Source organism: Camelus bactrianus, chromosome 14 (assembly GCF_048773025.1).
Source record: "Camelus bactrianus isolate YW-2024 breed Bactrian camel chromosome 14, ASM4877302v1, whole genome shotgun sequence".
NCBI classification, from domain to species: Eukaryota; Metazoa; Chordata; class Mammalia; order Artiodactyla; family Camelidae; genus Camelus; species Camelus bactrianus.
This window is the reverse complement of record NC_133552.1, coordinates 8,459,763-8,603,941: the sequence shown is the minus strand read 5'-3', so window position 1 is coordinate 8,603,941 and position 144,179 is coordinate 8,459,763. Positions and strand designations below refer to the sequence as shown.

Below are 144,179 nucleotides of genomic sequence, written 5' to 3'. Positions count from 1 at the left end.
ATAATTTTATAAATCTGAGAACAATTTTTGACAATGTTGGATATTTATTCTTCTACTGATTATTAAGTAATTTATACATAGAAGGCACTTAGAAAAACTTTTAATTGTTACTGAAGACAAAGTAATCTAAGCTTTGGCCAAATTGTGGCTGTCCTTCATTCTGTCAACTTAATCTATGGTCATATAGTTAAAATATCACCTGGTACATAGGTCCTTGGCCACATTTGAAAAGATTGAAAAGTGACTTTAGAGGTAAGGTATTGACTCAACACAGTGGTTAAGAAGCAAAACCAACTCAGGATTACCTTCCAAGTATAGTAACAATTCTTATACATTTATCACATAATTTAAGTTTTATGCCCGTCATCATTACACTACTACAGAATTTCTCAAAGTATTTTCCAAAGTACTTGATTTCCTCAGAATGGTGATAGGTGTGACTTGTCAAAAAAAAAGTTTGTGGTTGTATAAGTTTGAGAACTTGTTTAAACAGTTAAGGAATCACTGGCTCAAACTAAATTGATTTCTTAACATTAGGACACTGCAGAGCATGTAATATGCTAATATATTTTATACTCTTCAAAGACGGTTATAAACAGTAGTATTTCTGAAACTCTGCTCAGTAAGCTCTTTTTCATAGATCATCTCAAGGGTCTGGGACTGAGCAACATATGGGATTGGAAATACTACCAATGTATTTGAAGGGAATGACATTTCCTTCGCTTCTCTGGATTTGATCTCACCAGCACGCCAATAAAATTGGTAACATTAGCTCATTCCTAATGTCTTTTTCCTACAAAATTTTCCTGGGAAACAAATTTAATTGCACATTGGTTTATCAGAAAACTAAGGCTTGTATCTTTGCTGCCACAGAAATTCACATTAACTTTGCAGGGTTATGGATTATCTGAAAGAAGGGCTGAGGACTCAGAGTGATCATTTCTGAATGTAATATTTTTCACTGAGTCTGTTAAGTCCCTAAGCTATCTTGCTTTTAAGAAAAGTAAAATATACATGTCAGATATTTACTCCTGACAAAAGATGGCAGACCAAAGCTAAAGAAGAGAAAATGACAGTATCCCTTTTATTACATGGAGGCATAGGCAGTCTATTGACGACATACAACTGAGGACCAGAAGATGAACTGGATGTGGGAATCCATGTGGGGACAAAGCTTTCTGACCCTGTGTCACGGAGCTTAATTTCTTCTGAGAAAGACCCAAGTCCAACTGTGAGATGAGTGCTTTGAAAGAGAAGCAGAGGGTTTGGTGGATATGATTACAGATGGACTTGACTGTTCAGGGAAAGATTTTCTCAGGAAATGATATTGAGACCAGCTGCTGAAGCCTGACTACAGGGTGGGCAGAAGTCAGTACATTCCAGGCAACACGGAAAGTATATGCGAACTTTCTCAGGCTAAAAGATAAGAGAGAAGTCAGGCCAAGGACAGGCTGTTCCAAGTAGGCCCTTAGAGGGTTTCACAGCTTGAAAATTGATACTTGAAAATGGGCTGAGTAGAAGCTGAGGCAAAGCTGACTTTTAAATGCCAAAGGGAGTCTCTGTCCAGTAAGAGGTGGTGACTCCAGCACGTTTAGAGGCACTCTTCCCTTGTACAGGCTGTTAAATTAGTTAAACAAGGAGCCCATTAGACTGAGGAGGTTCTAATGCCATGGAGCCTTCATGAGCAAACCGAAACCTAAGCCTGTAAAGGCCTCAAGGTTATGAAATTGAAACGCTAAGGACAAACCATCACAACAGCCAACCAGCCTTTCAGCTGTAGCCCGTCACATGGTTTCCTTTCTCTGCTTCCACATCTTCTCTAGAAGTCTTTCCCTGAACTCCTGTCAGAGAGATGCTTCTAATCACTTCCTGCTTGGCACTGACAGATTGCAATCAATTTTTAATAAGAGTTTTTTTTTTTTTAGCAAGGCAAACCCCTTCCTTTGGCCTTTTAACTATACAGATGCAATGATAATAACGTATAGACATCTTATTTAATTCTCACAACAGCCTTCTGAGGGATATACTATTATTATCATCTCCATTTTACAGATGAGAGTTGTAGAGAGCTTTATAAACTTGCCCAGGGTCAGAGCAGATCCAAAACTGGTACCTTGGTCTGCTAACTCTAGAATCTTCTAGTTTTAAGTTTCCTGTGGCTGCTGTCACAAACGACCACAAACTAGGTCGCTTAAAAGAAGAAAACTTGCCCGCTCACAATTCTAGAGGCCAGAAATCCAAAACCAAGGTGTCAGCAGGGCCACAACACACTGCAAAGGTTCCAGAAGAGACTTTGTTCCTCGTCTCTTCCAGCTCCAGTGGCATTTTTTGTCTTGTAGCCACATCACTCCTGTCTCTGCCTCCATGGCCACACTGCCTCCTCTTTTATCTGTCCCTCTTCTGTGTGTCTCGTATAAGAATGCTTGTCGTTAGGTTTAGGGCCCACTGGTATAATTTGGGATGACCTTATCTCAAGATCTTTAACTCAATCACATCTAAAAAAGTCCCTTGTCCAAACAAGGTCACGTTCACATTTTCTGGAGAATAGGACATGGGGCTTATCTTTTGGGGGTTGGGGGCTGCCACTACAATCCTCCTAAACAAAACATTATGCTTCCCAAATGGTGATGTGGCCAAAACAGATAAATCTGCTTTGGGATGAGAAAGTAAAAGACTGTATATCTGGAGGCAACCAACTCAGTTAACATTTGGGGAAAATGTTTCTTTCTTAGGAGGAAATGAGGATGGGGAAGATGTTATGATGTTTATTCCCCTGTGAATTTCACTCACTGTGATTCCCATGGTCGGAAACTGGTGGGAACTTTTTCAAAATTCACCTTGTGAAACTCTGAACAAAACCTGAATGGTTTAGGGGCCCAGGACTCAAAGTGAGAGGCAGGTTTGGGGAATATGTTATTCCCCTACCTGATTGGAATCTGCATCCATCTGGCTCACAGAAGAACAACTCTTGCAAATCATATCTTTTTCATTACAATTTATAATGATTATTGCTAAAAAAGTTCCAGATTTTGGAATGTTTATTCTGTATCTCTCCTACTTCTCATGAATCCTCGAAGCATACAATCAACTCCTTCTGTGAAAACAATGATGATACTGCCTCCTTTCTATACACATTCCACTTGTTAATGTTTCCTGAATTATCATGTTGTCTAAATTATAAGCTGTAACTAAGGTAATGAGTGTATAACATAGCTGAGCCTCAGTGGAAGAGCTGATTTGAATACAGAGAGGCCAGCAGCAGGACAAACAATTTTAGAGAGACTGCAGTGATTTCATAAATTAATACACTACAATGATGCTAAGACCAGCATGATGGATGAGGACAGAAGACAGAAAGGAGAAGTCTTTTCATAGCTTGCAGGAGGGTACATGTCAGAAGGTGCTTCGGAGCTTGTTTTTACTACTTGTGTAACTAATAACAGTAACCATATCACACCGTAACAATACTTCTTTCTGGACTGCGACGTTCCATCATTTTATCACACCAGATCTTGGACCTGAAGTTCATTATGAATGAAGCAGTAATAACCTTTGTTACACTGGACAAACAAAACTGCCTTTGGTCAGGGGATTGGGGGGATTCTTGTCAGTAAGGTTTAAGCTGCTGCAGCTGCTGTCAATTCCTCCCTCAATCTCAGTGTTCTTTGTGATGGCGCACTCACTTTCTCATTATTAACTGCCATTCCTCAGAGAGAAATGAATGCAGAAGAACAGATACAAGTCAGTTAAGCCCAAAAGTCCATGATAGCAACAGAGGATGGAGGAAACGTCAACAAGCAAACAGAAAATGTCCCTAAAATGAATCAGGCTGCTCTGTGAGGCTTTTCAAGGTTTTCCATCAGGCGTGTAACTAGAGAAAGATCTGTCCTGCCCTGCATTACTAAGCGTGGCTCCCACTCACACATAATTAATTTGGTGGTCTTGCTGCAGAGCGTGATTCTTAGAAACCACGTTATCTCACTGGTAGGTAGTATTAATTAAGTTTTACAAGTATAACACAAACACATACATAATGCCTACAGACTGGCTTTCTGAGCTAAGGTTTTGCTTAAGTAGGCAAAAGCTATTTTGAAACTTCATTCTCTGCCAGGAAATATTGAGGTACACAGAGTCCCTATTTGATCTTCACATATTTTTGACAATATCCCTAGATCTTTTTCATCATGTCTCTAAAGACAAAAAAACAAAGACAAAAAAACCCCACATCATTTATTGTTGAAGAAATGTCTTAGCTGTTGCAAGCTTTATGTCAATTTATTTAAAATAATAGTTTAATTCTAGTATATTCACTACGAGTAATTTTTAAAATGAAAATGCATGGAGAATAAATTTTAAAATGTGCAAAAACACTACCTAGTGATAACATGTTAATATTTTGGTATATATATATATATATATATATATATATATATATATATATATGTAGTAATATTTTAGATTTTTATGTATTTTATGAAAATATTATTTATTGAATGCTTACTATGTAGTAAGGCTATACTAGGCATTTGGCATGTGACTTCTCATACAAATCCACAAAATCACTCTGTAAGACAGTTACTACTATCCTTATTTGACAATGACATTCTGAGGCCCAGTAAATTCCCAGGATCTTAAATAAAAAGTGGTAAGCCCAAATCTTTGTGATTCCAAGTCTAATGCTTCTAATTTCAATGCTCTGTTGTTTCTCATCCGCTCAAATCATGCACCATATATGTTACACTTTGTGTTACATGTACACATACATAGACGTATATATGTAGATGTGTAATATATATGTTACACTATTTGGAACTTAAGAGTCTTTTATTCTGGCACTTATGATTGTAATCACAAACATCTCCCTCTGCTATTAACTGTCCTTAGAAAATATTATCTTAATAAATGTATAGTATTTCAATGCATAAATGTCTCAGATTTATCTATTATAACAGTATTGTAATTAGCATCACTGAACATAAATCTCTATATTCTTTAAGCCTCCAATAATTTCCGTAGGAGAATTCCTAGAAGAAGAGTGCTATGAGAACTATGAATATTTTTCAGGATCTTAATATTTATTCTGTAAGTGTAAGACAGTAGCTCATATATTATTAAAGATCTACTAAACCAAAAACCATTCACTTGGGGAGTAGGGCCGAGGAACAGAAGTACACAGATGAGAAGAAAAAGGAGGCAAGATGACAGAAAAGTGGGAGAAAGATTCTGATTTTAAAATGAGTTAAACGAAGGATGAGCTGGGATCATAAGACATTGCTAAGTGTTGATAGCCTGTGTTCCTCTTTTCCTTTCGCTGGCAGATCCATCAGGCTTCCCCTTGCATAAGTCTCCTCACAGCTCTCCCATTTCACAAAGGAAACAGAAAAGTTGCTACCTGCCTTCGAAAGTGCTCGTCACTCCCACCAGACAGGAGGACACTCCACTCCCTTGAATACACAGCAGGAGGGTCTGCCACGTGCTCCGAAGCAACCGTTCATGCCTGTGCTGTGGACTGTTGCTTATGGGAACAGTTTTGTTAGGACAGTTGTGGTGAGATGTTCCCATCCCCTCTCTTTTGCTAAAAGTCTTAGAGAAGAAAAGGTTTCCTGGGAAAGCTCATGTTTAATTGTCAACTAAGGAATCCATCTTTTCTTTGCTGTCAAATTCTCATTATTCTAAGACATTTTTCTGTGAGGACACTGACATGAAAGGCTTCCTGACTATGTTTTGTCTTGTGTCTCATCTCCATGTGCTAAATCTCTGCCAGCTGGACATTATCTTTCTGACTGTGCCTTCTCAAAGGGCCCTCTTGTTGTGTCTGTGGTCTGCATTCTTGCTACAGTCCCTTGAAATCTCTGTGAGTGTGACCATCTGGAAATTAGTTAGCAGTTTCAATGTCTGGCACCCTTTTCTCCTTCCACCTGGAAATCTAGGCCTCTGGCCATGTGTTTCTCTCAATGTGCTTTAGAAAGCTACTAAGATGACACCATTTGGCTTGTCAAACAAACGTTATTAAACAGCTATTATGTGCCAGCCACTCAAGTTTCTGGAGGTAAACAGAATAGACCATGGATCCTGTCCTCAAGAAACATCTAGTTTACTGAGTCAGATAAATATTCAAATAAGCAATTACAATAGATTTTTATAAGGACTATTATTAGAAATAGGCCCAGGGTACCACAGAGAATTATCTAAATTGAAATGGAAGGTGATGCGGGATCTTCAGAGGAAAGGGAAGGAGTCCTGAATGATGTGTGGACGTGAGGCAGGAGGAGAAGGTGTTCAGGGGAAGCGACAGCAGGGAGAAGGCCAGGGTTCTTGAGACCACATGGTATGATAGGCAGGGTTCCCGTATTTAGCAAATAAAAACGCAGGATGCCCAATTACATTTGAATTTCAGGTTCAAAATAATAGTATTTTAGTATAAATGTGTCCCATTCAATATTGGGAACATCCTTGTACTAAGACATTATTTGTTATTTATCTGAAACTCAAATTTAACTGGGAGCCCTATATTTTATAGGGAACAGTTAATGATTTTATGAACAACAATAAGAGGTGAATAAACAAGGGGCCAGAAGAGAGGGGCTGGGATTAAATCATGAAGAGCCACTCATCCAATCACTTAAATAATGATCCTAAAAGCATCACTTATCGTTGGTAAACTTAAGGCAGGGCAAAAATGATCATATTTACATACTAAGGGCCTCCTGGGCCTGGATATGGGGCTTGAATGCAAGAGGCTCTCCAAGTGAGAAGGAAGGTCATGTGACTTAAGGGATTTCTAGTTTTCACCCCCTTCCGTGTATTGATTTCTCCCATGTAGTTCTGACGGTTTATTTATACAAAAAGCTTCCTAGATCACCTTTGCTATAAAACCAAAGTGGCCAGAAAGCTTAGACTAAGGACACCTAGGTCTTCTCCCTGGAGAATGCACTTACAATGGAAGGAAAGGACAGTAGCTTTTCCAGAGCATGTCAGATGGGTCCAACAGCACAAATGAAAGAATGTTCCAATGTATTCTTATATGTACAAGATTAGACAAGAGACTGCAGAGAAGCTGGACTTAGGCTGGACTCCTCACTAATCCTTTGGAGAAACGGGGCCTCTAATCTAAGCAACTTGCTCAGGCCCCACGACTATTCAGGGCCAGCAGCTGTCCTGAACACAACAGTCTCATCCAGGGCTCTTGCAACAACAGGAGTTTTTTCCCGGTTAGCCTAGGTTGACAAAACTACAGCAAACCTGGGGGCGAGGTATGAAGGCAGACACTGGGGAGCTGGGAGAGGGCAGAGTGGATGTTAGAGAATGGGCACCATATGCTTCCAGCAGAACTCATGGTTGGATGGAGGAGATGGATATGGACGGGGCTGGCCAACAATGACACAATTTGGGATAAATGGTCTAAATGTAAACAAATCACCATGAGAGCTGAGAAGAGGGTGGACTCATTGGGTGGGTGACAGTGTGCAAAGAGTCTTGGAAGCTCTATAATAAGGAGTCTGACCTGTGTTCTGCAGACATGCGAAATTATCAAGTTTGTAAGCAGGAAAATAACCTCACCATAGCTGTGTTTTAGGAAAGTAGCTAAGGCAGCAAGATAGAGATGGCTTACAGAGGGGAGGAATTTAAGACAAGAAGATAAGTAAGATCATTGAAACAGATCAAGAGTGTTTCCTGAAGTTAACTCTGTGGCTCTCTGGGCCCATAAGCTGCTACTTAAGAGTGAAGAGGTTCCCAAGCACGTTTGGAGACACTGACTCTTACATCTCTCTCTTATGTCTCAACCTATTTGAACACAGATTGTTTTTACCGTAATAGTTCTATGGAACTAAGAGAAGTGACATTCAAAATATTTAATAACCAATAATGAATAAACACTACCTAATCAGAATGGATGCCAGAAAGGTCCTGGAAGGCCCTCTGCAATACCAGGCACATCCCAGATCATGGGGAGGTTGTAAAGGGGGCCAGTGATGGGCCAAGGCAACTGGGATGCAGAGGGAGCTCTCAGGATCTGTCTCCACCAGGAAAGTTAAGATGCTAGTGTCAACATTATAGTGAATAAAAAATACACTTAACATCCAGAATCTGCAACCCAAGGTCCATTATAGCAATATTCACAATAGCTAAGTTATGGAAATAACCTAAGTATCCATCAATAGATGAATGGATAAAGAAAATGTGAGATATATATATATATATCTTTCACTTTCATATATATATATATTTCATATATATATGAAAGTGTGATTGATATATATATACACACATATACATACGTATATATGCACACACACACATATACATACATATATATAAAAATTAGCCATGAGAAAGAAGGAAATTCTGCCTTTTATAACTCATGGATAGAACTTGAGGGCATTGTGCTAAGTGAAATGTCAGAGAAAAACAAATACTGTATGTTCTTAGTTATAAACAGAATCTTAAAAAGATGAACGCATAGAGATAGAGTAGAATGGTGATTGCCAGAAGCTTGGGGTGGGATGAAATGGAGAAATGTTGGTTCAAGGGTACAAACCTTTAAGATGAATGAGTTATGGGGAACTGATGTACAGCATGGTGACTAAAATTAACACTACTATATTATATACTTGTAAGTTGTTAATAGAGTAGATCTTAAATATTATTACACCATGCACACACAAAAAAAGGTAATTATATGAGGGGATAGAGATGTTATCTTACTGTGGGAGTCATTTTGCCATATATATGTATATCAAATCACCATACTGTACACCCTAAACTTACATGTGTTGTATGTCAGTACTATCCTAATAAAGCTGGAAAAAATAAGATTTTTAAAATAAAAATAATAATACACTCACTATGTTAGAAAAACAAAACAAATCAACAACAACAACAACATTCAGAGCTTTCCACTGTCTGCCCAGAATGCTCATCAAACTTTATCTGGAACCAAACATCATCCCAAACTCTCCTCTATAAGCCAACAAGTTTATTTCCCATTTGTCAAAAATGCCTTCTGTTTTCTATTTCTATGTTATTGCATAGAGTGTATTTCCAAAGCATGTTTAGGAAAATACCAATTCTCAAGACTAATGCGTATCCTGTTTTCTGTAGTACAACCATGCTAACTATGAAAATACTGAAACACATCCACACCAGTTTGGGAAACTCCACTGAATCATGAGAGCAGAAATGAGGTATAAATATTTCCAGAACTCTCTTTTCTCTTGCTTTCCTACTTCTCTTCAGTCTTTATCAAGCCAAAAGCTGCACCTGTGTTCTTTAGCAGGATCCTTGCCATTATCCTTCCCCAACTTATTATGTCTTAATTTCAGTCTCACCTCTTTAGGAAGACCCACCCTGATCATTCTATCCAAGGTACCACCCCTTTCTATTTGTTCTCTCTGCCCCCTGTTAGTTTCTTTCTTAATATTAACTTGTATTATAATTTTGTTAGTATGACTTTTTTTTTACTCTCATCTCTCCTGGAATGTGAGGTCTTTGAAGATGTTCGTTTGTTTGTTTGTTTTGGAGGGGTGGAGGTAATTAGGTTTATTTAGTTTTTTAATGGAGGTACTGGGGATTGAACCTGGGACCTCTTGCATGCTAACTAAGCATGTAATCTACCACTGAGCTATACCCTCCCCCACCGTGTTACGAATTTTCTGATTTGATTGTCAGGACACACCTAGGGATAGTTAAGGCAGGAGTTATTTTCCTGTTTTACAAACAAGGACATAGACTTAATAGTGATTTAGTGCTTTGTCCAAGGTCACCCATTTAAGGGTGGAAGAGCCTCCTGAGATGAGTTCATTCTCTGTCCATGACTCTGCACTTTCTTTTATATGTTCTTGATGCAAAAAGTCTTTTAAGAAATAAAATTCCTTAACTTAATACAATCACTGATTTCAGGTTTAGGCATCTGAAATACTTTTTGGTATGATATAATGTATTTTATTTGTAAACTAGAAAATTTTCTGTGGAGTTTCTAACATGCTGGTTCAGCAGAGTTTAAGGAAATGTATGAGTTTTGGCTTCAGCAGTCCTGAGATGGTGCACAATTTGCTGTGTTCATCTGTATTCACAAGCTGCCATCAGGCGATCACTTACACCAGTCGAGCCCAGAAATCACCACCATGTATTATTTCTAAGATTGAACTAACACTTTTGAGTGTTTGCTGCTGTGATTAGGTGTCTGCGTTCTTGGATCCTGAGGATTCCAGCTTACTTCAGGAACTATGTCATCATGTAAGTTACAACTTCCCAGTGTTAAAGTGGGAAGTGTTCTTGTTTCCCAGTATATAAACAAAGAAAACAAGATGCTCCTTTCCCAACAGTTTCCTTAGGACTATATCTATGACATGTCTAAAACCATCGAGGATTTTCTAGTCACTATTGAGAAGAGGGATTTTGTTTTTTTCATTGTTTGGGAACAACAGTTTCAGTCACATTACTGTCACTAAATCACTACTGAAATTCTTCTAGGAGAAAATATGGGTTTTCCTTTTAGGCATCAAATCTACTTTCAAAAGCAAGGCCATACTCTTAAGAGCAATTTTTTCTTTTATTTTTCTCAAAATCCAACCTCAGGATCTAGATAGTTAGGGATCCTGATAATTCAGAGCTAGGAAATGTTCGCAAACCACCCCTCAAGTTCAAAAGAGTACATTTAACCATTCTAAAGTGGATAACTTCCAAACAATTGTATAGGAAGTGCAAACCTTCAGCTCATATTGTAGATGTTTCTCCAAATGAATATCTCTAATTTCTTCCAAATTTTTTTCTTATTTTTAACTTGAAATGAAGACTTCAAAACAACTGTTTACATGGTTTATTCTATATAGTTGATGCACAATTTAAGTAATCTTTTTTTTTTTTACAGGAGCAGATTCATGACTTTAAGTATTTGAATGTCTCCCATGGGTAAGAGGAATAAGAGTTTTTGTATGTAGCATCTGAGAACAGGACCAAGGGTGGGAACTTACAAAGATATCCTGATAGAAATCCCATTCTATTAGAATAAAAAAAGAATCGTTTAAGAATCTGAGTGGGAAGATGCCTAACAGTGAAGTGCTCCCCCTAGTGATTTTGGAGGACTGTTCAGTAAGGATGCTGCTCAGGTTGCCCTCGCATTTCTGTTGAAGGCTGGAGCAAAGACCATAATCTCCTTTCTAACTGTGACCATGACACTCATTCCTCAAGTACCTGATTGCTAAGAAGGGTGACTTGAAGAGATCACCAGGGAAGGAAGTAGAACATCTACTTAATACCAGCACCACATGTGCACCAAGTGTCTTTTTCCTTATTAAATCAGACTGACATTCCCATGACACAGATAGTGCACCATCTCTTGATGAACAGCTAAGGTTCAGGCCTAAGACCTGGCAGAATAAATGTGACCTCCAATCCTTCGATTCTAAAATTCATGTTCCTGCCACAAGTAATAGGGCTTCTTTATCCTTCCTCTATAATTACTTCTATAATTGGTTGTCTTCAAGACCAATTTTAGAAAGAGATTTAAAGAGAACTGCTTCCAACTGATGTTTCAACACAGGATGCATCCTCAAGGCACATACCATTCCTTTCTTCTCCTTGGGAGCTCATGCCGATGTTTTAATGAGGTTGCACATTACATGTGTTCAAGTGTAACTGCTTGCTGGGCAAACTGCTCTCCACACATAGACAATAAACATCAGGAGGCTAAACCAGGGGCTTCTTTCTCATTTTGTAATCTCCTGTTGCACCAAGCATAGTGCTTTCTGTCAGAGGCACTCAACAAATAAATGTCCAATTGAGTCTAATATTATTCTTGGGAGTGTTTGCAGCATATGTTAATGGAAGAATTATATGACTTAAGGCCAACGACTTTGTGAATCCTAGCTATCCCGTGGATAAGCTGTGCTACTTGGAAAAATTTTTTAACCTCTCTGAGTCTAATTCCTCATATGTAAGACATTAATCATAAAATCCACATCTCTAGGTTCTTGTGAGGATCATAGATACTTTTTCTGTAAAGTACCTAGGCTATTGCTTATCACATAGATGGCACTTAGTAAACAGTAACTACTGCTTTCCTCAATTTGTCAGCTTCTTATAATAATAAACACCTGTATGAGTCTGAAACTACAAAGAGATTTTGCCAGTAGTTATACTGTTAGATGGTTTACTGTGTATCTGTTTTTATTCCAGAAGGCTGATTGCAGATGGCTTTCTGAAAGAAATTGCTCTATTTAGTTGACTAATAACATTGTTCTAAATGCTTTTTTAATTCCCTGGACTTAAAAAAATTATTATTTATAGTATCTCCAATGATGTGCACAGAACACATAAGTGGAGTTCAAAACATGACCTCTGTCATCAGGAAACTAATATTATAATTGGAAATGACAAGATCAAAACTTGTAAGAGCTCAGAGAGTAATTTAACACTAAAAAGTACGCCGCTGATAGTAGCTTCACAGATTTCAGGAAAGGGAGCCATCAGAGGAAGTCTTCAAGAACATTGGTAGCGCTTGGACTTGCATGGTGTGGATAAGAGATATCCTGAAGAGTGAGCACACGAGAAGGAAGTAAAGGTAGCCATAAACACGTGGGTAGGGACCTTTGGAAGCACTCATGGTGAATACTAAATTAGTGGAGGAAACTGAATGGATAAGACAGAGCCAACTTATTGTGACCTTTTGCCTTAAAAGGAAAAGAAATCCAACTCGAGCCTGCTTAGGCCACAAAGAGAATATACTGGCTCTGTTAGGCTAAATCCAGGGCTGCGGGAGATACTGGCAGAGCTCTCTCCTCTCTCAGCTCAGTTTGCCTGTGTGATGGCCTCATTCTTTTCTAACTCTAGAAGCTTAGCAATTTCAGTGAAAAGAGCATTTCTTTATACCAGCAGTTTTTTAAGTGCTGTTTTCAGATGCCTGGAGGGTCCCCAAGGCATTTTCAGGGAATTACAAGGTCAAAACTAGCTTTATAATACTACTAAGACATTATTTCCCTGTTTTACTGTGTTGATATTTGCACTAATAATGCAAATGCAGTGTTGGCTAAAACTGCTGTTGCTTTAGCCAGACGGCCCAAATTTTACTAAGTCATTTATTTACTGCCACACGGTCCATGGTTGCATTTAGGAAAAAAATTAAAAAGCCACTTTTTTTTTAAGAATGTCATTGATGAAACAGTAAAAAAAAATTTAATTTTATTAAATCTCAACTCTTAAGTACATGAGTTTTTATTGTTCTGTGTAACAAAATTGGAGGCGTACGTAAAACACTTCTGCTTCGCACCGCACAGTCACGCGGTGTGGAAAAGCACTGAGGCAACTGTTTGAGTTGTGAGCTGCACTCGCCACATTTACATGGAATATCATTTTAACTTGACAAAATAAGTGATAGATAAACTGTGGTCATTCAGATTTGGGTATTTAGCATACATTTTCTGGAGAGTATTTACTGCAAATGGTAACATTTGAGCTTGCTCATTCTGAATTTTAGAAAACATTTATCTGCCACTGTGAGTGTGATGGCATCCAAATATATAAAGACCTCTCTGATGAGGTCCCTGGTGATGTTGGTTGGAATGTGGTTTTTTGGCATCTTATAATGAAGTGTGTCCATATTTGCGTATCTCAGTGAACTCATGTTTTCCAAATGGTCAACGCAGGATATTACAAAACCATGCATAGGTAAGATCCATTCAGAGTAGACCAGGGCACTTAATTGTAGCTGACTACAAAAAGGTCATCAATGTGGTTTCAAATTTCACAATGCAACTAACTTTAAAGAAACTACCACTTGTCAAGTTTTAGTATAGTATCAAAGAAAAATATTCATATCTATAAAGGCTATTATAACCATCCCTTTTCCAACTACGTATCTGCCCGAGACCATATTTTCTTCATGTAACAAAATACACATTTAACAATAACAACATATTACACAGATTGAATGCAGAAGCAGGTTTGCTTATTAGGTTAACTATTAAAGAGATTTACAAAAATGTAAGGTAATATCATTCTTCTCACATTTTTATGTTTTAGAAAATATTTATGCATTTAAATATTTATGCATCTAAGTGGCTGAGGCAGTGTGGGTCATGGCGGACACCTCTTTTCTAGCACATGGGAGAAGAAAGCAGTGCTGTGATAACACCCTCCCCTTTAAATACGGTGTGCTATTAAAAGACAAAGGGGAGAATAAAGCTGAACAGGCAAAAAGCGTCTATACCCTGCAGACAGTGATGTTTATACTGATCAATTCTGAAATATTCCCCAGGAAGCATCATGCAGATTATTTTAGTGAAGAAAACTATAGTCAGAGACACTTCCTACACGGCTGGAGAAGCACTCTAGACACGAAATGCTAAAAATCTGGACTTAAATGATAAATAAAATGAGAAAGCAAAATATATATCAAAAAATAAAAGAACAGTAAGACTCTCCATTGGATGGATATGAGATACAGGAAAAGAGGCAGACATGACTCCAATATTCCTAGCCTTGGAAAGGGGTACAAATGTGTATTTGCAAGTGGTAGGAAGAAGGTGTATTTAAGGTTGGAAGCCAAGAACACACCATTTCATCAGAAGAGTATGCCCTTTCTAAAAGCAGGTCAGATTCTGCTGAGCATGACCATGAGTTGAAATTACACTGGTATTTTGAGGTACCATCGATGTCTAAAGGGATATAGTCCTAACATTCTTCAGTCTCTGCTTCCAAAAGATCAGCTGGGGCCTGTGGATCTATTTCCCAATATCTCTTAAGAAATAAAACATTCTGATTCAACTTTATGGTGACAAGGAACAGACACAGCTTCACCAACGAGGGAACGTGAGCGATGGCAGGTATTCCCGTGGTTGGAGTCTCCCGAGCTGTGTGCTTGAGCCCAAGGACCCCGCTTTCTGCCCCCAGCAGGTACTTCTACCCCATCAGGTGTTTCTTCCTTCTAATTCTCTTTCTTAATTTGTAAACTGTATCTAAGAATTTCCTTATAGGGACATTTTGAAGTCTCATTAGTTAACATTTATGTAGTGTGAAGTATTATATGAATATGGAAAGTGGTAATGATGATTATTCTATGGGTCTATTTTTGTGCCATATGTTTCTTGCCAGTTGTTGCCCCAATCACATTACAGAATTAGAAGAGAACAGTTCAAGATGAAAGTAAGAGTATAGAGGAGAAAAACAGGAGGCAAAGTCCATGTAGGTGAGAAGTACTTTCGGGTGGCATTTGAAAACAAAGTTACTCAACAAGACAGAGAAATATGAGGAGTCTAATCATGGCAAGAACTGGTGAGGCTAACTATGCAATTAGGCCAGTATATGAGGAGGAAAGATGCCTCAGAAATGTAAGATGACAGGAAGGAAGAATAACAAGACCAAAATGTTAGTTTTCCAGGGGACTTTAGGGTTTATGACAGTACCTTGACAATTCTGAGGTGCTGAGCTAAGTTATAGTGGTTTCTGAGTTGTTTTATAGTCATGGACTGTTGGTCTGGTAACATTTGTCCTCTCTGTCTCCTGAGGACCCAGGGCAGTATCTTCTCTTCTGGTAATAAGAAGGGATGTGTAGGAATTTAAGGGTGTGTGTGTGTGTGTTTGTGTGTGTGTGTGTGACCTGGGCAACAGCAGGCAATGCAATTCCATTCTCAAATGCTATTGCCAGGGACGTACTGAAGATTCCTGCACCCTGAACTTGAACAAACTGTATTTAAATTGGCTGATTGTGGACATTTTGCACAGGTAGTCTGAGAGTTACTTCCCAGGATTATTGCACATAAAGATTTTCATCTCATGTTTAAAAATAAGCAGAATATAGGGCTGTAATAATAAATGAACCATAAAATCAACAGTGTCTAGGGCTTAAGCATACGTGTGACTAAACAGGTTCACACACCCTCCCATTTCTTCCTTTGCCTAAAATTTAATGCCCTTGTAGCATTATCCATCACTCACTGATCAAGATTTAAATTTTATACATGTAATCAGTAGTCTTACAAAGGAACTGCTACTTAAATTGTATACCTGCCCACTCTGTTCCAATTTTACAAATTTAGGGGTTTTCAAAATATGTGTTATTGATATCAATAAATTTAGCACTTCTAGTGCCACAAGAAAAAGAATGTCACTTGTCACAGAACGTAGAGGCTTGGTTTATTATATAAAGAGAGTCTATAACAACCAAGTGAACAGAGAACACAACCATTCAAAATGTATGCTTTAGAACGTCTGCGTCCAAGTCCTATCAATTCTTTCTCAGACTGTACTGCATGAGAATGGATGGTCTTCAGAAGGCAAGCAGCAAAGCACGTGGGCTCTAGCGCCCAGCACTTTGGATTCAAATCCCGCCCCTACCACTGACCAAGCAGGGGCAGATGAATTAACTACTTGGGGCTTTGCAGAGGACATCCCCTAGGGTGATCCCCATGAGTCACAGCCTTGTCTAATCTTCTCCCCCTCAAGCGCTCACTCCTAACCTGTGGAACATGTGGACTTGCTTCTAACCAAAAGGATATGGCAGCAGTCAAGAAATGTGGTAAATGTAATTAAAGGTCCTAATCAATTAACTCCAGGTTAATCAGAAGAGAACCTCCCATCAGCCTTGAAGAAGCAAGCCACCATGAGTTCTACAGCGCCAAGGAAATTAATTTCACACCAACCAGATGAGCTTGGAAGAGGATGTCGGTCTTAAACAGAACAGCTGATGCCTTGATTACAGCCTTGTAAAACCTTGAGAATACGATCCAGCTAAGCCAGGCCCAGATTCCTGACCATGTAAATGTGAGATAGTAAATGTGTAAGATGTTTTAAGCCTTTAAGTGTGTGGAAATGTGTTATTCAGCAATAGAAAATTAATACTGGCTTCAATTTCCTCATTTGTAAAATAGGCATAAAAACAGTATATATGCCACAGTATTGCTAGGAAGTTAAAGAAAGTTAAAATATATAACATGTTTTAGTCCCAGAAATATAGATAACTGCACCATAGATATATTAGCTTTTATATCTGCCTAAAAAGGAGCTCAGAAAAATTTTGTAATGGCACCTATTATCCAGTGAACTTGACAACTTACATAACAATTAAGCCCATCAACAGTATCATATTTAGGGACCCTACTGCAAGACACCAAAGAAATGTGCAGAACTGAGGCAGTGCTTATCCTTGTCCTTCAATGAAAAATGAAAACTTAATTAAAATGTAAGATGTCAGTACTAAACATAAATAGTTGCACAATATTTTTTCTTAAAGATTGTCCCAAAAATCATGGAAACCACCATAATATTGAGGCTGAAAATCAAAATCATGAAATCCTCCAACAGTATGAAGTGCATAACTTCTGGCTATGTGAACACTGCCTTGCTGCAGATCGAGCACAACTAGGAAGACTGTATAAAATTCTAAAAGTACAATTGAAAGCATCAGACCAAGAAGCTAGAACTTGAAGGTCAAAACTTCCAGGGAGAAGGGAAGGGCAGAGAAGTAAAACCAAAAATGTGTTCTGCTTTTCCCTTTGAGGTATTTGCTGATTCACAAGCAGAGCAAGACTGCAGGCTAAGAAGCCCAGAATAAAGTGTCAGCTAACGGACTGAGAAGCTAAGCAGAGAGAGAAGCAATCTCATTGTGTTCTGGAGACAAAAGCTGAATTTCAGGGCTCATCAAGGAGATGAAGTCCCAGTGAATACCCTGGCTTTCAGGTACAACCCTGGAAGGACAGCATTCTGAGAGTAAACTGAAAATAGCCAAGGGCTTTGAAAATACTGCAGTCCAGATTAGAATCAATTCTAACCCTGAACAGATTAAAGATACCTACCTCTGCTCTTACTACCTATCATAACCTAAAATGAATACCCTCACTGAAGATATTATTATGATCATACATAATATCTAGCATTCAATTAAGAGTTACCAGGTATACCAAGAAACACATGTTTTTGTTTTTTTCCACTTGACATTTGGGGAAAAAAGAGAGAGGGAGAGAGATCTCAAGGTAGAAAAAAGTGTATAACATTTCAAAGGGAAAACCGGAATATTTCAGGACATTGACATGGTCCAGTCATCTACTAACCAAAAGAGGACCCTCCGACCAACAACGTTAGCCAAAATATCCAACATGTGGAGATCTAGGCTGTCTGCGAGGAAGGGTTCAGCAGGACTGCCGTGTGAGCAGACCATCAGGAATGGGCGGGATCTCGACGTCCAGATTGGTAGGTGGGTCACAACATGAGAGAATGGAGCTTGGGTTGTAAGCAAGGACTCCAGGGCCCAGAAGGGGTGCTTATAGGAGAAAGGCAGCACCTTACATTCAGAGAAAAATAGTACTAGGGAGATAGTCAATGACAGGTGTGCCAGCATAGGAAAAAGAAGAAGACAAGAGCCCCACTCACAAGAAACGGAACACAAAAGGCAAAAGCCAGGCAACGGGCAAGGACGGCTGCCCCGAGTCTAATGAGGGTCAGGACGGATCAGAGACCAGGGCTGCGAGGAGCAAGCAGCTGGGGGGACAGTGGCACCAGCTACAGGAAGAGGAGAGGCCCAGAGGCTGGGCTGTGAGAGGCTCTGCCGGTTACTGACTCTGGTGTCCCAGAAAATAAGCGGACCCAAACCAAAACACACGGCCCTCTCAGAGCTCAGTGACTGTGCCGTCCTCATCTTCCGTCTTCACCTGCCACTGCTTCCTTCCTCCTCCTGCCTCCTCCTCACGTCTCCTTCTCACCTCTGCCTATCCGTTATTTTCTTACATGTTCTTTCCTTTGTGTCTCTGCTCTGTTTTTAAATATTTGATTTCTCTGCCCTGTTTCTCTTCCTGTTATTTCTCTCCCCATCTCCGATCTTCCCTTCAATCTCCGTCTGCCGGCTTCTCTCATGGTCTCCTGCACAGTTCATCTCCCTCCTCTATTGTATATCCTCCCCTCCTTCCCCAACCTGGAGTCTCCTGTCACCCATCAAATTAATTTCTTAATTTAATATAATTATTCAATGAAATGTTAAAACCTCAAATTTTAACTTTTACAAAAGATGTTTTGAATTTTTTATATTTATTTGTCTCTTATAAAAAGATAAAAGCAAACAAATTATTTCTCTTTTTATGCATCTAATTCTTGGGAGATTTTTTTTTCCCCTAGAGAGTAATTCTTAACAGGAAAAAAAGTTTCTCCCTGATTTTTTTCTCAAATTCCCTAAGTCATCATTTCAAAAAGCATCACCAACAGTGAAATTCTTCATACATTATTAAATTCTATCATTACATTGATTTACTCTCTTTTTGTTACACCACAGATAGAGAAGATGAGAGTCTGACCTGGCCCACTGTTATAAATGGTAACAATTATATTCATGGCAGCTAGGAACATCACAGTTAAAGGAGATGAGCATCTAGCCCAATAATAGCAGCAGCCATAGAAGCCATGGTAATAAAAAACAATCACTAAACCAATAATAAGTTCTCGGGATACACTGTTTCCCCGGCACTGACCAGCAGTTCATTTTAACACAATAAGACATGATTTTCAAATGCTGTAGGACAGGTTTAACGCAATTACTGCACATTCTTTATTTGTTCACCCAGATCTCCATGTGTTTCCTGACCTCTAATACTGAAATTACTACTGAGGCTTATATTCTCTACTATCAGCTTGGCATTAGCAAATTGGAAAAGAAAAAAGAAAAACAACCCCAGATTTGAAGAATTTATTGTCTGCCGTAAGCACTTGCATCAATGAGGCTGAGCAGCTGGCTCAAAGCTCTTATGATATCACCATCTGTAACTCAAAGGGGAAAACCAGTATCTCCGATTTTTCAAAGGGTAAAGAGAGTACAATCATATTTATGAGGTGTTCAAAGCTTTGACAAGAGAGGCCTGTCAGACATTATCAGCATGTGCCAGTTGGCATGCAGATCGTGGACATATTGTCCATTTAAGTTGTCAGTCTACAAGCCTTAACCAATGTTTGCAAATCTGTGTGGCAAAAGCCAGTCGTGTTGTCATGATCCCAGGAATACTGCTCAGGGACCGCTGCTACCATTGTTTAAAAATTATATTGTAATGTATTTTGCTGGAGAATAATAAGTATTTATAGATAGAAAGATAGATAGGTAGATAGATAATACAGATGTAGAAAGAAATAGAGATATAGAGAGATACATGGAGGTATATATGAATATTAGAAGATTGTATCTCTATCTAGAAATACAGATGTAAATATTTTAAATGGTTTAGACATCATGGATCATACATTATTTTACACGATTATCTTGATGATACAAGAATTTGCTGACTGTTCTTGCTCCAGAACCATCCTTTCTCTACACTTTCCCTTCTCTGTTTGACGACCTCCATCCTCATCTCTTCCTGAGGACACATTCTTAAGCTTCTTGGAATTTCTTGTGTCACTGATAAAGAATATTTTATAAAATATGCCTAGCTAATGTATGTTAGTACTTGCATGTTATAACACAGGAAATAAGGAGACCCTAATAAATGGGAGAGAACAATAATGTTTTTGGAGGGAAAGACTATGTTATAAAAGATATCAGGTCTTCCCAAATAAATATATACATTAAGACAATTCCAATCAAAGTCACAAAGGATTTTCTTCCCCTTTCTGATGATTCTAAGACATTTAGAAGAGTCGACAGGCAAGGATCACTAAGGTCTGTTTGTGTTTTTGCAATAATGGTTAAGGAGGAGGGACTTTCTCTACCACAAGTTAAAATATGTCCTGTAGCTACAATTGATACCAATGTGGCACCTGGGCAAGAACAGACAAATGAACAACGAAACAGACTACTGAGATGGTAAATTTCATGTGAGCAGAGCCCACATGTGTTTTGTTCATGGCTGTTTTATTCATCCTGATGTCTCCAGAGTGCCTGGAACATAGTAAACAGTTGCAGAATAAATGAGCTAGCACAGTCAAGGCAGTATAAATAGTATTGGAATATAAATACACATATAGCACATGAGAATGGCAGAATCATAAATCAGTGAAAAACAAATGTTTTATTCAAAATGTGTTCAGAAAATTGCCACTTAGGGAAATAATATACTGTTTGAATCTTCACCTCACAGAATACATGAACATATCTTGACTTGATCTATAACTAAAGTGTAAAAAAAGAGAATTCATTTAAAAAAAAAAACACTAGAAAAAAGGGATAGGTTGACTATAAATCTGACCTGTGGATTCTTGGAGGAGAGGAAGACTTTCAGTGTTTATAAGCAATGTCAGCTATCACAAAGGAGAAGTTATTTCCACTGTCAGTATTCAGTATCTGTGTGTGGCCATGTATGTATGCCCCACATAACTTCAGAAGCCGTCATTCCCATGAGAATGGTTCTCCCTGGATGTAAGCTACATGGTATCCCTGCTGAATCACAGCACACCCCAGTAGTTTTTGCCTCCTGGGGGATACCAGTTCAGTTGGCAAAAACTTAGAAGCACTGATAGGTCTCATTTATGCATCAGCACCATGGAAAGCTATGCTCAGCTCTCAGCTTTGATCAGGGGCTCTCCAAGTGTGGGTCCTAGTCAGCAACATCACCGTCACCTGACCCATACCAGATCTACTGAACTTGAAACTCTGGGGTGGGGCCCAGCACCTGTGCTGGGTGATGCTGATGCATATAAATTCTGGGAACCACTGGCTCAGAGGAAACAAACCACCACCCACATTACAAGTGAATCCACAAGAGCTTCCCAGTTCAACACCACTTTCATTACCATTATGAACAGCAAGTATCATTTTCCTACCCAGGGATCATGTTCTCCTCCCCCAGGTCATTCAGCCAATCAGCTTTTAAAACATCAATTTTATCAGATATTCCCAGGAATAGCTTAGTGCCCAGGAAGTTTTCACAGTACAATATGTTCACGATCCAGGATTCACAAATCAAAGATGTGGAGAGCATCAACAGCACATAAATCTTATATATCAGTTAAGGTTAGGCTGAACTAGTCCAAATCTAAATTCACCCATTTTTAATGGCCACTAAAGAACATTCTAAGATTTAAAAAGAGAAGGCAGGATATCACTTGGTAAGATTAGAAATACACAAAGAAATGATAGATGATGCCAAATGATGGTGATCATTTTCCAGAAGAAATAAAGGAAGTGAGGAAGGTAGGGATCATGCTGGAAGACAGGGTTGAGATATCCATGTGTACTCTTTCCCCCCAAATGTTCATTTTATCTCCACTAAGACCCCCATGAAAATACATATAATTCTAAGAAAATTCCCCAATCTTCAAGAGAAAAGTGACAAAAGATCATGAACTGACAAGTCACAGAAGGGTATATTAAAAGAGCTCATTTATGAATATGAAAGTAGCCTCTTTGGTAATGAAAGACAAAAATAAAACTATACAACTCAGTTTTTATTAAATTGTCAAATATTAGAACAAAACTCTTGATGATAGAAGTATTAAATTATCACAAATATTCTAGAAGGCAATTGGTCAAGGTACCTTAAAAATCTTAAAATGCTGACTATTTCTGACTCAGAAATTCCGTCCAGTCCTCCATTCTAAAGAAATAAACAGGAATATGGACAAAGGTTTATTTTTTTAATGGAGGTATGGGGGATTGAACCCAGGACCTTGTGCATGCTAAGCATGCACTCTACCACTCAGCTATACCCCTACCCCCGGACAAAAATTTATACCAAAAGATGCATACCTTAATGTTATTGACAATAACACAAACTGAAAATAATCTAATGGTCAAATTATAATAACATAAGAAAAAGTTTGGATACGTCTTTGTGAAAAAGTAGGATAGAGAACTGAATATATAGGATAAGTTCAAATACATAAAAATAAAGTAATCATAGGCACAAACCAAAATGTTAACAGTATTCATGAATGAATGGAGGTTATGCATAATGTTTTTTATTTTACTATGTTATTTCCCCAAATTTCCTACAATAAATACAAATGACATTTACCAGGGGAAAATTTTTTTTAAGGATATCATATGAAAATCACATTTGGAATATTTGGGAAATATTTGGGACTATGTGATATTTCTTAAAAACTACAGATCATCTTGGATGGATACCACTGACACAATGGAACTAAATCTTCTCTGACAGACTGGGACATTTTAAGGCCCATGTATGAGTGAGAGAAGTCAGGAAAGACTGAAGAGCTTTCAAATTATAAGAAGCTGAGAAGACCAAAAAGGAGTGGTGTGGCCAGTTGTCTCCAGGTCCCTCACAGTATCAGCCGGCCTCACCACCTCCTATGGTCCTCATTCTCATCTTATAATCCACCCCTAATTTGAGTTCTTGTTCAAGCCCCTATTTCCAGCTTCCTCAACAATCACTAGGCACCAGCCCTACTTACTATCACCTCTTAAGTCAGTCCCACAAGCCACCATGTGTTCTGAGGACCCCTGGCAATCAGGTCATCCCACTGGCCCTGGATCACTGATTTTCACTTTAATGTCCTTGTCCCTAACTACTCATCAGGTATCCTAGGGCGCTGAGCACAGATGACATCCAAACCGCCAGTCAAGGTCTCCAGCCTCTCATGGCTGCTACTAGCATTTTTTAGACTCAGCTGCAGGCAGGTGATACCTTCTCGGTGCCAATAAACCCAAGTAAAGGAAAGGCCTCAGGTTGTCTGTCTGGGATCCTTTCTTTTAACAAGATTATCTTTTCTTGGGTCTCCTCCATCTCCTCTCCTCATAACTAAAGAACAAAATCAGATTATAGTGCAAAAATTCTCTCTATGCCATGGACAATGTGCACCAACATTTATGTTTATTTAGTTTGTGAATGGCTGTCATTTCCCAATCAGAGGAGGAGACTTTTGATTCCCTACGGAAGGGAAAAGGAACTTCTTCCCCCAACATTTATAATTTTCCTAATAGGAAGTCACCTCCTGTATTTTTTTTTAAGAATATACACCTCCTGTATTCTTAAACTTCATAAAATGGTTCCTTTATCAAGATCCTAGTAGCCTACAATGCAATAAAATTCTAGTGGCCACTGATTGAAGTCTTACTCTGCGTCAAGCATCATGCATACGTGTCATGCTTTACATACATGATAGCTTAACTCCCACAACCCTATTATCTCCTCTGTTTTACAAACAAGAAGGCTATGGCCCAGAGAGTTAAGGAACTTGGTTTAACATCCCTCAGCTACTAACTGGTAGGAGTGACTTTGAACCAGAGTCCAACTATGTAGGGCCTTCATGCCTAATCCCATAGCAAACCACCTTTCTACAAATGTCTGTCCTTTTTCAGAGGGTTTCTAGAAACACATTCAAGATGATTTCAACAACTATATTTTCATAATAAAACTTAAATAAGAAAACACATTTTTCGCAGGGGTTTTATGACAATATTTGTTGCTAATTTTCTAACTTTTTTATTTGAATAAGTACCACCAGTGATCATGGAATGTTCTTTGCACAAAATACTAAAAATTATTTCAATTTTTCTTAATAATATCAACAAATCTTATTATTTGAAGAGAAATTGGAAGAAAGTTATCAGAGGATGTACTCTTTAAAATGATTACTAATAAATACCAAAACACTTAGCCACATAAGTAAAACACAAATGGTTAGTTTGAACTATAGCAAAAGTATATAGTCAAATAAGTTATCAAAGGTTGTAACACACTAAAAGAATTAGCATTATAAATGATAATTATCAAAATATTGCAAAATGACAACTTTTGGTTATTTAGTAAATATGATGGTTATCCTGGATCCTTAAATAGGACATTTTCTGAATACAGGAATTCACAGACACAAAAGAAATCCAAAAGTATTCTTTATTATTTTCTTTTTTATTGAATTATAGTCAGTTTACAGTGTTGTATCAATTTCTTGTGTACAGCATAATGTTTCAGTAATACATATACATACATATATTCCTTTTCATACTCTTTTTCATTATAAGTTATTACAAGATATTGAATATAGCTCCCTATACTATATAGTATAAACTTGTTGTTTATCTATTTCATATATAGTAGCTAGTATCTGCACATCTCAAATTCCCAATTTATCCCTTCCCACCCCCATTCCCCCTGATAACCATAAGATTGTTTTCTATGTCTGAGAGTCTCTTTCTATTTTGTAAATAAGTTCATTTGTGTCTTTTTTTTAGATTCCACATATAAATGATATCATATGGTATTTTTCTTTCTCTTTCTGACTTACTTCACTCAGAATGATGATACCCAGGTCCATCCATGCTGCAAATGGCACTATTTTATTCTTTTTATGGCTGAGTAATATTCCATTGTATATACATATACCACAACTTCTTTATCCAATCATCTGTTGATGAACATTTAGGTTCTTTCCATGTCTTGGCTACTGTAAATAGTACTGCTATGAACACTGGGATGCATATATCTTTGTGGATTAGAGTTCCCTCTGGATATATGCCCAGAAGTGGGATTGCTGGATCAAATGGTAAGTCTATTCTTAGTTTTTTAAGGAATCTCTGCACTATTTTCCATAATGGCTACACCAAACTACATTCCCACCAGCAGTGTAGGAGGGTTCCCTTTTCTCCACACCCTCTCCAGCAGTTACCATTTGTGGACTTTTTAATGATGGCCATTCTGACTGGTGTGAGGTGGTACCTCACTGTAGTTTTGATGTGCATTTCTCTGATAATTAGCAATTTTGAGCATTTTTTCATGTTCCTATTGGCCATTTGTATGTCTTCACTGGAGAATTGCTTGTTTAGGTCTTGTGCCCTTTCCAAAAGTATTTTTTCTGGGGTGATGGATATGTCCTAAAACTCAACTGTGGTGTTGATTGTGTAACTTTGCATATACTAAAATTCACTGAGTTGTACACTTAAAATGGATAAATGTTATGATATATCACTTATATTCCAATAAAGCTATTTAAAAAAAAAAAGAAAATACTGGAGAAAAACAGAAAATATTGCTGAGGCTTTAAAAAATTACTATCATTATTAATTATCATTTGCTGATGAAACCAGGCATCACATTAAACAGGTAATGAAGGTAATCTCACTTAATCCTTACAGCAGTCTTCTGGGCAGACATTCCTAACCCTGCCTGGCAGATGAAGGGAAGAGCGTACTGGAGCTTCTGATTTGTCTCTTTGTCTCTGATTGGACTCCAACATTGCACTGTGTTCTACAATTTCCTTAATTCTGGGCATCTCTATTACACTTTATTTAAAATATTGGATAATAGTTCAAATTCTTGCTTAACTTGCATATGAGTGAGCAGCCTCATGAGAAACTAAAATGGGTTTGAAGTTTAGGGTAACAGATAAGCAAGCTGAAATCCCAAAGAAACCCTTGATTTTGCCTTTGTTCTTCACCGAAGGGCTTCATTCAGGGGTGTGTTGGGAGTATGGCATGTTGCTTCAAAGTCATCTTGAAAGGTCTCACTATCAGGGCCTATCAGAGGTATAACCTCAGCCTATGACACAGATCTCCAGAGCTGATCCTGAGTTTATTTAAAGGAAAAATACAAAAAAAAAAAAAAAAAAAACCCACAATCTCCTAGTAAAAACAGCAGATCAACGTCACCAGTATGGGCTTTGTACAAGTCTGCGACTCTTCCCTAGGAACTTGCAGGAACAGGAATTCAAGAAACTGTCCTATGGCCTCTAACCTTCAACTGTGTACAATTGCATTTCCTTCTGTTTGGAACATTCTCCCTAACCTTTCCATCCAAGCTGCACATCTTCAGTTCTCTGCTTCAAAGTCATCACCTTGGGAAAGTCTGCCTTGGTTCAATTCACATGTCATTCCCATGTCAGTTAGGAAGACACCACGTGCTCCCAGAGCCTGCAGTCACCGCTCAGGGCACTTAGTGTCCACTACTGTAGATGGGGCACATAATGCCCAATGAGGAAAGGGACATGTCCGCCGCGTTCACTACTGAATCCCCCACAGCTAGCACAGTGCAGGGGAAATAGTACACTCAGTAAATCATCACTGAATTAATGAATAGCCTAAACTGACTTGGTGCTAGAGATTTCAAGTTTCTGTTTCATTTTGTTTTGTTTTACAGGCTCCAGTCCCTATCTGTAAATTGTTCAATCTGTGGGGATAAATACATGTAAACAATGGTAATGTCATGTGGTTAAGTATATTCATATGCTATTAATTTAGGCATATGTAAGATACAGTGGGAAACTTGATTTATTCTTTATATTTGCTTTCAATAAAATAAATATTTAAGATGTATAATATGAATCAAATATGTAGTAGGGAAGATTTAGTAAGATAGACTCATAAGACTTTATTTCCTTTTAGGTAATATAAGCTACTAATATGGTACTACACTTCATCATGGCACAGATCAAGGTTTTGCATGGGTGTAGAGAGCTGAAGGAAGAGCTCATATCACCATGTTAAAAATTTTCAATTGTGCATTTCCTAAAACTCACACACACAAAGGGTAAACGATTGCTCCCAATGAGTCCTCTCCCCTCGCCACCCTACCCCTGCGTGATTAGATATTGTGTTGGGAGGGGAATAAACTTCTCGAGGGTTACTTGGAAGTTGTCACTATGGAATTTATCAAGCTTCTCTTTCCAGGTCAGGCTTGTCCTGGGAAACTGCTTGTCTCCCTTGACATGGGGACAGTGTGAGGACACTAAACATTTTCTGACGTTCTGTCAGCAAAAGATTCTCTACTTTTGATTCAAATAAATCACTCTAGGATCCTAGGAGTAAGTTTTTTGTGCGGGCGGGGGGTGAAGAAGGGGAAGTAGATTAGGGAGACTCAGACTGGAGCAGGAGTGACATTTCTCGAGCATCTGCTATCTGCCTGGCACTGAACCAGAAGCATGACATGTATTGTTATGTTTCAGCTTTACAACAACCCAGTGAAGTCATGACTTTCATTTTACACATGAGAATGCTGAAACCCAAGTAAAGTACCCACAATTAGTAGGTGGTGGGTCTTCTAATATTCTTCCTAAGACCGTAAAACTCTAGAGACTTTCCTCTTCATACATATACTCCATGAATATCTGTTTCCCATGAAATCTGTCCATGGGATTAAAGTGAAGCAGATAGAACTCTTTAATATAATTTTTTCCATTTTTTGGGAAAAAGTTACTGCAAAATTGTATTTTAAAGGCATACACATAGAAATCAAAATCATCCAGGTTTTACATCAGTACTTTGGGGGAAAAAAACCAGCCAACCGGTTTTATTAATTTTTCTAGATACTCAGTTTACATTCGAAGCAAATTGATTCTCTTAACCATTCTATAAATATAATTGGTATAACAGATTTATCAAGGATCTTTAACATACAGCAAGTGTCTTGTGAGTATATGTATAATGGCTTTCTAGAGGAGGAGCCTCAATGTCAGCCAAAAAAATAATCTCTCACAGAGGAAAAAATACAATAGATTGGACAATTTAGCCTAAGTACCTTCAGGGTTTCCATGACAACCACAATTAGTACCATTTAACAAGAAAACAATGGATTTGCCAGCTCAGAATAGTGGTCAAACACATGTCTTTTAATTTATTTCTACTATTAGAAATACAAAGAGATAATTGAATACAGTACTGTGGCTGCTCCTGCATGAGCTTTTCAAAATTTCTGACGTTGTGGGGCAATCACATCATTAGCATAAACAATATTGATTGTGTGGACTGTGGTGGCATAAGATGAATGTGCTTTAGAAATGCCATCTGAACACTTACCACCACCCCTAATCAATTACCTTCTATAGGACAAACATGAGCTGACAAGTTCTTTGTTCCAAAATGACCAAAAGACAAAAGGGATTCCCATGCTCTACCTGCAAGTTTGGCTGGGCAGCTCACTTCAAATTACAGAGGTTAATTAAAAGCAAATCAGTATGCTAGAGCTGTCAGCATTTCATGATTAGAGTCATAAAAACTTTCTGATCATTCTTTTTTTTGACTTTGCTTTGGAGAATGTGGAAATATGACCACATCAATTCTCCAGCATATAAACTTGGCTGTGATTACTGCCTGCCTTTGGCTGAGTCAGCACGAAGTTAGGCTATGAAGTAATGGGGCGTGACAGCCTCTGTGTTTCCCATCCACCGGTGAATGCTTTGTTGCAATGCCCTCCACTGTTGGCAAATGTTGTACATCAGCCTTCTCTTTTTATTTGGTACCATTATTTGAGTTTTGTAACAAGTCACAAGCTAATCTGTTACAAAAATTTTCTTCGGTTAAAAAAAAATTTTTTTTTTCTTCCCCACATACATAGGGCAGGTGAGACAAAAACATTTATAAGTGATTTTGGCAATCATAATAGTTACATTGCATTGATTACCCAAGAGCATTTTGCAAGCATTTTCTCATTTAATCCTCACAACAACCCTATGAAGAAAGCATAATTATTATCCTCATTTTATAGCTCATGAAACCTAATCCCAGAAAAGTGATAGCCCCAAATCATACAGTGGCCACATTCCAAATAAATGTGAGGGTTTGACTCCTAGCAGCCTGGCTTAGGACTGGTTCAGTAATAATTATGGTACTCCAGTTGCTGAGGTCTGAAACTGCTAGGATTCTCCAGTCCAAATAGATACTATTAATGTAATGTTTGCAATCGTACAAACTAATGTCTCCACAGCATGTCTCCCCAGTATTTTTATTTTCAAGAGTTATTTGTTCTGAGATGCAGAAAAAATGCAATGGAAAGAGTAGAGCCCAAGGACCTGGGTTTAAATCCCAGCTCAGAAACTCATCTGTTGGATGACCTTGAGCAAGCTTCTGGACCTTTCTGAATCCAAGTGTCCCTAGCTGGAATACGCACCCTGCAGGGCTATGAGGAACACCAGCAATGGCATATGTTAAATATTTTACAGGTAAGGGGCACTCGGAAAGTGGTGTCCATAATTATTCTCAGCTTCTCGGAGCTCCTTCATATCTATCTCTGATCCCAGTTTCACCAGTTGCTCCAACAAGCAAAGATTTTCTAGTGAAATCCATGTGGATTGTCTGTATGCTCCGAATCCTCCTAGTGGAGTCAATCAAAGGACTTCCTTTCATTTTTAAATGAGGAAATCTTATCCGGACACCTTTATACACACTGTCATCAGGTAAGGTTTCTAATCCCAGGGAACATGTCACTTTCTAATAAGGAAATTCTAGAGTCATGAAAAGGTCAATTTACATGCAACAAGATGGCTCACGGAGGAAATTAAATAGTATCTCAGTCATGACCGCTGGGTTGTGCTCGGCCTGCAGTGTAGTGGTTGTAGAAAGGGCCATATCCGGGATACAGAGCACAACTAGAGGAGCTAAAATGGGACCACTGGCAGCACTCGCTCAGCTCTACGGCAACAAGAGGGCTCTCTTGATCCCAATATACTCAAATAGATCCTGAAGGGGCCCTGGAAACAGCAGAGTGTTCTGTAATATTTAAAGGATGCTGCTGAGATTCACAGTCTAAAATTAGACCTGCAGGCTGTTTCCTGCACTTCAGGCTAACCTTCCTTTCCATGCCTGTGATTTTCTTCCTGGATATTAAGGTTCTGGTTCATTTTAAAATCTGCTTACAATAAAGAGGCCCACAGAAGCCTGGGCTCTCCTGCCTTGTACATAGACTTACCTACCCAGGACTACACCTGCATTCTGAGGGGGCCGACGGGGCAACTGCTTTGGTCTGTGATTGTGCTTTATGATTCAAGGACTGTATGGGGAAAAAGTGGACCTCTGCGTGTCTTGCAAATCCATCCACATTGCCAGCACCTCAATAACAGGAGGATATGTCCAGGATCTTTCCCTTTTCAGAGTTTTAAAATTTCAGGACCTTGAAATTTAACAGATTAATGTCTCAAAATCCCCTACACTCACTTAGAAATTACATCTTTAATTTTGAAAAAAAATCAAGATAACAACTTTGACTTTGGGTGTTAAATTATGTCAGTAATTGTAGGTGAGGAAAGTAATATAAGACAAAAATGCATATAGTAAATAGAATTTAAAACTTTTCTATATGCACACACACACACGTGTACATACACATATACATACACATAACACATATATATACATATATATGCAGTTGCTCCCTGTGAATGGCCTTAGTGAAACCATCATTGGTACTATTAGCCAAACCTTCACAGGGACTAGGAGGCAATATTTTGCATTATCACATTTCATCTAGTCAAAATCCAGATGGTTGTCAATGAAGAATGCTTCCCCCCTAGGCAAAGTCTGACTTTGTGTGATCCAGGCCTCTCTGAGACACCTGCTTCTGTCACCAAAGGACGAGGGTGATTTTTGTCTAGACTGAGTTTTGAGTAGAATAATATACAAGCAGGAAGACCATTGCCTGCTGTATTTTTTTCTTTCTATCTGTAAGTGTATTTTCAAATACTGTTCTTTAGATTCTGCGTGTAATGCCTTTAAATTTGTGGCTGGTGGCTGGAAAGGAGCTCTGGAGGGTCCTCATGTGCCCTCAGCAGCGTGGACATAGGAGACACCTGCAACTCAGCGTCTCTGGCAAGCGAGCATTTTCCTTGCAATTTTTTAGCCTAAATGAAGTTCTCATTTAGAAATAGTTATTCTCTCTCAATTTTAAAATAAACCATTATGATTTTAGCAATTGTTTTCTTTATTTAATAATTCATATAATATATGTAAAAGTAGACAAAACTTTCATCTCTCCTACCCAACACTGATTGGGAAACTATGCTGTGGGATTGAAAATTAGAGTCTAGGAAGTTTAAAGAAAAAGAAAACAAAACCCTGGCCTGGGCATGAGGAAAACTATGGACATCTGCTCTCAGGAAAGCCAGCATTTTCCATTTTCCCTTTTCATTGCTAGCAGATATACTGTTTAGCGAATATATTTATTTTATTGTATAATAATAAATATAGCATGGAAAGCACATTATCAGATTAAATAAAATAAATTAAATTAAATTAACTTTATGGTCTCTGCCTTGAACAAGGTTAGAGTTTAATAGGATTATATATATAATTAATATTAAATAGAATTAATATTATATATATATAATATTATATAGGATTAACGTAGGACTGCCATTCTTTCTCTCTCTCTATGTGTGTGTGTATGTGTGTAGTATCCAGAAAAGTGGGGAAGTATGCTGCACTGGCATTCTAAAAATCTCTTCATTTTAGCTTTTGAATTCTCTGCTGGCAGCATCATAATTCCTGCAGTAGAAACTATGACAGCCAAACAAAGGATTAAGGCTGTCTGTGGAAAAGCAGCAGCAGTTGAATTCACAAGCAAGAGAAATGCAATATACTTGTAAATGCCTCACACAATAGAAAATAAGAGAGATGAAACACAGAGAAACAGAACTATTTATTTCTCTCAGATTATTTGAATTCTAAAAGTAATGAAGCCTTTTTATTTGCCACTGTCAAGATGCCATCTTGGATTTTGACCACATATGAAACAATTCTTTGTGGTATTTACTTTTAGTGTATTTTAAAATACATTTCAAATAAATTTTTAAAAATGCAAAAAATTATTCTGTTCTCCTAATACTTTTTTCATTTTTGTTTGCTCTTTCCCAGTCATTTTTATATTTCATGCTTGTTCTTCATATAGCTATAAACATAGAACAGCTGAATTCTGGCAAACTATTTTATCTAAGAGATAACTAATTTTGTTCGGATTTCTAAGGAGACTTTGCAAATATTATGAAAAGTTGCCTAATATTATGAAGAATTAATGTAGGATTATCATTCTTAATTATTATTTAGTATTGAACATTTAAATTATTTCCAGTTTTTTTATTATTACAGATAATGCTACAATAAATATCCTCATACAAAGTTTTTTTTTCTGCTGCTGAATTATTTTTTTCATGTAAAGTTCCAAGGAAGTGAGACTGGTGGACCAAATGGCATAATATTTTTGTCCTTGACTTATAGAGGCATTTTGCTTTCTTAAAGGGTTGTTCCAATTTACCTTGCCATCAACCACGTGTGTGTAAGGTGCCCATTTCTAAATTTGTGTGCTATTTGGAGTATATGGGGGCAAAGTGGAGGAAGAATGTATAGAGTAGGGAAGGATGGAAGCACATAAAAGAATAATAGTGGGTTTTCAATAAACGTTGGCTGAATAAATGAATAGATAATTGGATTTTTCAATACTCAACTCCTTCCTTGGAAGGAAAAGTAGCCTAGAATAAAGCATTTGTTTAGCACAGTGAATGGCTCCATTTTCTTCCAAAGCTTGGCTCAATAATAGAGCAAGTGTTGGCTTCTTATTAACTTTAAAGTAGAAATAAGATGCTCTTTTCAATATAATTTTTTGTTATAATTGACCATGAACTGCCTTAATACCACTATCATAAGGACAACACGTTTTATCATCATTTCCAATCTCTAACTAAATCCACTTCCAAGGCAATTACCTGTCTACTATGGATTGGCCATCTGTTTCCCCAGTAATTACATGAGCACATCACTTAGCAACAGGATATACTTCTCTTCCGTATTTCCATAGAACAACATGGTTATGGTTTTAAAGCAAGGAAAAAATGAAGTCTTCGGTTATTACAAATAAATGTATAGTCACATGCTCTGTGCACATCTGTGTGAACGAGTGTTGCTGTGTCCTCCTTTTATCTCCGGCCACTGTAGTAAACAGGGAAAAAAGGATATTTTTTTCTTTCCTGGATGTCTCATAATAAAAACAGCAGCAGCTATGGTGAGAATCAGAGACTTACTATTTGCCAGACACTGCAACTTACTAAAACTTTACATACATTATTTCACTGAATCCTTACAATAATCTGATGAGCTAGATATTTTAATACTTAACTAGGTAGTTTTATCCCATTTATAGATAAAGAAATTGAGGCTTGGAGAGATTAATTTCCCTAAGGTCACAAAATAAGTGACAGAACTGGAATTCTAAACCAGAATTATCCGCTCAAAAGCCCGTGTTCTTAACCACTGTGTCCTTCAGGCTGATCACAAAATTAGCTCATTTATTACTCAGGCATCTTGGCGCTTTCAGAATGATTTCGTATGGATTAATAATGAAGAAGAGATTTGAAAGTGTCTCCGGCTCCCTCTTTAGGCTCCTCCAGATGGTCCTTGTTCTCCCACCAGCACCTGGCTCGTGCTCTGGGCTCAGTTTAGGGCCTGTGGGGATTGCTCTGGGTGCTGAGAAACTCCCAGATTCTAGCACAGATAGCAAAAGTCCTTGTCCAGGGAGTTCTAACCTCTTTCCAGAGTGTCTTAGGAAAATAACTAGTTGTTAAGTTTCTGTATATAAACTGACATTTGCATTGCCTGCTTTATGCTAGACAGCTTCACTTGGGTGATTCAACAACATTCACACTCAAAAGGTCCAAAACAAAACTCACTTCTATTTCTTTCTGACCCTCTCTCTACCCTCAGGCTGTCCTTAGTCCAGTGTCCCCTGCTTCTCTGAATGGCACTGTCAGATGAGGGTTTGCTTAACAGAGCCTGGTGAGTGCAATTCATCTATGATTCCTATATCTCATCCACTCATGTGTCCAATCAACTACCAAGCTAATTACCATCCCCATCCTTCCGCTTACTTCCATCCCAGTCGTCAATGTCTTGCTTTAGTTATTAGAAAAGTTCCCAAATGATGATCCTGTGCCCAGTCTTGGCCTAGGCTATCTACTCAGTCACTGCACTGCAACTGGATCTTTCTAAAATACAAGTCTGAGCTTTTCATTCTTCTGATATATAGTATATGATTCTATGTTGTCCTGAGAATAAACTTCCAATTCCTTCCTCAGGTTCACATAGCATTTCATTTCTGGTTTCTGCCTCACTCTCCAGCCTCTCCTTTGGAGGTAAATGAATCTCTTCCGTTACAGCCACACTGATTCACTTCTCTGTCCTGAATGCATTCTCTTCCTTCCAGGTCATTACACTGGCTGTTCCTTAAGTCTCCTCCACCCAACCACTGACCCTTTGTAGCTCACTAACTCTGACCCATTTTAAAACTCAAGGCTGAAATTACTTCCTCCAGAAAGCCTTCCTTAATACCTGGGGTCAGAACAGACGTCCCAGGAGCCCTCAGAACAGCCTCAGATTTCCCTATAATTGCATTCATTACACTGTTTTGCAGTCCTTCATTTATTTACCCGTCACATTCCCACCATCACTGTGGTCAAAGGCAGTCTGTCTTGGTCATAACAGTGTCTCCAGGACCTAGGACACAGTAGGTGTAAGCTCCACTTCTTGAGTGACTAATCGGCTAAACAAATACTAATGATAAGAAACTGGGGGCTGAAAACCAGTACAGCTAGACTTGAACATTTTTTGTTGGTTTCATATCATTAATTCTCTGGTTCCCTTTCTTCATCTTGACTAGATCATATGGGTAAGAATTTTCAAGTAGCTCTTTGACCTGGCAATGAGGAGAGGAGGTAATAGAAAGTGTGGCTAGGCTCTAGAAAAGAAGAACATTAATGAGTTCTAGCAACATGTGCTTTATCAGCTCTCAATATCTAAGTGTTATCAAAAAGATCATAAATGATAGTTAGGAAAAGCTGCTGATGAAAAGTTCTACAGAAATTCTTGACTCTACATATAAACGACCAGAAGGATGTGATCCTGCATCAGCTCTGCATTGGCAATGGGAGGCTATGGGGTAAAAGAGCTCTCTCGCTCTCCAGTTGCTTAACGTTAGGCAATTCATTTCAACCAAGGCATTTAGGCCTCCACCTCATCTGTAAAATGGGTGAATGCACCATCCTACCTCGAATTGGACTCTACAAGGTCTGCTTCTGTCGGTTTCTTTAAAACCCTCCTCCTTAAGTGCCTTGAGCTTTCACATCTATTGTTTTTATAGCTGCCATTCTCCTTTACCTGGAACACCCTTTTTTTTGACTTCTTGTAAAGTAGCTCCTAGTCTGCCCAAGGACTCAACTCAAGTACCATGTCTTCTCAGAAAGCCCTCTGTGATCCTGGTAGCTGGGATCAAGTGCCAGTTTCCTCAGCCCCACTAGTCATGGAGCATTGACAACACTGTCATGCTCTTCTTTACTGCTGGTTTACTTTCAGGAGTCTCTGAGCTGGCTGCAGGTTAATGTCAATAATAAAAGTAATGATAAGCATTCATGAATGTTTACTATGTGCCAGGTACTCTGCCAAACTCTTCCCATGCATTTAATCACCACTGTAGTCCTATTAATCTCTACTTCATACATGAGCAAACCAAGGTTAAGAGAGAGTAACTTCCAAATAAGTGACAAAAAGTGAGCTTCAAACACCACCCATCCAATTTCAAAGTTCAAATTCTTAATTGTTATGCTGTATTAACTCTTCTTGGGGGAAAAATCTGCCCTATTTATCTGCCCAATATATGCCTAGCATACAGCTGGAGTTAAGTAAATGTTAGGGAGTTGAGTATGCAGTTGAATAAACAAGTGAATTAATGAATATGTCAAAGTAGCAACATTAAAATAGTAACAATAATGGATAATCAATAATAAAACAAAACCTGAGAAATACTATATAGGTATCATTGTCATGGTTTCTGGTCTATAATTCTTAGGTAACTAAAAGTCTACTGCTGAAAGGTAACTAAAAGTCTACTTCATTTTTCTGATGGGAACTCTCACCTTCTCTTAAATGAGCTACATTCTCAGCATAGGACCCAACGTACAGTATGTGCCAGTCAAATTTCCTTTTGCTGAGCAAATGTCCTAAATGGTCTGTTCTGTGAGATGCCAAGTCTCAAAGGGGCACCCCACATATGCAGTTTCCAAGTCCTCAGGGACACTCTTGCTTTGGTTATGTCTCCAAGATCTTGGTTCAAAAGAGGATTGATCCACCACAGGGAGATGACCATCACAGCCTTTGCCTTCAGGCTGAAGACAGATAAACCTAAGTTAAGGAAGCATGCTTTGTTTTGTATTTATTCCAATCCCTAAATTTTTCAACACCAGGAAAAGAGGAGACAGAGCAGGAAGAGGAGGAAGAGGAAGAAAGGGAGGAGGAGAAAGAAAAGGGAGAGAGAGAGGTGAAGAAAGAGGAAGAGGAGAGGGAGGAAGAGGAGAAGAAAGAGCAAGATAAACAGGAGGAAGAAGACATGCAAGAAGATGAGGAAGAGAAGGAGGGAAAGGAGTAAGAGAAGAAGGAAGAGCAGGAGCAGGTGAGAGAGAAGGCAAGCCTCTCCCCAGGTAACATCTTTCTTGACTTCAGAAGTGTTATGGATTATAGGAGAAGCTCTAGCCTGAGAGCAGGAGGAAAGGGACCAGCTCTCATCAGCTCAGGGACCCCAAAAGGATTATCTTTGTAAAGATAAAATCAGAGACTTAGGCTCAAACGTCCTAAAATTTCTTCCAGGTCCAAAAAATTAATGATTCTGCAGAAAACTCCGCTTTCAGTTATTTTAAATTCTGCCTGAGGAATGGACATTATAGATAATTTCAATGTCTTTCAGGCAACATGAGAAAAAACTATCAGAATTACCAGGCTGTGGTGGTCAATTTTATGTGTCAACTTGACTGAGCTACAGGGTGACCATATATGTGGTCAAAAATTATGCTAGGTATATCTGTGAGAGTGTTTCTTGATTATATTATCATTTGAACCAGCAGACTGAACAAAGCAGAGCGCCTTCCCTAAAGCAGGTGGTCCTCATCAGTCAGTTGAAGGCCTGAGTAAAACAAAAGGGCAGACCTCCTTGCGTAAGAGGGAACTCCTCCTGCCCGACTGTTGAAGTGAGACATTAGTCTTTTCCTGCCTTTGGACTCAATCTGAAACATAGAGTTTTCTTGGGTCTTGAGTACATTGGCTTTTAGACTGAAACTTACACCATCAGCTCTCCTACTTCTCAGCCTTTTGTACTTGGACTGCAACTATATCATTGCCCCTCCTGGGTCCCCAGATGGCTCACTGCAGATTTTGGGACTTCTCAGCCTTCATAATTGCATAAGTCAATTCTCCATAAAATTTCTCTCTCTCTCTTAGTATATATACATAGATAGACAGATAGACAGACAGACAGACAGATGTGTATATATATTAGTTCTATTAGTTCTGTTTCTGGAAAACCCTGACTGAACACAGATCATTACAGAAGAGAGATCAGCAAAGCCTGCTAATTTCCCTCCTTCTCTGGAACCATAAGACTTTTCCCAGCTAATTTTGTGGAGCTGACAATCTCCACAAGAACTAAGATTCAAGTCACAACAAGCTTTCTAGATCAATGAGTCACCTCAGAAATCACAGACAATCACAGCTCCTGGGGGACTCACGTGAGAATTTCCTGAAACTCCAGGTGTCCAAGCCACGAAAGTCTTCTCTATGGCTCCACATTTCCAAAATGCTTCCCTCTGAGTCTGCAGTGTGTCTCTTACTTTTAATAGACTTTTCAGCAGACACTCACCTTTCTTATAAAACAAATGCCAAATTGGTCAATTTAACATTGTTTTTCCAGATAAATGCCGTGCAAATCATTAATCTTAATGGAAGTATTTGGAGGAGTTCTTTGAGTAGTTTAATACTTGATAATTTTACCCTTTCTGACTTGCCACATGTCCTTAGAAAGATAATGAAATTATTTAGAACTCTTTATCCCAAACACACTGAAGACTTTCTGTTATAGAAGCTGTCAGGGAGAAAGTGACATAGAACACAGAATGTGTATATGCTATGAGACAGAAAAAGAATTTTTTAAAAAATTATGATTCTCTGATTCCCAAGTACTTTTTAAAGGTATGTAAAAGGCCTTGACTTTAATATAAGATTTGGCAGAAGAATTATTTCTGATTACATGCTTTTCTTGCTTTTTAACAAGGCTTAAATTAGATCACTGATCTAAAGTATTCATTTTGAAAATTATTTCACAAAAAAATAAGAAGATTAAATAGTTGATGCTTTTAACTGTAGTCTTTAGAGACAGCCAAATGCTATTAAAACTTGTTCTTCATTGTCTTTTTTTCCCTAAATAATCTCTACTGGGATGATTATTGCTAATATTTAAATTAACCAAAGAAGCAATTAATTCTATTCTTATTAAATTAGAATGAATTAAATCTATAAGAACTTCTTCATTCTAAAATTTTGCATAACAATTAAATGATGTAGTCATTAAGAAAAGTATTTTCATCTGAGGATTTAAGTGTAATTTTTGAAATGAGCTATACTCACAATTAATTTTTCACCTATTTTATTTGTCTTGGGAAGATTTAATTTTTTATATGTAATAACTTGGGGCAGTGATATGTCCCAGGATTATCATTTCTAAATAACAAATAGCAAATACAGCAATTTCAAGATTTCTGATCCAGGTTTAGGGATAATAAAGATATCAGAGCAAAGTAGAACATAACATTTCCATTTCTAAATAATCTTCAATTTTCATGATGCCAAAATGTTTAGGGATAGAACATACTAACCAAAGTCTTTAACTCACAAATGATTAGGATAAGAATTCAATAAGTAGTTAATAAGGGCTTAATACTAAGTTGGTACTGTGAACAACAGAAAAATGGAGATCACAAGTGAACTAAGGAGTAGCCTTTTCAGAAAAGGAAAAGTATGCAAATAAAAATGACTTTCAACAGTAAGAAAGACTGACTATATAATTTAAGACTTAAATTTCCACAGAATGTGATGATCAGAACATGTAGTATCTACATGAATCTGAGAAGTTCAAGTTTGGTCATATGTAGAGTCTGGGTATCTCCTGAGGTTTTAGTTCCAATGTATGTCTGTTATTGGACTTACTGCTAGTTGAACCAACACTTGGTCAGTAAATACAGAAAAGGAGGATTTCCTTATAAATCAGTTTATCCACCTTTCAGTCTCTCTTGACTCACTGATCACCAGACAAATAAATAAGAATCACATATCATACAATGGTTCCAAATCTAGAGTCATAGGTAGAATTATAAGGTCTGTGGCAATATAAATAGAGCTGAGTCACAACCAAAACCCTGTATTTTGACAATATAATCAATGTGTCATACAAACAGAACCAGTAATCAAACAACAATTAAGTAACAGTATGTACATAGCATTATATACGATAACAAGATAAAAGCCACAGTCCCTTAAGGACATTAGGATTTTGGTATTGAGAACAGAAGTAATTAGCATCATACACAACTCAGCAAAGCAGCACTTAGGAGAAAGGCAAGACCAACTCGAGTTTAAGATTCCTAGTAACTTTTTCCCATTGGCACATAAATGCAAATTGTCTTATCTGGCCACATATTAGTCAAAGTGTGCTTTCCAATCATTGTTCCCTCTTTTTTTTTTTTTTTTTCTGGAAAAGGCCAGATTTACTGAACAATGTTCATGGGTCATCTGAGCTGAATATTAACAGTCACTGGAAATCCAATCAACATTACTTAGTGTGCACCTACTAGGTGTGAAATACCGAGCTTGCTATTTTAACAGTCATCTTTACAACCTACTTCGGCTGTGAGAGAACAAGTCTGGGGAAATCTCCTTCAGACACAAAGGTCCTTGAGTTACTATCAAACTTGAATGTAAATATTGTTACAAACTCATGGATAATTTTTTCTTGCCATTTAGATTTTCATTTTGTACTCAATAAAAGAGGTATTTCACACTTAGATTTTTTGTCCTATGTCACTCTTGTGCATACAAAAAAAAAAGGAGGATATAAGTGAAAGAAATTGGCTATGATATTTCCAAGGACGTAAGTGAAAGAAATTGGCTAAGATATTTCTAAGGTAAAGACAATTGTCACTTGATTCTCAGCAATTATAAGACCATCCTAATTTCAGAGATGTTAAAATATGAAAAAAGATACACAACAAATAACATGCATCCATGTGCATGCTACCTTGATTAAGATACAGAACAATTCCCAACATCACTAAAGCCCTTTGTATACACTTCTCTTGTCACACCTCCCTCCTTTCCACAAAAGATTACTACTACCCTGAATTTTGTATTTATTATTCACTTTTTATCTCTATAGTTTTACCAAATACATATCCAAAATGTATATATTGTTGGGTCATATTTTTCAACACAATTTGGCTCTGAAAAGTCCTACCAAGCTCTGCTTAGGCTAGCACTGCCATCCCCGCTTATTTGGCTTTGGGAAATGTGTTCAATGTAGCATCTATTAATTTCTGAGGAAGTAGTGCTCTGAGGAATTCACCTGGGAAACATCAGCATGTCAAATGTAAAAGGATTTGCTAAGAGGAAATAGTGGATAGGCAGATTGAGGCCAGATTGTGGAAGGGCCAGAATGGCACATGAGGGAATTTGGATTTTATTCTGATGGTGTCAGAGCCATCTGGTCTGTTTTAAAGGACATGGCATGTTCTGACCTGTGCTTCAGGAGGGTTCCTCTGGCAGCAGGAAGACAGATGAATGTGGCAAGAGACTGTAGGTAGGAAAGTTAATCTGAAGACAATTAACACTAGCCTAGTGAAAAGTGATAAGGGTGGGAGCTAGGCTAGAGACAATAGTTAGAAAAGATATAAAGGTAGAGGTGGGACACTTCAGCTACATTTACCAATACTGGTGAAGAGCAAGGGTGAGGAGATGGATGCTTAAAAGATAACTCAGGATTTGAGCATAGATGACAAAAATATAAGCAGTGTCTTTAGGAAAAAAAGTCAGAAAGAACTAACCTTTTAGAAAAAAAAATGTTTAGTTTGACCATAGAATAAGAGTACTCATCCAATCATTCAGTAATGTTTAAGTGTCAAGCATCATGGTTGACTAAGAAGTCTCTTGTTGTGTGTCCCTCAACACCAATTTTGTATCCACTCACAGATAAGAGTACCTTTGTGGGAGCTGTGGGATCCCGTACCATATGCCAAGAGACTCAGGAGGGCCTCAAACTCCCATGCTTTGGGTAATAGGCACATAGACTTGGTCCTGGCTGTGGACCCTGCAATGACCCATGAATTAGCTCCAGCCCCTTTCAGCTATGCTCCAGAGGCCATGGAAAACATTGTCTTAGACAATCACCCATGGACAAAAAAAGCCTCTGAGAAAGTTCAGATTTCTAGCAGGGAAGTTCCACCACACTGATGGAACAAAAATATATGAGTTTAGACACATTAGCAAGGCCAGTCTGTAACTGGAGGAAGTGACTGCTATTTCAAAGGCAAAGATAGTAACGAAAAAACACTTCAACAAAACATGAGAAATCAAGAAAACATGGCACCACTAGAGGATTACAATAATAACCTAGGAGCCATTAAGAAAGACATGGAGCTCTACAATTTACTCGATAAAGAATACAAAACAGCTATTTTAAGGAAACCCGATGGGCTACAAGAAAACAAGAAAGACAATTCAATGAAATCAGCAACACAATATATGAACAAAATGAGAAGTTTAACTGAGAGATAAAAGTTATAAAAAAAAAAAAGCAAACAGAAATTCTAGGGCTGAAGAATACAATGAATGAAATGAAAAAAATGCACTGCAGAGCATCAACAACAGAATAGATCAGACAGAAGAAGAACATGTATGTCTGAAGAGAGGAATTTTGAAATAATCTCATCAGGAAGAACAAAGAAAAAGGATTGGAAAAAAGTGAAGAAAGTCTCCAACATCTATTGGGATACCAATTAAAGAGCCAGTTGTGAGTTACTGGAGTTCCAGAAAGAGAAGAGAAGAAGGGCAGAAAGCTTATTTAAAGAAAAAATGGACAAGAACATCCCAAATCTGAGGAAAGATTTGGATATCCAAGTTCATGAAGCTCATAGGTCACCAAATAAACTCAACTTAAAGAGATCCTCTCTAAGATACATTACAATAAAACTGTAAAAAAAAAAAAAATCAAAGAAAGAATCTTAAAAAACTTCAAGAAAAGAAACTTGGAACTTACAAGGGAACCCCCATAAGGCTTATCAAATCAGCAGATTTTTTAGTAGCAATCTAAAGCCAGGAGAGAGTAGGATAATATACTCAAAGTGATGAAAGAAAAAAATTCCATACAAGAATACTCTATCCAGCAAGGTTATCCTTCAGAAACGAAGGGGAGCTAAAAACTTTCCCAAACAACAGCTGAGAAGAAAATCACCAAAACATAGAGAATTTTCTTGGTTTTGTATAAATATCCAAGCAGGAGTGTTTAAGAACTTCTACGGTACATATAGTGATGCCCTGGAGTCAGTATGTACCAGCTCATAAGAACCTACTGTTAAATTTTCAGAAATTTTGCAAGTTAGTTTTTAAAAATATGCATTTCAAAAAATGAATTACATAAACTTACAATTACATTTCATTTAAAACAAAGGCAATCATACACCAGAAATTGACACATTGTAAACTGACTATAGTTCAATTTTAAAAAAATGCCAATCAATACTCAAAGTATATTACTTTCTAATCATATTATAAATTTTACTATTATCTGTGCTCTTGAGTTTTTTACATCTTCTGCTATCTGTAAGGTGGTAGTACTACAATGGGGGACAACTGTGCTTCTCTGCCCAGCTCCATGTCCAGTGACATTGTATCCATAGCTTGTAATTGGTCAAGGTGGAAGTATTTACACCATAGAAATTGGCAAAAGCTACAAATCGGGCTTGGTTCCTTGTTTTGTTCACTGACTTAAGACTTAAGAAAGAGATGGGGAAAGTGAAGTGGGCAACATGAGAGAGGCAGAGAATAATCTGGAGTCTGGTCAGGAGCTGGGCAGAGGTTGGATTGTGTGGAGGCTTTCAGGCCATAGAAAGGATTTTATTTGTGGTGGAAAAGGAAGGATAGGAAAGTTGAAAAATGGGAATGACATCATCTAATTCACATTTTGTAATGTTTGCCCTGGTAGTTCTATTGAGTGGAACTGGAGAGGCTACTGAACCTCTCCAGGTGACATAATGGTGGGCTGGATTGGGAAGACGGTCAGTAGTACTGAAGAAAAGTGGATGAACATGAGGTAAATTCTGAAAGCAGAGTTGACAATCTTGGCATTATATACAGGTAAGCTATCTGACAAAGGATAAACACTCAAAATAAAATTAAACTGCAACCTTTAAATGTGACTGGATAAAACTTTAAGGTACAATTTTCGATAGGCTTTACTGTCAGGTGCAAATCTTTTTACTGCTGATTTTTATTTCATTAATAAGAAGTGAAATGTAAGGACAATAGTCCACTGACTGTTTCACTTGTTCCTTCAGAGCTAATTCTGAGGGGAACTGAGAGTCACATCATAATTTATCAGTCTCCAAATAGATACCCATGCTTCCACACCTACATTCACTCTGCCTTTTCAAATTTCTGGTTCCTTCTCAACATTCGGGTCTCAATTTAAATGTTATCACCAGAGAGAGGGCTTTTCTGACCAATCTGAGAATGGATAGTATATTTTCCTCCATTATTTTTCTAATTCAGCACCATGTTTGTCTCCTTCATAGCAATAGTCATAGTTTATAATTATTTACTTGATCATTTAATGTATTTATTTATATTGCCTTTCCCCTACTACAACATTAATGGTTCCTGCCTTATGCAACAGTTCATGCAAATATCAAGAAACTCTTTGGCATATCACAGGTATTTAGTGGTTATTTGGTAAGTAAGAAAAAAATGACTATGCTCATTTTCTTTAGGCAGAGTCTTAGCACTGTGGCAATGGTAGTAATAGTCAACATCATAAGCAATAATTAGCCACTATTTATTAACCACTTCTCATCTGCCAGGTACTATTCTAAGCACTTTACATGAACATACTTACTTAACTGATCCTCAGGGAGGCACTATTATCATCATCCCCATTTTACAGCTGAGGAAACTGAGTCATAGAGGTTAAGTAGCCTGCCTAAAGTTACACCATTAGTAAGGGCTAAGGTTTGCTCTTGGGCAGTCTTACCCCACACCCATGAAACTTAACCACAACATATTATTCTGATAGAATCATACAGGCTTGAGATAGGGTCAGCCTTATGTTTGAGCAAGCAGGAGGCTAATTCTAATAGGACCCGAAAACCACATCTTGTTCTATCAGACTCCAAATATATCCTTATGTTTTTCCAGCCATATTCACCCTGTCTTCTGCCAACACGTTCAACCACTCTTGACCTGGTCTGATATTCCCACCATCAGTGTTATTCCATGTAACTGCTGTTGTCTTAGATTTGGAAAATCAGAACAGTCATTTTTTAAATGTACCTATAGCAGGGCAGGGGTTAGGGTCTGCGCTGTAGGTGGACACTTTTCTGATAGGGAAGTATTTTCCTCAGGACTTTTTCCACTAAATGGCTTCAAATGAATGAGTTTATCACTTACATTTTAGAAGCTGCAAAGAATCTGATGCTGAGGTTTTAAATCGGAGGAAACATGCTCATGAGTGAAAGTGTGTTGATGGGAAATCTTGGTGGTCTTTGCTGGGAAGTGGGGAGAATGCATGAAAGCACCAATCCAAGGGTTTGAAATCTTAAATTGTTGGATGAGGTGAAGCAAGGACCTTAGGAGGAGTCACTGATGGAATTACCAAATAAAAAAGGAAGATGGAACAAAGTCAGGAAACAGAAATGTAGCACAAACACCCAGCTTTGCAAACCTTATGGTTTTAATTGCGGCAGAAAAATATAAGGCATTTTCCAGGCTGAGGCAACTTTTCTTTAAGCCACAAGTCCCTTTGGTTTCAGGTAGATGGAACTTTCTATTAACGTGCAGAGGGTCCATATCCCTTATTCTGGCTTCTGGATCTCTGGCTTTTATGTTCTCTCTTGATCATTTAACTTTCCCCTAATTTTTGTCTTTGATCTGTCCATCCTCCCAAGGCAATACTCCTCAAGGGCCAGCAAATTCCTATATTTTAGATGACTGAGCTATTAGTAAAAGTTCAACCAATACACATGTAGGCTATCAATTACTATTTTGATGGCATCACTGGATTTTTTTTAACTTATCTGACTTTCTCGGATAGTCATCTGACCAAATTTTTTGGTTGTTTTATTTAGTATGTAGGCATAGTCAAATAATATTATTAAATTATCTCTTATCTACCTTTTTTACAGAATGGATTATCCTGATAACATTAACATCTATACCTAGAAAATATTTTCTGATGTCTCACTCATTTTCCTTTCATTCCTGTGAACTTTCTCACAATTATTCATATCCTTTGTATTTGGGACATAGGACTTCAAGTAAGTTCATATGATGTAAAAATTCCAGTAAAATAACAAAGGCTAAAATTCAGATATTTCCAAATACATATATTCTATGTGTGTATGTGTGCACATGTGTGTATATGTTGTATTTATACACATAGATCTGACATTATAGAAACAGAGCATCTGCTAGTTTCATCCAGATGTTTGACACTATGTAGTGACTATAATCCAGTCAGCTATGGGCTGTAGGTCACTTTTTTTTCTTTTTTGTTTATTTATGGGTGTAACATGACGATAATCAAAAGATTTGCAGCAATCAAGACAGAGTACATCTATTATTTCTCCTTGATCTACCATATTAGATTAGTTTAAAAGGATTTGGTTTTAAGTAGGATGTATTAGTCACTATTCACTAAGTACCTTCTTGTTTCAAGTTATTTGCAAATTGATTATATCAGGGTTTCTGCCAGTGTTTTCTTAAGTATCCGAGTGAAGGTTACTTGTCTGTTCTGCTTGTTATATGCCTCGTGACTTCATTTAGTCCTTTACTGGTGACAGATTTCCCTGTTAACACTTCAAGATAAAACCTTAGGGAACCTGGCCTATGAATAGAAAGAACACATTAAAACCAAAAGTGGTGAAGTTGTTTCTATTATTAGAGTGCCTACATATGAAATTCTGCCAGTATTTCAAATGCATACGGAATCCTTAAAAATACCATTGCCACTCTTAGTTGTGTATTTAATATCAGACTTAGCAAGCAAGATTGTGGAAGATCCTTAGTTCATTAATTTTTACAACCACTAAATGTGGCAGACTCTTCAGGTTTTTTAACGTTATCATAACCTAGAAGGACCAGAAAGTTGAAAGTTATAATAAGTTTTAGGTTTTTCAGTTTGTATATTAATTATATATAACACAAAGTCAATGTTATTTCATGAACTCTGTGATTGATATGCAATATGCTATTCCTAAGTGTCTGCATTTAAAAATCAGGTTAATTTTACATATTGATATAGTTGGAAGAAAGCATGGTATAAAAGGAATAGGAATGGACTTGGGAGTCCCACAGACCTGGCTTAAATCTTAGCTGGCCCACCTACAAGCTGTGTGACGTTGGACAAGGAACCTAAGCTCTTGAAGCCTCAGTTTCACCATCAGTACGTCAGAGGGGTATTTCCTATATCATCAATTTGTAATGGGTTTACAGGTTACAACATAATTAAGCTCAGCACAACGTCTAATACAGTAACTGACAACTAAACATTCTGGTTCCAAAACCTCACAGGTTTTCTGAAGAGAGATGGGAACTGTGATGGGAAAATCTGCTGAACCATTTTGAGGCAATAGTTTTGCTCATTTCATCAGCACAGGGGCAATGCAATGGCATCTGAATTATCATTGTGTGGTTTCTGGGAGTCAGGTCTCGTTAGATTAAGTCAGATTAACATTATATTATTGGCTATCAGATTAAGTAGAACTACCCATATAGGGCAAGCTATACTACATACATAAACTCTGAGATTACTTTCAGATATGGACTGAATAGTACTCAGATCACACTACCAAATATAAAATTGGTGTAGTGTCTAACCAAATGTCCAAATTCATAAATTTAACATCATTCCCTACATGTCAGTTCTATATAGAGTGACACATTGCTAAGAAATACGCAGTAATATCTCAGATCAAAGCTAGGACTCTACTCACCTTACTCAGTGTAAAAAGTGAGCCTCAGCACTCTCTGGGACTTTTTTGTCAAGAGGTTGTAGGATTGCTCCTGACCCTAAAGATGGCCATTATCAACATGTAAACAAACATATAAGGTCCACGAACGCAGGGCTCTTGAATATATAGATCTCAGAAAAAAATTTAATGCATAGTAGGTTATTAAAAGCTTTTGTTGAATGAATAAATGAATTAATTTTAAATTAGGCAAATTCTTGAAGAATAACCAGTCTGCAGTGATTGAGCTTGCAAGTTTTCCCAACTGATGGTTAAAGAGTAGCCCAGTCCTCTGTTGGTTCAACTCTCATGGTTTCTAAATGTTTCTCCAAATGTCTATACATAATTTCTTGCCTTACTAAATAAACACAGTCTAGTGAACATAACTGCATCTCTCAATGAAGTGATAGATCCTTGTAGTCTCAGGATTATCATGCTAAATCCAATCTCATCTTTCAGCTCCCGGTATAGACATAGGATGGGTAAGAGCTGGGATGGAGGAAGTAAGGCCCTTAAATATAAATTTAAGATTCTCATTAAAATAAATACCTATTATCAATAAATGTTTTGTCATATATATTTTTCCAAAATCCATATAGAGAAAAATACCAACATTTTCTAGGCTTCTGCTATATAAGATCTGGATAACTTTTACTATAATTAAGATCTATTATCACTCAATAGGTAAATAAAGCTTGTTTTATTGCAGAAACTGTTTGTTAGCACTGATTGAATATGTGGAAGATACATATGCTAGATGCTAGGATAAGATGCTAGATGAGATGAACAGGACACGGCCTCTGCACCTGAGAAACAGACTCAGCGACATTTACCACAATTCATTATAAAAACTGCTACTTCTATAACAACATATAATTACAAGATACTGTGTTTGACTAGAAGTGATTATTCTGTGTACAGGACTTCCCAGAAGAGGCAATATTTGAGATAAGTCTAAAAGAATGAGTAAGAGTTCACCAAGCCCAAGGTCATCTTGTACAACTCTTAGGAGCACCATCACATTGTATTTAAGTGGGACCCCTGAGCTTGTGCTACTTAGGAAGAAGCTCCTTTTGTATATTGGTTAGGATGCCTTCAGGTGCAAATAAACAGAATATTACAGAAAATGGCTTAAATAATAAGAGGTTTTATTTTCTCAAAGTCTAAAGGGACATGGTCCTAGGGTGGTTCAGGTGTATGGCTGTGTCAGCTAGGATCTTCATCATTTCACTCTGCTTTCCTTAGCATTTTGGCTTTTCTGTCTTTGGGTTTATCACCTGTGGTCATAAGAAGGTCTAAAGTTCTCAGAATCTTTAAATACAGGAAAGAAATGGAGAAGGTGAGAGAACTCTCCCTGAAGGTCTCATTTATTTTTTTTAAGGGAGGAAAATCCTTCATAGACATTTACCCCTATGTCTCAGTGGCCAGAACTTATCATGACCATTACTAGCTATAAGGGATATTGAGAAGGAAATGAAATAATATTTTTAATGTCTATTGTGTGAAACACTCTACTAGGAAAAATAAATATGGGAAAGCCAAGTTCTTTGCTAGGCAGCATCTTCAAACTATTCTAAGGTTAAAAACAAAATTAGTCTTTTGGTCTCAAGAACTAGACATTTTGACAAATATTAAGATTTTTCTTGTGTCTGCAAAAACTATACTTAAGTTTTAATAACCTCTAGTATTATCTTATCCTTCTTCAAAAGTAGTGTGCTTCACTTTAACATTTTCTTTTTATTCCACCAACACACCTATGAAATTGATATTATTATAGTTAATTTCCATCTACAGAGGAGAAAATTGGGGCTAGGAAGGGTTAAATAACACAACTAGTGAATAATTAAATAACAAAGCCGAGAACTGTTCCTGATCTCCCAACTCTTAGATCAACTTTTTCCATGTGATGTCTCAAATGTTTATATTTTCATATATATTACAGTATGACATGGTAATATAATGATACAGTACTTTAATTACATATAGTATAGTACAGTTTGGTACTATAACATAGTGTAATAGTTAATCTCTGCCATATTTCAAACTGACCAGTTTTGCCCAAGATAGACAAATCAGCTTCCTAGGGATTATTCATTACAGGTTTAAAAGCAGCTCTGTTCAGTGGGGCAGTCTCTGTTCCAGGAGCACACCATCTCCCCAACACAGCCTAGAAGAACAAAAGAATTGGCTTTCACTCTAAGATTAGAGGAGTTTGGGAAATGACCTGGATGTGAGGACAACAGAGCAGAAGAAAAGTGACTTGAAAGGCAGGAACTCTACAGTCCTTGGACTACCTTCTCTCCTCTGTCCTCTAGTTTGCATCTGTACCTGGGGAATAACAAAATCCCAGCAAATTAAAAGAACACATTATGCCAAGAGATAAGATGAGTCTTTAGAAACCCACAAGAAACTAAAACATACTTTATCCCTTTGGGAAGGTAATACAAGGGCCATTTGAAACTCTGAGATGTACTCTATGCTCAAGATCAATAGATTTAATATTCGATAGCAGCAGCCATGGTCGCCATGGTGAGCAAGGCTCTGGCTATAATTACAAGGTTCAGCTGGATGGATTATAGGGAGAAATTCTTTATGAACAAAACATTCTTGGCACCCTTACAAGGCTCATCTCCAGCATATTTCTGACAGTCAGGGACAATTCAAAAGATGGTGCCTTTGATGATATAGTAGAGATCAGAGTAACTGGGTCATTTCATGCTAGAGCTTTCAAAGACTGCTCTTCTAAATCAGGTTAGCTTCTAAACAGCTCCCAGTGTCTACAGCTATAATTCAGGACTATGACCACATGTTTACTTGACTTCATTTTCCAACATAAAACATCAGCTAGTAGACGAGTAAAACAATTTCCCCAAAACAAGCACACTTTTGGTCAAGGTAGACTCATTCAAGTCAAACCCTGTAGCATGCATCTAAAGAATGGGAGAGGTCAATGACAGGATTTCTCTAAGATGTCATCATGTATTTTTAAAAGAGTGAGCCAGCAGTGGTGGAATGTCACATTCTTGAGTTGTAAGTTGTTCAGTATGTTTTGATCACTCAGTTTATTGTGTAGTTGCTTTTAAAAAGTGTTTCAGAAGCTTTTGCACAGCAGAGGAAACCACTGACAAAAAAAAAAAAAAAAAAGACAACCTGTTGAATGGGAGAAAATATTTGCAAATAATATAGCCAATAAGGGATTAATATCCAAAATGTATAAACAGCTCATAGGATTGGACATTAAAAAATTTAAAAGTGGGCAGAAGAACTAAATAGACATTTTCCAAGAGGAAATGCAGATGGCCAACAAGCACATGAATAGATCCTCAACATTGCTAATGATCATGGAAGCGCAAATCAAAAGCACATTGAGATATTACTTCACACATTTCAGAATGGCTACCATCAAAAAAGGCAAGGGATAACAAATGTTGGCAAGGATGTGGAGAAAAGGGAACCTTCATACTTTGCTGGTGGGAATGTAAATTGGTGCAGACACTGTGGAAAATAGTATGGAGGTTTCTAAAAAAATTAAAAATAGAACTACCATGTGACCCAGCAGTCTCACTCCTGGGTATCAACTGAAAAAAAACAAAAACCCTAATTCTAAAAGATACATGCACCCAATGTTCAGAGAAGCATTATTTACAATTGCCAAGATATGGAAGCAACCTAAGTGTCCATCAACAGACAAATGTATAAAGAAGATGTGGTGTATATATGCAATGGAATACTACTCAGCTATAAAAAAGAATGAAATTTTGCCATTTGCAGCAACATGGATACACTTGAAGGGCATTATGCTAAGTAAAACTAAGTCAGGCAGAGAAAGACAAATACTGTATGACACCATTTATATGTGGAATCTAAAAAAATACAATGAACTAGTGAATATAACAAAAAAGAAGCAAACTCACAGATATAGAGAAAAACCAGTGGTTACCAGTGGGGGAGGGGAGGGGCAATGTAGGGTTAGAGGAGTAAGAGGTATAAATTACTAGGCATAAAATAAGCTACAAGGATATATTGTACAACACAGGGAATATAGCCAATATTTTATAATAACTATAAATGGAGTATAACCTTAAAAAATAACTTTGATTATATTCCATAATGAACTATTCATGCATTGGTGGCAAAGTGACAAAAACAAAGTTGTGACTTTTTATAAAAATACATATATTTGATCATTTTAATTCTACATATATATATATATATATATATATATATATATATATATATATATATATATATACTTAGTTGTTAACTATTTCCCCTATAAAACATGACTCATCAATTACATGCCTGGTTATTTATGCTAGATAAATAAAAATGTTTGTTCTCCCAAAAACCTCTATCTGAATATTGATAGCAGCTTTATTTGTAAGAGGCAAAAGCTAGAAGTAACCCAAATGTCTTTCAGTGGGTGATCAGATAAACAAACTGTGGTGCATCCATACAAAGGACTACTTCTCAGCAATAAAAAGGAATGAACATTGATTTACACAACTTGAATGGATCTCAAGGGCAGTATGCTAAGTGAAAAAAAAAACAGATCAAAACATACCCTGCATGATCCCATTTATAAAACAGTCTCAAAATAACAAAATTATAGTGACAGAAAATAGATCAGTGTTGCCAGAGGTTGGGATTGGGAAGAGAGAATGACTATAGAAGAGCGGCACAGTGGAGTTTCTTTATGGTGATGGAACACTTATGTAGGCTGACTGTGGTGGAAGTTACACAAATCTACAAATATGATAAAATTTCATAAAACTATATATCCTCCCAAAAATGTCTGCATACAGGAAAAAAAAACAGATGAAATCTGAATTAGGGGTGTATAGTTTAGTTAATAGAATTATACCTGTGTCAATGATCTGGTTCTAATAATATCCTTTGGTTATATAAGATACTATCATTGGGGGAAGCTGGGGGAAGGATACATAGCAACTCTCTGCACTAATTTTGCAACCTCTTGTGAGTCTAAATTCATTCCAAAATTTAAAAAATGGAAAGAAAATTATATTAATTTTCCCCATTTACAGAGAAGTAAACTAAGATTCAAACAGGCTAAATAACTTGCCCTTAAAAAACAAAAACAACAACACCTCCAGTTAGGAAAAAGCCAAGCTGAGATTCGAACACCAGGACTTTTGACCCCGAAGTCTGGGTCTTTTATATCACAGTACTCCTATTAGCCATGTGTTTAGTTTTGGGAATATAAAGATCCAGGTTATAAGTGAAGGTTGTCCAGGCGGATGGAGCAACATGTTCAAAGTCAGGTAATAAACAAGAGCAAGGGAAAGAGGTACAAACTACCAACGGCTGGGGAACAGGGGAAAACAGAGAGATAAGAGCACTGAGCCTTTGGGGAGGGGACAAGAACGGGGATAGAGGGCACAAGCTGATAGGTCAGGAGGTTGTGGACCGTGGACCAGATGCCTGATTAAGAGATGGAATAATTCCTGACAATGACAGGCTCTCAGAACAGGAAGGAGATGAGTGACCATCTGCTACTGGAAGAAAAGGTCACTGAGCGTAAGATGATCAAGGAACTGGGAGGCTGGGGAGTCAAATGAGTGGTCCCTCATGACATTGGAGGGAGCAAGGATGATGATATGGAGAGGAAGATGGAGCTTTATCCCTCCTACTAGTATAAGCTTCCTAGGAGTAAGGACTATGCTTTATCTTTCTTTGCTTTCCCCATAGAGCCTACAGTAATGCCTTGGACTTGGAGATCGAATGGTTATTTGCTGCACTAATAAATGAATGTTCTTAACTCCCTGAAAACCTGAAACAGTTAATGAACCTTATTTAGTACCTATTTTTCCATGAAGAAGTAGCTTTGGTTGATCAACATGACACCAAAATGACCATTAAATTCCATTTTAAAATACATCAATTTATCATTTGACATAATGAAGATACTGTATCTTGTTGATTTTTGCTTGTGTCAGCTATTATGAATGAAATATTGCTCCATAGATTTCTGATTATCACTAACACCTTCTCATACACTCAAACCTATATACACATACTCACACACATAGATGTGCTTCTATCAGAGAAGTAAAACCATGAGGAGATACTCAGAGTTGGTCTGCCATGGTCTTGATTCTAGAGCTGTGCCGTCCAATAGGGTAGCCACTAGCTTCACATGACTATTGAGGTTTAAATTTAATTTAAATAAAATTTAAATTCAGTTCCCAGTTGCTCTGTCCACATTCCAGGGGCTCAGTAGCTAAGTGTGGCTAATAGCTAGCATATTGGACAATGCCAAAAGAGAACATTTCCACCATCCATCCAACATTTCTACTATCCAGTATTGCCCAAAGTAACACACTAATTTGTCTTAAGAGGTTCAGCATTCCAGGTCTCAGATGGGATCCTGACATCAAAACGAGGATAGCAGCATCAATTAGTTATTTTCAGCACAATTATGTGGAATTCAACTATATTTAGAACCCTGATGTCTTTTATATAAACATATTAAATTTTATGAGTACGCTATTAATACACCATGGTATGTGTTTAATACGGTTAAGAAATACAGCAGACAGAATAACACTCCCCCCAACTCCAAAATGTGAACATCTTAATCCCTAGAACCTGTGAATGTGATATTACATGAAAAAGGGAAATTAATGAAGCCGATGGAGCAGACAAAGTTTACTAATCAGCTGACCTTGAGATGAGACTATTCTGGATTATCTAGGTCCTTACCAAAGTCCTTAGAAATGGAAGGAGAGGGAAGAAGAGTCAGTGTCAAAGGATGCAAAGGGAGAAAGATTCGGTTGGCTACTGCTGGCTCTGAAGATGGAAAGAAGACACAAGCCAAGGAATGCAGGCAGTCTCCAGAAACTGGAAAAGGCAAGCAAATAAATTTTCCCATAGACCCTCTAAAAAGGAATGCAGCCCTGCCAACACCTTGATTTTGACCTACTCAGAGTGATTTTGGACTTCTAACTCCCAGAACTATAAGATGATACTCTTGTGTTGTTTTTAGCCATTAATTTTGCTGTAATTTGTAACAGCAGCAATAGGAACCTAATATAGGAGTTTCCTAAAATTCGGTATAATTGATATAACTGCTAGTTAATTATTTAATTTTATTTCTGTATCTTTTTTGGTAGTTGTGGGGAAGCAGATTTTAAAAGAATCAGAGGTTCTTCAGCTCTCAGGAGTGTTTTTCCTAAGATACTGGGGCTTCCTAGCCACTTGACCCAGAACTTTGTAGGAAAGGAGAGGAAACTTGAGCAGGGGAAGAGAGCAGACCTTGAGCTAAGCCCCCACACAGAGTTGCTAATGCAGTGTGTTTGCCTAAAAGTGACATGCAGCTTTGAGGATAAAATTAGCTAATCTATTTTGCTTCAAGAAAAGGACAAGGAAATGATATAATCTTTAAGAACATGAGAAAAGTATGCACAATTCTATTTATAATAGCAATAGGATAACTGTTCTATTGTGTTCAATTACTGAGATTAAATGTCAGATGAGATTTTATTTTCCATTTTGTCATTTTTTAAAAATTCAATGCGCTTCTCAAGACAAAAGGCCAATAAAACACTGCATGTTAATATCAAAATAGAAAAGTAGGTCTAATGAATTCGAGGTGGGAGGAAATTTGTTGGAACTTATGCTAAAATACAGCCTGGAGTTCTCATATGATCTCCCCAAAATCTATGATTTAATGAGGTTAGGAACTACTTCAAAACTCCCAAAACTTACATACTCATGCTTTTCTATGCCTGCCTGAAATGTCCACATTATTTACTTATTTTGTTTGAGGCTTTAACTGCCAATGTTAAAACGAAAAAAAAAACCAAAACAAACAAAAAATGGAAAGGGGACTGGTAGATGGCTGAAGAAACCACGTAGCAGATAATCTCAATGAAGTTGCTATGGAAATTATAGATAGTTTCTTTGTGTTTTCAGGAAATCTATTCTTAATACACTTGCCAAGAGCATGTCCACTCTCAGAGCCTCTGAGACCCTCTACCTGCCTTGTATTTAGACTCCTGTATCTAGCTACCTACCACACACCTCAAACTGCCTCAAACTAAACTACTCAAATCCTTTTCCATTCCAAACCTGCTCCTTCTCACATTTTTCCTGACCTATCCATTCAATCTTGCAAGCTCAGTTATACAGACTCCCCACCTTTCATCCCCACCATTCCCAGCTCATGACCAAATCCTTACAATCTGTATCTCTCTGGTCAACACACTCCTTCCATCTCCATTTCTAGAGCCTCCATTAATCTTGTTGGTTATCATCTAAATAATACATCTCACCTAATTAATCTATCCAACGAAAAGGATTTATAATCACAGGGCATCACCTTAATTCTTTCATTTAAAAATATTTTTTGCATACTTGTTATCTGAAAATCACTGGCAAGACATTGCCCTTGATATCAAGGAGTTTAAAATTGAGTGGGAAAGGAAACAGTAGTAATATATGATAATAATAAAAATAATTGCCATTATCATTTATTGAGCATCTCCTATATTCTAGACATTGTTCCAGATACTTTGTACATTGTTTCTAATAATCATAACAGTCCTACAAGGTAGGAATTGGGCTCATTTCATAGATGAGAAAACTGAGGCTGAGATACTACTAACTTGCCAAGATCTTGCAGTCTTAAGCGGAGTAAAACCTAACATTCTTGAGAGCACAGTCTGTAATTCAACTTTTTTATTTGTTATTGATTCCAGAAGAAAAGAATTTCAGACAAAATAGTACTCATTTTGTGGATAATGATAAATAGTCTCAGTCAGAGAAAAACTTTAGCCTTTAAAATGGTATTTATATTCCTTAAACATCTTCCATATCAAGGCCTCAGGTTCTTCCCATTTATGTTTGTGCACTTTCTTTCTCCCTAATAAGCCTTTGTCCTATAATTTCTAGTACCTCTTGGAAAGAAAATATGTGAAATTAATGAGAATTACTCCACAGGAGTGTTGTGAGCATTTAATGAAGGAATGCCTGTGTATTGCACACCACAGTGTCCGACAAATAGTAGACCCTCTATAAGAAACAGTTAATACAGCAAAACGGCCAAAGAGAGTGGGCTATGGAAATCAGTCTGTCACTACTACTTACTAGCTGTGTGACTTTCGCTAAATCAGTCAACCTCTCTGAACCTCACCTCCTTGTATGTAAAATGTGTCTAATAATATAATACTCATTTGGAGTTAAAGTGGAATCCAATTGGATAATGCATGCAATGTATTTAACACAATTTAGTAGGAACTCGATAAATACTAGCTTTCAGCATTTAGCTTTTCTCCAGAAAAGCAGAGTTGCAGCAAAAGTGTTATAGTAAAAAAAGAAATCAATGCCTGGTTTTAATCCGTACCAATCTATTTTGCCAGAAGCTCAATTGGTTCATAATCTGAACAGAAAGATATCAAGTCATGAGATTTGGGAATGCAGAGAATACCTCAGCTGAATTCCAGCTCAATCTGGCCAAATTTAGAGATTTAATAGAGGTTCATAAAAGAAAAATTGACTTCCCAAGGTTGTTAAGCTCATTTAAGGCAGTTCCAAGAATAAAACTGAGATCTCTAGATTATAATTTGCTGTTCTTTTAATTACCAAGAAATGTACACCTTTTTAGAAGTCAGCTAAGCGCCATTTCATATGTTAGAAATTCTAAAATATATCACAAGTCATATTATTCCTGTGTCTAAATGACTATAGTAAGTGAACTATCTATAGCTAAGTTTAAAATTCCAGTAAGAGCAAATTTATATGGTACTGGATATATGTCTATATTGCTTTTAAAGATTTAGGATAAAAATACAAATACTCTTGTTGAGTTAAACTTTCTAAGGTTAAAAGAGTTGTATAAAAATGGTCACTAAATTCAGAAAGCAATGGAGATTGATTAAAGGAAGGATTGTCAATAAAACTTGGAAAAATAAAATAAAGATTTAAAAATCCTGAATCAGACAAGTTTTCTGCCCTCAGGGAGATGCCATTTCCTGATGGAACAGATCACAGAGGAGCTCACTACGCACAACCTTCAACTGAATCGCCTTGGAGTTAATAGCTTTAACTGATACAGGTTTATCTTGAGTAACACAATGAATATCCTCGTTCTCTGGATTTACTGCTGACTGAGAGCTTCCTTTTCCAGGAATGGTGGTAGGAGCTGGAGCAGTAAAAGTGAAATAAGATATGTCCCTCTCCTTAAGAATCTTAGGAGATAATAGGAGAAGCAGACAAGTGATTAAGAAAGTACAGTCCAGGATAATGGACATCCACAGCTAACATTTAGGATAATTGATATCAACAGCTAATATTTATTCAACATGTATTATGTGCCAGGCAATCTGCTAAGCACTTCCAGATTGTTTCACAAAACCCTCTGTGATGGCTGCTGTTTTTAGCCTCATTTTCTAATGAGGAATCTGAGGGCAGGTGCTTATTAGAAAGCAAGGGAGGCAGGATTCAATTCCTGGGCACCTGAGTCCAAGCCCTGTCTGTTAACATGACAACAACTGCATAAGTGGTGGACGGAGAACATATAATGTGCAACAGAGCCCACAGGTGAGGCTCCTACCCCAATCTTGGTGGATCAGGGACCATTTGCTAGAGAACATAGCATGTACATTTAGATAAGGATTACGCTAGTTAAAGAAGGATAAGGAAGGCCTTGCAGGTGGATAAATAGTATAAGAGGAACTGCTTTCCCATTGCCCGAAAAATTGTATGTGGCCAAGTCCCTTCATGATATGAACCAGCCCCATCTCTCACCACTCTCCACTCCAATGCTTCAACTGTAATTTGACATGCTTCAGCTGTGTCAAAGAACCAAGTTCATCTTCTTGGCTGGGTCTCTGGGCATGCCTTTCTTCTGCTTAGATTAGAATTTTGCTCCAAGGTAATGCTTAGTCATTCTGCAGATTTCAGCTTGTACATTGTTTTCTCCAGGGAGTCTTCCAAGAGGTCCACCCATACCTTCTCAAATTGCCTTTAAGGTCCCTACCATGCATGTCCACAGTCCCCTGCATTTCTGTCATCACATCACTAAGCGGACGGCTAAATCCACATTTAAACACTTACTTTCTCCATGAGACTGTGAACTCCACTGAGCAAGGTCTGTTTTATTCATCACTGTTATCCAAGAGCCTGGCACAATGCCAAGCACTTAGTAGGCACTCAATAATTATTTGTAGAATGAATGGAAAGATCTAACTTTGTGGAGTAACATCCCCATCTTGTGGCCTTTTAGAAGTAAAGTCATCATACCCTGCTGTGTTTTCAATTCCAAAAGCACAGGTGGGCACTCACAATCCTTGCTCCAGCACTGGAGGAAATGAAAGTAAAGTGAGATCCCACCTGCCAGATCAATGTTTCTACCTTTAGTTGACACAAAGCAGGACAAATATTGGGAAGGGAATAATCCTGAGAGCATGGTTGTAAGCAAAAGTGAAAGAACACTCAAACCAGACAATCTAGTTGCCTTGTCTACTTCCATTTTTGAAGTGAAAGATTTTATTCAGGATTACCATCTGAAAGGACATTTTCCAAGCACTTATTTTCTCATAGACTGAGTCATTTTCAGTTAGATTCACAACCTTCTTAGAACCACTGCACCTCAGATGGAAGGAGAGAGCAGATATTTCAGAGAGGAAGCACTCAGCTAGCAAGAGGTACTGCTAGGCTAGAACCCAAACCAGCGGGCTGCTGATCCAGGGTCACCCTGCCTCTGCTAAACCTCAGCTGGCTTTGTTAATAATTAAACAATGGTTAGTGAACTGTGGGATGAGTGATGATGACATTTTTCATTATTGATTCATCATAATTAGTACATAACTTCTCTATGCATGGACCAGAAGAGGGTGGTGGCACATAAATTAAATCAACACCCCGAATACGATGCTTTGAAAATGTTGCACAAAAACAGCAATAACACTAAAGTGCTACAGAGAAATTAAAATTAAAATGGAAATTTTTATATACAAATCATTAAATTTTGACAAACAAAGTATTCATCTGGAAAGTAATAATCTAAAACTTCAGAATCTTGCACAATTGAGAGGAATGAGGCTTAAAGGAAGATTAGCTCTGATAAAAGTGAATAAAAGTTCAAGAAGTCTTTGACTTCCGCTAAATAATTATCACTAATACGTATTGAAGTCCTTCCTGTGCATCATAAACTAGATTTGAATGAATTATTTTATTTATCCTCACAACCACTACTGCCCGGTAAGTAGCTGTTATCATTAACTTCATCTCAAAGATGAGGAGACGAAGCAAAGGAGGGGCATGGATCTTGTTCAAAGTCTCACAGTAAGTAAAGGGGGGACTGGAGATTCAAGATGCCTGAGAGATTTGTGGCCCTTTGCAAAACCGAGAGTTAAATCCTTGCTTTCTGTCATTTGTCACTCTTAAACCTCCTTTTGAAGATGTATTAGATTTATGATCTCACTTCTTTGCAGACACTCTATCGATGCCTTCTCAGCCTTTTCTCTAATAGAAACTGCTGGCAGAATCATAAGCCACAGTGAAGTCAAAACAGCACTGTAGTTGGAGCTGAAAAACAAGGGCTTTGGAATACTTGGATTTTTCATTTTATCAGGTCACTTAACCTCTTTCAAAATTTTTAAATCTGTAAAATGGGAGCAACACTTACTTCACCAAAGTTGTTGAGAGAATTTAATGAAATAATATATTTGAAAAGGCCTGGGAATAGTGTGTGCTCATATATTTGTTGGCTCCAAGTTCACAATTGTCCTTGGGTTCCACAGTACCCTCTGGAAATGTCCCCTCCCATGTAAGAAGCCTGGATATAAGGAATTAGTCCCTGAGACAATGGATGGACTGAAGGAACTTCTGTTTTTTAATACTCTTGAAGGCCCTACCAAGTCCAATAAAATAGTTTTCCTCAGTTTTGCCTCCTAAGCAAACCAAATCTGGCGCTTTTCTGACCACAGGTCCATGTTTACTTAGCCCAACTTTAAAAGTCAAATGACAAGTCATCACTGAATACAGAAGAAGCAAACAAGCCCAAATGAAAACATCCTTCATTTATTTTTCAGGCAAAGTCAATCACCCAATGGTGAGATTCACTCACTCAATACCCATAAACATTTAGTGTGTGCCTACTACTATATTTGTTTTTAATAAAATATAATTCCAGGTGTTCAGACTATTTGGAGATCAGTAAAGTTCATATAAATTGTCGATATTTTTACTCTCTTTCCAATAATTCTCCAATAAAGAAATTCAGAGTGACAAGCTTAACCCGTGTGAGTAGCACAGAAATGAGTAAATTCTGCAAGGTGATGACTTTCCCTCGCTGATAAGACCTGTCCTCTTCCATGGCCTCTTCACTCCTTTGCCATTAGTAACAGGCACCTCCCAGTTCTGATTCAGCCACTTACACATATTCAGGATTATGACTACCACACAATCTGCTCAAGGACATGAAGTCGAACAAACAGATATTAGGCAAATGTCCTCTTATCTCTTGCCATAGAGATAAAAGGAAAAGAAAAAAAAAAGAATTGAAGAAACAAATTAAGCCACTTGCTCTGAGTGTTAACAAAACTTAGAGAACTAAGGACTTTGAAGACTGCTGTAAGCACTGAGTGCTGTTAAATATTATTTGGTACAAGCAGGTAGGCTTTGAGAACCAATCTGTAATTGAAGGAAGCTCTTAACTTTCCCCTCTTTGACCAACGTGTGAAATAGTGATATTGCCCCTTGCATTCATCCAGGGGTCAGGGAAAGTGACATGGAGGTGAAAGTGTTGGGTCAAGTAAAGAGAACCACCCTGATACTCTGAGTTTCATGGCACACTTTTGACCCTGGAAATCTCTTCTGCTTCCTATATTGCTCTGTTTCAGAGGACTGGAGAGGGGATAATGGAAGGTAGAATGGAGTGGTAGACAAAATAATGCACCCCCAACGATGTCTACAATCTAATCACTGAAACCTGTGAATAGAGTACCTTACACGGCAAAATGCATTTTGAAGATATGATTAAGTGTCTAGAGATGGGAGGTTATCCTGGATTATCTGGCTGGGATCAATGTAATCATAAGTATCCTTATAAGAGCAGGGCAGGAGGATCAGAGTCAGCAAAAGAAAATGGGATGATAAAAGCAAAAGGTTGGAGTGGAGTAATACAAGGAAGGGGTCATGAGTCAAGGAATGCAGGCGGTCTCTAGAGGCAAGAAAGGCACAGACATAGATTCTCCCTCAGAGCCTCCAGAAGGACCCAGCTCTGCCGACACCCTGACTTTAACCTAGCGAGACTGATTTTGAACTTCTGGTTTCCATAAGAGCAAGATAATAAATGTGCACTGTTTTAGGCCATTAGATTTGTGGTAATTTGTTACAGCAGTCATGTGAAACTAATACAATGGGAAGCTATGTTCTCTAGTAAAAAGAGCAAAGGACTGAGGGTCAGAAGACTTTGGTTCTGGTTTAAAATTTGCCACCACTAGCTGTGGGACCTTAAACAAGTCGCACTACCTCTCAGGACTAACTCCTCAGTCCCTTCTAGCTCTGAGAGTCTACGATGCACATGATGCTAAGCGTGTAGAGCCACCTAAATAAACATCCTCCTCGTCCTCCAGATATCTAAAACTCAGTTTACATTCTTCCTGCCATACTGTACCTCAAGTGAATATATAGCCAGATCATAAATCCCAGACACTGGCACTGAAGACACAGCAGCACATAAAATGGGATGCATTTTCTAAATCCTGGGATGCATTTGCCTGGTACTTCAGTTGATTTTTGGTTTTTGTTTTTTGTTTTTTTTTTAAGATGGTGCCTGCTTAGGCAGGTTTATTTTGGAGAAGGAACTTCTTAGTTCTGGCCAAACATATGGCCTGGCGATTCTACTACACCCACTGAGTGTTTATCTTCTTCACTCCTGTGCAGTAATTTTAATAAAAGCCCTGTACCAGCCCTCACCCCAGGTGGTGAGCCAGCTCCACCTGTCTCTACCTGACAGACTGTTGAACATGGATGCCTTCCAGCAACTAAAAGTCATTACTTGGCCTCCTCAGTCTTTCTGCTTTTGCTCCAGGTAGCTGCTGCACAATGTTGTATATTTAGAAACATGATGTCAACTCTTTCTTATTTTGCCATCTTTGCGATGTCGTGTGACTTAGAGTTTCCCCTTTGCACCACTCCCCATTCTCAATACACAAAAGGAGATTAAGTAGATTAAAGGAATCCCACTATTTTATCTGCATTTCATCTTCTACAGTATACATAAGCCCCCTCAGGCACCCTTCACTGGAAGTGAGCTGAGAACAGCCAAGTGATGCTTTAACCTTCGCTAGCCCTGTGCAGAGGATTTTTTGTCTGAAATTGAGCTGTCGATTTCTTTCAATCTGCCAGATTCTGTGAGGACATTTTCACCAAAATCAAAATAGAAGCCAGAATATTCTGAGTACACATTTAAGAACCAGATTGCAGGTACTCAGCAATTCTGACACCAGGGTGCTCACTGTTCTTTGTCAGCTTGACAAAGAATTGCTCCTCCCCTTTGTGAAGCCAGCAAATGTGAGGATAAAAGAGAGGTACACTCCTTTCTCTCAGACTTACAGAGGGTTTTTTTTATATATATATAATGACCATTTTGAAGAATCTGGAGACTCTGAAATCTTGAATAATAAAATGGAAGCTTTCTAAAATGTGACATTAAGATGGTGGTAGAAATTATTTCAGCATGTTAAGATACAAGAGACAAGCTAGAAGAGGATGAATATTCAGTGTGGAAAGGTCTGACCTGTGCAATACTCCTCCTGAAGGCCAGACACTAATGAAGTCCTTTTCTCTCTCCCCCCTTTACCTGCAGGATCTGAAGCACTCACTACACCATTTCTGCACCTGCAGGTCAGCTCCACCCAGTAGCTGAACTAGATGAAGAAAGGGGCAACTAATCCACACTGCAGGCACAAAGGCAGAAATTTGCTTGTACAAAACACAAGAGAAATTCAACAATATTCCCCTTTGTAGATAAGCATTTATCTCCATGAAAAGGGTTTAATTTTCTATTAGTGGAAGTTATTCTACATTTTTCCTACACTTTACTTTATTATGTGAAAAAGTAGATGAGTTTAAAAAAAAAACCAACAATCATACAAATTTTTAAAAATCTGCAGTGTGTTTCGTGTAACCCCTAATTTTTTGTGGCTCACTAGCCCTAGATAGAAATCATATGTTATCCACAAATCAGTCTCATAAAGGTCAAGGCTTTTGGCTGCAAGCAAGGGAGACCAAATATCACTAACTTCATGAAGCAGAAAGCTATTTATTGAAGGGATAGTGTGTTGCTAACTCAATCAACAGGAAGGTTAGCAAGGCCAGGCTGAGAAAACGGGCAGGACCCAAGTAGAGTGACCAGCAGGGTGCTGGGAGGCCACTACTGGTTACCACCAGTAACAACTCAATGTTGCCACCACCGGACACTTCATGCCATCACCTCTAGAATTTTGGCACTAACCACTGTCCTTGCTGAGCTCAGCATCATTACCCAACTAGCAGCAGGAAGCATTTTTCAGTAGCTTTGTAATTTTGTGTCATTCTCCCAGAGTACCGGAACATGCAAGCCCAGGTAATGGGAGTCACACCCCAGCACCAGGGGCCAGGGAGGAACGTCTCGCCATTTCAGCCTCTGTAATGGGAGGTGAGACCTTCCTTCATCAAAGTTCACGCTCTGGAGGATTTCCCACAGACGGAAGGATGTTTGGATGCTGGGGAGCCAAACAGCAGCAGACCTCTAGTGCAGTCCAGTACTCTTCCTACTTGATATCTGCATATACTCTTCACCAGAAAATATTCCTGCCTTACATAGCAATGCTATGTTCCTCAAAGGATCAAGACTTTTCAGCCCTTCTCAGCAAAGGAAGGCAACCCTCAGCCTTGCCAGTTACTGCCTCTGGATCCAACTCCAAGATCTCTGAGTAATGTTCTTTTTTTCCTCCATTTCTATTGGATGCCTGCTTAATATTCTGCAATGTATAACCTGAAATGTAAAGTTAACCAACAAATCTTACTTTTAAATGGTATAGGGAAAAGATATGAAAGAAAAAAAAATTAATTAAAATACACAAATCTATACATGACATGAGAAGGAAGGAAACACTAGTCGTGGGATGAAGGTGATAGTTATGGGTTCTCCTCTCTGTTGCACAGTTTGGTCCCCCTTCTCCCTCAGTTAGCACTGTAACTGGTATGAGGTCGTTATCCACCTGGACTAACAAACCTTTTTCCACCCGGGGGACCTCAGCCCTGGTGGGTTGGCCTAGAAGGGTCTATTGAAGGTTTTTATCAACTTACTGGTCAATGGAGTGACAAAAGGATGCTGCCCAAGGAATTATCTATACTCATCTCTCTCCCTTCTGAGTAAATGAAACCTTATTTCTCCTGGATAGTCAGAATCCATCATCTCAGTCACCACCATGATCTCCTTTCCCTTGTTCTCCCAGAAGCATAAGTTTATCTAAAATGGGCAAGCTTAGCTTCCAATTCAGCTGAAAACTACTGTACGCCCTCTGGAAGAAGCATTTGTCCCTGGGCAACTAACATGACTAAACTAACAGAATCCAAAGTCACAGGGACAGAAAGCAAGTTTTGAGCTATACCAGGTAGAAGATCCGCCCCACCTCCAGTTCATTATTCCTGGTCGTGCGCATTCTGGCTGCGGGAGAAACAGCACCATGTTTCAGTCACTTGTTCAGAGCGCATGCTGAATTTTGTAAGACAGCATCTAACTTCAGAAGGTACTGGCAGTAAAACTGAGTGCTGCATAGTCCACTGCACCACTCTATAACACTAACTGCTTCTAGTGATGAAGATATAAATCCAGTTAATTCCATGGGCATCAATCATAGTTTTGTTTCTTTCACTGTGGCCTAGTGTCCAGTTGGCCCTTCCTACCATAATAGTCCTTACTTCACAAGTCAGGAAACCAGTGAAGATAATGGCTGAGCTCTCAGGATACCTATTCTGATTGTACATAATATGTATACTTATTTTTACACATATTTATATGCATACATATATACATCTATACTTACAGGAACTAGGTAAATAATCATGTTCAGGAACTTACTAGACCTACTATGAGGTAGGCCTGGGCCAAAACTCTAATTATTATCTGGCTTTTTTGAACTCCCATTCTCCCTGGTAGACCTCAGTGGAATTTGGGTCACCAGAAGTTAGCCTGAGTTAGAACCTTCGTGAAATCTTCCCCAGAACATGTGGGCCCATTTACCATGGAAAATAGCTGTAAGTCCTTAAAGGACAGCTAGTACGTAAAGCATGTAAAGACTGCACACTTGTAACTTTCTGGCATGTTATTTCTGAGGGGTCCCGGATCTGCCTTCATGCAAGGAGCTCCATCCAGGTCTGTGCTATGGCTCAGGGCTGGGAACTGGGTGAGAAGCTACAGCTCTCTATCATAAAAGCTCAAGCCAAGCCCCCTTTCACTGTTTTTTAAATTTAAATACATCAAGAAAGACCACAGAGAGCTTTTATTTATTTTCTTCTCTCAAAGGCTTCCCGTTGCTTTGAGGAAAAAACTATAGTTTTATACTTCAGGCTACCAGTGACCTACTCAGTCTCTTCCCAACCCCATCACTCTCTCTAAACAGATCCTCAGTTGACTGCTTCACTTCCACACGTACTCTCCAAGGTAATCTCAAGTGCCTGCTATTTCTCATGTTCACCCTTCTCAAATTCACTTCATCATCTCTGGTCCTGTTATTCCTTCCATCTTTTAACTCCCAATCCTCCCCTCTCAGCTGGGCTAGGTAAAGAACCCGAGAACTGAAGGATATATTAAACAAACAAACAACGACAAAGGGGAGAGAATTCAACAATTAGATGCTTACGATATCCTGGGAAGGGTAACCTAGGCTTAGCCAGGTACCTTCCTGGCTAAGTCACAGGAATGAGGAGGGGAGAAAAACTGCAGAAATCTCTGGATATTTGGAAGATACAGAGCAAAAGGAATCTGTGCCCTGTGTTCCGTAGAACCTGAACACTGGCAAGACCTTAGTGTTCCCACGTTCAGCATACACAGGAGAACAGAGCAGACGCAGCAGCAGAGTGGGGAATCCAGACCAAGAGCCTTAGGTTGTCTCATACAGGGCCTGGGTGCACATTCAGTGTCAAGTAAGAGAATTATTTCATTGCAGCAAACAGCATATTAAAGCAGTAAACAGCATGGAAGAGGGGACTCAGCACTGACAGCCCCTCCATAACCAAGACAGTGCTCATGGTTGGAACAAGGAAGATACAGCAACTGCCTGAATGAAACGACCCATGACCAATGGGATTCTGTCTCAGCTGATGTCAGAGCAGTTTGATGACAAGGACTCACACAGCATGTAGTCCTTCTCAATGCCTGACGATCGCAAAGCCTCTCTGCCTTCTCCCAACCCCCTCTCTCCTCCCATGAACAGTCTGGGTTGGAGAGGAGACAAGTGCTAAATTGACAAAGATGCAATACCGGCATCCTAGCAGAGTAGGGACTCTGAACAGAAACTACATTCAATTACAAAAACATATATAGTTACAGTTATTAACATAGTTTCAACCACCTGATTTTATGTTTGAGATTCGTAACTGCGTGTATTATGTGTATAGGTATGTATACATTTTTTTCAGTCGTAGATCATTGATGAATGTCTTAGTCCATTTGGCTGCTATAACAAAATATCAGACTGAGTGGCTATGAACGACAGAAATTTATTTCTCACACTTCTGAAGGCTGGGAAGTCCCAGTTCAAGGCACCAACAGATTCAGTGTCCGGTGAAGACTCACTCCCTGGTTCATAGATGACAGTCTTCTTGCTGTGCCTTTACATGCAAGAAGGAGCAAGGGAGCTCCCTGAGGTCTCCTTTAAAAGGACACTAATCTCATTTCTCAGGGCTCTACCCTCATGACCTAATCACCTCCCAAAGGACCTACCTCCAAACACTATCACACTGCTGGGGATTAGGTTTCAACGTATGAAATTTGAGTGGACACATACATCCAGTCCATGGTAATGTGGTTACAAATATTATGACAAAAACAACTTGTCAGTAAAAGGGAGTTTGTGATTAGAAGGAGCATGGTTCTAGACACTCCTAGATACAAAATCAAAGCCAACTAACTGACAAAACAAACCGAAGTTCTCTGTGAGAGCTATCCTTAAGGACCTCCAGGGAGTCATTTTCACAGCCTTTCTTGAAAAATTCACGTAAGAATCTATTATAAATAATAGCATCTGACAGCTTTGGGAAGCAATTTGTAAATTCCATTCTATGATAAAATTGTGAAGCTGGAAACTTGAGGAATGAATAAGATGACCTTGGAGGTGATTTTAAAACAGCAAACCTCGTTTATTTTTGGACCCTGATTTTCCTACTCCCTATCTAATTTCAGGACATTTAAATTGCCCATTGTGAGAAGAGATCAGATCAAAATATTCAGAAACTTAAGATACTATAGAAGATACATATCAAAATATGTACATCAAGATATATATATCTAAATATAGAATGTTAAAAATATGCAACTATATAATTCATACTTATATATTGTATATTTATGGGCACATTTTTAACCTTTTTGTAGTGGTGTCTTATTTTTAAAATATCTTGATATGTGTGTATGAATCAGTGGGAGACACAATGATTTACCTAAAATCATTGACAAAAGTAGCTTATTGATGTAGAAAACCAGCAGAAAATATAGGAACATGTCTAATTATAAAGGATGGAAGTTATAAATAAAAAAATTTGCATAAAGATATTGAAGCTGAGTCAAGTCAAAGGAAGTCTCTAAGCTCTTTTTTTTGAAAATAATTGTTAAATATATTTCACTGCAATTATACTTCACAATATATTAATTCTCTGTCCCTGAGGGATTCCATTTTGCATAGAACCTAAATAAACTGCCTGAAAAAACTCTGAAGAGATTGAGATTGGATTTAATTACCAGACCTAATTCTTCAGTAATGGAAATCAGCCAAACAACTGGGGGTGGGGGCAGGAATGCTGACTGTATAGAGACCCGAATGACCTAGCTAACTGGAAGGGAACATTTTTGATTGACTGAAAGGACAAGAACTTCAACTTAAAATGTCCAAAGGTGAGATGTGTAGAACTAAGCAAACCTATAACATTGTTTGACAGCACCTTTCCAGTGACCCTGTGGAGTACCTTTTCATATTATAACATGTGAAATAGCAAGAAGCACATTTTTGCAGGCATCTTTCTACACCTAAAGTAAAAGTTAATGTTTTTTAGAGCCTCCAGAATAGGCATTTCGACTACTCATAAAAACAATTTCATACATTTTCAGGGTTACTTTTACTGTGAAGGTCACCAACTGTTAATAGGTTGCAGTACTTCTGTACGGCACAGTTGGAGTTGGCAAGAGACTGTTTAGTGGAAAATCATTTTTGGAGCTTCTAAGTGGAGCTGTATTTGTCCTTACAAGATGAACTGCCTCAAGAGAAATGAACTGCAATGACTCTACGTGCTATTTCAAACATGAAAATGTCATAATTTTTCCCTGTGCAAAACCATCCTGCAATCAGCAACAATTAGCATGCTTGTTAAAAAAGAGACCACTTTACTGATATTATTAATTCAATGCCACATTAAAATCAAGTTTATTTTGACGGTTCTAACAAATCTTGAAACTAACATGCAGACTTTAACTGCTGCATTTCACTTATATGACAATATGTTTTTAAATATTAAATGATTTACTCAAATATGTTTCTTAAATAATGAGAGAAAAAAGGGATTTGGCTACTTTAAGAAGTCACTGTAGGACTTGTTTACATTTTATGAAAATGAAACATTGCTAACCAGGAGGAAGTTATTTACAGGACCATAAAATGGTTGTTGCCAAAGTAACCTCCCCTTGATTTGAGGAAAATCGTTAACAGAGGAATCATGCCCTAGACAGAAACAACACGTCTCATTTTCCTTTCTTCTCTCCTTGCTTTAGCCTAGAGGGAAAGAACAAGGAGTTTCTCTATCCTCAGAGCTGTCTGCACCACATATGGAGTCAAGTGCCACTTTAAGAAGCTAAGAGATAAGGAGACACACACACAGAGACAAGCAACCAACAGGACAAGGCATTTGGAAACCAAGTCACCAGATGATTATTTGCAGCACCTGCGAATGTCTAGTTTGGAGAGGGGAACAATTAATGAGAAATACAATAACTAATTCAAATATTTGGAGCTCCATAATATAGGTGTCTTAAAATGTTTTTATGGTGGCAGACAGCAAAACGTACTTGGATCTGAGCAAGTGTCTGATGGTAGCCCCAACCCCAACTACAAGCCATGGACTTCTGTCCTCCTCCTCCACATTACTGTCCCCCTGATTTCCTGGTGAGGGATTTGGCCACTTTAGGTTTCTCCTCTGGCTCTTTTACCTCTTCCAAAAAATATTTGTACAGATAGATGTATAAAAATATATCCAAAGATAGATACAGTCTTATTCAGCCATCATATAAGCAATGTCATTTGCCTGGCCTGTCTACAGGAAATGGTATTATTTATGTCAAACTGTAAATATATGTGTGTGTGTGTGTGTGTGTGTGTGTGTGTGTGTGTGTGTGTGTACATTTGCATATACATACATCATATATGTAATGTTTTGATTATAAACATAATTTGTGTTCCTTAGAGGGAAAAATTAAAAAAATGGAGAAAATGGGAATTATCCATAGTCCTACTATCCAATCACTGCTAAAATTATGCTCCTTTTCCTCATGACTTTTCTTTCTATTTTTATAAAGTTGTGATCTTTGTACACAATCACTTTTATATACCATTCTCTTCACTCATTAAAGCAAAGATTTTTGTGTTATTAAAAATACTTCTAAACATTAAACAATTTTATACTTTTCCATTATAACATTATTTTACTATTCTTTCATTCTGGAGTATTTAGAATGACTATCAACTGTCCCTATTATAAATATACTGGGTTACTTTGTTATTAACCCATCTATTTTTTTTCCTCAAAATTCTTGTTTTGCTCCATGACTCTCTCTTTTAGGTGTGCAGGCTTTGTCTCAGTGAAAGGATGAGAGGGCAAGTGAAAAGGGTTCATGCTCAGCTTCCAAGTTTTAAAGCAGACTTTTGAAACATGCAGCAAAGACAAAGTAAAAAGTTATTTTTGAGTCTCAAAAGCCTGACTTTTGAGTATCAAATAAAATCATGATGTATTTGTGGAATTTCATTTATATCATAAACAACAAACTTGAAAGCATGTGAAATTAGCCAAAGTAGTTTAAAAGGGATAAAAATTTACAAGGAAGAGAGAGTGTGAGATATGAGGGGGAGCCATGGAGTCAGATGGTGTAGGTCTCTGAAAACAGATCCTGCCCTCTGACCATCATCACCAAGGCCAAAACAATTGGGACAGGGTGAGGAGCAAAGAATCCCAGATGGGTTTCAGAATCTGAGCATAGAGGAGACCAGTGCTCTACTTCCACTAGAGACTAGGCAAAAGGTAAGCCTTAAAGGGGTCCCTGGATCACTCTAGCACAGTGACAGTGGCTAGAGAGAGCGGCATGAGGATGTCTACATGGAGGCATCTGAGAAAGCTCCACAGAGCATAATTTTGCCTGTGCCTCCTTGAGAGGCAAAAGGTGTCATTAAAAGAGAGCTTGCACATTCACCACATACCCTGGGTTGGGACACCCCAGTGGCCAAAGGGTGTGCCAGTGGAGAACAGTAACTGGAGACAGACCAGTGGGAATCCCAATACTCAGCTGACACCAAACTGGGACAGTTACAGAGCCCAGGTAACCGGCAGAATGATGCATCTCGCCAGATGCAGGCCTGAGCAGACAACATCCCAAGTGCACTCTCTTATACATGCCTTGAGGTAATGAAACTTCCCCACAATTGAGATGCGGTCTCCGAAGGGGAATCCTGAATGCACGGTTGCGGGGAGGGGGACCTGAATTGACTGAGAAAACCATAACTTGACTAGGTCTACCATGAATTGGCTGAGATTAAATGTCTAAGTAGAATAAGGGGCCTATTACTGATATTAATTTCATTTGTCAAAAATGATTACATTTTGCACACCCAAATTTGCCAATTCTGCATAACCCATATCATACTTTATAGTTTCACAGCAATGATAATTTGAATCACTTTTCAGCTGTGTTCAGTCATTTACCTTTTTGTCCATTTATTCCTTCAACAAATTTGTTGAGCACCTATTATTTTCTAGGCACTTTTCTAGACATTAAGGTTAGAGAAGAGAACAAAACAGATGTAGCTGCTCCCTGTCTTCACTGACTTCCAACTAGGAAGACTGACAGTGAAGAAGTTATTACAACAAACTACTGTGACAAGGGAGAGGTTAACCTACTTTAGCAAGCAAAACAACAGTGGCAGAGAACCCCACAGAATTAGTAGACAAAAGGGAGGGAAAATACCCCAGAGAAAGAAAACAGCTTATCCAAAGTGCCAGGAGTCAGAGAGAAGGATGACATGGCCACACATGGCTGAGCATGCATTCAGCATCTGAGGATGTATAATAAATAGAGTTTCAAATTCAGATGCTGTGACGCTGTAGTTTCAAGAAGAAAGTGGACTAAGAGCTAGAATCAGAAAAATTAATTCTGAAATAACACTTTCTCCATGTTTGATAGCTTACCACTTGTATTTCTACTTACATATGTAAATGGATACCTCGTTCTTCCATGACTGGAACAGAGACAGCTAATTGTCTATCCCAGTTTTCATGTCCCACTTTTTCTGATTTAAAATTTTTAAAAAAGGATTTTACTCAGTGCAGTCATACACCCAGCTTTTCTCCAACCTCAGATGTGACCAACAGAAATAAATTCGAGCCACTGAGAAGTAAAAGTATAGGAGGTACCTCTAGGAAATCTTCTTTGAAGTTTCCTTCTTTCTGCTGTCATCCTAGAACATGACCATGATGTCCAGATCTCCAGGTGTCATCTTGAAACATAAGGACAAAGTTCATACTCTAGGGTTTGCAGAATAAAGAGTAGGAAGGATTCTGGTTACCCACAACTTTGTAAAGCTACCAGACTAGTCTGCCAAATTCCTTTTACATGAGAGAGATAAACTTCTGTCATGTTTAATCCACTGGTATTATTTATTATGGGTTTTCTGTTACATGCAGCAAAATCTAATCCTACCTAATCCTAGTACAGTGTGGTAAGGAGCTGATTTAAGATAGCTGAGAAGTAAGTGTTCTACATCTATAGTAAGGCCCAGGACATAAATCATCTACTGGTAAAGCTAAAAAAAAAAAAAAAAAAAAAAAATGTAGAAGTCATCTGGTCCAACTGCTTCATTTTGTAAACCTGATCATATCACTCTCTGGGTTAAGGCTGTTCAATGGCTCTTCCTCTTGATAAGATAATGTCAAAGTTTAGGCTTCCTGAAGTCATAATCCAGTTCCTTCTCCCTCCTCATCCTGACTTCCTAACACAGAAATCATGTTTAGAAATTATCAAATATTTTTAGTATCCTGATACATGTCCATCATAAACCCATGTGTTTATTATGTACTGTTCTGTCAAAAATATGCTTCCCTTGCTTAGCCATTTTCCTCAAAATCTTTCTCCATGAGAGCTTCCTAAACTCCAAACCACCAGGCCGACTGATCACTTTCTCCTTTGTGCTTTCTTTATAATATATATTTTCTTCTAATATTATACTTAAACATTTAAATAAGCAGTCACCATCTAACATGATACTGTTTATTTCTGTATTCCTAGTGCCCAGCACAGTAATATATAGTAGGTGCTGAATAACTATTTGTTGAACTGACTTACACTTCAGACTAGGAAATTAAGGACTCTGAAAAAGTAATCAACTCGATATTAACAGAGCAAAAAGAACCAAAGTTTACATCAGGAGTCAAAACAGAAGAGAAAAGATGAAGCCGAAACATCATGTTTATATCTGATAAAGATCAATTTGGGAGACTTGGCTTTTATCTTGGGACTAACAATGAAGTCCAGAATTGGGCAGACTTACCCTAGGCCTGGATGCACTGGACCAGGGTAGGACTCCCCATATGGAATAATGAAGGAACATGCATGTTCATTTCCAAGAGGGGAAAGAGAGGAGCTGAGCTGAGCATGCCCTGTTATTCCTCTGAAATGGGCTAAGAGTCTCCTTAGAAGCAGGGAGATTGATGGGACAAAGGGAAGCCCAGAGCCGTAACTAACTGAGCTCCTTTCACAAGAACAAAGAATCAGGAATAGGTAAGAGGCGCATTCCCCAGCTTTTGATTCTCTTAACTCACTGGGCTTAAGCATGAGCTGTGAACACAATCAATTAAAAATCTAAAATAAGAATAGAGCTTTATTCAAGCCCAACTGAGGAGGACTCAGCCTCCTAGTAGCTCTGGGGGCACTGATCTGAAGAGGTAGGAGAGGATCCAATTTATATATGGATTTTGGGGGCTGGGAAATATACAAGCATATATCTTAGTAAAAAATCACTGTTAATCACAAAAAACAGATATCTCAAGGTAGTGGTTTTAGTATCTTCCTCTGTATAGGACAATATAAGTATCTGTGGTCACTGAAATTCTTCCTTGATATATCCCAAGCACAGAATGCTTCATTCTGTTTTTCTCATCCTGAATTCCCCTCAGGACACACTGTTGGTGGGGCGATTGCCATGCATTGTGACTTAATCCTTTGCAACAAATGGACAATGAGCAATACTCTTTTCCTTAATGGTTACAGCAGACGTACAATGTTATGTTTGACAGGCCATAAAACAGGCTGTTTTAGTTAGTGTAAAGGTCAAGTCAAATTATGTATAAATCACTTCCCCATACCTCAGTATGTAAATTCCTTCCATCAGAGCCTATGATCAGCAAGAGTTGTGGCGGTCTGCTCGGGAGAATTTTCATGAGACCACACTACCAGTCTCTGCTCTTTTGAGTTTCCTCCTGGGTCTAGTGGCAGGTAGCCTAAAAGTCGTCCCCACAAGAATCTGCAATGGGTCAGATGCACACATTCAATATATCAACTTTGAATCCACTCCATACCAAAAGTTGAAAATGTATCCCCTATTCTATTTTCTGCCCAAAATTATGTCCATGCATGCTGTCCAATGTAGCATGACAGAGGTTCCTCAGAGATTGAATGCTATCTTAAAGATACTTCAATAATAAAATGCCTATAAAGAGATACTTCAGATTTGAACACGATTTCCCTTCTATTATTAAATTCCAAGAAGGAAATTAAAGTTCAAAGACTAAATTCTTTTACAAGTTGGAATTCAAAGACATTGAAATCTAAGGGAACTAAAGTCTGAAATCAAATTCCTGAATGTTAAAGTTCAAAGTGCAAAGTTCAATTACAAAACAAAATCATCCCCTGACTTGCTATTCTCAGGATTGGCTAGAGAGATTTTCTGCCTGAGTGGAGTGGGGTCCCATCAGCAACTGCAATAGTCTCTCTCGGGAATGGCTTTGGAGCTTCCAAAGGCCCAGAAGTCAAAGTAATTCAATGCCTAGTCCTTCATGAGCCGCACTTCTAAACAATTCAAAGAGTTAACAGAACAGAGAGAATTATCACAGGCTTTTCCCAGATCCACCTAACATAGAAAGACATTCTCCTGCCCTTAGATCAATTAGTATAAGCCAAAATTACACTCTCAGAACCCGGGGCTACCAAGACCCAAGAGAAATCTGATGATACCAAAGAGAAAAGGAAAATATTCTTCTGTTCAATCTCAGCAAGAAGTCTGTCATTCAAGATCAACTGTCTAGATTTCATGATCTGCTCCCTTAAGCCAAACCAGGAAAATTCTCCCAACATGAAGTTATTTTGAGACTACACATTTAGCACTTTCAATTACATTTATATTTTTGTGAGAAAATAAAATCCATCTATGCTGCCTGCATCCTCACCCAGAGTGTCATGTGAGGCATTTTTGTCTCCTTGCAAATTTAGACAACTGTAATAGGGGCAACTCCAGTCATGGGGGCTCACATCAGGTGCTTTTCTTCACCATCCAGCATACCCAGGATCTCTTAATTCCATTCGCCCATTAGGCCTTGGGCCCCTCATGCTGCCCTGAGGACAGGCTCTATCTAGTGACACAACTGCACCATCTCTCAGAAAGAGGCATTTTTCGTCCTGTGCCACCCTGGCTGTCTCACTACCTCTGGTTCTGGGATTGCTTGGGCAGTGAAACTCATCCCCTAGGGAAGAGTTCCCCCTCATTCCCAAAATGTTTTGGCTGTAAACCCATCTTCAACAGATTCCTGCACGAAGTGCTTTTGATGCTTCTGAAGCGTGTGCCCCTGGGGAAGCCAGTTTTAAATGCCCCAGGGTCTGAGTAGCTTTTTTGTTCAGCCACATCTTTTTCTGAAGTACTGGGACAGAGCACTGGTGTTGAATTTCCCTCTGCTATTTCCCTACTCCTTTCAGGAAGGCTATTCAAGCTTCTTAACAATTTAATTGACTTCTTAAAGTGGCCAGTTTCCTTCTCTAATTTGCATGGGAGCTAATGCCACTTACTGGATCTGAAAACCCCCCTTCCATTTACATCTATGCTTTCTGACCCAGACAGGTATTTTTATAACTACTCCAGATTTATAATACTAATAATAATGCCAACAACAACAGCAATAAAAAAGGAAATCAACAAGTTCTGGGTTCCTCATTCAAATTTCATCTACTTTACTCTGGATGAGATGGATAATCCCCTGCAGAGATAATCTTCCATCAGACAATATTTAATCAAAGCCTGGACTTGTTCTCTGATTGTCACGTCTAGATTTCATCACATCTTTGCTTTCTTTTAGGATTCTCACTCATTTCATAAATGTATTGACTAAGGTCAGTAAGTTTCCTCAGGGCAAAGGCAATGCCTGTTTCTTCAAATGCAATGATTGGATCACATGGAAATTCACCTGAAAAATGCTTTGAATATTTTACAAGGATTTCCTCCCTCAATTCTGCCCCAGCTTTTTATAACCACTTGGTATAGCTGTCCCACTCTTTAAGGAATGGTTCTCCAACAACTCCAGGTAAGGACATGTATCTTTTGGAAGTCATCCTTCAGTGATGTGGCCTTTCTTGGAGGAATCACTCAAGTTTGCTCTGTTAGGTTTGTTTGGGTCCCAGTCACCATTTCTGATCTACTAGCAAAAATATCTTTCCTTTTTTCAGAGCAGTTGGAATCTGCATACTTCTTTTCCTCCTTTTACACTGGTCTAACCTCATCTTTAGAATGCCATTTCCCTCTTTACTCTTTATTAAAATAAATAAATTTTAAAAATATCTTCCTCCAGCTTAATTGGCCTGCATTTCTTTACTTTTTTTTTAATCTTTCACTGCTTCTGAGTTTGACAGTAAAGCTGAAGTACCCTTTTCAAACCACTGTAGTTTCTTCTTGTTTTCCTAAGCAAATGGGTTTACTAGAGGCCAACAGTTTCAGGCACAGAGTACTTTTGTTTCCTTCTACCTTTGGGTTTGTAATAATGTCATTCAGTTCATTTTCTATCTTAAGAGGATGGCATTTTCTTTCTAATAAGGGCTCACATCTCTTACTTGTTCATTAAATCTAACACAAGAATAAGGGTGAAGCCCACAATTTGGGTCTCAGGTATCAAGTTGGGGTTACAACTTATGATATTAACAAAGGCAGAGCGAATTTGAGATTCTATGATAGGACATTGAAATCTTAAAAGTCACAGGACATGTCACATGAAATCCAGGCTAGTCAGTCCCTGCATAGCGCCCTCCTTGATCCTGATAGAAGAATAGAACCTAGAATTTCCTATCTAGGTTACCTAACCAGGCTTGGTACTAACTGTATAAAGCTAGCGCATCTCTAGTGTTCTGCTGACATACAGAATTCATCTGTCTTGTTTAAAAGCGGCAAATATTCTTCTAATCACCAATGTGTAAAGCAGTTGTAAAACTCTTCTGCACAATGGAATCTTCGTCTCAATTGAGGAAAAGCGAGGCCTGTGCAGTAAGCTAAAGCAGTCTACCTGAAGCACCCAACACAGCAGAGGGTTGTGTCTTATTTTCTCACATAAGTTGCATAAGGCATAAATTATAGTCACCTGCCAACCTCAAAATACGTCATGACAGCTAAAGTTTCTTTCTCAGGCTACAGAAGTTCGAAGCTAAGTACAAAAGTGTAAAAACACATTTGGCCTAAAATAAGCCTCTATAAACCAGTAAGGTTTCTTCCCCAAACAAAAGTCTAAGACCCACAGCGTGGGCCCCAGGTGCGCAAAAATCTTCTCTTCAAATTTTTCTTTTCTTTTTATTTCTTAGTGTTCCTGGTTAAAAAAAAAAAAAATCTGGGGATCTCTGAGAGCCCCTCCCCAATGAACAGCCCCCTTAATCTATACTCAGCTTAAAACAAGTTGAGAAGTACAACAAACAAAAAAGTAGGAGGCCAAAACATCCCCCATTCCTGATAGAGGGCAGTCTGCAGAACACAGCCTGTGCTTGGGCTTGGGGTAGGGGCAACGCTCTCGTGGACAGACCTCCCTGAATGTAGGAAGCCTCATTAGTTAAGATTTACAGCTTAGGATACACAGGCTTATTCCAAACAGGAAGAAAGCTGGAGCTAAGTTGAGCAGGTTGATTTATCATTCCCAAAGTTGACAATCAAATAAGACACTTAATCTCTCCAGTAGCTGGATGAATAAAGGATGGAGAGAGACCCCGAATTACATTAATAGATCTCACTTCACAGGATGGAAACATCAGGAATGAGGAATAATTACTTCCAGTTAACAACACTTTCAAACAAGGTTAAATTCTTTGCTTACTTGTTTTTTATAGAAGAGCAACTGTTCTCAAGATATTTGTACCATTCTGATAGTATAATATTCTCATATTTAGTTTTTAGCACCATATTGCACTGCAATTTAATAAATCCCATTCATGGAATATCACTGTTTCACAATAGCAATGTTAATTCATTTTCATAAAATTTGATATCAGAAAGTCAATTTTAGAGTTCAGTATTCAACTCCACAATCTGAGGACTATATTCATAGTTAGGTCTGTTATTTAAATATCTGGAAATTGATTTCCCGTAAGATTGCAGGCCAGATTATTCCCTGCCAACTAATTTCCCAATGACCCAACTTCAGTAGGAGTAAGTGCTTGGAGCATATATGTAATGGCTTAAAAATAGCCTTACACAAAAATATGCACTGTTTATATGCTCTGTATTATCAACTAAAGAATCCAATTTTGAAAGCAGGAGGTAGGGGGTGGGAAAATTTTAAGAATAAATTTTTCCCTTAGATGACATGAACAAAGCTGACTACTTTAAACAATTCAAAAATCATTTTACCTAACCTTTGTGTAAAGACAGCAGATACCTATATTACACTCAGTTTATCCAAGATATATCATTCCATTTATACATCTTCTTTAATTTCTTTTAACAATGTTTATTTTCAACATACAGGTCTTGAACATCATTTATTAAACTTACGTTAGGATTTTTGATATATTTAAATTGAATTGATTATTTAAACTTTATTTTTCAATAATTGACTTCTACTATATAAAAATACAATTGATTTCTGTATATTAAATTTATATCTTGTGAGCTTGTTGAATTCACTTATTTGTTAAAGGAATTGTTTGGGGTTTTAAAAGTAAATAATTCCATATGAATTCCAAACATTCCAAAAAGAATTTTCCTCCACTCTTTTGTTTCCTTATGCCTGTTACGTATTTTTCTTGGCTTATTAAACTGGCTAATGATGTACATGCTAACAAGCTTGGGAGAAAATGTACTGATACCTGTAACTTACTTTGAAATGCAGCAAAAACCTAAAATGACTGAAGGATGGAGGGATAGATATGTGATAAAGCAAATGCAGTTAAATGTTCACTGTGAAATACTGGTATGATCTCTTCTGTACAGCACAGAGAACTATATTCAGTATCTTGTAATAACATTTAATGAAAAAGAATGAAAACAAATATATGGACATTATGCTGTACACCAGAAACTGACACATTGTAACTGACTATACTTCAATTAAAGAAAAATACTCGTATGAATGTTGTCATTTTTTTTTTAGTTTTTTCTATGTTAGAAACTTTAATAAGATACCAGGAAAATCAAAACCAGAGCAAGAATCCAGTTTTGAGAGAGGGACTAAAAAGACAAGAAAGGGACAAAGGACGTTGTAAAGTTTTTCAGAGACAGGCTTAAGCTGATGAAATCCAAGGCACAGGTTTAAAAACAGATGAGAAGATTCTCTGTTGTAGCAAGAGAAAGTACAAATGTACACAGAGTACACAGGATAGACACAAATGAACATATAGTAATACAGGATGCATTCATATTTGGTTTTGGTAGCTGGCTGATAAGGAGGTAATGTTACCTGCTCTAAATGAAGTCTTGAAAGAGGCATTGTGAAGATCTGATCAGAGAAACCTGAGTTTGCTGAGCAGTATTGAGGGCCTAATTCTTGGTTGGTGGCTACGAATGTATTAGAGGGGAGTCTGTGCTGAGCTGTCTGCATCCAGTTTCTTCATCTACAAATAGGATAATAATGCCTAACTCAGAGATTGTTAGAAGAATTAAATGAGAGAATGCCTGCAAAGAACCTAACACAGTGCCTCACATGAAGGTCCTTAATGTTATTCTGGAAAGGCTGTGAAGTTCTTTCCATGCCTACTGCTAGTGATTATTTTGCACAGCTGCACTTCATGAAGTTGCTAAAGTTTCTTATGCTGCTATTTAAGAGACGGTAACTTCAGTAAGCAATCAGCTCATCAAATGAGCTCCAACAGGCACAGAAAGTGTCAAGCCCCATAGGTACCATATCGTGTCTGTAACCAGCAATAGGCTGTAATTTAGACATGAGTTAAGGTTTGTAGGGACCATTTTCCTTCACTGAGAGAGAAGTAATTTACTGTTAAGTCTTACACACCATGATCAAACTGATAGAAAACATCTTATAGTATGTTCCAAATTTCCACTGGAATTATATATAAGAAACTAGGAGCAAATAGCTAGTAAAATTTAGTTCATCAATTTGAAAAATATGAAATGATTATGTTTTTCTTGAGACCTAACTACAAGGAAAATTGCCGCCAAGGGTTGATTTTTTTAATTTTTAAGGAATGTGTTTCATGATTTGCCGTGCTACAATTTGGAACATTTAAAATCCTATCACTCAGTTCTTCTATAACTCAAAAGTACAAAACGGCACTTTAGTAAAAACCACAGCAAGGTTTGTGTGTGTGTGTGTGTACATTGCACAACCATGTAAAATAGTGATTCACACCCAGGAGGCAAGGCCTTCAGTTAAAATCCTAACTTTAAAACTTTCACCACCAGTTATAAAAGAGTAACTGATACAAAACTTGCCCTCCCATTGTAAACAACTAGATGACTAGACAAAATAAAGCAACACAAACCGGAGAAAGCAGTGCAAGATTGTGATGCATCAGAGAAAAGAAACCAAGGGGCTAATCTCTAAAATTAGAGATTTTAGAGATTTTTCTGCCTAGAGGCACTTTCCAGACTGCAGGGTAGGAAGGGCAAATCTAAGCAGACAACTGTGATAACAATGAGTTGTGGAGAAGGAGCAGAATTCAAAGAGACTGAGGTGGCTGAATATGCATGACAGAGATCTGCAAAGAGGAGAGTTTATACAGAAAAAGTGCGAGAGAAATCTAATAAGGGTGGCCTTGCATCTTTGATTATTAAGCTGCATATACACTGAATATGACTCCACGAAGCCAGGCAAGGAAAAAAGAAATGACTAAACTATTGGGGAAAGATCTGGAAACTAAGCTGGACAATCACGAGAGCTCACACAGGGCTAGAAGACAATGAGTTCTGGTGACTCTGGATGTAGACACCTCAATGATCCCTGGGGCATTCAACAGACACCACAAAGATCACACCTCAGTTGTAAAGCTCAACTAGAGATAAAGACTATCTAGGCCCACCCTAAAAAAAGGTGAAAAACAAGCATGAAAAGGATCAATCTGCTAATCAAATAACTACCTGTCAAAATAAAGTTCAACAGTTTTTTAAAAAAAAGATTTCACTGAATGGTCTTAAAACAGGTTAGACTGTGCAAAAGATAAGTGAATTTGAAGGAAACAAACTTCTGAAACTAAAGGACAGTAATAAAAAGCCTAAGGGGGAGGGGGTGGAAAGGCAGAAACCCTTGACTTATGGGGCACTATCATGAAGTCAAACAGAGATATAACCAGAGTCTCAGAGAAGGAGGCAGAAAAATACTTGAAGAAAACGAATAATTTTTCCCAAATTTGATAAAATACATAAACTCACAAATCCAAGAATTGAAGCAAATGTAAAACAGTATAAAGCAGGATGAACACAAATAAAAATCACGCTAAGACACATTTTAAACTGCTGGAAATTGGTCATAAAGAGAAGCTGCAAATCTTAAATGTAGCCACAGGAAGTAAAATAAAACAAACAAAAAAACACATAGGAAAAAAAATTACAATCCAGATCTCTCTTCAGAAACAGTGCAAACCAAAACACAAAACAATAGTTTTAAGACACAGAAAGAACAAAATTGTCTAACTATAATTTTATATCCATTAAAAATGCTTTTCAAAAAAGAATGCAAAATAGACATTTTAAGCTAAAAAAAAAAAAACACAAAAACACAAAACAAAAACAAAAACCTTGAGAGAATTCACCAGTAGATCTGCCCGAAAGAAAAGCTAAAAACTGATTTTCAAAGTAAGCGAAAATGATTATCAGATTGAAATTTGGATTTACAAAAAAAGCAACGAAAAACTGAGTTAGTGGAGGGCTACTTCTACCAATTGTAACAGGAGGAGATTGACTTCCCCCTGCAGAAAAGTATAAAAGTGGACAAAACTGTCAAAAACCAATCAATCAGGACACTGAAAATTGATCAAAATCAGACAACAAATTTGAAGTGTTTATTGTTGGAAAACTAATTAGCTTTGGATAAAAATGGCAGCAACTCTATGACTTTCTATACCTGGTACTATTATCATGCACCTACCACCTCGTCAGTAAAAACTGTAGCTTTATAAGTTGAAAGTTGGTTGCAGACAGAGTAGTGGACTGAATTAATAGTTGGGAACAAGGAAAATCCATAGCTTTGCTAAACCAAGGTTGCAAGTTCAGTTCATGGCCATTGAGAAACCAATCAGTTACTGAACTGAGAGAACCTGGAAGTAAAAGCCACAGAGTGGCTAAGATAAGCTTTTGACTGACACATGCCTGACTGACTGCTAAACTGGAAAAGTGAAAACCAAGGGATACTGAGGACTGGTTGCAATCTTGAAGGTATTCCTGAACCCAGATATAGCTCAGCAGACTTACAAAGTCTCAACTTTAAGATGTCTGAGCTCACTCTCTGGCCAAATTGTTCAAAAAAAGACAGAGTGGCGATACTAATACAAGATAAAGCAGATTTAGAGCAAGAAATATTACCAGGATATTACCAAATAAAGAGGTGCATTTCATGAAGGGGACAACTAATCAGGAAGATGTAACAATCCTAAAAATGTATGCATTTAATAACAAGCTTCCAAATGCATGAAGTAAAATCCAAACGAACTGAATTAGACAAATCCATAAAAAATAGTTAGAGATTTCAATACTCCTCTTAGTAAATGATAGAAAATTAACAAGGGTAGAGAAGATTTTAAAATATATCTGGAAATTTTCAATTACTTGGAAATTAACACATTTCCAAGTAATCTTTTGGTCAAAGAAAAAAAAATTTCAAGTGAAACTGAAAAAACAGTTTGAGCTAAATGGAAATGAAAACACAAGATATCAAAATTTTTAAGAGGAATTTAGATCAGGGTAAAATTTGTAATTTTAAATGATATTATAAAAGAATGGTCTAAAATCAATTATCTAAATTTCCATCTTAAGACTGGAAAAATAAGAGCAAACTAAATCAAAAGTAGAAGGATAGGATTAATAGAGATAAAAAAGGAAATCAATAAAATATAAAACAGATAATATAGAAAATTAGTTAAACCAAGTGTTTAGAAACAACTAGAACTCTAATATATTGCTGGTAGGAACATAAAATGCTATCATATATTGCTGGTAGGAACATAAAATGCTACAATCACTTTGGGAAATTAGCAACTTCTTAAAAGCTAAACTGACACCTATCTTATGTCTAGTCATTCCATGCCTATGTATTTACCTGAGAGAAATGAAAACATTCATCCATAAAAAGACTTAATCAGAAATACTCAGAGCAATTTTATTCAGAATAAATAAATCCTGGAAACCCAAAGGTTCATCAATAAATCAATGGGTTGTAAAAGTGTATATAAACATATACTAATCAATAAAAAACAAAGAAATTAGTTAACTATGCAACAATATGGATGAATCTCAATTATAATTCTGAGAGAATGAAGACTTAACCAAAGACTATACAGTATTTGACTCTATTTAAATTCTTGAATCGGCAAAACTAATCTATAATGACAGAAAGCAGAACAATGGTCACTTGGGTCAGAGTAGAAGTGGACTGACTGCAAAAAGATATGGAAGGAACTTTTCAGTGAAGGATTCTGTGTCATGATTGGGATGATGGTTACATTCAATACATTTGTCAAATATCAAACTGCAGACATAAATTGGGTATGTTTTATTGTATAAATTACACTTTATTTCCATAAATCTCTAGCTTCTTATTTATAGATCTGAAACATTATGTACTTCAGAGTGGTTAAGGTCATAATGAAATAACGCATGTACCCAGTGCAACGCCTAGCATATAGTAAGCAGTTCATTCTTCATCAATTCTCCACCTGAACATTTGCTGTTTATAAGGACCACTCAAGCTTCTCACACCATTAAAAGATAGCTGCTGTTAGAAAGTTCTTCATAGGGAACTAAAATGTCTCTCTCTAACCTACTGACCCTAAGTCTACATTCTCTAGAGCATTGGCTCTCATGCAAGAGCAGGTCTCCCCATTATTCTTATACAGGAAATTTAAATTATTCAAACGTAAAACTTCTTTTTTTTTGCCTTATTGGTTTTAACTGTTTTTGAGTCCTGCTTCCACTGCCCAAAATTTCAAAAATTGCTCAGAACCTGTCGCAGAATTTTGGTCAAACTCTTTGTTCCATGAGCCAAATTTCTGAATAAAAAATGTTCCAAAGGACAGGACCAATGACACAATAGTACACTTGTTCAAAGAGTAATTTCTATGGTAATATACCTTTGCTTCAGAACTACATAATGCACATTCCTCAGGCGTCTCAAGTGAAAACTTAACGAAAACGTACTTATTTCTTAGTAGCCAACCTAACAACAAATCTGAATCATTGAAATAAAAGTTGAATTTCTGAAGTTTCAATGGCAATGGTACCTGTAATTTTCTCTATACCCATGCTATTATGTTTCAAAATTAATTCCTTATATTTCCTGCAAAAATAAATTTTGGCTGAGGGAAAATATGATTAAAGGTAATGACCTACCAAGTAAAAATTTATGTACCTGTGGCCAACAATGGTCATCTGGAGGATAGAAAACAATTTTTGCATTTTTACGTATAAAGTTCCTCCAGCAGGTAAGAGAGTGGATAGAAACAAGAGGCTCAGTATTGCATATATGAGTAAGAAATTTTTAAAGTAACTTAAAATAGTGTTCCCAGACTGTAAAGTTTCTAGCTGTGTCCTTTCAACACACTTCAATAGTTCAGGTACAATTATTTAACTCAGAGAAAAATGATTAATAATTCGGAGGAATTATTACAAAAAAGCACAAACAAGACATAATCAAGTAGAGTTATTTTATTTTACCTGCAGCTCTTCCAATATAAACTGAATGTAAATGCTGATACTGAGAAATATTAGGAAGAATTACTGATAGATGTCAGAATATCATGCCTTCCAATCCATCCTCCATGAACTTCTTATAAAGTGCCATAAATTTGGCCACAAATGCTTCCAAGTGATAAATGGCTTTGCTACCCAGTTGTAGACGATGTTCATAGTAAGCTGCCATTTGGGCCACTTCCCCTTTCAGCTGTCCATCACAATTATGCAAAAGTTCTGAAAGAAGGCCCTAAAGAAAGATAACTAGTAATTAAAAAAGTAATCACTTATAAAACTTAGCTGAACAAGCTTTATTTCTCTCATTCAAAAAGGAAGTAAAACTTAAGTTAAATGTTTCTTTCTAATTTTTGAAATCTTTTAATTCTTTTATATGGACCAGTAGACTGCATCCAGTATATCCCTCTTTAAAATTTAAAAATATGGTAGTTATCTATCAAATTCCAAACTCCAAGCATTTAATGTACAAGGGTGCAAAGATATAAGTACAAAGATGCTTACTGTAGCATAATTAATTATAATAATCTGTAAACAACATTAAGTTCAACCAATAGGCGTCATATTTTTCAAAAAGCTGATAAAGCCATACCATGAAATCTGTACTGTCATGAAACAAAACCCATGTCACATTGCTGTATTTAAAAAAACAGTCCAGGACACTGAAGTTCTGTGAAACTACACACACACACACACACACACACACACACACACAAAGGGGCTTATTTTTATATGACTAGAACAGAGGACTTGTAGAAATGGAAGGATGGACCTTCACTTTTTTCTTTGTATATTTGGTATCATTTGAATTTTTTTATTTAAGTATTAACATGCAAATTTAAGAAATATAAACAAGCAAAAAATCCTGTATTCCCTAACATCTAACAATCAATCTACCTGGCTAGGGAGCTGATTAGGTTTAGACCAGACCTTAAAGCTATGCCTTACAACATCACTCTAGGTGCACTGAGCCTTGCTGTCTGAAATACTTGTTCCCTGGCTACTTACACGGTTCCCTTCTTTAAATCCTTCAATTCTCAATTTAAACATAACTTCCTCACAGAAGCCATCACTGACCTTCCACAGCCCTTCCCTCCACTGTTACGATTTCACCAAGCTACTTTCTTTGTAGCACTTAGAACATTCCGAAATCCTCTTGCTTCTTGTTTCCCATTTCTCCCCACTAAAATATAACTTCTCTGAGGGCAGGCCCTCCCTCCCCATCTCCTTCAACACACCCCTAATGGTGCCTGACACACCAAAGAAGCTCAATAAATACTTTCTGAACTAAGCTGGACAGAAAAAGGTAAAATGTTTCCTAATACAGCAAAAGCCCTTAGACCACTCGAAGTCCAAATTTTATGGTAATGAACAGTTCAAGATTTGAAATCAGGTTACCTTCATTATTATTTCAGGAGGAATACAATGAGTTAGAAGCTCATAGAGTCTTCCACGAACTTCAAGGAGCCTATATAAGACAAAATAATACTTTGTGATGAAAATAAGAGATGATATTTTCCATGTACCTACTGTGCTATCTTACTTTATGAATTAAATAATCCAATACAGACATTTTCTTAAGTGACTTATCATACTTAAGATACACATACAGAAGCTTTTCCTAATTTCAGTTCATTTTTCTAAAAGAAAAATTTCAGAATTCTTTTAAAGTTAGACAATACTATATTTAGGATTATTAGTTACACCAAAATACCATGAAAATACCAGATAAAAATTAAGACTTCATGAATAGTGAGGGTTGAGCCTATTCACAGCACAAATTTTATTACTGTATTTTTTTATTCGTTTTTTTTGTGGGGAGGAGGTAATTAGGTTTACTTATTTTTTTTAAGAGGAGGTACTAGGGATTGAACCCAGGACCTTGTGCATGCTAAGCATGCGCTACACCACTTGAGCTATGCCCTCTGCCCCACACCACAAATATTAATATGCTTTAATGATACAGCAAGTAATGTTTATTTTGTTCTCCAGATAGATGATACCTAGGACATCTAGAAAATGGTCAAGAAAAGGATTAAACAATCACTAGTCAATTACACAAGTGAGAAAAGGGAATATAAGCATGATATATAATGTAATGTTATTGTCTCAGATGCAAAGTTAAAAAACAATTATGGCAGAGAAAAGCTCTCTTGTCGTAGAAGGGGCAGTACAGGCAGGCACAAACCAGGCTGGCCAAGTGAATATGAACATTGTTGGAGGGCTCTTTGAGTCCTTAATTCTAGCCTCTTCAGAAACACTTTCAGGCAGAAAGATGGTAAAGGAGGGAAATAGATATGTGACATTTTAAAATAGCAAGAAAAAAATGACAAGTTATAAATACACATAAAACAAGAACCTTTATCTTCCTGTATATACTTACCTACTCTAAAGGGAAAATACTGTTCTGAATCTTTACTAAAATATCACAGATGTTCTATATTTCAGATCAATCAAGGAAGTGATTCATTAATTTCTTAAAAGTAGAAGCTCAGACCCTCTTCCTGAGACCACAGGAGTATGAAGCTGAGCCACAACAAAACTAAATAAAGTGGGGGAAAAAAAAAAGACTAGCATTTTTTGAGCACCTGCTATGTGCAAGACACTTAATAATAATTTAACTCAGTCCTCACAACAGCTTTGAGGAGGCATTATCTCCTTTTTTCAGATGAAAAAATTAAGGCTCAGGTGGTTTAAGTAGCCTGATAAAGCTGACCATAGCAGAGCCATGATTTAAGCACAGATCTGTCTTACTTCAAAGTCCATACATTCCCAATGCCTGCCAAAGCATTTATTTAATCTTTTACCTGTATGCTGCTCACTGCAGTACACTATTTATTCCTCACAACACCACTCTCTTTTACTGAAAAGGGCCTTAAGTTCAGAGAGGTTAAGCTTCCAACACCACTCATGCAGTTGAAGCAACATTTTAATTTAAGTCTAACTCCAAGGACCCTGATCCCTCTTGGACACGGTCGTCTATTCCTAAAAATAAAACCTGATTATTAAAGCATAAAAATAGACACAAATGACAGATGGTATGAAATTATTTTAATAATTATGCATATAGCTTATTTCTGAGAAGTTGATTCACAATATATTTACCTATAAAACTATGCTGTAACAACACTGTGCGTATTTCATGCATGTTCACATGCTTCTCAGCTTAGTCTGAGTTCATTTCTAATATGATTTAGTTTCCAAAAAATGAATATATTCTACATTTACTATGTCTGTGTCATTATTTCTTGGGGGTTGCAAATGACAAAGACTACAAAGTCTTCTGTCAGAGAAACATGGTATTTTAGAACTGTCTCTGCCTCTTACTAACTGAATGTCCCTGAAAAGGCAACAATATCCCAAAATATCAGCTTTCTAATCTACAAAATAAAGATGGTAATAATACTTTCCTCATAGTACTGTTATATGAATTGAATGAAATAACACAGTGTAAAAATCAACATAATTGCTCACTAAATATTAGCTGCTATTCAAATTAGAAAATCATGACTTCTAAGATATACCAAACAAGAATCAAGACTATAAATATTACAGCAAGACTAAGGAGTCAAAAATCAGAAGTAGTCATTTGGTACTATGTGGACCAATGTTCAGAATGACACCAGCCATCCCAGTATTTCTGCACAGCTCCAAGGCTTTCTGGAATTGAGAGAAATTTTTTTATATACAGTGTAACAAATCAACTCCTAAAACTGTTACTCTACATAGGGAACGGCAGCACCTCTTCTTCAACAAGCTCATTCAGAAGCTGTAAAAACCTGCTGGAAACTGGAGGAAAGGGCAGCAGTGACTAGAAGAATTAAGTAAAGCAATAATCAACTAAAGTCTTAAAAAATACACCTAGTAATAGTCAAGTATTGCAACATCTGTACCTATATTTCTGAAGAATAGGCAAGTGGACTGCTACCACAAACTTTTCTTCTTTAAAATCAGAACAGAAACAAGAAAGTCATCTTCAGTGAGTGTAGAAATACTTTATGAAAGTAAAAGGCTCCTAAAACATGCTTCGTTTGAATTTTATTTCTTTAAAGCCTGAGACTTCTTTACTTCTTGATAATGTATTACAAAATGGAACGCACACTTTTTCCTAGACTCAAGGTTTCTTTTCTAAAGAAACCACTTACATTTGGCACTTTTCGAAAACTATTAATTTCTTCAACTGACATAACTGAATTACAGGAATTCAACTCAAACCCTGATGAAATGTCAAGTACCATTATCTATGACTATTCACCTCCACTAATCTATATGGTATCCAAAGTAGACATGTTACAATTTCCTTTGAAGAATCTCTTAAAAATAAGAACTTATCATATGTATCACACAAGAGGAGAAACATTGTATATTTCTCCCACAATTATTTTCATGTAAACCAGAGAAGCTTACGTTTCAATGGTTGCACTCAGTCTAGTCTGTTTCCTAAAATAACCGACGACCTTCTGTAAAGTCCAAAGGTGGTTTCTCATTTCTGACAGGCAAAAAAGAGTAGACTGTCTCAGTGAGCCTAAGGGGCTTTCACCAGGATTCCCAAAGGCAGTGAGCTTTAAGACTGTCACTCTTGATTTTTGGAGAAGAGCTGATTGCCCTTCTCAGTCAAAGTTGTCATAAGAAATCAAATAAGCAGTGGTCAAAGTATTTTCAGTACAGTCCACTACTGAATAAGAGACCCAAGAAGTAAACAGAAACAACTGCACAGCAAGTATGCACAGAACACTTCCTTAACACTGACAGCATGTACACAACACTGTTCTCAACAGAGCCTATCATCACACATGAGCACAGGGTCTTCTAGCTCTCAAACCATCATCACACAATCTCTTCTGCTCTTATAATCAAGGTACAAGTATCCTTGGCAGGGTAATAACAGTATCTGCAACATACAAATGAAAAAGCTGAAGCTCTAAGATGAAGTTACCAGCTCAAGGATACTTGCTAATTTACAGCAGGAGAAGAACGAGAAGCCTGATTCACAGCCTAGTGTCTTTCTCGCAATGACATATCAATCACAAAGTTACACACTGTTACTTTCAATATTAGAAAGCTAGATATACATCATGTTACGTATTAATATTAAATCTTCCAAGATTCTGGGTAAAAAAATTAAAACTTCCAAAATTTGTTTTAATTTATTTAAAAGTTCCACATTTACATGACAATAGCTTAATAAAAGCTGTGATATCACACACCAACTATTCTGAACTACTAAATGTCTAAAATTAAATCCTACCTTTTCTTTAAAAGTATAGTACTTAAATTTAGATTAAATTATAATTCTAAATGGAATGGTGTTAGTATAAAACAGCTAATCTAAAGCTTAGTATCTGTACCATCTCAATGATCAAACTTCTATGGTGATCTTTCACCGTGGTTACCTTTGTGGAGTCTGCTGACTGACAATAGCATTGGCAGTCTCCCTCAGATACACCTCCCAATCTGTTTCAGGGATTTCTTGATCTTCAGTAAAAGGATATCTACATAACAAAGAGAACACAATAAAGTAAATGAAAAGTAGGCTTACATCCCAAAACATTTCCTGGGGTAACTGCCCCTTCTTACTCACTGTTGCACTCTGCAGGCTTCACACATAAGCAGGGCTTTTCTGAGATTTCTGCAGGACTTCTCTGCAAGTCTACGAGCCAGCTGTGAAGGAAGATTCAGACCTTCCTTCTTACACACAGTAGATAACACATGGCAAATCTACAAATAGAACAATTAACAAATATGGGCAATCTGTCAAACAGCATACTGAGACAATTTCTGTTGGTATCTTCCTAGACCCCTCTCCACTTTTTTTTTTCATCACTACTCTACCTAACCACTGCTCCTTCAGCAGGAAACCAGGGGTCCAGTCTAGCTGTCAAGAAGAGGCAGGAGCTAGATGTACAACTGGAGGAAGATCTGGTTCCAACTCCAAGCCTGCCAGCCCTCTCAAGGCAGCAGCAAGTTGGAAACAAAGGGTCCCAGGTTGGTGGCAAAGACACTAGGGCTGCCAAGTACAGCCCACAAGCTGAACTGTACACAACTCATGCACTAAGATGTGAATGATGCCCATGGGAGTGGTATAGCCTGGTGGTCTTGCTACTTTATAAACACTTTAACTGTATCACTCCCCAAATTTTTACAAGTGAAACTTATAATGAAGTCACTTTACCACTTTGCAACTAACAAAATGTTACACGTTATCCCTACTTTGCATAAAATTGCCCCAAATGTATTAACAGCAGAAAAATTGCTTATTGTGAGAAATGTGAATTTTTATAGATAGCTATTAAGAATGATAAAGGAAAAAAATCTTGTTTAAGAATAACTTTGGTCACCTAACTAGGAACTAGATATTCCCAAGTCATCTTCTTGCAAAATCTATTTCCTGAATACTCAAGTTTCCTCCAAAGCCAATTAAGGTAGAAGCCACAAAATAACTAGCCCTTAGCTAGTTAAGTAAAATCCCTAATACCTACTTGTTTAAAGTCAAAGATGATTTAAAGAGAAGAACACTTTCTATATACTGGTATCCGGTATTCACTATGATATATATTTGTTTGTACATTTACTAATGGTTAGCATCCAGGCCTTAGCTGTTCCTGAATTACTGATACAGTTCACTATGTTTTCACAAAAACAAACATGACAGGGATGTACATACAGTACTCATGGAACCTGAACTAAATTGTTTCTGAAAAGTTTAACAACTTACATCTTCAATGCTGGGAGCAGGCACACGAACTGCCAGGCACCTACTACGAATAGGTGGTATCACTTTGGATGTAGAATTGCAGCACAAGATCAATCTGCAGGTGGACATATACTTTTCCATGGTTCTGCGCAAGGCATGTTGGGCATCTTTAGTGAGTTTGTCAACCTCCGTCAGTAACACCACTGAGTCAAGGAGGAAAAAAACAAACTTTAACCTGATAATCTATCTCTTTCTCTTCCTCCTCATTATTCAGATTGAAAGCCTAAATAATAAGCCCAATATGCTACTTTTCCCTTTGGAAAAGGGACAGCCTTTAGGACATGAGAACCCCAAAACACCCACAAGAGCACCCTGGCAGTATCACTAGCCAATTTGAGAATGGCACTCACAGGACTTAATTCATGGACGAGAGCTAAGGAACCTTGTTGCAACAAGGTCTGACAGAACAGTAGACTGAAAAAAACAAAATGAAGCTCCCTTCCAAGATAACGCTGCACAATAAGAAGAAGTTCTGGAAATAGAACCCAAATTGAACAAAATAGGAAAAATAAAGACAAGGAGATTAATCCCAAAATCTGACAAGGATAAGCACCAAACAAAATGATACAAAAATAATCATTGGTATACAGAAAATAGCAGCATTATTTTAAAAATTAGTACATAACAACCAAATGAGGTTTACTCCGAAAATGTAAAAGCAGTTTCATTAGAAGATTCAGTAATATAATACTAAGAACCAGGAAGAAAAATCATAAAACCACATTCATGGATGTAAAAGAGTATTTGAAAAAAAAAATTTCTTTTTAATTTACTTTGACATATTAGACTGAGGAAAGTTAATAAATAGGCCAGAATATGCACAGATAATTCACAAAACAGTAAAATGAACAATGAGCAAAAGATAAAATTATCACATTCACTAAAGAAAAGGCACAATTTACTTTCTCCACTCAAACCTATAAGGATTAAAAATAATTATCCACTATTGATAAATGTTAGGGAAAAACCGGCACTCCTCAACACTGCTGGTGGTAGCACAAGTCTGAATCCTCTTTCCAAAGAATAATTTGACAAAATATATCAAAAGCATTATATATTGGCATATTTATCAAAAAATCTCTTGTAAAAATGTATGTATATATATGCACATAAATAATACTGGAAATGTTAACAGTAACTGTGTCTGGATGGTGGGATTATAGCTGATTTTAATAATCTTTTGTTTAGCTAAATATTTAATAATGAACATACTACTCTGGTTCTAAGAACCGTTATTTTTAAATCATTCAATTTCTTATTTTAAATTAAGTGTTTTTTCATCACTCATCTAGTTCTAAAATAACAAATGGGTGGCACAAATAGTTTTTTCTACTAAAATTCAATTCTGTTAGACTATAAACTCCCACAAGCACAGAGATCATGTCTCTCTTGTCCACTTTCATATCGAAAAAATATACATATATATAGCATAGTGCACAGCACAGAACAAGAGGTTAATAAATTTGCTAAATGGATGGAATTTACACTACCCACTACGTTTTTCTCTTATACCCGCTGCTTACAATTTAAGTGTCAGTCTCATAAAAATTTTTTAAAAATCTTTTTATCACATACCTTTAAAATCTTTTTGAGAGTTTGTTTCGAGTTGCTGTGATTGTGCCACTGTTTTCAACATCTCCTGAATTACCACCCGGTCACTATTTCCAGCATCACTATACAAAACAAAGATAATGGTAAATATATATGTAAATACTTAGAGAGTATTAGGCCCTTATTATTAATCTGTTATTGCAAGAAAAATGTTGAAAATCTTAAGTGGTTAAAATTTTAATCAAACTTAGTAATGCCTATTACAGTCACAAAACTTTAAAAGTGAAGTGTTGTAGGGTCATTAAAACTACTAACAATATTTCAATACTGAACTACAATTTGATTAATATAACTGAAAACACCAAACATGTTCTTATATTAAGTTTACTGTTACTTAAAAAAAGCAATAGCTAACAATGAACAATTTATCAAATACTCTGACACCTCTGTACCCAAGACAGTAAGATGTTGACTTGTAGGCATTATCTGTCATTTATACCAGTATCATTGCTTTAGCACTTAAGTCATGCACCTCACAAGCCAAAATAAGTCACCTAGTTAATTTAGGCTGAATGTCACTTTTAAATACCTGAAAAACAAACAGCTTAATCTCTAACTGACTATTCTTACTACAGAGGAACTCACAATGAGAAAAAGTGGGCAAAGCAATCAGCTTTAGTTTATTTTCTCAAATAGCCATCAAGTCTTTTTTCAATTCACTATTATTAGATCAATATACCTACAGTGTTTCTTTTATGATTTCCTAGTCAAGAATCCAAAACATTCCGCTTTTGTCTAAGGATTTACCACTCTCTACTTTTATGATTAGACCCTTTCCCACCAATCTCATTTCTTAAGTTTTCTTTGGCATACCTAGGAAAAACAACAGTATCAGTCTGATAGGGTTGTTTTGAGGACTAAATAAACCATGTAAAGCTTCTCACACAGTGCCTCCTACTGAATACACGTTAGCTTATAACACTATTCCTCTTCTCCATTCAGTCTTGAAATGGATGTTCAATCACGTCGCTGTACCACTGCCCATAAAGCTACCTGTTCCTGAAGATGTCCTTGATTCTGTTCTCCTTCAAGAACATATCAGACCCCAGAGAACCCTGAAGGTTTAGCCCACTTGCTCCCAATACAATTATTTCCACATCATTTACTTAAGCAGAACTGCTGTGGCATGAGTTTTCAATGTGCCGCCTACCAAGATCCTAATCTTATTATCTCGTGATAGATAATACAGACAGTGGCTGGTGGATTATTATACCCTCTAATCAAAAAACTGAAATGAAAAAAAGAAGACCCAGTATTGCAAATTCACTTTCTGAAATATTCATTCTAGAAATTTACAAACCTTTTAGACACACTGCTAACCAGTTCTAAATGAGTCAATATAAATCCACAAAAACTTACTGACAAAGTACTCTGTGTAAAACACTGAGCTCTGTAGAGCAAGAAAATTTAATTATTAAAATTATTTCACGGGGGTCTCAGAAAGAAGGGAAAATGGGAAGGCTCGAGGCTCTGTTTCACACAGGGCAGCTTCACGTTTATCTGTTTTATATATTGTGCTTCCATACATGATTTTTTTTCAAAAAAGCATTATACTCTTAAAAAATAAAAAAGCCTGACCAACACTATTCTAAAGATGCTTATTTCTGTGTAGTAGTAACTTACCTGGGATTAACTTCAAGATGGTAATTGCTTGCAATAGTGCTAATTTCAATTTTCTTTTTAGATGGAGTCTGTGGATGAAGAATATAGATTTTTTTAATGTTCATTAGGTATTTCTCCTCTTATTTTTTTATTTTTTCATTATATAAACACTTTTTGCTTACTAAAAAAATAAAACTTTAGATAACTACCACTAGTGTTTCCATTTCATTAGCCCCATTCTTAATGTGCAAATAAACATGTTTTTATATAAATTGGGTCGTATCACACATCCTGTTTTTAGTGTGATCACTTTTTTCCTTTACTTCCCAGAAATTTCTAAACCATTCCCAGTTATCAGCAGATCATCACGGTAAATAATCTGCATGTGTCCTTTCACAGTCTTTTCCATGTTAACACACAAAAACAAACATAAACTAATATGTAATTATATAGAGTGTGTCAGCATTACTTGTTGAAAATTTTCTTAAGAGGCAATTATATATACTTCTCTGTGTTGTGCTTTTCCTGCTTAACAACATCTAGGCAATCCCTCTCAGACAACTGGTATAGAGTGTTACAGTTGCCTACCAACCTATAACATAGATGTCCCAAAGCCAGTCACAGATGGGCATTCGTTTTTTGCTTTTTACCATCTCAATTCCAAAATTAACATCCTTGTATGTACATCTCATGTACTGCTTTCATTTCTATGTAGCAGATTCTCAATAAAAGATTCACTGAATTGAAAACAATATTTTTCTATAGGTGTGTATATGTTTACGTGTAACCAGCCACTTTCCAAAAAAACCTCACAATTTACTTTTCAACTGGCAACAAATACTCTTTCCCAACATTCCTCATCTGCAGGAGGTTTTATCATGCCTTCAATTTTTGCCAATATGATAACTATATAATAGACTCACGGTTTTTCCTCGACTATCACAAAAGTCAAACATCTTTATATATTTTTTATTGGCTATTTATCTTTCTTTCCTGTGACCATTTTTTATTCAGTTTTCTACCAGATTGTCTTTCCATTGTCATTTTGTAAAATCCTTTATCTGACACATTCCTTTAAAATATTTTACAATCTTTCATTTTTCTATAGATTTTATGTACATTATCTTATAGAAACTTTTAAAATTCATATATATACTTTTTTCTTCTATAGTTCCATGTTTTTTATTAAAAGGTGTTCCTGACTGTTCATATAGTTTCAGAAATTTTTTCTAAGAAATTTAGTGTTTCATTTTACCATTTCAGTCTTTAACTGATCTGGAGTTTATAAATTATGAGTCTCAGGGATTCAACATCTTTTTTCTTCTGGGTTGGTAACTAGTTATGCTAGCACACTTCACTAACTAATCCTTTTCCTACTTATTTGTAATAGATCTTCTGTCATATTTCTGGGCTCTCTATTCAGTTCCACTGATCTACCTCTCTATCCCCATACCATTACAATATTGTTTTGATTATAGTAGCCTTACAATATGGTTTAATATCTGGTAACACAAGTCCCCTTCACAAACCTTCTTTTTCATAATTATTTTAGCTAGCCTCAGAAATGTATCCTTCCATATGTATTTTAAGATCAATTCATACAATTTTTAAAAAGTTAGATTTTAATTGGAATTTCACTAAAATTTATACTGTAACATGAGAAGAACAGATACTTTAAAGTACTACTGAGAACACAATGTATCTTTTTCATTTGATTGGCTCTTGTTTTGTCCTTTTAGAAGATAATAGTTTTCTTACTATCTTTCTTACTAAATTTGTCCCTGCATATTTTATAAGAATTTCCAAGATATACCACCAGCACCTCAAACTCAATGTGTCTAAACACAAGCTAATCCACATGAGCCTACAAACCATTTATCTTTCTAAAGATTCTATTAATAGCATTACATTCTGTCCAGTCACTCAGCATACATTTTTTTCAGTGCCTAGTATATACAAGACAGTATGCCAGGGGCTATGAAGGATACGAAAATGATAGCAACTGTATTTATTGTGGTGACTATTCCATAATGCATAAAAATATCAAATCACTATGCAATATACCTGAAACTATTAATATAATATTGCATATCAAGTAAAACTTTAAAATTTACCCTGTATAACTTCAAAACAAATACAATGTTGTCAAAGTAAAAGATGTATAAATAACTATAACCAAGGGAAAACAAAGTAAATGTTCTCAAATGTACAAACTATGGGTTGTAAAAGGAAAAATTAATTATAATGGGGCTGGGAAGCACTTCCAAGAGGATACACTTCAGCTGGGTCTTAAACATTGTCTATAAGGAAGAAGTATGAATATGCATTGCATGGCATAAGGCTGGAAAGCTCAGCCAGGCCAAGATCATGGGAACTCTGAACATCCCAGAGCCTCATGCCTCCTTTCCCAATCAGTCAGCTGCCCAACCTTGACCAAGTTGACTGATTCCACGTTTAAAATTTTTCTCAAACTCATTCCCTTTCTTCCAATACCCACTATTGCTCACAGAAAAATGAACTTCAGAAACTTGAATTCTAGTTCCAGCTGAAATGCTGATTTGAATCTAAAATGAATCTCACTATCTATATTTTACCTAAAATCTCTTGTTCATCATATTTCCTCTCTAAAATAACTGACTTTGGTCTGATTATAATAGTTATGTCTATAAATCAGCAGCTCTCAATCCTATACACCAGGATTACCTGTGAAACTACTTAAATCACACACTGGGCAGCAATGAGGCCTATATGATGAGGATCAAAAATCCCTGCAATCAATATTTGGAGGGCCTCAAAGTGAAATGCTTACTGTGATGGTCTGATGCTCAATTCTCAACTTTTCCACGCCAACACCATAAAGTTCACGTAGAATACACATAATTCTTGTCTTTTTTCCAGCACCTGATGGTCCATACACTAGCAGATGAGGAAAGTCACCACATTGCACCTGGGAAAAAAAGAACGAGGCATATTCCTTAGCCAAACTACTGCTCCAGGCAGAAGTAAACTACTTTTTAAGTATCAAGTATTTTTGTGTCTCTACCTATGAAACTTCAAATATATATATGTGTATATGTGTGTGTGCGTGTTTGTGTGTTTATGAATATACAGAGACAGATTTTTTTAATTAACTCTGAAATGTTGACTATTCCCCTGGAACTAATGTTACATAACTTATATACCTAGCACAGTACATGCAAGATAAAACACTATATGCTAGAAAGCAAGAAATCTCAAAATCGGCTGACTGTTAGAATCTTTTAGAGAACTTTTTAAAATAAAAGACTGATCACTGGACCCCACCCACAAAATTATGATTCAGTAACTGAGACTGATGCCTGTCTTAGTTTGGGCTTCTACAAACTTTGATAAGAAATGAGTGCATTTGGTTTTATTTGGGAGGTAAAGGAAAATTTTGCAGGGGAGCAGGAAAGTAAAAAGGGGGAAAAAGGTAGCCAACAAGAGTATTATCAACTTAAATACCACTCTGGCATCTGGGGCTTGATCTTGTTGGGGTACTTTTGAAGCCAGTCTAAGAATACACCACAGTATTAACCCACCCAAGCAGTGGGGAAGCTAGCGTATGACACTGTCTCTCATCAGTCTTTTGTCTGCTTGGGAAAGTGAATAGCAGGAAGGGGAGGGCATTAGTTCCCAGGCATTTCAAGTCTGCTTAGAGGTGTAAGAGAAAGCCTTCAGGAACCAATGCAAGAGGTGGGAGTCAGTCTGTGTACACTTACAAGTTTAGAGCAAGGGGATGGAGTAGGATACTGACAGTGCTGCGTTACAGAACAAAGACTGTATTTTCAAAAAGATTCCCAGATGATCCTGATAGTCAGTCAGGTCTGGGGATCAATACTATGAAGGCTATAAAGATGAAAAGAACACAGACCTTAGCCTCAGGTGCACAAAATCTTGTGGGGCAAAAGTTTAATAAATAACAATTAGAGAAAAAATGAAGATAAGTATCTTAATGGAAGTACGTATTACAGTGAATTTTAATATTTTGTAAACACATCTATCTCTGGTACTGAAAAAAAATTCTCATGGAAAGGACTATTCACCTAATACAGTGCATGGAAAAGAGTAGATGTTCCACAAATCCATCCTTCATTTTTTAAAGATTTAATCTCATCAAAAATAAAGGTTATGTTGCAAATGTTTCACAATTTTATTAAGTTGTACATTCAACAGTAAACATGTGAACATCTTTGAAAAGCAAATCTAGTAACACAAGACTAATATGTTACATTTCTGTCCAGATATTTATTCCAAATTCTATATAATAAAAAGCTGGCATAGAAAATAAAATATATCCTATAGTTAGAAAATCAAAGTCAAAGCTACTGTAAGAAAATTTAATTTGTCTACAAATTAAGTATACAGCCTATAGTAGATTTATTTAAAATTAGTACAGACAGACATAGAAAACAAACTTATGGAGTAGAGCAGAGGCAGCAGGGGAAGATGGCGGAGGCAGTTCCACAGCAGGCCTGGACCACGGAGCAGCTGCGCAGCGAGCAGCTACCCAAGAAAGATATTCTCAAGTTTCTGCAGGATCAAGATTCAGATTCGTTTCTTGCAGAACATAAATTACTAGGAAACATTAAAAATGTAGCCAAGACAGCTAACAAGGACCATTTGGTTACAGCCTATAACGAACTTTTTGAAAGTAAGCGTTTCAAGGGTACTGAAAGTATAAAAAGTGTCCGAGCAGGTGAAAAATGTGAAGCTTAATGAAGATAAACCCAAAGAAACCAAGTCTGAAGAGACTCTGGATGAGGGTCCACCAAAATATACAAAATCTATTTTTAAAAAAGGAGATAAAACCAACTTTCCTAAAAAGGGAGATGTTGTTCACTGCTGGTATACAGGAACACTACAAGATGGGACTGTTCTTGATACTAATATTCAAACCAGTTCAAAGAAGAAAAAAAATGCCAAGCCTTTAAGTTTTAAGGTTGGAACAGGCAAAGTTATCAGCAGATGGGATGAAGCACTCTTGACTATGAGTAAAGGAGAAAAGGCTCGACTGGAGATTGAGCCAGAATGGGTTTATGGAAATAAAGGACACCCTGATGCCAAAATTCCACCAAATGCAAACTTATTTTTGAAGTGGAATTAGTGGATATTTACTGAAATAGTAATGCTTCAGATCTAAAGACACCAGCAACAATAAAACATAGCCTTGAAGGAAATGTATGTATCTAATTAGAGCTGGTTACTATTAAAGGGAAGAGTCAACTGGAAAATTCAGTAAGTTAGAACTTGTTTACCTGATCCCCAACTTTTAAGAAATGTAATCTGTTAATAAATCCTTCAGTTTAAAATATTTTACTACAGCTGTGCAAAATATTGGCTAAAGAGAACTGATTTTCCTTTTACCTCATGTTGTAAACTAAAAGGCTCAATAAAAATGTATCCAATGTCAAAAAAAAAAGACAAAGAAAAAGAAAAAGGAGACAAACTTATGGTTACCAAAGGGGAAATGGGAAAGGATAAAATAAAGTATAGATGGAATACCAATAATTAAAGAACAGAACTTTAAAAAAAAACTTTCACTCTCATATCCCTACAAACTTTTCTACTGTCTTTCATATATAAGGATGGAGTTCCTTTATTTATTATTTCTTATTTTAAAAAAATACTTTACAAATAGTACATGTAATTCTGAAAAAGATGGGGATGGGAAGACCAGAGTGCTGAGCAAAAACACGTTCATCAGCACATGGAACTTTAGGCCCTTAAATGGAGTAGATAAAAGGTTTCTGCAGACGCTAGACTTTTCTACTCAAGACTCCTCTTCAGCCTCCGTTCTCTACAAAATTCAGTTTGCTTTTCACTAAGCACTGCCATTAGACACATTTATCAACTACAACATAAAAACAGGCGTCAGGGCAGGGAAAATAAAAATCTATTAAGGAATTAAACTCAAGGACAACCTAATACCACCGAATTTTATAATTATAAATGACTTTAGGCATTAACAGACACAATACCTTCTTTTTTTGTAAATGAAGACAATGACATTCAGGAATTTTAAGTAAGCCTATTAGAATGTAAATCGGGTGATGTCACTTCTCTGCTCAAAACCTCCAATGGCCTTCCACCTCTGTAAAAATTTACTGTATCTGCACCTCCCCCCTGTACACTCCCCCATTTCCTACTACTCTTCTCGCCGGCCAACAATTACCCAGCGGCACTGGCCTTCCTGAGTAACAGGCTGTGCATACTCCTGCCTCAGGGATTTTGCACTTGCTGTTCCCTCTCCCTGCTCCACTCTTCCCCCAGAGTTCTGTATTGAGGGCTTTCCCACTTCCTGCAAGCCTTGGATGAGATGACGACCCTCGGGGAGAATTTTTTTGTTTACAAGCATAGCCCCCGCCCCGACACTTTTCCCCCCGTCCCTGTTTTACTTTTCTCCACAGCATTCATCGCCTTCTGAAGCGAGGGCGACGCTCCACTCCTGAGGGGCGCGAAATCCCCGAGCCGCCGGCCTCTCCCCCGCCGGCTTTCCCCGCCGCGTCCCGCCAACTCACCAGGTTGCGCAGCTGAGCCGCCTGCTCCTTGTGATAATCAAGCTGTCCCAAGGAGCAGGGCCGATATTTGTCCACCCAGAGGCTCATGCCAGCCCTGTTCACAAGGTCCGACACTTGAACGACCCGCGAGCGCGCGCGCGTCCTCCGGCCCGATGCAAAGACCAGTTTTCCCGCGGCCTGCAAATCTCGCGATGTCTCGGCGAGATCGCGTAAGCGTTTTAGGGACGGAAAGGCTACGGAAACCCAATGCGGACAGAATTAGCCGCGGCACCGGTAGTACCTGTTCAATAATGTTTATTGTTTTATTTACTCATTTTTCTCTTTGTTCTCACCCTCCATCATAGTCCAGGAATTATTAGGCAAAACTGAAAATTTGGCTCTGATACTCTAGGCGTCAAATCTGGGTACTTAAAAGAAGTCACCCTCCTGAATTCATTTCGTTCTTTCCTTCATTAATTCATCCGTTCGTTCGTTCTACAGAAGCCTACAAAATATTTACTATATGGAGATCCGCTCTTGCACTAGAATATATCTAGCTTGGGGATTTTTTTCACTTGATAGGCACCCAAAGAAGCTTTATTGAGTAAATTGCTTAAGTTAAGACCTAATCTTCACTCTTTCCTTTCCTCCATTCCACAAGATTCTTACTGAATTGAAAGTAAAAGGAAGCTAAAGATCGTGAAAAACTATAGAGATGGGGCCCCTCAAACTGCACCTCTCAAATTCACTTTTCTAGGTGTACATAACACTATTTCCTTATTTAACTTGTGCTTTTATTTGACATATTGTTCAGAACACTAAATATTGTTACAGGACTGGAATTTATTTCCAAATATATTTAATAACCTTCCCTGAAGGTGCCCACTCATTCACTTATTACACAAGAATTTATTATACTCCCATGAATCATCATATTTACTGGATTATTCCTGTGGGCAAGAAATTACTGGGCACAGTTAGTAATACCACCGAGTATAAGATACAACCCCTGTTCTAAAGAAACTTTCTGAAATGGTCTGGGAGACTTTCACCTAAAGGCCTTTGCACTTACTATTTCCTCTTCCTGAACCACTATTGTCCAAGTGTCAACAGAGCTGGGTCCCTCACTTCCTTCAAGGTGTTTGCTCAGAGTCATCTCCTCAGCTGAGGCTTCCCTGACCATCCTGTTTAATACTGCAACACTCTCCACAATCGCTATGCTCCTCCCCTGCTGAATTAGGATGTTTGAAATTAGAAGGTAAAGGAAATCATAAACAAGATTATTGAAGTGTCATCTATGTGGATATGAGAATCATGAAAAATAACAATGGAAATTATTACTGAGAGGAGTAATTACAGGTGCTAAAACAATCAGTGATTTTACGTGAGTGACAGTAAGCATGGCAGACAACTTCAGCAAGGAGGGGTAGTAGAAAGTGGAGTCTGAAGACTTGTGTTTCAAAGTTGCCAGGTTCCAAAGAAGGAGAAATGGTGTGAAGGGGACAGCAGTGCACAGGAAAGACACTTATCTCAAGCTTACAGATTTCACAAATGAAAATACAGGAGGCCCAGTTAAATTTGAATTTCAGGTAACTTTTTAGTGTAACTATGCCCATGCAATATTTGCAGTAATATTGCATGGGCATACTTATACAAAAATATTCACTGTTTACCTGAAATTAAAATCTAATTGGTGTTCTGTATTTTATCCGGCAATCCCACTCCAGACCCTTGAATATATAGGATGTTAGAGATGGCTGCAGAGGAAGTAAGATCCTCAGAGGAGAGCCAGAATATAAAGAAGTATTCAGAGAAGAAGGTATGAATATATAACAGTGGCCAGCAAACCACAGCTCCAATCATTTAATGACTCAGGTTCCCCACTTCAAAACAGGGTTAATGAAACCTGATTCGCATGGCTTATTTGGGGATTAAAGGAGATAATGTAAACACCTAACATATAGAAGGCACGCAATAAATAGTGGTTACATTTTGTTGAGAAAAGACATTCACAGTGATGCAGGATGAGGGGCATAATACAGAAATAGTAAGAACACATGAAGGTTAAATCTGCACTGAAGTCATCTGAACAAAAATGATGTATCTTCCATCTTGTACCTGTAACCGAGGACTAGGAAGAACCAACCAAACTGTCCAAAAGTCCTCAAGATGAAGAATTGCTACCTGGGCTCTTCTGCTCCAACCCTTGGCAGTTCATCCCAATGCACCCCTCTGAGGCAAACTTATAATCAGTTCTTGCTAGAATCAGGAGTAAGGTCCTTCTCAAGACTGGATCTAATTTGGGTTCTTTAAAGAGAAGTACTGAGGCAGAGATTTCATGATCTCAAAAGGCTAAGAGATTACTTAAGGATATATGTGTAGTTTTACTTCTTTATTCTCTATTCAAAACAATACTAAAAAAAATTATAACTTTGGCTTCACCCCCATGCTTGTGCATTTTTTTTTTCATATGCCTGAGCAGACCTGGACCTTCCTTTTCAGAGGGCATGCCCAGAAAAATTTGCTGGTACCCTAGCCTCTACTTAAAACTGAGGAAGTGTTCTGGCCCTTTTTCTTATCATTTGTTCTCTAATTGGCAGTGATCAATTATAATTGGTAGTCATAACTCTAATATAGCATTCCTTATCATCCCTCATTTGAAGCAGAATCAATAGGCAGATCCTTCTCTGTGCTTTATAAAAAAAATTAAGTGGCAAGCTGGAGAAAATTTTGAACAGTGATTTTTCCCAGGCTCCCATCCCTGCTGGTTGAGGGTTTCTCCCCTGGAGGATGGTAATTCCCAATGCACATACACACAATTCTGTACTGGGCCTGTGTACTAAGAAGGGTGCTGCCAGTGCCCATGCTGTCAAAGCACAAGAATCCTACCATTGTTTCCTATCTATTATCTACTTCCTTATCCATTACCCATTTCCTTATCCATTTATTATCTTATTCTCCAGGAAAATAGGTAACGGTTGGTTTGTACTTTCCATATTAAATTTGCACACACTGCTAAAATTATCCTAGGATATTAAATTGAATTTTTATAAAGATAATTATAATAGAAATAATAGCCATGATATATCAGAGAGATTGACTCAAAAAAGGCAAAGTGGCACCTCCTTAAACGTGCCTGGAGTTTTCAAGCTGTGTGGGGAGGCAGACAGTTCGTTGGCTGGTGCCCCTTGGCCCCAGTAGTGTTGACACTGTGCATTGCTTCAAAAAAGAAATCCAAGAATTCAAGCACTGTGCGTCCACTCTATGGTGCGGGACGCTGCAGCCAATTGTCACCAGTCAAGAGTATGTGCTAACTGAATGACCTCCATCACTAGAGTAAATTTTGTTCTGATTTTATTTTATTTTTAATATGAAAATTGTTTTCCTTCTAAATCCGTATTTCTTTTCTTATGGTAAATCTATTGATTATATGAAAACAGGAGTGTCTCTGAAATAATGTATTTTGAAAAAGAAGGCAAAGTACAGCTGTGGTGCACTACAACGCAGGAGGGGGTTTTGTTATGTGCGGCACTTTTGCTCATGACCTAAATATCCTAGATAGGTTTCTGAGTGTGTTGGGTGTGAACTGGCATGGCTGCTGGCTCTGGCTCTGATGAGTGTCTCAGGATGGCAGCTGTTGATAGTGGACAATGGAAAAGTGGACGCTGTGAATCAGAGAACGTGACAGCACGAAGGGTCTTCCTCCACTGCTCTCTGAGCCATAGGTCCAAGCAACACCACCCATCCAAACAGGAGCCAGAGCGCAAGATTCAGATCTGCGCCTGGGAGACAGGGACGGAAGGTAGGAGCAGCAGACACAATGGGTGTGTTCAAATTCAGTCTGACAAGCGTTGTCATTTATGTTGTTATACTTGTATACATCCGGGAACCACAATCCAGATCAAGATACAGAATAATTTCACCACTCTAGAAGGCTCTCTCATGCTCCTTCCCATTCAATACATCCCCTGGAGTAGCCACTATTCTAAATTCTACCATTGTATATTATCTTCCCTGTTCTTAATCTGCATGTAAATAAAATCATATAGCGTATTCTCTTTTGTATAAGACTTCTTTTACTCACAATATATCTGTGAAATTCATCCATTTGTTACATGTAGCATTCATGGGAATGTCACCAGTGCAGTGCCACATAGCCTTTGGCTTGGTGTAATGGTGAAATTCTTAATAATTTCTTAACAAGGAACCTGCATTTTCATTTTGTCCTGGGCCCTGTCAATTATGTAGCCAGCCCTGATCAATGTATCTTAATTTATTTATCCATTGTTTTGTTGTTGGACACTTGGGCTGTTTCCATGTCTTGGTTTGGAAAAATAATACTGCTGAACATTCTTGTACATATATGGGATACATACTAATTTCCATTGGATACGTGCATCTAAGAATGAAATTCCTGAGTGATAAGGGTAGGCTGGCTTATATTCAGTTGCAGTAGATACTAAACAAGAGTTTTCAAAAATATTTGTACCAATTTACAAACTCGTCAGCAAAGAATAAAAGTTACGAATTTCATATCTTTCACAACAAACCTCTTTTGTATTGTGGTAAAATATATTTAACATAAAATTTACCATTTGACCCATTTTAAAGTGTACAGTTCAGTAGCATTAAGAACATTTGTTCACATTGTTGTGCAACCATCAACACCATCCATCTCCAGAACCTTTCATCATCCCAAACTGGAACTCTGCACCTATTAAAAGTAACTCCCAGTGCTTCTACTTTCTGTTCTCTATAAATTTGACAAATTTAGGTGCCTTTTATAAGTGGAACCATATAATATTTATCTTTTTGTGTCTGGTTAATTCATTTACTACAATGCCTTTAAAGTTCATCAATGTTGTAACACATATCAGAACTTTGGGGAGTGGGTATAGCTCAGTGGTAGCATACATGCCTAGCATGCATGAGGTCCTGGGTTCAATCCCGAGTACCTCCATGAAAAACACACTTCATTCCCTTTAAGGCTGAATAATATTCCACTGTAGGTATACACCATAGTTTGTTTATCCACTAGCCATCAATAGACATTTGGGTTGTTTTCATCTTTTGGCTTCTGTTAATAATGCTGCTGTAAACATTAGTGTGTAAATATCTATTCAAGCTTCTGATTCCAATTCTTTGGGGTATCCACCCAGAGGTGGAATTGCTGTCGTATACGGTAATTCTATGTTCAATCTTCTGCATAATCACCATCGTGTTTTTCATGACAGTGGCACCATTTTACATTCCCACCAGCAATGCACAAAAGTTACAATACCTCCACGTCCTCATCAACCAGCAAGCCTTTTTAATTTTAGCCATTCTGGTAGGTTAATGCTTTTAATTATCCTGATGGTTAGTGGTGTTGAGCATTTTATCATGTGGCTATTGGAGATCAGAATATTCTTTTGTAAAGGGCTATTCAAGGAGTTTTTTGCTAATTTTCTTTCTTTTTTTTTTTTTTTTTACTAGATTGGCTCCTCTTATTGACATTTCTTTTCAAACACGTGTATTGTAAATATCCATTTTCTATGTGTGACTTGGCTTTGAACTCCCTTAATGATTTCTTTTGATGAATATTCTTAATTTTACCTTAGTTTACTGCATAGTGTTTTAAAAAGAACTTTGCCTACTCCAAAGTCATGAAGATGTTCTCCTGTGGGGTTTTTTTTTTTTAAACTTTGTTTTATTCTCACATTTAGATTTTAAATCCACTGGAATTGATTTTTTGTATTGTACATGACATGAGTCAAGATCTTTTTTTCCATTTGAATATTTAGTTAGCACTATTTATTGAAAAGGCCTTTCTCCACTGTGCTCCAGGATAACCCTGTAATAAACCAGGTGACCAGAGACATGGGATTTGTTTCTGAATCCCCTATTCTTTTCCATTGGTCTATGTGTCTATCCAGGCACAGATACCACACTGTCCCGATTATTGCAGCTTTATAAGACTTCTTGATTTCCGGCAGTTTGCCTTTTTTTCCCTTCTTATTCAACGTTGCATTTGCCAGTCTTTGCCCTCTGCATTTTCATATAAATCTTAGAATCAGATTGTCAATTTTGAAAAAATCTTGGCTAAGATTCTGTTTGGGATTGCTAGTTACAAGTACTTAAGCCCATATTTGAATTCTGTGGATTTCATCTTATTGGTCTTGGAAATCATAAAATATAACTTTTTCCACTTGAGCACATTACAAATCTATCACTCATTTTACTCAATGCTTTATATATGCAGCTGTAATTTCAAAAGCAAAAAAGCACTTTTTTCTGCATGATTTAACTGTGCTATATATTTAACACATCTTCAGTTGCCCTTGCTAACTTCTTGAAAAGTAATATATTAAGACTAAAAATAGTCACTCAAAGATGTTAAAAGGAAGAATTTATTTTACACAAAATGGCATAAAAAAACCAATTATAACTTTAAAAACACAAAATGTGATTAAATGGGAAAAAAAGAAGACAGTGCCTTTATTTCTTTGAGGCTCTGTGGCTCTTGTCACTGATAATACTTCATCTTGATGTTTTAAATAATGATTAATCTGTGGCCTCTGAAAGAGAGACCTAGAAACAGGAGATCCCACAGTAAAAGAGAGCAAGAGGGCATTCTAGGCAATGGTGCAGGACAGTCCCGGGTAACAGTGACAGAGCAAGCTTGAAAAATGTCCTGTTCAGGATGGAGCAGGAGGAGGACCATCTCCAGAAGAAGAAATTAGTATCTGATGTGTTCACACATACTGAGATGAGATTTACAGACATGCAAGAGAGTTTGGGGATAAATGAGCAGTAGGTACGTTAAAAACTAACCTAAGAGAAAACAAGATAATTACTAAGTGCAGCAAACATAAAAATTATGTAAAAGGAATGTATAGAACATAAGACAGAAAATGTTATAACGTTATATCATGTGACTCAACTGCACATAATAATTACATATTCAAAATATTATAAACACCATATATTTACCTAACCAGAAATTACTACATAAATGCACTGAGAAGATGACAAGAGGAAAAGTGTGTTTACATGTGAGAGGTCAGTGATGTAAGAGAAATATGACTTCATTTTCCCAGAGTAGACAATCAATAGTCAAAGTTTCAATATCAAGAAAAATAAGTATTAGTATTTTATTAACAAATATGGAGTTAATACCAACACACACACACACACACACACACACACACAAATAGTTGAAAGTGTTTTCTCCAGGAAGGAGAAATGAAATGGTAGGGCAGAGACTCGGGAAAAGTCTGCTATTTTTCATAACAAGCTCTGTGGAACCTTTGACATTTTTCAGGATGTAATTTGATAAAAGTAAATATAAAGTAAACAACACAGTGATTAATACAAAGTGAACCCAAAGAACATACTGGCCTCTACTGCCACACAAATTGAAGTTAATTATTTTGCTAATAGCTTTAAATGGGATTTCTAGGGAGACCCACCAAATCAGCAAGGTAGAGACAGGTTTCTTTGAAAGAGTAACCCTCAGAATAAAGCTGGAGCAGTGGAATCGGCCAGAGAAGGAGAGTGTAATTTAGGATAAAGGACCAAAATTTGCATGCGCCCTGAATAGGGATGCTTCTGAGCTAATACTGAAAGCTGTGTTGTCCTGAGAGGAGTAAACAGGGAGGAGAAAGGCAGGAGAGGAGGCCGACCAGGCCATTGAAGAGACTGCGCTAGGTGGTCCTCCAGGGTTTTCGGAAGGATTTTTTGGTCTGTCTCCTGAATTTCCTCTAGTTACCTCACAGGTAATATTACAGGATTAAGCTGGTTCTTCTCAACTCCAACGTCCTATGATTCAATTCCAGCTCTAAATGTTTGACATAATATTTCACTTATTCATTCTTGGTGGAAGTTGAATAACTATATTCCTATCTTTGGGTTTAAAAGAAAAATCTATTTCCAGATGGTCTAAAGTTTTATATTCCTTGAGACTTGCACATTGCTCTCTGTGAGCTGATATCAGTGTGCTCTGTGTAATTAACAAAAACAGGGAGATAGGAAGAGGAGAGTTTAAATGGTTCAAAAAGTATAAAATGTAAACCTAAATGCAGCTATTTTGACTTCAAGAATTACAAAGAGTTTAGAGAGATCATTCATCCATTGACTTATTTATTCTGTACTTAAGATTTCTACCTTTTAATCAGAATGTAGAGCATCATCATTAAAATGTCAAAGACACTAAAGATGAAGATACACTTTTTTCATTTTGTACATTATTGACTAAATAAGACAGAAAAACCCTGACATAGTACATGTAGAAAGATAAACACATTTATGGTAAATTAACAATTATTTCTTTGTTTCAATATTTCTTATCCAACTTCATAAAAGAAAACCCAACAAAGATGAGGTACAGAAAGGAATCTCAGCAAACCAAAAAGCTTTTTTCCCTGTCTTGTAGTTTAGTTGCTGTACATGAAATCCATTAAAATAAATGTATTTGTTTTGAAGTGGCATTAGTACTAACAATTCTCATTTTTCCTCTTGAATGAAGATCTAAGTGATAGAGTTAGAAATTTTTTTCTTCTTTTTTTTTTTTTATCACTACGACTTCCCTCCCAACACCCATTCGTCTTCACAGGAGCTACAAACCAAAATGCCAGCAGGAGCCATGTAGGCAAGTGCAGGATCTAAGCTTTGGGAGAATAAAACAGAAAGAGAATGCAGGAACTTTCTTCCCACCAAAAGGGGGTGGCAGCCCTCCGCTTCACTTGATCACCCTCAAGTGGGATCCTGGACCACCTGTGATAGAACTTCATGTGTTTTGAGAGAAGTCCCAGTCCAGATTATTTCCTTCCTTCCTTCCTTCCTTTTTCTTTCTTCCTTCCTTCCTTCCTTTCTTCCTTCCTTTCCTTCCTTCCTCACTCCCTACTTCCTTCCTTCCTTTCTTTCTTCCTTCCCTCCTTCCTTCCTTTCTTTCTTCCTTTTCTTTCTTTCTTTCTTTTTTTTTTTGTCTTTGTAAAATCTGCTGAGAAAAACAAGGACATTGTATGGGCCAACAGAACTAATCTGCAGGCCACATTCAGCCTGCTTCCTTGGCTTGCAAACTCTGCTTAGCTTGTAATGTTCAGAAAGAGAAGAAACAAACTCAAAACTCAAATCATGCAGTATCTGATTTATTTCCCCTTTCTTAATACTGGAGTGAAAACTCTGGTGCAAACAGAAACTGAAACAACTGACTAAAAGAAGTGAGTAGTCCATCTAATGGTCATTGATGCAAATATTCCCTGCCTCCTAATATTAGGGATTCCCAGCAGCTGATTGCTGTTATCTGAAAGGCTCACTCTGGTTTAACAGGTTAATGGAGTTTTGCTTGTTTGGTTTACAAAAACGTGTAATTTAAGGAAACACATTTATCTATATTTTCCACACTTGAAGACCAATCACATTTTCTATAAATAACAGCCTGTCCGCAACTGATACTCAGAGATGTAAAGCAAAGCACATCTGAGTCTTTAGTAATTTATCTCCTCAATAATCTGTTATATGGAATTCAACTCTCTGTTCCATTTCTGGAATGAAAATGTTCAGAAATCCCTTCCATTTCATTTATTTTAAGAGTTGGACAATATATGTCACAGCCAATAATTATAAAAGGCTTTTATTATAAACAATGTGATTATACAGGTAAAATAATAAAAAATTATATTATTTATACTGTTTTTATGTCTCTGATACTTTTATTCAAATATTCTACTAAATTCCTCATCCTTTCTTCCCACTACTTGGAGGAATGATTACATTTTTAGGAACTACTTACCCATAGAGGTGATTTTGAATTATCATGTCCTGTCCCATGGTGCTTTTAAATATTAGTCATTTGAAACACAGTTTCAAAAAACAGTTCTGTTTATTCATGGGTTATGGGTTTGAAAACATCTCTATTTTAGATATTTCCCTAGGAACCATTAGTATCTCAAATTTACTCATAATTTTGCTATTACTGAAAAAAAAGTTGGACCTGCAATTTCTATGTTGCATTTCACTGGTAAAACTAGATACAATCTAAGTAAAGTGGGTTTTTAAAAATTCTAAATAAAAAAAGCAACGATTCAAATCAGAACATGGTTTATAATGGTATGCAATAAGCCTGATGCATCCACCTTTGAACTTGGGTATATAAATAAAATGAAAACTAATTTAACTCAGGTCCCTGGTTCCTTGCTGACTGTCAGCTGGGGATGGAAGTTGCAAAATGCATCCTGGAGGTGGTACTACTTGCGTTGGGCCCTACATGATAAATAGGAATCTCCTAGGCCATGAGAGGGATGTACTAACACAGAGGCTTGATAGCAAAGATTTATTCAAGAAAAGATGAATGGTATATTGTCGATGGCTGTGTCTGCTAGGATTGCATTTGGTCACATGTAAAAATGACCTGACTTGGTGGCATAAACAAATAGGGACTGATTTTTCTCACACACACAAAAAGGCAGCCCAGGACTGGTGCAGCAGCCATTCTGTGTGCCATCCATACCTGGGTTCCTTACATCTCTCTGCACCACCATCTGTAGCAGGTAGCTATGATCTTGTTTGTCTCATGGTGAAAAACGGCTACTTTACCTCTTGGCTTCAGTCCACTGAGCCAGGCAGAAAGAAAAAGAAAAAGGAACTAGTGAAGAGAAAACGGGGACACTATTTCAAGAAACCAAACTCTTCCCAGAACCTCAGAGTGGGCAATTAACTGCCCACATCTCACTGGCCAGAACTGTATCAGATGATGATTCCTGGATAAAATGAGGCTGAGAAATATACTTTCTTCTTAAACTGAGCATACTGATGCTCCAAAATAAATTGGAGTTCTAAGAATAAGAAAAAAGGAGAAATTAGATGTTCAGTAGGTAACTACCAGCATCTGCCAAATCCTGCACAGAGTGAAGCTGGAGGAAGTGGTGAGAAATGATGGAGAACTAAATCAGTGCCAGGTAAGAAAAAGGTATTTTGTCCTATGCTGAGGAATGTGTATTCACATTTACAAGACACTGGTGACTTGTTTTAGAAAAAAATATAATCCTGGAAATAGTGTGGACAGTGAGTTGGAACAAATAGACAATGAAGCTGGGAGACCAGTTAGAAACATACTGTGAATGTCTAGCCATGGGATTACACAAGCCTTCTCTAAGACAGTGCAACTACTATTTACAATTTCCAAGACATGGAAGCAACCTAAATGTCCATCCACAGACAAGTGGATAAAGGTATAAAGGTATAGTACACACACATACTATATATGCACAATGGACTATTACTCAGCCATAAAGAAGAGTGAAATAATGCCATTTGCAACAACATGAATGGACCTAGAGATTATCATACTAAGTGAAGTAAATCAGACAAAGACAAACACCATATGATATCACTTATATGTGGAGTCTAAAGTATGCTAAAAATGAACTTATTTACAAAATAAACAGACTCACAGACACAGAAAACAAACTTTTGGTTACCAGTGGGAAAAGAGTGTGGGGGAGAGATAAATTAGGAGTTTGGGATCAGCAGATATAAACCACTATATATAAAATGGATAAACAGCAAGATCCTACTGTACAGCACAGGGAACTACAGCCAATATCCTGTAGTAAACCATAATGGAAAAGAATATGAAAAAGTTATTTATATGTGTATGTATAACTGAATCACTTTGCTGTATGCCAGAAACTAACATAACATTGTAAATCAATTATACTTTAATAAATATTTTTTAAAAAGACACTGTAACTAAGGACAGATATCTAGAAGATACTTAGATGGGAATCTGGGGGTAGAGAGAAGTAGTTGTCAAGAATGTTTCTAAAATTTCTTGTTTAAATGACTTTAAATAATGGTAAAGTTTAAATAATAATAATGTTATTTACTGAGCTTTGAAAGGTCAAATGCATTTTAAATAGCATCGCTCCTAAATTTTTATCTTATCTATCATAAATTTCATATTATAGCTCAAGCCCTTTGTGAATGGTGTAAACACTGAAGAACAGAGACTTTCATTCTCACCTTCTCTCTACTTTTACTTATCTTATTAGTAACTTGAAGTACAATTTTCATATAACACATTAAAATCAAAATATTACAGAACCACTGAATAAAGAACAGCTGTGACAAGCAATGATTTCAAAGAAAATTTGCTTTTACTTCCCAGGGAAGTAGTTACTAAATGGTTTTTTCCCCTAAGAATGTTAAGTGTTACTAAATGGGAAAGTAGAGTTTTCAAGTAGCCCCCAGGTGGCTGAGATTCTTTTCCTGAGTCTTAAAGTTGTCACCAATATTCCCCAAAGGAAACCCTCTAATGCAGCCGAGCCTACGGAAGCTTTCATGAAAGACCATTCAAAGGCTACTTCCCAGAGATACAGATTATAGTGCCCCATAGTGGTCTGCAAAGTAACAAGACGCTTTGTTCTGCAAACTTTCAGACACAACAAAAGAAAGTTTATTTAAAACATAACAGACATACTTTGGAAATCTTGCAGGTTTGGCTCTACCGCAATAAAATGAATATAGCAATAAAGCAAGTCACGAATTTGGGGGTTTCCTAGTGAATATAAAAGTTATGCTTACACTATATACTGCAGTCTATTAAGTGTGCAATGGCATTATGGCTAAAAAAAATCAAGTTACATACCTTAATTTAAAAGTACTTTATTGCTAAAAAATGCTAACCATCATCTGAGCCTTCAGCGAGTCATAATCTTTTTGCTAGTGGAGGATTTGAAACTTTGGGAGGATTACCAAAATATGACACAGAGACATGAAGTGAGCAAATGCTGGAAAAATGGCGTGGACAGACTTGCCCTGCAAAGTGCAATAAAATAAGGCATGCTATACGCAACTGTGTTTATTTCCTGGGGCTGCCATAACAAATTACCACAAACTTGGTGGCATAAAACTAACAGAAATGTTTGCTTTCACAGTTCTGCAGGCCAGAAGTCTGAAATCAAGTTGTCAGCAGGGCTGGTTCTTTCTGGAGGCTCAGAGGGAGAATTTACTACATGCCTCTCTCCTAGCTTCTCTTCCTCTAGCTGCTGGCAATCCTTAGCATTCCCTGGTTTTAGATGCATCATTACAATCTCTACCCCTGTTGTTCCCTCTGGTTTTTCTCCTCTGCCTGTATGCCTAAAATCTCCCTCTCCTTTTTCTCATAAGAACACTAATCATTGGATTTAGGGCTCATCCAAAATCCAGGAATTATCTCATCTGGAGATCTTTAACTTAATTTAATGTATAAAGACTCTATTTCCTTTGCCATTTGCAGCAACATAGATGGACTTAGAGGGTATTACGCTAAGTGAAATAAATCAGAGAAAGACTAATACTGTATGATATCACTTGTATGTGGAATCTAAAAAATGCAGCAAACTAGTGAATAAAACAACAAAGAAGCGGACTCACAGACATAGAACTAGTGGTTACCAGTGGGGACAGGGAAGGGGAGAGGAGCAGCATACAGGTGGGGCAATAAAGGGTTAGTAGAGGACTATATAAATCTTGTATGAAGCTTTTGAAAACTGTGAAGCACTATAGAATTTAAAGAATATTTCATTCAATAAATAAATAAGTAAATAAAGACCCTATTTCCAAATAAGGTCACATGCACAGGTACTGGGGGTTAGGACATAGACATAATTTGGGGGAGACACAATTCAATCCATTACAATAACCAACCCAAGTAGAAAAACAATTTTTGTGGTGTCAAGGGGGCCAAAGACAGTGAGATCCAAACTTGAGTTGATTGATTAAACCCATGGAACTAAGAGGAAAAACAAACCTCTACTCAAAATAAATGCTCTCAGGGTATTCTCTATTCAGACTTCTTTTTAAAGCTGATGGAGATTCCTGTTTTTATATTTTTCTACTATAAAATTTTTTTCACTAAATACTTTAAAATTAATAAAGGTTTTTGGAAGTGTTGAATCACTTTTTTCTTCCCCTTCAGCAATAATAAATCAAAGACAGAACGTTGCCTACTTTGCTTGCACACCTTTTCCTCTCTTCATTGCAATTTTATTCACTAGGTGACTTTACCCTGACATTTCCATATTTTCAGTTAACTTGTATTTACAGTTTTGAAATAGGAACCTCTGAACCATGAAAAGGGCAAGAAAATCAACTGAACTTCTTTGATGCCTACATAAAGCAAATGTGCATATCTGCTTAATAGCTAAATAATGCTAAATACATCCACAGAGATGAAACTTTAAGAATTTTAAAAAAATTTTAAGGGAATTAAAGTCTAAAAAAAAGCAGTTTGTATTTTGGCAACTTTTGTTTAGAGATTGCTCATCAGTAGGTGACAAATAACATGGAACATAATTTTATATTTTAAATGATCTTTACTGATAAGAAGTATGAATAGAGATGTTTGAAAGAATTCAGGTGTAGATTCTATGTAACTGGCTTTTAAAATTTTCTTCCTATATTATATAGTTGAATTCATTCCAAAATATTCATCATGTGCCTGCTCTGATCTGAACACTGTTTTCAGGATACCAAGAACAGGCAGACTTGATCCCTTTTTTCACAGGATATCATTCTAGCAGGAAGAGATGGACAATAAATAAGCACCAGGGAAATTTCAGATATTGATGAGTGCAATGAAGACAAACATGTAGGGCAATGTCACTGAGTGTGACACAAGGCTGTGGGTGAGAGATGTCTGCTGTAGCTAAAGTAATCAGGGAAGCCCTCTCTATGGAGATGAGTTAGAACTGACACTGAAGGATGGAAAGGTAGGTTTAATACTGCTGAAATGGCTAACGTTGTTCTTAGTGAGGACAAATTCATTCACTCTCACACCAAGCACAGTCTAAAGGAAAAGGAAATAATGCCAAATGCTTCAGGACAAGATTTGAAAGCAGAAAATGTATTTCCAAGCTGATGATTCATCATAGATCTGGTGTGTGTGGCCAGAAAACACCTTATACGTATGGCCAGAAACCAGCTGGGAGTATTCCAGACCAGGCCTGTGGTCCTCTGCCCGGATGCATTTTTATTCTGTAGATTCTCAGTATGTCAGGCAGGATCTCAGCAGCAAATAGTGGTAACGGCTTGAACTGAAATTCTGGGGAACCCTTTCTCTAGACGGCCATTGTTTCCTCCTTCTGATTCACAGTCAGCACATGACCAAATCTCTGTGGTCTAAAAAAGCTTAAAGGAAAGGAGGAGGAGGATTTAAAACAAAGGCTAATTTTTGGTAGAGAAGCAAAGAAAGGCTTTCCAGTTTATTAACTCAGCCTCTCAGTGCTGCACCTGGATAGGGCAACCCAGCAGAACACCTCTCTTGAAGTTATGCTCAGATTTGTAATCTGCACTGGAAGTCAAACTTTGGAGTCTATTCAAGATCAAACCAATGGTCATTGCTACCCTTATTTCTTGGTTCCCATTCTTCTTTTAAAAAAAAATCACTTATACTGAGGTATAATTTACATACCATAAAATATTTACAGGTTAATCAGCATTGACAAATGTAAACATCTGGGTAAACTCCACACAATGAAGATATAAAGTACTGCCATCACTCCAAGGGTTGTCTTGTGATCCGTCCAATTCCACTGCTGTCCCTCACCATCAGTCCCAAGAACACTGGTCTACTTTCAGTCACTATAACATTGTCTTTCCTAGAGGTTCATATGAATGGAATCAGAGAGCACTTGGTCTTCTGTGTCTGGATTTTTCCATGTAGCATAAAACTTGGAGACTTGTGTGTTGCTCCGTATGTCAGCAGTCAGTTACTTTTAAAGCTGAGAAGTATTCCATTGTATAGATTATACCACAGTTTAGTCATTCACCACTTAATGTACACTTGGGCTTCCAACTTTTTGCTAGTATGAATAAAGATGTAACATTCGGGTACAGGCCTTTTGTGGACATATGTTTTCATTTTTTCTAGAATAAATATCTGAGCGTAATTGCTGCATTATGTGGTTAAGAATATATTCAACTTTACACGAGATTGCCAGATAGTTTTCCAAGGTGGTTGTACCGTTTTACATTTCCACTAGTAAAGTATGAGTGCGCCTATCCTTGCCAACATCTGGTATCTTACTTATTTTGTTTGTTTCTAGTCGTTTGAGGATATATTTGAATGAGTGGTCTTGCATTATGTTTTTAATTTTCATTTGCCTGAAGACTAATCATATTAAACATTTTTTCATGTGCTTGTTGACCATTCATATATTTTCACTTGTGTCTGTTCAAATCTTTGCCCATTTTTAATTGGGTTGATTCATTTTATTGAATTGTTAGCAGACTTTATATAGCGTGGGTACAGTCTTTTGTTAGATACATGTATTGTGCATATTGTCTCCCAATATATGACTTGTTTTCTCATTTTATTTATGGTAATTTTCAAAAAGCAAAATTGTTTTCTTTCCTTTTCCTATTATGTTGCTGATTCTTTGCTGATTTTTCCTTCTTGTCACAGCCCTAATTTATGAATGTTGAGAAACTAAGATTATAATTTGGAATAATATATATTGCTAAGTATTAAATAGGTGAAAAATTGTACTTTGGCATTGAAACAATATTCTATAATTATAACTGCCTGTATTCATTTCCTATATCTGATGTAACAAATTACCAGGTTCAGGTTGTTGGCAGAATCCAGTTCATTGCAGTTGTAGGACTCAGGTCCCTGGTTCTTTGCTGACTATTATCTGGGGATTGTTCTCGAGGCTGCACACCTTCCCTGGCACATGACCCCCTTCAAAGCCAGCAATGGCAGTTGAGTTCTTGTCAAAGTCTCCGTATCCTTCTGGCTCATATCTCCTGCCTTCCATTTCTGCTATATCTCTTTGACTAACTCTTGTGCCTACCTCTTCTATACATAAAGGGTTACCATGATTAGATGGAGACCACTGAGACAATCCAGAATAATTTGCTGTTGGTTTGCAACCTTGCAAGTTTCCTGGGTAAAATCTGAAACACACAAGCTAGAGCCTGAAGAAAGAGGCAGAACACTGAAGACTGGTAGGTAGCAGGTTTAATATGCAAGGGAACTTAAACGCACAGCTTGCCTTGGACAGCTGCAAGATGAGTAGATCTCCACACACGCCCACCAGAATCTTAAAAGTTTGTATAGATATCTTAACTGGGTTTAGTCACAGATACTGTCCAGATAGTCTGAAAAGCACCTTACTTTCTCAAGGCTATGTCCTTGGAACAGCTCCCACTGTGGGAACAGTGAGCAAAAAGTACGTTCCTAGAACAGGTGAGGAGCCTCTGATTGCACAGGTCCAGCTCATGGTCAACTGGTGGTCATGGCCTCTCAGTTACCTCCTCCACATCTCCCTATTTTAGCTCAGCTGATTATTAAGCTCAATTATATCTACAGAAGTTCCTATACAGAAGTACTAGGAGAACGTTTTCCACTTTCTTTTTATTTGCATTTCCATGACTAGACATTGGCTTTCCTTTAGGGTCTCTTTTTTCACATAGGAAGAGAGGTTTGTCATTTCACAAAAGTGAAGAACTAAAACCAGAGATGTGGATGTGAGTTCAACAGCAAGGTGCACTGGGGAGACAAGTGACCCATTCCCATAAACCAGCCTCAGCTGTGTGATATACATGTATGCAAATTTCTACATGTCATCAACCTTTGAAGTTAAAACTATAATGGTACATGGTAAATCCACAAATGCCTGGTGGGTCCTGTAATTAAAATTAAGCCCTGCATACAAGTAAACATGGACGGTGGGACTCTGTTCACATCATATCAAGAAAACGATACAATGGAAATTTGTGAGATAGTTTTCTAAATTATTTCCATTAAATCCTGCTGTGTTCCTACGGGATCCCACCCTGAACAGTACATGAAAGATACCAACACTAAATATGCATTAATACTAATTTCAAATTTAAAAAAATGAAACTAGGGAAAGTAAGCGTATTATAAAAGAATATATTTATTACTTAGGAGGGTTTTGAATTTATAGAACAATCAGAAAACATAATACTTAAAAGTACATTGGAACATAAAAGCAATCACTTCTGCCCTAGTCAGATCTCTCCAAGAAAAGCATTCTTTCAGTGTGTGTTCTTTATTAAGAACATTCATCTTCATGCCAATCAGTGCTACCAGTTGGTTTTAAACTCCATGGTAACAACATTAACTAGTAGAAATACCAAGAGCAGCAATAAAAATAATAATTTTAATAAAGGCCTACTTGGGAGAAAATTTTCAGCTCTTTAGGAATTTGATTTCTCCTTTGTCTCATAGAGGCAAATTATAATAATTGTTTTGTCAGTTGGTACTGGAGATTTTTTAACTTCATATCACATCAGTTCAGAGATCCCAAGTCTAACTGCCACTCAGATAATGTTAAATAACTGGGACCCTGCAGGAAGCTACTGCTTTCTAATTTGTTCCACTGAGTCTGAGTAGAATTCAAATTCCCCTGGTACAGCACTCCTCCAATCCCACAATGCTTTGGGGTTATTTTTAATTAGATACATGGAAAAGATTAATTTTTTTTTACAACAACAATGCACTGAGAAACTGCATATATGAATTTAAGAGCCTGGAGAAGTCTACATATTGGGATTTCCTATTTAACAATAACTGACGGTTCTTATGCAATTGAGAATTAAACCTTTGTCAGTTAATGGAATTCATAGGAAATAATGGGTGAGTTATTGTAGTGATTAAAAAAAAAACCTATTCAACTTACTTTTTAAGTCAATGAATAGCTGTATAGAAGCAAGAATAAATACTACAGGTCAGATTGGGAAAAAAAAGAAATTTCTAAAAATTACCCTCTCATTGGGAGTTCTATACAATCAGGAGCCATGTTTTCCATGTCCATCACTACTGCACCACCAGCACAGTGCTTGAAATGCAGTCAGCACCCAATAAATAACTACTGAATGGCTGAAGAAAGGCATAATGGCTATCATAAAAGGTTTTTGATAGTCATTTTGACACAATCTTGTCTTGATGTTTTTATCTCCATCTGTACATTTTTATTATAGTCCAAAAGGAAAATATACATTTAAAAAAGGACAAGTATAAGTATTTTCTCCATTAATTATACATGGTGTTTTGGAACAACACTGTGCTAGGGGTTAGATGACTTCTGGTGGGATGACCCTATCCCTGTCATGGCGTGACCTTGAACTAGTTAAAATCTGAATTACAGAGAATAATGTCTAGCAAGAGTTTGCTACAGATGAAGGAATTTTGACAACAATATAAATAAGGAAATACACACACTGCAAGTCCACAGTACAGTACTCTAGCATTTACAAAATCCTCCCCTTTTTTTATCACTCCCATTGCTGATCACAGTAACAGTACAAGACAAAGCTCAACCATCAAATAAAAATGTGTTAGCCTCAAGTTACCTAAAATAAAACATGGACTTTTCTAATATTTTAGGGATAATTTGCATACCATATAATTCACCCATTTTAAGTATAATACAATGTTTTTTTTAGTAAATGTACTGTTAAGGAACCACTACCAACTGATTTTTAGAACATTTTCATCACCTCAGAAGGATTCCCTCTGCCCATTTACCATCCCACCTTGTTCCTACTTCCAGTCCCCAAAACAGAAAGACAATAAATGTTTAAGTAGGTCCCACCTATTGCATGAGACAAACTCGTACCAAAACATTTTTCACTGTTTATCTGAAATTTATTTTTAACCACAGATTCTGTAATTTACCTGGTCTCCCTACCAAAACATGGACTTTTAAAACCATTTTTCTTTTTAGAATTGTTGATAGATTTACACAGACTGATCGTCTCTTAGTTGGTAACCTAAAATATGTTTCATAAGATGGTTGACCAAGGGCTTCTGTTTCACAATTCTTCCCTTGTAAATCACCATTAGCACAACCAAAGAGCTCTAAAATCAAATATTTCTAAGGAAATTAATCCTCAGAACCTTTTCAGATATGAGTGCAGCTACCAGAGGACTTCAAGGCTGGAGGCCAGGTTTGGCAGTGCTCTGGGATGTTGAAATGTTTATGATTCTATCTGATGCATCCTGAGGCAGTACACTCCCCCTTTGGCATTCTTCAAGGCACTTGTGCATTTTAAAATTAACTACAATACACTATATACTTGCCACATCCACTGTGGGTCTGAAGCCGTTCAGGGACTAGTAAGTGTCAAGCCATGTGGAAACCACAAAGAAGAGTACTCTGCTCTAGTCATAGCGCATTGTACTGGAGACCCGAGCCTTCAGCCTGGAGCTGCTTAGTAGCCAGATACCTGTCTTTATTAAACGGAAGCTTTGGCTGAAATATGAATGTTATATTTCTGGGAAGTTGAGGCCAGACAAATGTTAGGTAGAAGATATTCTATTATGTGATCTCTTTCAATCTCTATGGTTTGGTTCCTATTGCTTCCCTCATTCTATAACCTCAGTTTAGCCATTCAATCTTTCAACAGATACTTCGGTGGGTATTGATTTGAGAACTAGATGGTGTGATAAAGACACAGAAGCACAGAAGTTCAAGGACTGTGTTTGTTTGGTTGTTGTCTGTCTTTTCGGGCCCAGTGCCTACCTCAGTGCCTCAAATTCATGTGCCAAATACAGTAACACATTCAGTGGAGAAAAAGATATAAATAGCTCTTGCCCTCAACAAGTTTACAGTCTGTTTTATTGGCCCTAACCGGAAAAGTTTTGAAGCTCAGCAGAGAAAATAATGCCACAGAAATCTCTGCAGTTTTTAACTTTACTTTAGCCTTTTGCTTTCCTCTTAAATGCTAAATTTTTTTAATTTCCCATTTTTAGATCCCTGACCAAAAACTCTAAATGCTTCTTCCTAAGCTTAGAAGTAGAAGATACTATTTCAGGCTGGAATGGTTAGGGAAGTTTTCTCTGAAGAGAGAAGAAACCTGCAATTTGGGGAGATGGTACTGAAAATCGGAGCAGATTATATGAATATAAATCCACAGGCAAAGAGGCTGAAATCAGTAATGATAGGATTTTGTGACAATATGAAGCTTTTATTTATTTGAGTGCTTTTGATAATCAGTTGGGCATATTGTGTGAGTTCACTTCTGGGTTGTGTTTTGTTCCTTTGATCTATGTGTTTCTCCCCCTGCCACTGTCTTGATACTAGAGCTGTGTAGCAAGACTTAAAAGCAGGCAGTGATTTTACTTCCAACTTTATTCTTCTTTTTCAAACCTGTTTTATCTGTTCTAGATTTTGTGCCTTTCCATATAAATTTTAGAATAAGCATGTCTCTGTCTATAAAAAATCTTGCTATATTAAATCTACAGATTAGTTTGGAGTTAAAGTCTTTTATGCATATGAAATCATTCTGTCTTCTGGAAGCCCATGGTAAAGTTCCCACACTGACAACACACACACACACACACACACACACACACACACACACACACACACACGTAAATTCCAATGAGATTTGGGCAAGTTTATCTACCAGGTGAGCAGTGAAGACTATAGAACCCCTTTTTTTTGCAACAAGAGTGACCCAGAACACTGGTTCAAACAGGAAATAGAGTAAGAAGTAAAGTGATATATCAGGATGCATTGCCACGTCCCAGGTAGGATGTCAAGATAACAATGGCTGAAAGGTAGCACTGCTCACTTCACGGGGCATTATCAACCTCAACCCTAGAAGCTCATATCGAATTTGCCTCAGACTGAGGGAAACATCTAGAAATGGCAATTTTCATTCTTTCCTTTGGCTTACATAATTCTCTTTGGCTTACAAAGAAATATCATTTAGATCAGCTTATGATATAATCATGTCAGTGCCCTGACACTCCAAATCCACGAATAAAAACAAAACAAAACTTAGGCAGTGGCAAAACAGCATACTACTAAATTTATTGTTTCACCTAATGCAAAGTACTGAAAGTTCAGTTATGACAGTCTAATAATCTTGTTTTATTTGTATTTTATTATTATTTAATAATTACTAACATCGTTCAATATTTAGTTAATGTAATCTATAATAAAAAGGACAACAGCTTTGAAGGAATGTAAAATGCTGCTGCCTCTATGGAAAATGGCATGGAGGTTCCTCCAAAAATTAAAAACAGAACTACCATATGGTCCGACAATCCCACTTCTAGATATATAGCCAAAGGAATTGAAAGCAAGATCTTGAAGACACATTTGCACACCCATGTTCAGTGCAGCATTATTCACAATAGCCAAGAGATAGAAGCAACCGAAGTGTCCAAAGACAGATGAACTGACAAAGAGAATGGCATATACATACACAGAGTATCATTCAGCCTTAAAAAAGAAAGAAATACTGTCTTGTGCTACAAATTGTTTCATATATCTTGAAGATATTATACTAAGTGAAATAATTCAGTCACAAAAAGAGATATTGCAGGAGTTCACATATATGGGGCATCAAAAGTAGTCGAACTCACAGAAACAGAAAGTGGGATGGTTGTTGTCAGGGCTAGAGGGAGGAGGAGACGGAGTTGTTATTCAGTGGACAGAGAATTTCAGTTTTTAAAAATGTAGAAGTTCTAGAAATCTGTTTCACAACAATGTGATTAAGGTTAACACTAATGAGCTGTACATTTAAAAGTGGTTAGGAGAGTAAACTGTATGTTTTGGTTTTTTTAACTACAATTTAAAAATAAAAAAGGACAATGCTAGTTATATTGAGATCCAATATTTTCTTAGTTATAAGAAGGAAGGTTATAGGTTTAGCTTTTAAAACTTGTTATCTCTTTATAAAATAAGTCTTATTATAGACTGGACAGGGATTATTTCCAAATTTGCATTGAAGATTGATGCTAAACATGCATCACCATGTGCGGAGCCTAAAAGGGAGAGTTATTTAAAATAGATTAAATGATGTGGAATAAAACTTCCAAAAGCTGTAATTGAAAGTGTCAGAAACACTAGCTTTGAAACAAGTAACATTTAATCACATAGATCATACAAAAGCATAAATTTTTGTAGGTTGTTTTCTTCAATCAAATTTACATTTTAATCTGCCAAGACTGTTCATCACTTTTGGCTGTCTGGTACCAAGCAGCTTGTCAGAACTTATAAATGCAAACCGCCTACATCAGAAACAGGACTTTTCCTTTAAGTACAAAGCTGATGCAAGTTTAATTAGAGTTTTCAAGATCGCAAGTGTCTTCAAGACACTTCAAGACGGCAAGTGTCTGAGAGTGGCAAAATTAAAATAAAGGGCATTTTCATTTGCAGCAACATGGATGGACCTGGAGATCATCATTCTAAGTGAAGTAAGTCAGAAAGAGAAAGAAAAATGCTATATGATATCTCTTATAGGTGGAACCTGAAAAAAAAACAAACAAACTTATTTACAAAACAGAAACAGACTCACATACATAGAAAACAAATTTATGGTTACCAGGGGGAAGGGGGTGGGAAAGGATAAACTGGGAGTTCAAGGTTTGCAGATACTAACTAATATATATAAAATAGATAAACAACAATTTTATACTATATAGCACAGGGAACTATATTCTATATCTTGTAATAAATTACAGTGAAAAGAAAATGAAAATGAATAAACGTATGTTCATGTATGACTGAAACATTATGCTGTGCACCAGAAATTGACACACCATTGTAAACTGGCTATACTTCAATAAAAATATATATATACAAAAAATAAATTGTTCTAAAGCCCAACAGGAAGGCTTGGGAGGGGAAAGGGGGAAGGAAATGGAAGGGAAGAGGAGGGAACAGAAAAGGAAAGCAATGAGCAGTATAATTTTGACCCGAGTGAAAGTACTCAGAGCCTCTGTGGTGTGAGATTACAGGGAAGGACGGGTGCTCAAAGGGGCGTCTAACACCTTGGTTTGGGAATGTGAGGCCTGGTGGGATTTTCCAACCTCAAGATTGTCAAAACAACTTGTCCCAGCAGGCCCCGTAGAAGAAAGACACAGACCTCTCTGGAAAGAGTTAATAATGTTGCTTGATTGAGAGTGTTTCTAGGGATTTGTATCTCAGATGACAATGAGATTAGCTTGTTTTCAGCACTCCCACAAGTGTTAAGTACAGAAGCAGCCCTCCGTAGATGGGCAGGCTCCTCGGAAGACATCAGCGGGAATACTCCCATGGGGCTATCACAATGTCAATGTTCCTTTGTCCTTTTTTCCTCTTCTATCATTTTTCTATGTTTTAAACAATAAATTTTTATTGAGTGTTTGTCATTCCAGGTAGCTGTCCTAGAGCTGAAAATACAGAGATAAATAAAGCACATCCTCTGTCCTCCAGATGCTCAAAGCACAATAATGCCAGCGTAGTTGTACCTGTCAAGAAAAATGCCATGTGACAGTCAAGACTGCCCAAGCAGAAACTCATTTTTCTTTGAGTAATAATCAAGAGATATATTATCCCAAAATTACATCTGTGGACAGAGGTTCCAAGAGGTGATGGTAATTGCCCAATGTCACTGAGAAAGGTAAAGTGCCCAAACTCTACCCAAATTTGCTGGTTAAGTTAGCTGTTTTTTTCTCTGTATTTGTAAATTCAGACTAGTTTTTTGTGACTCCTCTTTTCTCCTAGGAGAAAGAGTTGCAAGGAAAAGGGCAAAGAAAGAAAGATTACAGGTGAATATTTCTCAGTTATCTTCAAATTTAGAAATATCTAGCCCTTGAATTAAAGGATCAAATTCTGTGAACTTTCTCTTTAAGACAGTCTACAGATGAGACAGGCAGAAGTGTACAAACATCAGAGGGCTCTGAGCGGATTCTGCCAAGATGTTATTCTTCCTAAACCACCTATTTCCTGGTTTGTAGTACAGTGTTAACATGATTGATGAACAAATAAGTTTATAGTGGTTGAGGGAAATAACGCTCACCCAGCTGAACCATCTATACAAACCATACATCATTTTGTAACATTAAATCCTTTGCCTGTTGCAAAAAAAATAAGTAAATAAAATAAATAAAATACAAGAAGCCACGCACCCGCAATTCTTAATGACAACACAGAAGGAAATGGGTAGTTTTTGCATCAATCAAATGCTACTGCTTTTCTTAGGAAAAATTCCCAAAGCCCTCTGTAAGGGTGAGCTGTGGGCTAGATGTCTCATTCCTCCTTTCCAGGCTACTTCCAGAAACACCTGTAGTACTACACACACATCTTTCATCCTTAATACACTTACAACTAAAGATGAAAAAAGCATAACGCACTGCTTTCACGATACTAACCTCATTCATCTTAAAATGTTATTGAAGTAGCTCATGGCTTTAGTATAGAAGAGTTTTCAAGTCAGTTCAAGCAGATTTATTAAGAACCCATATTTGCAGGTTGTGCAGCAGAGATACTGAGATGAATAAAACTTAACACAGTCCCTGTTTATTTTATTTTACAGTTGGGAAGATGTGAAAGATAAACAAGGAAGAAATGACAACACAGTGTGATAAATGCAGTCACAATTGTATGTACAAGAAGTAAAGAAGGGCCCTTCAGGGGGGTTCTCATCTATTTGGGGTGGTCAGAGGAGACTGCCCGAGCAATGGTGTGGGAGCTGGACTTTGAAGAATCAGTAGCAATCCTCATGGGAAAGAACTTGGGTGCTGCACTCTGGGAAGCGGGAGTGACACGTGCAGAGCCACAGAGCTATGAGCAGAAGCAACTGGAGGCTGCTGAAATATAAAGGAAGATGTCATGAAGTGGGAGGTGACACAGGAGGGAGCATTTATGGCATGAGGACTCAGAGACCTTGGTTTAGTCAGATCTTCAAAAGTAGCCAGACTCTTCCCCTCTCCTTTTGGAAAATTCCTTGATATTTATCCATTTGCCCTGCACCTACCAGATAGAAAAGGCTACCAAATATTAAAGGCAGAATTATTTTTTCCAAATAAGTACATTTCTTTCCCTCAAAGACAGCTTTCTACCAAACTCAAGGTCAGTGTAGCCTAGAGGTTAGTGCATTGATTTTGGAGTCAGACAGGTTTAAGTACAAATTCTGCCAATACCATGTATATCCTGGCAAATTACTTAAACCTGTAAGTTTCTGTTTTCCTACCTGTATTACGGTTGCTCTGAGAATTAAATAACATGAACCTACCACAGTGTCTGGAGTGTAGTGAGTGTCAGAACACAATAATCACCACCATTATTATTATTTTTTATTGACAGTCCCCTAAGCATAATGTTGTCTTACTGTCAATTGGATAAATAAACTGTCTCATTATAAATCCTGCCAACAAAGCTCAATGGCAAGCAGACTGGATATTGAGGAGCAAGTAGCACCCCTGGAAGCCTTGAGATGTACTCAGGAGAGAAACCACAACGGTCCTGAAGATAGGACCCTACTCCCAACATATCCTGTCACCTACCTTCATTAGGAACTCTCTTAGGCCTTCGAATGATTAAGCAAAATTGTCCAGAAGGTGAGACAGATGTTCTCATAAAATCCTGATTGTGCGTTTATGGAAATTGCAGCCTCCCGCATCCCAGCGGCACGCTTGCACTGGGAGCCTGGGGCCAGAGTTGTTAGGCTGCTCCCGCGTACTGCCCTATGCAGGTGCGTTTGGTAAAGCCTTAAGTGTTAAATCCACAGAGTACGATGAAAATAGCTTTATTAGCAAGATCTGAGAATGTTTATTCCCTCCAGAAATATTTTCTTAAACAACCCAAGATATTTATTCAATCTTGCATCTTAGAAGAAAATTAGATGTTGAGGCAAAAGTACCCTAATGGGAATATCAGAGCTGATCTCCGAAGAATGAAGAATTCCTTTAGTGTGCAGAAATGAAATGCCTCAGGCCCATGTTCTGACAGAATCGTATGTTCATTTGTGGATGAGACTCTGTAATATATGAGATTACTCTGGAATTTCTACTGTGGTAAGTTCCATAATTTCTACTCTGAGAAACATGCCAGTCTTATTAACTAGAGGGTACCTGGATACCTGTCACAGAAATGAAAGTGACTTGTCATTTCTCCAATATATTCTGAAATACCAGATACATCTCTTGTGCCATCCCTGCAAGCTTTTCTTCCCCACATCCCGGGCCATGGTTTTCATACTATCCTCACACGCTCGGCTGGGAGCATGAGGCGGCTGGTCAAAGGTGAGCTCCAACCCTAGACTTCACTAACCTCAATTTGTGAATTAAACTTCATTGCTTAGCCACCAGCTCTCTACCTCTCCAGTCCTAAACAACCAACAAGTATTCTGGGGGTGTCTAGTTTTATACACAAAACTGTGCTAAGCACCGTGCAGGGTGCTGAAGGGTAAACTACGCTCTTTCAGATGAAGAATTTTGTCATGCTAAGGGAGGAAGAGGGTGGCAGGAACTAACAGGTAAAGCCAAGAGCAAAGAACAGAATGAAAGCAATCTAACATTACTGAAACAGCCTGGAACTAATTAATTACTTTATTTATTTACTTATTTATATCTTATTTATTATTGAAATACAATTCACTTACAATATTATATTAGTTTCAGTGTACACAGTGGTTAGGTATTTTTATACATATGAAATGATCACCACAATAAGTCTAGTTACCATCTGTCATCATACAAAGTTATTAAAATATTGACTATATTCCCTACATTACGCATAACTAAAAGTTTGCACCTCTTTATCCTCCTCACTTGTTCATTCATCTCCCTACCCCATTTCCCTCTAGAAACTACCTATTTGTTCTCTCTGAGTTTGTTTCTGTTTTATGTTCATTCACTCATTGGTTTTGTCTTTTAGATTCCACGTGTAAGTGAAATCATATGATATTTGTGTTTCTCTGTTTGACTTAATTCACTTAGCAGAGTACCCTCTAGGTTCAAGACTTCACTCTTTTTTATGGCTGAGTAATCTTCCATTGTATATATACACCGTATCTTCTTTATCCATTTGTCTATTGATGGACACTTAGGTTGCGTCCATATCTTGGCTATTGCGAATAAAGCTGCAATGAACATAGGGATGTGTATATCATTTCAAGTTAGTGTTTTTGTTTTCTTTGGGAAAATACACAGAAATGGAATTGCTGGATTATTCCATTTTTAAGTTTTTGAGGACTCTCTATACTGTTTTTCCATAGTGTCTGCATCAATTTACAATCCCACCAACAGTGCTCAAAGGATCCCTTTTCTCCACATCCTTACCAACACTTGTTATTTGTTGTCTTTTTGATAATAGCCTCTCTGACAGATGTGAGGTGATATCTCACTGTGGTTTTGAATTGTATTTCCCTGATGATCAGTGACGTTGAGCATCTTTTTTGCATCTGTTGGCCATCCATATGTCCTCTTTGGAAAAATCTATTCAAGCTCTGTGTCCATTTTTTAATCAGATTGTTATTTGGATGTCAAGATGTATGAGTTCTTTGTATTTTGGGATTTTAACCCCTTTATAGGGTATACAGTTTGCAAATATTTTCTCTCATTCAGAAGGCTGTCTTTCTGTTTTCTTGATAGAGTCCTTCTTTGTGCAAAAACTTTTTAGTTTGAAGTAGTCCCATTTGTTTACTTTTGCTTTTGTTTCCCTTGCCTGAGGGCAAAAAAATATTACTAAGACTAATGTCAAACAGCATACTGCCAATGTCTTCTTCTAGGAGTTTTATGGTTTCAAGTTTCACATTTAAGTCTTTAATCCACTTTGAGTTTAGTTTTGTATATGCTGTGAGAAAGTGGTCTTGTTTTGTTCTTTTGCATGTAGTTGTCCAGTTTGCTCACCACCATTTATTGAAGAGGCTGTCTTTTCCCCATTGTATATTCTTGCCTCCTATGTTATAGATTAATTGACCATACGTGTGTGGGTTTATTTCTGGGCTATTTTGTACCATTGAGCTATGTGTCTGTTTTTGTGCCAGTACCATACTGTTTTGATCACTGTAGCTTTGTAGTATAATCTGAAATTAGGATGTGTAATGCTTCCAGCTTTATTCTTCTTTCTCAAGATTGGTTTTCCTATTTGAGGTCTTTTGTGTTTCCATACAAATTTTAGAATTATTTTTATTTCTTTGTCTTGTCTTATTGCTGTGACTAGAACTCCCAGAATTATGTTAAATAAAAGTGGTGGGAGTGGGCATCCTTGTCTTATTCCTGACCTTAGAGGAAATCCTTTCAGTTTTTCACCATTGAGTATGATGTTGGACATAGCCCAGAATTTAAAATAGAGTATTCTAAGTTTAAAATCTTGCTATTTTTATTAGTACTTGTGAAATCGTGGCATGAAATTTATTTTGTTAGCCTCAATTTTCTTAATTCTAAAATGGGAGTTAGGCCTAAGGGAGTGTTGTAGGATCAAGCAAGATAATACATGTGGAAAGGTGTTCTGTAAGTTTCAAAGCCCCATACAACAGTTAGATATTATTAAAACTACTGAATTAGATATTAGATATTATTAAGTTATTAAATACTGAATTAGATATTATTAAAACTACTGAGGGCAATCACATTAAAAACATGATCTTGCCTATATGGATTTTACTTTTTGTTTCAGGAACTATTTTTGAAAACTAGGGTCTTGATTTTTCAAGTATAGAGAAATGAAGGATCATGACCAAGTTTCAAATAAGGCCCTAATACTACTCATGCAGATTTGCACCTGCATGCATTTATATGCAAACGATTGCATTTGCATGCACAAACTGAGCAATTAGGCAGCTAACACAGATCAGCAAGATCAGCAAAGTAAATGCTTATTAGCCCATCAGCAAATTGGTGCTCATAAAAAATTTCCAATCATAGCTTATGGTCCAATTTCTTTTCCCCTTTCAAAAATTGGCAATATTCTTATATGTTCTGTAAATTTCCAAGGTTTTGGGGCTTCTTTTCCCCCTAAAAACTCACTCCTGGATTTGTAAATCCTCCATAAACTTTTCAGTTACAAACAGAACTGAAAGATACCCTATTATTAGCAAAAATGATAAATTTTTCACAAAATCCAATGTCATATATACATGTATATATATGCATATAGGCATGTGTGTGTATATGTGTACACATGTATATACACACATATGTAAGTACATACACATATACATACACTCTATATATGTGTATTTTTAAAATTGAATTTTATTACTGAAGTAAGTTTTACTGCTTGCTCATTACTTGTTTTTCAGGCTAGAAAAAATTAAGAGCTAGAATAAGCAAACATCTCTAGTTAGTTGTACAGCTGGGAATTTGATTCTAGGTTTCCTAATTTATTCTATCATATCAGTTTATTCCCTCAGTGTCCTCTTACAAAAGATAAAATATTCAAAATAAGACAGAAAGTTAAAATCAACATATGCAAATAATTCTTTGATTTAATTCAAATGAACTTTTCTTTCTTATCTTTTAACAAGATAAACAAGTTGAAAATCTGACATAATTTGACAGTTGGAACAGAGTTTAGAAGTCAGGGAAACTGAAGTTCCAGACTATATGGAAGTCTAAGCCTACAAAATTTCAAATAATTTGTTTCCAGGCTTTATTTTGCCAAGTAAGGATATTTTTAAATGACTGTAATTCACTAACACCATAATTCATAAAAGGAAGGAGATTCTAGTACCAAAAAAAAGAAACCAAAACCTAAAGTATATAATCTCAGAATAAAGCACTGTTCTATAAATCAAATGAATTTCATTTTATATAAAACTATGTAAACAAAGTTTACTTAAATACATTTTTCTGTCTGTTGTGGGCAAGTTAGGAAGTTCTTCCATACGTGGAGCCAAGATTGACATCCCTAGAACCGTGCCGAGTACTGCTTCCAGGACACACACACAAACAGGCCCAGTGTTAGATCCCTGGAAACTGTGGCAAGCACAGCATCGGCACAGAGACAACCAGTGTTTGTAAAAGGAACCCATGACTTGGAGGACAAAAAGCAGACAAAAAGATCCCAAAGGAGTTACTTAGGATTTCAGAAAACTTCTGACAAAATGTCATACCAAGGATCGTTTAAATCATTGTGTCACTATCATTTTTACAGCAATGAGTACTCAAGCAATGACTGCAAAGATCTACTTAAGGACTGGGTCACTTAATTTTACATATTATTTCATATGCAATTATGTACTTATATCAGTATAATAGTTACATATATTATTTGATAGCTCTTCTATCTTTCAAGTCACATCAGAACTTTTTTCTAATAAGAGATTACAGGATACAACAGGCAGAATTAAGTAAGCATATCTTGGCACAAAGCAAAGGTCATGAGATTCCTCAGTAAGCATAGATTTTAACCGGTGTAATCTGCTTTCCTTTTTGCCTAAAGCGATCTTTATCTATTTACAAACTTATGAAAGGTTTATTTCTCTGATTTCCACCCTATCAGGTCTAATTAATTGCTTTTCGATACTCATCTCATTTGTACTTTATTCATGAAAACATAATTGCATCTATGATTGAGTTTTGTTTGTATCTGTTTCCCTGGAATAACAGAAGACCCTCAAGGGCAAGAACTGAATCTTACTGTTTTGTATATATTTTATCACAGCTCAGGTTATATGTCATTTTCTTCAGAAACTCTTCCTGTAGGATAGGGTAAGTGCTGGCACACGGCAGGGTGTCACTTCAGCACTAACAGCATGCTCATTATAGCCCTTGTCAAACTACTTAACTGTCTCACCTCCTGTCCATCCCATCCATTAAGGAACAACATTCCCCACACCGTATGGCTCATTAAATATTCGTGACTAGCAAAGTGACTTACACAGTATGTACTCCATGAAGTTTTTACATGATTGTTAATAGAAGCTCTATATTTTATGGATTCCCTAGAATTATTTCTGGAGGGGCAGCTAAATATGGACATTTCAATTGTCACCTTAAGTCCAACACTGTGAACTTCAAAATGCATCATCACCTTCCAAAACAATTTCCATTCAATTCTCTTTATCTGTCAAGATAGTGATCCTTTTTCAGACATTCTCAAATTTATTCTCACTGTTCTTACTGAATTTAGCTATTTATCGCGGTATATGCTTACTATTGCGTTGTTAACCCTCTCTTACAAAAACAATTGTCTCTATTTGAAGCCCAAGATTCATAAATTTAGGAACAAATACACCCCTCCTACCAAGACTCCAACCATGAACCAAGTCAACATCCTGGTGATGCAGCCCTTGGACGCCGCTGGGGTCTCCTTCCACTCCCACCCTTAAAGCTGCCGGGATATCGGGGCCCCATAACCCCAGATAGACTGGCAATATTGGCAGGGACAGAGTGACAGCCCTGTTCAGCAGGAAGTAGCTCCAGAAGATGAGACCTCTGCCCATATCCCAAAGATTTGACAGTGCTGGTCTGTCAGGGGGAACTGTGGAGTCCACAGACATCTGGCAGATTCCTGCCCCAGGGCTCCTCAGGCGCCCGGCTGCTGCCCTTTAAAGATAACAAAGAACATTCCTTTCCTAAGACACACCTGCCTTAGCTGAGATAGTGAGCATCCACACAACACCCGGAAGCCTAACCAGTCACAGCCCCCTACCAGGGTCAGGTAGCCCTGCCCTTTCACAACAGTAAGGCTACAGTCTAGATTTGAAGTCCCCAGAACAAAACCAGTGAGACATATTTGTGGTAAAAGTTAAGCCAAATCAGGAGACATGTTAGTCATACACGTAACACACACACACACACAGATATACACCCAGACACACACATACACATATCCAGACGTATACATACACACAATGACAAAGCTGAGAGTCACCGGACTGGACACTGAGAGTGAAGCCACATCCATCTTGGTGAGTCTGCTAATCCTCTCAGAACAAAATCAAAGGCAGAAACCAGGGCAGCTCATACAGAAGTCAGGAGCTGGACTCAGAGAACGGGACAACCGGTGGCTATTTGACTTGCTCTACCTGCTCTTGTCCATCTGGTTTACTTGTTTTTAAGTGACTTTTATAATTTAAATTGTATTATATGTGTATGTAGAAAATTTTGAAAAAATAAACAAGAAAATAAACAATGCACTATACATATGTACATATACATGTATATAGAACATTCCTATATTATTAAAAATTCATCTGAGGCATCAACTTTACACTGTATAATATTCCATCAAGTGTATTTAAGTAGTCCTCAATTCATTCACATTTAATGAATATCTTTGTGCATAATCTGGTCATTTCCCAAAGGTGATTCTTAGAAGTAGTGCTATGTGTTGTGGATATGAACAACTTTAAGATTGTTGATGCATATTGTTAAATTCCCCCCAGGAAGTCCATATTAATGTGTGAGAACTCTGCCTCACTGCTCTTCCCAACACGGAGTATTATCAGCCACTGCTGTATCAACCATCCTGACTTTCACTCACAAATAAGGTCAGGCAAAAAAAGAATCAGCAGATATATCAGCAAAAAGATATCAGCAGAGAGAGTAAATTTGCACAAATGAAAAGCACCAAGATGAAGAAGTAAAACAACTAACTTCAGACAAAACTTATCATTCAGGGATGGGAGAGAGTTTTAAAATGTTTTGTTCATCTCCTCAGAGAAATATGAGAAGATATTGGAACCATAAAACAAAGCATAGGCTGCCATGAAAAGGGGGCAACCGTAGAAAAAGATATTTCTTGATAATTAAAAAATATGATTTCCAAAATGAAAACTCAGTAGAAGTGCTGACAGATGCCCCTGCAGAAATCTCCCAAAATAACAGAGAAAGAGCAAAAAGGTAGAAAACCTGAGAAACTAGCTGTCTGGTCTGGTCTGTCTTAAGACAGAAAATAACAAGAAGGCTTTAAGAAACTGGGGTGGGAGAGAAATATTGAGAAGGTGTGGGTACGTACAAGGATCCAAAACATCCACATCTTAAATCAGTGAGTAAGTAAAGTTGTCCAATCAAGGAAGAGAGGTTTACATGTGTTACTTACAAAGGTAACCACCAAAAGAATCAAAACTTTGGTAACCATCAAAACCTAGGCAAGCAGAGAAGATGGGGTAGTGAAATTAATTCTTTCTTCTTTCCCATCAGTGAGACCAGAGATGCTGCTGATAATTTTTTAAACAAGAATTAAAGGTGTTTGCATATATTTGGTATTTTAGAGATAATTGCCAGATATGCTACAAACTAAAATTGTTAACTTTAATTTAAAATATTACTTGTCATGTATTTTTCCATGTTATAATCCTCTGTGAAGTTGAAATTTTTCACTAGGTACATAAAATTATTTTTAAAAAATTAAAATTACATTTTGCCAGGACAAGATGACTCACCAAGCTTTTTCAAATATGCAAATGTACACTGACACTGTAGGGAAGCAATGAACTGAGTGTAGTTTAAGAGGCAGTGAGTGGAAAGAAAGTTGGTGGTTAGCCTTGAGCATGAAGATTTTCCACGGTATATTCCAGGGGTGTAAACAGGGAGGACTTGCAGTTAAGAAGCATATGTTTGGAGAAGGGAACCAAGAATCCATTTGCATTCGCAGAAGTTAATCGGAAGGGGCAAATGGGAGGAAGAGCAGATAACAGAGCAGCCAGTGAGGCCAGAACTGGCTGGTGAAGGATCTTGAAGATGGCAAGAAAGTAAACATTTTAGACACAGGCTCATTTGTCAAATATTCTTAAAGAGAACTAGAAGCCAAATTTAACAGACAAGATACTTTTTAAAAACAGTTTCTGGCTTTTTCTAACATTTTTTATTTGTCAAAGCCTTCTGATTATGATCAAAAAAATCATTCTTTTTTCTAAGGTTTGGTATGGTCCATAAAAGTACTCAATGCCTGCAATATTCAGATACACACATATACCCTGTGAATTGCCCTTCTGTAGAAAGAAAAACATTTGCCTGCAAAAAAATAGCCCACACAAAGCTATTCCACCAGTAGTTTGATTTACAGGGATCACACACATAGGAACACTTTTTGTTACGTATTTCTTATGGTTATCCATATTAGAAGTGATGGCCCAGAGTCTCAATGTCCAAAGTAACTGAGGAGGAAACTACATTGTGGCTGCCATTCAATTCAAAATCACATGTACATCATATGGACTTTGGAAGAGTATTATCTTGCCCTTGAGTGGAACTCCCTTCTTGGATGTGACCATCTTATTGATTAAGTGATATAAATAAGGTTAAAAAAATCTGCCCTATGCCAAAAAGAAAGAAACACAGGGCCCATCCTAGTAGAAGAGAGAAGCATAAGTAGAATTATCAAGTCCTTTGCTATTTCTAGTGGGTTTTCAGAGGCAATTGGCACTATTATTAGTGAAGGGAAAGTGTTTTCTTTCATCTCATAATTTCCAGTACCTCACTCCAGCACTGCAGCTGCTAAGATATACAAATTCTTTTAAATGAAGCATCCCTTCTAAGTTTATTCTTATGCTGGATCAAAAATAATGAACTAGATTTACGGAATTGTTGCAATGAAACCCTGTCACACATAAGGAAATCCAAGAAGTAACAAATTCTAATGAACTTGAATCTTTACTAAACCATTCTTCTTTGGTTCAGAGACAGTTAACAGAGTGACACTGTAAAGAAATGGTGAGAAGTTTTGTGTCATTCCTCCCCTTTATCATCTAGTTGACTAGATATGCTGGTCGTCATTCTTACCTGGCAGGCAGCGAGAGCTAATTTGTTATATAATCTGAATGACTCTAAATATCTTGGATTAGATACTGGTAGAGACTAGCTTTTAAAGTGATTTCTTGGACTTTAGTTGCTTATTTTACAGTCATCTGGAACATAGTGCTGACTGCAGCCAGGAATTATGAAGAATCAAAGTTCCAGAAAAAAACTTAATTGAATAAAGAGTGTCTGAGAAGAATAAAATTTGGAATATGAGTATGAGTATTTCTATTAAAATTGATGTATACTGGGTCAAAATGAGTGAATTTCTATTATTGCCTTACGATCCCCTCCCAATCCTTTCTTCAAGATCTTAAACAACAAAGTATTCTTTTACCACTGTATTTTAGAGAAAACTTGTCTTACCATAAATGCATTGTCCTGTAAGTGCTCCCATGACTGAGCAAAAGGTCAGCAAACTTCCTTGCATCAGTAGACTCAAAACACAAAAATTAACACAAAACCCCAAAATCCATGGGCTGTGTGGCTTCATGATTATTCAATTATGATGAATAATTTTTAAAAATACCAGCCAAGAATGTGTTATAAGAGCATCTGACGTCTGTAAGGGGTTATCAAGATGGCAGGAGTACCTCTTCACTGTCCATTTCTGGGAAATTTGACTTGGGCTATGAACGTGCACAGAACAGAGGGCATAGACTTCTTATCAATTTCAGGTTTGAAATGAAAGGGAGATCAGTACTGTCATCTTTCATGGAGGAGATGCTTTCAAATGCTATTCTGTTAAAGAATGGAGAGTTTTACTTTAAAAATCTGGGGAAATGGACTTGAATCCTCAAATGTTATGTAAGGTTAATTTTTAGGATAAGAGCATTCTTTTGATTTTTTTTTTCTCCTTTCACTACCGTCACAAAAATAACTTGAGATTCACAGGTTATTCACACTCTAAGAGTATCTAATGCCCAGGCAGGACAGAAAAAATAATGTGTCTATTTAACCTTTTTCTTTTCCAGCCAAAAGGGGGGAAGGAGTGTTAAAGAGTACAAAACTAATTCTGAAGTTTGACTGACCTAGTTCAGATCCTAAATCCTCAGCTTCCAAGCTGTGTGACCTTGAGCATGAAACCTAATACCTTTTCCCCTCAGTTTCCTCATCTTCAAACTGAGAATTATATGAACACCTGCAGTGTAGGGCAACTGGGAGCTAAACTATATGTTATCTAAAAAATACTTAGCTAGGGAGAGACGGAGAAGATGGCGGAGTAGAAGGACGCTCGCAGGTCACCCTCTCCCACAAATACACCAAGACCCACATCTACAGACCCACTCAGCCAACCAGAGCACCTGCGGAACTCCGACAGAACATCGCCCTCTTCAAAAGATAAAGACGCCAAAAATCTGGTAGGAGAAAAGGAAAAAAGAAAGAACAAAAGGCAAAGCAGCGCGGGACGGGTCCCGCTGGGAGGGAGCGGCAAAGGAGGACTGGCGCTCGCTCGCTGGGTCTCCCTCCTCTGACTGAGAGGCCAGCGGGACGGAGGAGGAGCCTCCGAGGCTCGGATCTGTACAGAGCAGCCCTTGACTGACAGAACTAAGTTAAACGGGCACAGAGCGTCCCCCCGACACCCAGCCTGAGACGCGGGCCGGCAGCGGTGGGCAGGGCCAGGCTGCACAAGCCGGGCGGGGTCGGGGGCGGCTGCACGAAGGCAGCCCCGGGGGAACGCAAGGGGCTGCGCGCCGTGGCTGTGGGTGCACAGGGCAGAACAACCTGGGCCCTCCGTAAAACAGCAAGGTTGATGTGCTCTCGGGGGAAGGGTGCACACCCCCATCTCTGAAAACCCGCGGAAAGTTTTCGGGGAAGAGAGGCGGGGCTCAGGCACAGCCGCCATATCCTCCGCGCTGAGCACCCGGGCGGGGGCGGGGGCGAAACCTGCATCCGCACGGAAGGGCTTAGCAGCCTCAAAGGCCAGACTGAGACTGGCCTGCAGCCCCGGGCAGATAGGATCCTTCCATCCTGGTCCCTCAGAGAACTTGCCCCACAAAGACAAACAAGGAGCTGGGTTTTGGCTCGGAGCAGGGACAGGGCTGTCCCTCGGTCTTCCCCGAGCCCACCCGCGGAGCGCCGACCAGGGCGGAGCACGCAGCCGCACAGAGCATCGGAGCTACCAGCAGCGCAGGTAGAGCGAGAGCGGCCCCCTCGCCTTTCGGGCAGGAACACAGCCCCTGACCGAGGTGCTGGGAGGGGGCACGACCCGCCCTCCTACCCGGCCAGTCTGCAACATCTGACTGCGGCATCCGGAGAGGCAGCGACCCGCCCGCCCACAGCAGAGGAGAGCTGCACCTGACCCAGTGTTAGGAGGAGGCGCGATCCGCTTGCCGACAGGTGCTGGGAGCAGCACAGAAGAGGGCGCCAATGGAGGGCCTCTGAAAACAGCAAGCTGAGCTTCCAAAACAGGACGAAGACAGAAAGACTTCACATTAAAAGCACAGACTCCAGGAGAACACCGACAAACCACCCCCCTTTTTTTAAAATCTGTTTTTACCTGTTCTATTTTCTATTACTCTCTTAATCTTTACTTTTTAATTCATTTCTATTTCTCTTGGGTTTTGATGTCCTGCTATTGATTAGACACAGGTTTCAAATACATCTATTCATCTCCCCCCTTTTTTTGTAAAGGTTTCAAAAGGACGTCTCAACCCGATTAATACTCTGCTTCAACTCACTCTTCTATTATTCATTATACACTGTTTTCAAACCCTCTTTCTCCCTTCTTTTAAAATTCTTTCTCTCTCTCTCTTATTTTTTTTCTTTTTTTCCTAAGTTCTATTCCTAAATAGGCATCAGATAGATAAAATCCTTAAGGACCAAAATAAACAACTGATACTCCATAAACCACAGTGCCAAAGAGGTATGAGCAAGATGAAGAAGCACAAAAACCTTTCCCAATTAAAAGAACAAGAGAAATCCCCTGAAAGAAAGATCAACGAAATAGACATTGATAGCCTACTAGATCAAGATTTCAAAAAAGGAGTGATCGAATTGCTGAAGGAATTAAAAGAGATAGTGTTTAGAGATATAAAATATGTCAAAAATGAAATTGAAGCTATAAAGAAGAGCCAAGTAGAATGGGTAAACTCATTGACAGAGATGAGGAATGATCTAATAGCTGTGCAAAGCTGACTAGATAATGCAGAGGAACGAATTAGTGATCTAGAAGACAGGGCAATAGAAAGCACCCATTCAGAAGAACTACAAGAGAAGCAAATAAAAAATAATGAAAATAGCATAAGGGACCTATGGGATAATATAAAGTGTCTCAATCTTCGCATAATAGGGGTCCCAGAAGGAGAAGAAAGATCAAAGGGGATTGAAAGGTTTTTGAAGAAATCATGACTGAAAACTTCCCAAACTTAAAGAAGGAATCAGATATCCAAGTACAGGAAGCTCAGAGGGTCCCAAACAGGAAGAACCCAAATAGACCCACACCAAGACATATCATAATCAAGATGGCCAGAGTCAAGCATAAAGAAATGATTCTAAAGGCAGCAAGAGAAAAGCAAAGAGTAAGTTACAAGGGAACCCCCATAAGGCTCTCAGCTGATTCCTCTACACAAACACTACAGGCCGGAAGGGAGTGGCAAGATATATTCAAATCCCTGAATGAAAAAAGGATGCAGCCTAGGATCCTTTATCCACCAAGGCTATCTTTGAGGTTAGAAGGAGAAATAAAGAGTTTCACAGACAAAAAAAAAGCTGCAGGAGTTTAGCAACACTAAACCCATGCTAAAAGAAATATTGAAAGGGCTATTCTAAATAGAAAAGCAGCAGGATGCTACAAAAATGAGAAACACACAACTGGAAAGGTGATAACTCATGAACTACAAATAAAGTAAACATGAAATTACAAAAGAAGACATACAAATCACTGAGTGGGAGAGGGAGGCAGGGAAATATAGAATATTTTTTTCTTTCTTTTTAAAATTTTTTTAACAGTAGGATGGGTTTGAGATCATGTTACTATCAGTTTAATAAAAACAGTTACAGTAATGGGTTGACAGATTTACAAAAAAGGGTAACCACAAGCCAAAAATTTACAAAGGAGTCACAAAAAGTAAATAAAATCCATGATAATACAAAGGAAAATTACCAAACCACAAAAGGAAGAAGAAAGGAACAAAGAGGATATACCAATTCAACTGCAAAGATAAGTTCAAAATGGCAATAAACACACATCTATCATTAATTACTGTAAATGTTAATGGACTAAATGCTCCAGTCAAAAGACACAGAGTGGCAGACTGGATAATAAAGCAAGAACCTTTAATATGCTGCATAAAAGAGACCCACTTTAGGGAGAAGGACACATATAGATTGAGAGTGAAAGGATGGAAAAGGATATTCCATGCAAATGGAAAAGCCAAAAAAGCAGGTGTTGCAGTACTGATTTCAGACAAAATAGACTTTAAAACAAAGGCCATAAAGAAAGATAAAGAAGGACATTTTATAATGATTAAAGGAGCGATACAAGATGAGGATATTACACTCGTTAATATATATGCACCCAATATAGGAGCACCTAAGTACATACAAGAATTACTAACAGAGATAAAGGGGGATATTGATGGGAATACAATCATAGTTGGAGATTTTAACACTGCATTAACATCACTAGACAGATCTTCCAGACAGAAAATAAACAAGGCAACAGAGAAATTAAATACTACAATAGAAAAACTAGATTTGGTGGATATTTTCAGAGCATTACACCCCCCAAAAATAGGATATACAATCTTTTCAAGTGCACATGGAACATTTTCCAGGATCGATCATGTACTTGGGCACAAAAGAAACCTCAACAATTTTAAGAAGATAGAAATTATCTCAAGCATTTTTACTCACCACAATGCCATGAAACTGGAAATCAACAACAGAGAAACAAAGGAGAAAAAAAGGAAAGCATGGACATTAAACAATATGTTATTGAAAAAACAATGGATCAATGAGGAAATCAAAGCTGAAATTAAAAAATACCTTGAGACAAATGATAATGAAAGCACAACCACTCAGAACCTATGGGACACAGCAAAGGCAGTGCTAAGAGGGAAGTTTATAGCGATACAGGCCTTCCTCAAAAAAGAACAATCTCAAATAAACAATTTAACCCACCACCTGAATGAATTAGAAAAAGAAGAACAAAAAGCCCCAAAAAGCAGCAGAAGGAAGGAAATAATAAAGATCAGAGAGGAATTAAATACAATAGAGATTAACAAGACCATAGAAAAAAATCAACCAAACCAAAAGCTGGTTTTTTGAAAAAGTAAATAAAATCGACAAACCTCTGGCGAAATTCACAAAGAAGAAAAAAGAGAGAGCACAAATTAGCAAAATAAGAAAGGAAAATGGAGAAATTACAACAAACAAAATAGAAATACAGAATATCATACGAGAATATTATGTAAAACTATATGGAACCAAACTGGATAACCTATAGGAGATGGACAAGTTTCTGGAAACATACTGTCCACCAAAACTGAATCAAGAAGAATCTGAACACTTGAACAATCCGATCACTAGAAAGGAAATAGAAATAGCAATTAAAAACCTCCCTACAAATAAAAGTCCAGGACCGGACAGCTTCACCGGGGAATTCTACCAAACATACAAAGAAGAACCCATACCAGTCCTTCTCAAACTCTTCCAGATGATTGAAAAGGAGGGAATACTCCCAAACTCATTCTATGAAGCCACCATCACCCTGATACCAAAACCAGGCAAAGACACTACAAAAAAAGAGAATTATAGGCCAATATCACTGATGAACAGAGATGCCAAAATCCTCACCAAAATTTTAGCAAATAGAATCCAACAACACATAAAAAAGATTATACATCATGACCAAGTGGGGTTCATCCCAGGGACACAAGGCTGGTTCAACATACGCAAATCAATCAGTGTAATACATCACCTCAACAAGAGAAAGGACAAAAACCACATGATCATCTCAATCGATGCAGAAAAAGCATTTGATAAAATTCAACACCCATTTATGATAAAAACTCTCGCCAAAGTGGGTATAGAGGGAACATATCTCAACATAATAAAAGCTATATATGACAAACCTACAGCCAGCATAGTACTCAACGGTGAAAAACTCAAAAGCTTCCCACTAAAATCTGGGACAAGACAAGGATGCCCACTATCACCACTCCTATTCAACATAGTCCTGGAAGTCCTAGCCACAGCAATCAGGCAAGAGAAAGAAATAAAAGGGATCCAAATTGGAAAAGAAGAGGTAAAAGTGTCATTATATGCTGATGACATGTTACTATATATAGAAAACCCTAAAAGGTCCACACAAAAGCTACTAGAGCTGATTGAAGAATTCAGCAAGGTAGCAGGTTACAAAATTAACGTTCAAAAATCAGTTGCATTTCTTTACACTAACGATAAATCAACAGAAGAAGAAAGTAAAGAAACAATCCCCTTTAAAATAGCACCCAAAGTAATAAAATATCTGGGAATAAATCTAACCAAGGAGGTGAAAGAATTATACACAGAAAACTATAAACCACTGATGAAGGAAATTAAAGAAGACTTTAAAAAATGGAAAGATATGCCATGCTCTTGGATTGGAAGAATCAATATTGTTAAAATGGTCACACTGCCCAAGGCAATCTACAGATTTAATGCAATCCCTATCCAATTACCCAGGACATATTTCA

General features: G+C 37.4%; 1 protein-coding gene and 1 pseudogene across 3 annotated transcripts; one reads left to right on the top strand and one right to left on the bottom strand.

Moving 5' to 3' along the window:
- Window positions 1-26,449: 26,449 nt before the first annotated feature.
- RFC3 (replication factor C subunit 3) lies at window positions 26,450-102,266 on the bottom strand. 3 transcript variants are annotated; one of them, XR_006723528.2, is made up of 12 exons: window positions 102,063-102,265; window positions 98,333-98,470; window positions 95,545-95,612; window positions 93,886-93,983; window positions 92,272-92,453; window positions 91,138-91,274; window positions 90,950-91,048; window positions 86,955-87,024; window positions 85,527-85,791; window positions 74,554-74,711; window positions 72,607-72,689; window positions 26,450-33,553 (listed from the first exon to the last, which is right to left on the bottom strand). XR_006723528.2 is itself a non-coding variant. In XM_010951507.3 (9 exons), the coding sequence occupies exons 1-9, from the start codon at window positions 102,147-102,149 to the stop codon at window positions 85,600-85,602; spliced, it is 1,071 nt and encodes a 356-aa protein (XP_010949809.2). In that variant the 5' UTR covers window positions 102,150-102,265; the 3' UTR covers window positions 85,505-85,599. The 3 variants fall into 3 exon arrangements, 2 of the variants coding, with proteins under 2 accessions (XP_010949809.2, XP_074234167.1); XM_010951507.3 differs by lacking the exons at window positions 26,450-33,553; window positions 72,607-72,689; window positions 74,554-74,711 and having other exon boundaries at window positions 85,505-85,791; XM_074378066.1 differs by lacking the exons at window positions 26,450-33,553; window positions 72,607-72,689; window positions 74,554-74,711; window positions 85,527-85,791 and adding an exon at window positions 88,364-88,541 and having other exon boundaries at window positions 86,956-87,024; window positions 102,063-102,266.
- Window positions 99,991-101,619, top strand: LOC105066216 (peptidyl-prolyl cis-trans isomerase FKBP3 pseudogene; annotated as a pseudogene).
- Window positions 102,267-144,179: the final 41,913 nt, after the last annotated feature.

Excerpts from the sequence above, each read along its gene's own strand:
- RFC3 (XM_010951507.3), bottom strand. The coding sequence starts at position 102,149 with ATGAGCCTCTGGGTGGACAAATATCGGCCCTGCTCCTTGGGACAGCTT. Across the intron at positions 95,613-98,332 it reads TTGAGCATCAGACCATCACA|ACTCCATCTAAAAAGAAAAT; the intron begins GTAAGCATTTCA and ends CTTCATCCACAG. Across the intron at positions 91,275-92,271 it reads CTGCTCCCAGCATTGAAGAT|ATTTGCCATGTGTTATCTAC; the intron begins GTAAGTTGTTAA and ends TTCTATTTGTAG.